This window comes from Cibotium barometz, chromosome 26, assembly GCF_041138505.1.
Source record: "Cibotium barometz isolate CiBa-2024 chromosome 26, ASM4113850v1, whole genome shotgun sequence".
In the NCBI taxonomy this organism is placed as follows: Eukaryota; Viridiplantae; Streptophyta; class Polypodiopsida; order Cyatheales; family Cibotiaceae; genus Cibotium; species Cibotium barometz.
Window position 1 is genome coordinate 13,940,785 of NC_141071.1, and position 144,179 is coordinate 14,084,963.

Below are 144,179 nucleotides of genomic sequence, written 5' to 3' on the forward strand. Positions count from 1 at the left end.
AACCAGAAAGCCCACCTACCAAAGGGCGAATAGATGTAACCAAGGCATTGGCTGACCATGAGGAGCAAGTCACAGCCCTACAAAACAACTCCGTCTAAACAAGGAACCAGCCGTGGCATGAGAGGATGACCCTTATAGTAATGGATAGGGTAGCCCCTCTGGCTAGCCAGTGGTTCCTTGGGCCATTATTCAAACCTTTTCAAAAAAAAAGATTATTCACTAACCCTCTCTCTTTGTCTCAATATAGCGTTAATCTCAATGAGGAACTAACTCTCAGGGGGATCTAGCACTAATCCAACAAAACACTACACGCACTATGTTGATCCTACTATAATGGCTCTATTTATAGGGGTCCTCAAATTAAATGAGGATCATGCTATGTATATTTATCCACTACAACCAATAGTACTTAACTTTAGATCTTGGTATAGAGTGCTCATCAACTCCACTAACTTTAACAAGGGAGAGAAGCTCCTAGAATTAATGAAACCCACTAACATAAATTCATTTATGTTAGTGGGAGAGGAGCTCCTAGAACTAATGAAATTACTAACATAAATTCATTTATAGCTCCCCTCCGTAATATACAAAACAACCTTAACACGGGTGGGTAGAGGCTTGGGATACTCACCAACACCTACTACTCCATAATAGCAAAACCTATCATCCTTATAGTATCTTAGAACTTTTTGATCTCATTTGTGCACATCTCCAAAACTTATTGACATCATTAGTCTATGCTTTTGACCAAGTGCACATTGAATACCCCTCATTTCCTAAGGAAGAGGACTTGCACTCTCTTCATGATTTCTTTATCACAAAAAAACTACATCCACCTTTCGATGATGGGGATAGGGATAAAAAAGAGAAAGAAGAGGACAACACCTACCCGATGCTTAGTCCAATAACATCTTCTTTATCTAATGTCTATGATAATAAAAATAAGGATGATACTAACGCACCACTAACTGAGAGCAACTTTCCATCTTCTTTTGATTCCCAATAACTAACACTTTTTGAAATGTGCAAATTAAAGTGTGTGAGAGTGAATCTTGTGCTTGAGTGTGTGAACGCACCCTAGAGGTGCTAGATATTATCTTGAGTGTGTGGATGGATAAGAGTGCCACATAGGTGGACACATGTATGGATATTTGGGCTTGAAGCTATCTATATTAGAAGCCTCTCATTTGTATGGTTCATACAACATATGCAATAGAGTGTTGTTGGGTGTGCTACTCTCTCTCTCTCTCTCTCTCTCTCTCTCTCTCTCTCTCTCTGGCTTTCTTGGTATGGTTTAACCCACCTTAGTTATCATGCTTAATATTTTGTCTACCACCATGATCAATCCCATATTAGGATTCTTAACACGGTATCAGAGTTAGGATGGACTCTTGATCATGGTTTAATACTATGTACATTAGATTGTGGTTTGTTAATTAAGCAAATATTATATTTTCAGCATTTTCTTATGAGAAAATTTAAGCACACTCTATTATCATTATCATTGCTTTGAGAGAGTATGAAGCTGCCAATGGAGTTACAAGAAGAGAATCTCACATTTGGAGATTTGAAGTTGAAAATGAATATTTTCAACAATGTAGAGATATTGGAGGATGGTGCCGTCATCAAAGAAGTTGCCAAGAAGAAGATAACACCAAAGAAGATTGGTTTTTTGTGATTATTTACCTTATAAGTTTTGGTTTGGGTGGGTAGGAATGCTCAACTTTTGGCAAATGGTTGCTATTGAAAATGGATGTGGATTCATTCCTTGATTCTTTGCAATTTGGTAAGGATATGGACATGCAATGCTTGTCTAAGAAGGGACAAGTGGTTATGGACTTGGAAGAAGTCCATGGTTGAACACATTGGAAAGGGAAGATGCTCATTTCTATGCTCATGATGTATGGGCAATGTTGGGTGAAAGCAATTGAGGCTTTCACGAGGTTTGCACTTTTGCTTTCAAGAGAAACCATGTGGAGAAGCACCGTTGAAAGTTCAAGCATGCAGGGAGAATGCATGCAAATTTGGAGCTCAATGGAGAGCTCAATGCAGCCATATTGATGGTTACTTGGTACCTCAAGAAGAAGTTCAATGAGGGAAGCAAATGAAATAGTGAAAAGGGAGCAAAGCAATGGAGAACTTGGGTGCTACAAAGTCTCATGGACGTCTATTTGGTCGTGTCAATGGCCATGATTTGATTTGGAAAGCTATGTAGTAGCTACACGTGAAGTGGAGCTATGGTGTAGACAATGAGAAGTAGGGCTATCAATGAGAAAGAGTACGAGATCAGCTTGTCATTATATGGCGATAGTTATTTATGTATGGAAAGAAAGGAGGCCTTGTTGTGATCGTTGTAGCAAGGCAATGAATGGTGTAAGCAAGCACTTCAGGAGGAGGTTGCGATGGAGCCTGTGGTACAACAAAGAACTCGAGAATCAGCAGCACCAGATGATCACGTGTGCGAGTCCCAACTAGCTACAAAGTTTGGCGAGCAACATACAAAACCAGAAGGGCGTGGATCCTCCAAAAGCGGACGGTTGTATCACCCTAAGGCACTATAGTCAAATTTGGTAAAAGGCTTAAGTCTCACCAACCTGTGGCTTGTGGATTTGCTCGAGACATGACATTAGGTAAAATTTGGACTCAAAAAGGGGCCCTCTCAGAACTGCCATATGAGCTTTTCGTTAAAAAATGGGTTGTGAGAATCTACTTTTTGAGATCTTTCAGTGATAGATAGCATGATGGGCAATTTTACATATTCAAGAAGTTTACAAATTTGGCATGTAACTGAATATGCAAAATTGCCCATCCTGCTATATATCATTGGAAAGATCTCGAAGAGTAGATTCTCAATCTACAATCTCTAACAAATTTTGGTTTGATTTATAAAAATTTAACAATCAACCATTTTTAAATAAAAAGTTGACATGACAGTTCTTAGAGGACACCTTTTTGAGTCCAAATTTTGCCGAATGTCCACGTCGTCATATTCATGATTGCCCACACTTATAAGCAATGGAGACGGGAACATTGAGTAGAGTCACAGGCAGCGAGGAAAGGCTATGAGGAAATACATATAGATTTTGATGGTGGCCATGTCACAGTCGACAACTTTGCCATCCAGCTAGCCTAGAGATTGTCAATCCTTGCCATCAAGGAATATGCTGACATATACAAAACATCTCCACTCCACCTTTGTGTTGACCCATTGTATATGCCAATCAAACGAAGGTTTACTGCCAAGAATTCCAAGAAAGGCATGCTTGTGATTCCCAATTCATCTATAACTTCCCTTACTTCAAGCACATCCTCTTTGACACTCTCAACAAACGACAGTTCGTGCTAACCACAATGTACACATGCAACAATAGTAGCCATTATGTGGTTCTTCTTCAAGTTGATCATTCTTCTTATTGATATTCAAGACGATTATGTCCAAAGCTGCAACCGTGAGGAGATGTGCTTCGACCTCAACAACGGACCTTCTGACACTGGCATCATGTATTACTATCATCAATTGTGACATCTAGCCTCATACATGCAAACCACTTTTAAAGATATGATTGATACCAATTTCTAGAGGGTCGCTCTATTTTTTTCGTGTCCTCCAAACCATAAAAAACTATACAAAGAGTATCTAGGGCAACATGCCTTAGTGGTAATAGATTTCGGGGACGGAATCTCCATCAGCAAAGCAGGTAGGGGAGATATTAACCTCATTTTGAGGTTAACCTAGCACCTCTGTTACATAAGAGAGATAGCACAAGAAGTGTCATGAAACGGCACTATAAACGTTGTAATTATGAGAATAGCTAGCAATGTCATAAATTTATGTATCTTGCAATCATTTAGTTCATCATTCATTAAGTTTTGGACACTTAAGTGCTAGTTGTATAAATAATATTTTAATAATGCGCAAGACACAATCTCCCTTTGTGCAAATTGAGTCTAGTCTTATCTCCTTTGTCTCTTGTGTATATGGTGTGTGAGAGAGAGAAAGAGTTGAGAGGAGAGAGATCTTAATTCTTGGTGCATGTTCCTCTTATGCTTGTGTTGATGAGTGTGAGTGTAGAGATAAGTAAGTATGAGAGTAGAGGGGAGTGAGTGTCCTTATGTTTAGAAGAAGAGAGACAACCTCTTGGTGAAAACTTAAGAAGGATGCAAAGAAGTGGAGCTAGCTACCACTAGCATAGCTTGGAGTCTTCAGAGATAGAAGCTTGGATACCGACAAGTTCTCCCCCATGACATGTTGAAGTAAGCATTGTGCATTACAATAGGAGAGAGAGAGAGAGTAGCAACAAGTAACACTCGGATGGATCAACAATGTGAGCAGGTATAAGGCAACATTGGTTGCCGAGTTACACATAGACCTATGGTATTGACCATAAGGAAACAATCAGTCCGGGTTGTGAGAATGGCAATAACCGTTGAGAGCTGTCATTATTATGGCCAGTGAAGGGTTAGTCTTAATATCAAATGGATGTAAAGAATTCTTTCTTTCATAGTGATTTGCAAGAAGAATTATACATGATGCAACATTGGGGTATGAGTGATGCACACCTAGATTTTATGTGTGCATGTTACGCAAAGCCTTTTATGGCTTGAAGCATGCACCCAAAGCACGGTCAAACAAGATCAGGGAGTACCTTATTACCATTAGATTTTAGATATCCAATGGAGATTTTTTACTTTATTTTAAAAAGATAGAGGGATTATGTTATTAGTTATTTATGTGGATGATTTAATTATCACTGGTGATAGTAATATTGACTTACATGATGTCACGATGCTTTTGAAGCAAAAGTTTGAGATGAAGGATTTAGGCGAGCTACAATATTTCTTGGGTATAGAGGTGGTAAGATTAACTCATGGAATTTTATTGTTACAGAGGTAGTATGGCTTGGACATGTTTTGTCTAAATATAGTATAACAGGATATAAGCCTATTTCAATGCCATCACAAAGCTTTCCATAGATACAAGTGAGCATCTGGGAGGACCCCACTATGTATAAGTGCATAGTGGGTAGCTTGATCCACATGACCATTGCTAGGCCAAATTTAATCTATGTTATTGGACTTGTGAAGCCACACTTAAATGTGGCTATACAAATTCTCCAGTACATACAGTTCACAGTTAATTATGGACTTTTCTATGGGACTCGCACAAACATACAACTACATGGATACACAAATGGTGATTGGGTTGGTAGCATTGTAGAAAGGAGATCAACCAATGGCTTTATGTTTTCTTTTAGGAATGCTGTTATGAGTTAGAGCAATTACCTTATCGAGTACAAAGGCAGAGTACAAGGGCTAAGGTAGCTTGGTTTCAAAAGATACTGGTGAGCCTTGTGGTAGGACCATTGTCATTTATTGTGACAACACACACAATTAGCCAGTATCCCAATATACCATGCTAGAATGAAGCACATTAAGGTGTGATCACTTTGTGAGGGAGAAGGTTCTAACGAGTGTGATGTAGATCTGGTATATGTTAGCACACAGAGGATGAGGTGGCTGACATCTTCACGAAGGCACTTGGTAGAAAGCAGCTAGGTTTAGGAGCTTGCTTGGAGTACAGTGCGGGGAGTTGAGGTAGAGGGAGGGTGTTGACATATCGAGCTCAACTAGTGCCACACAGACATTGATGACTCACTTGGATGATAGCTTCTGCACCCATGCCACCGGCATGGTTGGTAAGATTCTGGTTAATAAGACGCCAGTGGGGATGACAGGCTATGTAACAGCCATATTTTACTAGAGTATGGCATAGTTATAGTGCCAGCTCATATAGTCGAGTTCACACTATGGACCGATCATTTGCATTTTATTGGAGAGTACTTTCCCTTATAGTACATACTCTTATCTCTTTATGTTAATGGTTTTAGAGAAGAAAATATGATCGAAGAAAATTCAGCCATCCATCTCTTTCTTATGTCTTGCTCTCTCTTGTGTGTGTGTTTTCTTGCAAGGAACTTCAGCTCTTCCTCTAAACTTTAGAGAAGTTGTCTCATCAAGATGGATACTAATCTTTCTCTCCCAGCATAAGAAAAGGATATCGACCCAAGTAATCCCTTAATCTCAAGTTGAGGTCTCATCAAGATGGACACTAATCTTTCTCTCCCAACATAAGAAAAGGATCTTGACTCAAGTGATCTCTCAATATCAAAGGAAAAGAAAGTCAAAAATATTTCTAGCATACCAAGTAGAATTATGTCTAGAATGAGTGTTAAAAAATGGACAAACAACACTTTAAAGACCAAAGAAGAGTCAAGCAATAATGCCCAATGTTCAAGTGGAGTTTCTAGCATACTAAGAAGGGTCATGTCTAGAAAGAGTGTAAAAAGAAATGGACAAAACACAAACAACACTTTGAAGACCAAAGAAGAGTCAAGTAATAATGCCCAATGTTTTAAGTGTAGTTGTTTAAGGCCATCAAAGAAGTTTCTGCAAAAGCAATCCATTCAAACATGACAATATTAGCAATTTTTAAAAAATCAAACTCCGCATTTTATTCAATATTGGCCCAATGATCCAACAACTTATGAAATTCACGGATTATATTTTATATTGCTTCTCAAGGGAAAAGCAATCATAAGAATCAATTTAAAGTAAATGAGATTTTCCAAATTAAAGAGATATTTATAAAGTTGCAGTTACTAAAACCATTGTATATTTTTCTAAACTTGCTAATAATGTCTTCAAGGCACGATAGATAGCGGGTTATTGATAATGGAGCATCATGACACTTGACTAGTCAAAAGGATCGATATTCCTCCTTGGGAAAGCTTAAGAGGAGGTTGGAGCTCTGAAGCTAGCCTCTACAAAAATGGTTTTCTTACTACTTTTCCATCATGTGTCATATGTAGAAAAATTGGTAAGTTTTCCACTACCTCATACTTATGAATTTGTGATGGAACAAAAAGATTAGGTTCCCAAATCTTTCAGTCCACAACCTACTTTTGCCCATATCAAATTGTGTTATTAATTGATGACTACATCAAGAACATATAAATGCATTTGATAAGGCTAAGGATTTTGAATTATTATTTTTTGTAATGGTTTGTATTTGGTTAAATTTGAGACGAGAAAGAGAAAGAATTTCATAATATTATCTAGGGTGAAAAATCTAAATTATTACTAGCCAACTCCAAAGAGCATGGAATAAAGAGGCAACTCACCACAATTTTTACACCAAATTAAAGTTAGGTAGCAAAACATACAAACAAAATGATATCTAGAATCTCTTGATGTTCAAAGGAAAAAGTTTAAATAATACCTTGTGGATAAAAGAAGTACGCACTTCTATGTACATTCTCAATAAGACTGCCATTAAGCCTATCCTAGTACAAAAACTTTAGCTGCAAATTTTGTAAGATTGTCTTGTTCATGCTCTAGAATGAAAGAGAACCAAATAGGCTCCAAAAACCTTAAACTTTTCTTGGTTATAATGTGAAGTCGAAGGATTAATTACTCTATAAGGAAGATTTGTGTGAGCAATATTGTTGGTATTCTTGGAGCAACCACATTGCATGGATGAGAGGATTTTCCTCCAATTCATCAAGTAGTGTAAAGATCACTATCTAGTCAACCCATCTGCTTCTAGTAAAATAGAGGCCCCCTCTCTAAAACAATGAAATTTGCCCACACCCATTTCACAAGATGTAGAATGTGTGGATGAATATAACAATATTTGTTGAGCCATAAATGGCAAAACCATTCACTAAATGGGTAAAGCATCTCTTTAACAGAGCCAAACCATCGGCCACTACAATTGTGTCATTGGTTAAAGAGGATTAAAGAGTGGGGGGGGGGGGGGGCAAGTATTTTAGATTGTCCTTTCCAATGTGAAGTTATTAGCACCAAGCAAGTCTATAAAGCCAAGTTCTAATGTGATGGATCTTCGGATAAGTACAAGCCTTGTCAAGTGGCCAAAGGATTAGCATAAGTCAAAGAATTTCACTTCTAGCAACAAACTTTAGCCCTCCCAACCACATTGATAACAATATGCACCGTCCTTGATTTGATAGAAAAGTTCACATGCCACACAAAGCACTATACAAGCTAAAACAAGCCTCTCAAGCTTAGTACCAAAAAAAATAGATAGGTACTTTGAAAGTATTGATCTCATGAGAAGCTCCTCTAATGCAATTTAAACTCTTTTCTTTGATCACGTTGTTAAGTACATGATCATTTTCATATTTGTGGGATGGTCTTATCTTGATAAATAAACATGAAGAAAAGATCTCATAGATGTAGCAACTTTTGGGCAAAGAATTTGAATAGGCCTCAAGCTTATGCATTTTTGTTTGAAGATCAAAGTCGAGAAACAGTCAGCAGACAGAACCCTCATCTCCATTCAAAACCCCCATGTAAAGCTGGCGTACCCATTGCATTTCTCATTACATGGTGTAGATGTCTTTCGCACACATCTCAATTTTGTCTCCAAGGGACATGCTTGTTTACTTGACCCCTCAAGCCCTAGGCAATTATGCATGAGGTGAAGTATAAAATTTAGTTGGTCATACCACACCTCAATCCACGAACCCTGACTAGATGGTTATGCATGAGCTGCAGTATGAAAGTTGGCTAGTCGAGCCACACCGTAACATTATCTGACAACAAAGACGAGACCCATCTTCCCCATTTCCAAACATTTTATGAACTCACTTTAAATGGCAGCAACACCTAATGTTTCTATAATTTTGGAAAAGCTTAACATCCAACTTAAGCACGACAAGGTGATGAAGTGACATTCAAGAAGGAGAGGCACAAAGCTTGCCCTCCATAATTACTGACTTATGATAGGATAGGAATTTGCCAAATAGATGTCTCCTGGGTTGTATCCTTAGGAGGACAATGCTCCAACATTTTCTAATGTACTCTTCTACTCTCTAAAAGAACTATCAACAATATGAAAATGCACATGCTATCAAGAAAATTACGCTTTCAAAGGCAAACTGGCACACTAGAATTAGAAATCACCAGCATATATATGTGTCGTAATTATTAAACTCAAGCTATGAAGTTACATGCTAACCATAGCACTTTTTGAAAATAATATATGCTCCCGTAAAGAATAACCCAATTCCAAACAACAGAGCCATGATAGGGAAATAATCCACTTCATGGAATCAGCAGCATACACCATATTATAAAGGGAAAGGTAATGAATGCATTGAGACTTTAAATTTGGGAGGCCGCGAGCTACCAAATCAATGTAAACATGAGGCCGAACGAGTACGGAGGGGAGTGTGCGGTTGGAAGCCTTCCTTTGATTTACAACTGTCACCCTTAGCTGACCCAATCAACTTGGTGATACTATCAAGAAAACATACACAAAAGAACCCTTAGCTGACCTGATCAACTTGGTGATACTACCAAGAAAACATACACAGAATACCTAAGAATCTAACTACAGAGATGTATGGTGTAGGGAGTGAGGAAAAGGTGAGTGACAGACAATGCAAAGTTACAAGTACCAAAATAACCACCACCTGGTGTGAAGTGATACCAAGAGTGCAAATAGTAGTCCTTCCATTAATGAGTTCAAGGGCAGTCATCTCTGATGTGTGCAACCATTAAGAGTGGCAACTCGTCGGGCAAACACGGCACAGCTAGTCTCCTGTTGAGAGTGACATGGAGTTTGAAATATATTCATGCCCACATCAAGTCACTAAATCAAGCTGGAAGAGTGGTTGTTTTTTGGCACAGGTTCACACATCAAGGAAAGTAAGAACTACTTAATAAAATGGATGTGCAAAAATAATTCTAGGCCTTGAAAGCAAGCAGGGTGAAACTTTATGGTGCCCTCTGTATAAAAGAGAAACTGAACCAGAAGGTGAAGGTAGCACTGCCGTCAGGGGATTTTACATTTTTGGTGCAACAAAAGTAACTAAAGCACAGTCAAGGGAACTACTGCAGTTTCACTTTTCCACTGCATACCTTGGGCCATTCAAAGCAGAGCACAATGTGTGGGAGCTTACAAAAGCCAATCAGGGCAAACAATCAGCGCCAATGGGATAGGTTATATTTGACTGTTGAACTCCAAACCCCTTCATCTCTTCTTGCTATGTATATGAGCCCTCTCCTTACATGCAAAGAGGAGGCAGGACATTATAAAGGCATCAATCTCGAAGATGACCAAAAACTCTCTCATCTATTTAGAATGTCTCCATATGACCTGCAGCCCAGCTCATTTCATCTTGGCCTCAAAATAATGACCACTATTGTCAAACAAAACTTCAACCTGTTTAATCTCAACCTTCATGCCCTTTCCCTCCAACAAATACTGTGTACCACCATCATACTGTTTCTTTGTGCTTTTTTGGTGAAAGTTTGGTAGCATCAACACCCTTGACAGCATCTATTAAGTCACATGTTTGAAAAGAAAGATGGTATCAGAGCTTATAGAAGAGGGTATACAGATACATGTGTTTCGCAACTCCACACTAACCTGCTTTGCTTTCCTCGGATGAATCTTTCTTCCTCCAGTAATCATCGAGCTCAGCATCTAGAGACTGCCCCGCATATCGTTTGTCTTTCAGCCTCCACTATTCACAAAAAATAGCAAACTTTGAAAGGTTCCCTCTATTAAACAGATTCACATGCAAAATGATAGCAATGCCAGAAGTTTTGGCAAAGAAACTTCAATCTCAAATAACTGACATTCCCTCACTATTTAGAACTCAACAACCAAACCATAAAAAGGGAAAAACAGCCTCCAAAGAACTCACATTACTGCAACCAATACTCGTGCAAATTAACAGCTACGGAAGGTAGACTGATGAAAGCAGAAGTGGCAACAGCAAAACAAAAAAATCCCAGCAAGATCCTTGGGATAATTCATCAAATGTCCCTAGCCATAAAGTGTTAGATGGGCCAACGAGTCTAAGGTTGAAAAGCCCTGTAAAAACAGCCCAAGATTCATCTCTTCTAGGCGCCTGCATCAAGTGGTGTTGGAGAGATTCTCAAGCCTAAAATGTAGCCTACAAAGTTGACTTGTACCCCAAGATTCATGGAGGAATAGGTGGAAGCTTGATAACCTCATCAATATGATGTAACTTGCCATGTACCTTCAGCCTGTATAAGAGGCATTCTATGAATGAAATTTGTGTGTTGTGTTCATACTCTTGCCCACATTATCTTGTGATTAAGTGATAATTATCTGTAATCCATATGCTTATGTCCACACTAATCCCATGAAGGTTATTTGCTTAAATCCACCTTTGTCCAATGCATTAGTCTTGACCCTCGTTTCATTTTCAATAATTGTTATCAGAGCATGGGTCCTTATACTAGAAACTCTTATTAATCTCCTAATAGCCTTATTCACCATCATTAGTGCTAATGCATTTTTTAGCCTTAACGCAGCACACCTCCTTCACAATTGGCTTGATTCTCCCTCCATAAGACACCATTGCCCAAACTTTGACTTGGGCCAACTAGGGCCTAGCCTCTGCCCACCATAGCCTCATTCAACCTGAATCGCGCGATCTATGGCCAGCATTACGAATCCAACAGGTGCATCCAGACGTGCAAATCAACAATTCGCCCTCTCTTCTGCAAATCAGCTCCATTCCTTTGAGCCTTGGCGGTTTTGTCACATGCTCTACATGTCTACAGGACGAATTTCTACAGAAATTGACTCCAGATGCTGATTTGGGAGCTCTGCACAGGCAGAGACTATCTCTGGTAAAACAGAGATTAACCACTAATCAAGTTAATTTAAGTTGGGTTTGTGGTGTTTTATCTGAAGCCAAATCCATGCTCCTCCATTCCCTAGCATCATTTTGAGTGAAGCTCTTGTCATTATGAAGGAATGAATGCTCTAAGCTAACACTGTTTTCTGCGAAGGGAAAACACCCAAAGACTCTCAAAGATTCAATTCTTTGACCTGAAAATGAAGCCCACTGACACCTTTCTAGAGCACTTGAACTACATGAAGAGCCTTATGGTTCAAGGAACAATAGGTGCGCCAGTTGATGACGAAGATGCCATAGTAGTACTTTTAAAGAGTATGCCAAATGAAGGATATGGTCATCTTGTGTCTACTTTGCAAAACTTGCCGAATCCTAAGTTAGATGGTGTGGAAGCAGCCTTGAAGAGTTCAAGAGAAAGCAAGAGAACCATGGCTTCTACCACAACAATGAAGTGGCATTCTACACAAAAAACAAGTTCTCCACCCGCAAGAGCCCCAACAAGAAGAGTTAGTCGACAGACAAAATGTCTTGTGGGTTTTGTGGCAAAAGCAATCACCTAGAAGAACATTGCTTCCCAAAGAGTCAAGCTCTCATTGTAGGAGAAGAAGAAGCAACCAAGCACCAAGAAAGAGAGGCCTCACATTAGGCCAACTTTGTTGCAGATCAGGACTGGGCTTTCTAAGCCACTAAAGACCTTGGCCCTCATCGTCGGCTACCCCATAGTGTGGGACCTCACAATGTTTTATCTCTACTAGGAGGCAACCCATAGCGTGGGACCTGGGTTAACTGACCAGTAGGCAATGGGAAATCTGTTGACGGGGTTTGTTGGGACATTTCACCAAATGTCCCTAGCCATAAAGTGTTAGATGGGCCAACATGTCTAAGGTTGACAAGCCTTGTCAAAAAAGCCCAAGCTTCATCGGAGAGATTCTCAAGCCCAAAATGTAGCCTACAAGGTTGACTTGTATCCCTAGATTCATGGAGGAATAGGTGGAAGCTTGATGACCTCATCAATGAAGTAATTTTCTATGTATCTTCAGCCTATACAAGAGGCATTCTATGATTGAAATTTGTGGGTTATGTTCATACTCTTGCCACATTATCTTGTGATTAAGTGATAATTATCTTTAATCCATATGCTTATGTCCACACTAATCCCATGAAGGTTATTTGCTTTAATCCACCTTACTCCAATGCATTAGTCTTAACCCTTGTTTCCAGCTCTCTTTTTTCAAACCTGGATGGCGATGGAATCTGTTTGACCACTTCTTGTTGGTCGGAAAGCTGATTTAAGGAGGAGCCTTCAAAGGGCCTTAGCACTTTAAACTAGCTTATCATACCTCAGCCTAGAAACATTCAAACATCTATACTTCTGACTATAACCAACCTTGTGCAGCCTTAAGGTCCCTCTACCTCTAGAAACTTGCAGTCCACCTAAGGCATATCTTCAGCAAAGATCCCACCAACTTTTACCAATAGTTGTTACTATTCGTGTTAAGCCCGAACATCTGATTGACGTGATCTAATTGGCATGGTCCTACTGGCTGTTGGGACTAGGGTTTGGAGCAGCAGCTACACACATACACACACAGGCACAAAGACTCAAAGTGAACTCAATCCCGAGCAGGGGAGAGAGAGGCACACAGATCAATGTGGATTATGTGATAATGAAATGAGTGCCAAGTACAAAGGATAAGGACACCCAATAAGTGGATAAGAGGGTGTTCATATGCATGGGGAAAAAAGAGGAAAAGTGTCCTGCCTGGTCCTAAGTGTGTTCACACATCCTCGCCTTTTACCATGCACAATGCCATCTCCATGAGACGCCTGTTTTTCCTCTCACCCACACCATTTTGTTGAGGTGTATAGGGCAATATACATTGATGCTTTATGCCTCTTTCAGCCATATGCATGAAATTCCTTCAACATATACTGGCCCCCCTCTATCTATATGTAGGGTGCCAACTTTACATGTAGACACATTTTCAGCCATGGAAAACAAAGTGTTTGAAGCACATAAAAACTATAACTTCTCCTTTAATGGATACAGCCAAGTGTGCCTAGAGTAATCATCAATAACAGTGGCAAAGTAGAGATATCCCATAGATGGTGTCCACCACGTACATCATTGTGTGTGATCTGTAATTTCTAGACAGCCCTTATTGATCCATCCTTCGGGAATGATGCCCATATATATGCCTAATGGGGGCCTCAAACTATGGCAGCTCAAACACCATATCTTGCCTTTTAAGGACAACAAACTTCGAAAATTCGAGTGACCAAAGTGGACATCGTCGTAGCTCTGCATCTTTCAAAGCATGTGTTAAACATGTATCATACGCCAATCTCTCATAGCTGTCCAACTTGTAAAGCCCATGGCATAGTGTACCAGAGACAACAATGATATCACCATCACTCCGATCACAAACTGTACAACTGTCATCCACAAATCTGACCTCTAGACTTGCTCTACCAGTAGCTGAGACTCTTAGTAAGTTCTTCTTGATGCCAAGTACATACAAGACATCTGAGAGTGTGATTGCCTCAAAATTTGTGGCAGTGAGCACAACCTTTCCAACTCCTTTCACTGGATATGAGAAGAAGTTTGCACATCTGATTGTACCTCCTCAAGTAGACCCAAGAGAGAAAAACAAAACAAGTTGAAAAGTAATGTGCTTGCTAGCACTACTATCAAAGTACCAAACATGTGCATCTATTACTGATAAGCATACATCATGAATAGAAGGATCATAATTACAATGCATGATGAAAGCCCAATCATCATGTGCATAACTTGCCGACGACTCCTTTTCAACACTACGTAATGATGCATCAGCCAGAGACATGCCTGAATCTTTTTTCTTCTCTTTCTCCAACCTTTTCATGCATTCATTTATGTGATGACCAGGTTTCCAGCAACAATTGCACTTGTCCTTCTTCTTAGGCTTGTCGCCTTCTTTCTCCACATCCTTGCCCCAACCATAGAGTACTAAAAGACCTAGCCTCCAATAGAGCTCACCCCCAAGCACGGGTAAGCATATCATCGATGCCATCCTGATCCATGGACAGCATCATTAGCATGCTCTCAAGACTCTTAAATCAAAGCAATCCCCACGATAATTATCCTACTTTTTGTGTGCATCCCTAATAGTGTTCTTACACTTAATAATATGATTAAGCCTTTGTTGAGATATCGAGCTCGTCTAGTGAGGCGGTGGACACTGATGACCTGCCTGGGGGATAGGCCCCACACTTACACCACTAGCATGGTTGGTGAGATCTTGGGTGATATGCGGCCAGTGGGATGACAGGCTGTGTGACAGCCATTCTAGAGACTGGCATAGTTATAGCGCCAGCTCATTTAGTCGGGTTCACACTATAGAGAACCCGTGTATGTATTTGATTGAGTACCTTTCATATTGTGAGTACTCTTATCTTGTATATGGTGTGTTGAGTGTTGAGTAGAGAAGAAGAAGATTTCAGCCTCTCACCTTGTGTGTTCTCTATTAGGGTTTTGTGAGTGTGTGTGTGTGCTTGCAAGAGCTCAAGCTCTCTTCCCCCCTGCATCTTTTCATGGTATCAGAGCCTGGTTCGTGCTAAGGGCTGAGCTGCAAGCAAGAGAACCATAGAAAGCGGTACAAGGGTAAGAGCTTCAACTACTCTTCCCTATTGTGTTGGTGACTACACCCTTGTCGGGAGCTCTATGGGAGGCACCGGCAAACGGTCTCTGATTGAGGAGCTTTCTTCGCGGGAGTTAGGGCAACTATGCAATCCTATCGGACTGCAATTTTCGGGCCGAAAACGCGTTTCGGGCGCGTCTGGACCTCCGTTTTTCAGAAAGCAGGCGATTTCGAGCACTGCGGGTAAGTCATCGATTCTCTGCAGAACTCTGTTTTAAGAACTGCAGGAAGACAGATTGACTGTGCAGACACTGTGGGTGCTGCAAAGAGGTCTACAGTTGCCATTGGGTGTATGTATGCACATTGAAGTCACTGGTTGTGACATTTGAGAGTACTACAGTACCGCTGTGCAGAAAATACAGCAGTTTGTGCAGAAAAACCAGAGTGCACTTTCTGGTAAAATTGTGTGTTTGGCAAGATGTCAAATGATGGGATAACTCAGATTGTGGCTGAGAAGCTTGATAAGAATAACTTCCATGCTTGGAGGTTCAGGTTGACGAATTTCTCGACGGGAAAGGGCTATTGGGACTACATAGAAGGTGAGCATGAAGAGGCACCGGAGATACCGGATATAAATCCGACTGCTGCAGATGTGAAAGAGTTTAAAGACTGGAACCAAGGAGCCAGGAAGGTTATGTATTGGCTATCCATTAGTATACAGGACACCATGATTGGGCACATTCAGGTTGCCAAGTCCCCCAAGGAGGCGTGGGACACCTTGGTAAAGCTCTATGAAACAAATACCAAGGCACGTAAGATACAGTTGAAGAATGAACTTCATACTGTGGAGAAAAAGAGCATGTCTATGAATGACTATGCGTTGAAGATAAAGGGTATTGTGGAATCCCTTGCATCTATTGGTGTGTCAGTAGATGATGATGACAAGGTGGAAGTCTGTCTACGTGGTCTCGGGCCACAATACAAGGCGTTCAAGACGTCTATTCAAACTCGGGAAAGCATTCCCAACTTTACAGATTTGGTGTCTATACTGATTATTGAAGAGAAGAGTTTGGGTGAAGATCAACAGTCTTCACAAAGCAAAAATAGTTCAGAGCAACAGGCTTTCTACACGAGTTCAGGAAGAGGACGAGGTAGAGGAGGCCGTGGACGCGGTCAAGGAGGTGGCCGAACAGGTAATCAGAATTATGGTCACCAGCAGCAACAACAACAACAGTCCCAGAATCAACAACAACAACCACACACAGGTGGAAGAGGCAAATTCAGAGGCAGGGGGAGTCAAAGAGGCCGTGGAAATTGGCAAAGGCAATATAATGATGCACGTGAATGCTATTATTGTGGTAAGCCTGAACATGTGCAGGCAGAATGTTATAAGAAGCAAGCTGACATGCAAAACGGGAAAGTGCAGTAAAACAACTATGCATCCTCAAGCAGAAATAATGAGGATAATGAAAGGTTGTTTGTTATGCAGCATGTCGTGAATGCCATGTCTGAAAATGTTGATGCAGCACAAAAAGATAATGTATGGTATGTGGATTCAGGCGCTTCGAACCACATGACGAGTCATGGGGAGTGGTTCAAGGAGATGAAAAACCCGGAAAGACCAGGTTTTGTGGAAACAGGAGATGACACTGCTCATCCAATTGCCCATGTTGGAGATGTGCCATTGTCTATGCAGGATGGCAAAGTGAAGTACCTTGCAGATGTACTTCATGTTCCGAACATAACAAAGAATCTGGTTTCAGTTGGCCAGATGATTGAGCAGGGTTTGCAGGTTCGGTTTAACCCTGATGAGTGTTATGTTGAAGATTTCAAAGACAAGTGCAAGTTGGTTGCAAAAGGCAACAGAGTGGGCAGAATGTTTACGTTGAATGTAGACATGCCTGAAATGAGTGCTGCGATGTTTGCAAATGGTTCAGGAATTGTTGCAGACACAGACATTTGGCATAAAAGGATTGGACATGTAAATGTGCAGAGATTGAAGTCTATGCAGACAAAAGGAATTGTGACAGGGCTGCCAAAATTTAAAGTGGAAGGTATGCAGAAAATATGTAAAGCATGCCAATTTGGGAAGCAAACAAAGCATGTGTTTCCACGTAACAGATATGTGAGCAGAAATGCACTAGATGTTGTGCATTCAGATGTATGGGGTCCTACGAAGACCATATCTATGGGAGACTGCAGGTATTATGTGACTTTCATTGATGACCACACAAGGAAAGTGTGGGTATATTTCATGAAGGAGAAGAGTGAGGTGTTCACTCACTTTCAGAATTTCAGAGTCTTAGTTGAAAAGCAAACAGGGAAATATGTAAAGTGCCTAAGGTCAGATGGAGGGGGAGAGTACTTCTCCAATGAGTTCTCTGAATTTTTGAAGAAGAATGGTATTCGGAGACAGTTTACATGCAGATACACTCCGCAGCAAAATGGAGTTGCTGAGCGGAAAAACAGGCACATTGCTGAGATTGCGCGAGCATTGATGAAAGAGAAGAATATGCCACATTGCTATTGGGCTGAGGCTGTTTCTACAGCAGTATACATCATGAACAAGACTCCAACTGCAGCCATACATGATGTAACTCCAGAGGAGAGGTTTACTGGCAAAAAACCAGATTTGTCTCATCTGAAAGTCTTTGGATGCATTGCATATGTGCATGTGCCAGATAAGCTAAGAACTAAGCTGGATCCGAAAGCTGAAAAATGTGTGTTTATTGGATATTCCCTTGAGCAAAAGGGATACATGTGTTATAACCCTGCTACACGTGAGTTGAGGGTAAGCAGGGATGTTGTTTTTGATGAGATGAGCAGCTGGTATGTTGCTGAAAAAGAAGCTGTTGGGGCTGATGTGAGTGGAAGTGTGATTGCACAGAATGCAGGTCAGCAATCACAGTCTTTGAGTGAACCAGGAGAGTCCTCATCTAGTGGGTCTATTGATAGACCATGGAGTGGCAGGCTACGTCATAATACCAACCCTGCAAATGTGATTAGTACATCACGTAAAGGAAAAGAGAAAGTGGTTGAGCCCCTTGGTATGCCTGACATTTCTGCAGGGCATTCTCATGTTGATGGAGAGTCTAGTGGCTCAGATATGAGCCTTGATGAGGAGCTTGGGATCCCAGCTATGAGAACACCTGATGTAAAGAAGGCTATGGAAGCCATGAATGAAAAGCTGCGAAGATCAGGGAGAGTGAAGAACCCTGTGCAGAGATTTATATATGATGGTTATGAGGCACATCACTATGCATATATGGCAAAGGCTGTGCAGGTTGTTGAGCCCACATGCATTGATGAGGCTGTTGGAAATGTGTGTTGGGAGAAAGCTATGGACGAGGAGATGGATGCACTATATAGAAATGAGACTTGGGATTTAGTGCAATTGCCTGAAGGCAAGAAAGCCATTGGATGCAAGTGGGTGTACAAAGTTAAACATAACAGTGATGGAAGCATACACAAGTACAAGGCTAGATTGGTAGCCAAAGGATATGCGTAGACATATGGGATTGATTATGAGGAAACCTTCAGCCCAGTTGCCAAGATGGCAACGGTGAGAGTTGTGATAGCAGTGGCTGCGTCAAAGCAATGGTCTTTACATCAAATGGATGTAAAGAATGCATTCTTGCATGGGGATTTGCAAGAGAGGTGTATATGTTGCAGCCACCTGGTTATGAGGATGTGGGTCACCCCGAGCATGTTTGCAGGTTGAAGAAAGCCTTGTATGGCTTAAAGTAAGCACCAAGAGCATGGTCTGACAAGATTTCTGAATATCTTGTCACTATTGGCTTTCATGTAGCCAATGCAGATTTCTCACTGTATGTGAGACATGGTGATAGAGGAGTTGTGCTTGTTGTCATCTATGTAGATGACTTGATCATTACGGGGGACCATGATGCAGAGATCTTTGATGTAAAGATCTTGCTTAGACAGAAGTTTGAGATGAAGGATCTGGGGGAGCTCAGATATTTCTTGGACATTGAGGTGATTAGGTCACCACATGGTATTGGATTACTACAGAGACAGTATGGCTTGGACATGTTGTCCAAGTATGGTATGGCAGGCTGTAAGCCCATTTCTGTGCCATTGGATCAGAATGGCAAGTTGAGTGCAGATTCAGGAGAGATCTTGGAGGACCCTACTATGTAGGGAAGCATAGTAGGAAGTTTGATCTACATGACGATCACCAGACCAGATTTGAGCTATGCTGTTGGGTTGGTGAGTCAGTTTATGCAGGTTCCACGGAAACCGCATTTGGATGCAGTGAGACGCATACTGAGGTATGTGAAGTCTACTCTGCATTGTGGACTATTCTATGAGACTGGGACAGAGATATGTGTACATGGGTACACAGATGCTGATTGGGCTGGTAGTATCTCAGATAGAAGATCTACTAGTGGCTTCATGTTTTCTTTGGGAAGTGCTGCTGTGACTTGGAGCAGCAAGAAGCAGCCTACGGTTGCTCTATCGAGTACAGAGGAGCTGCTATGGCAGCATGTGAGGTAGCTTGGTTGAGAAAGCTACTTGCAGATTTGGGTCTATCAGTGGATAGACAAGTTGTCATTTTCTGTGACAACATTAGCAGTATACAGTTGGCCAGGAACCCAGTCTTTCATGCTCGTACGAAGCACATAGAGGTCCACTACCACTTCATTAGAGAGAAGGTCTTGGCAGGAGATCTTGACCTTGTTTATGTCAGCACAGAGGATCAGGTAGCTGACATCTTCACCAAAGCATTGGGTACAGAGAAGCTCCGCAGATTCAGGGCTTCGCTTGGTGTACATGAGATGGAGTTGAGCTCGAGGGGGAGTGTTGAGATATCGAGCTCGTCTAGTGAGGCGATGGACACTGATGACCCGCCTGGGGGATAGGCCCCACACTTACACCACTAGCATGGTTGGTGAGATCTTGGGTGATATGCGGCCAGTGGAATGACAGGCTGTGTGACAGCCATTCTAGAGACTGGCATAGTTATAGCGCCAACTCATTTAGTCGGGTTCACACTATAGAGAACCCGTGTATGTATTTGATTGAGTACCTTTCATATTGTTGAGTACTCTTATCTTGTATATGGTGTGTTGAGTGTTGAGTAGAGAAGAAGAAGATTTCAGCCTCTCACCTTGTGTGTTCTCTATTAGGGTTTTGTGAGTGTGTGTGTATGCTTACAAGAGCTCAAGCTCTCTTCCCCCCTGCATCTTTTCAGCCTTATCCCCAATTAATCAATAAGAACATAACACTTCATACCCGTATAAGTTCAAAGATAGACAACAATAATGAGATAGGCAACAATAATGACTTGTTGGCATTATGCTAATGATTAGTACATCTCCTACACTAATAGGACTCAATTACCAAAGGTAGATTATTCATTGCACAAGATGCAACGATAATGTCAGAATTGCTTAGAGGAGAGAAACTTTTTCCTTCTTTACCAGTAAAAAAGCAAATGATCCCAAGACTGGAGTTCTACTCTTCCTTACCGGAACCTTTACAGGTGTCTACTTTACGGAGGAGTTAAAATTGACTGAACTGGATACCTATGTCTAGAACATGTAGGCGTGCATGCACACACACACACACACACACACAGAGAGAGAGAGAGAGAGAGAGAGAGAGAGAGAGAGAGAGAATTATATTAACGTCTTCAAAAGACCCAAAGGGTCTATGAGACCAAAATGCTGTATACATATTGTCCATGAAATCTCATCATGGATGAAATAAGAAAAAACAACAATAAACTAAAACTGAAAACTAAAAGCTAAGATCTTAGACTCTGAGATTATAAAAGATGAAAAATCTAGATCCTACTATGCCAGGTATAGGGTACAATAAGTGATGGGATATGGGAGAGATGAATAAAAACAGTCAATCAACTATGTATGCCGGGCAAGGGCCCATCCAAAGATTTCCATCATGGGTGATACAAGAAGGCTAGAGATGTCAATAGTTTGCCGTGAGGATGAGGCTGGTCAATGATGGGCTAGGTCCTAGGATCTCCTGATTCTGGGGCTAATGAGCTTGGGTGGCCAGCGTCCGACGGGACGAGGGCGTCTAGCACTCTAGAGTGTGCGTGCCCAATCTGATGCGACTCCCATGGGCCTGCTCTACGAGGGGGCACTGTGGTATGGGCTCCCATATCCACTGTGATGGGCTCTAGTGCCTCCCTACCTACCCCTCTAGGCTGGGAAAAACTGGCGATGGTAAGCTAGGAGGAGGGCTGTTGGAGGTGACGATCGATAATAAGTAGTGACTCTCTGTGTCGGAGGAAGAGTCCAAGGCACCTCTGATCTAGGTACACTCCATGATCCGGGATAAGGGTCCAACACCCTCTTTGAATAGACAGTGAGATCTCCCTCTGATCTCATAGTGGACTAGCACTGGCAAACATAGTGCTCCTCCGACTCAACCCCCCTCTGACAGAGTCTACATGTCATGTCCTCTCTGGGCATCCACTCAACTCTGCAAGTCTCTATCCTCAGTCTGTTGGCCCAGGAGGGGACCTAGGAGGGGAGCTGCAACAACAGAATTAGAGTTCGGCATAGCGGCACACACACACACACAAGCAGGTACACACAAGATGATGCTAATAGATGCAAAGAGTCGATTGCATTGGAAAATGTGTGGAGCTAGTAGGTCAACTCCATAATATCATAATACAACTAAAAGATGGTGTCCTCTCACACTAGATCTCCAAGGGGAAAAAGACAAAGGGAAAAAGTGCCCTCCCACAGGCAGGTGCTTGCATTGGAAAATGTGTCGAGCTAGTAGGTAAGCTCCATAATATCATAACATAACTAAAGTAGATGGTGTCCTTTCACACCAGATCTCCAAGGGGAAAAACCCAAAGGGAAAAAGTGCCCTTGGTTAGCCCATGTTCACATGTGGCACTACTCATATCATATATGCCAATCAATCCCCGTTGTAGTGGTAATGTGAACCCGTAAAAGGTGGGTAGCTGATCACTCTATGTAGGAGAGTAAACCCAAAGCTTCGTGGTAAACTTCAAACTTCTCTCGAGGCAACCCTCTCTCTGACATAATCATAATGAATCTCAATGTGCTTAGTATATGCATGAACACTGGGTTTCGTGCCACGGCTATAGCACTGTGACTGTCAGTGAGTATGTTAGTGTCACCAATTGGCCAACCATTTGGTCCATCTCCAGATTTGTGTCTCGTTCACTTGAAGCCAGGCTGGTGTCTCATGTGAAGGGGCCAGTATTTTTACATAACATGGACGGGAGCCAGATTGGTGCCACCCGTGTGTTAGCAGGATGGTGTCGTATGGACGGGAGCCAGACTGGTGCCACCTGTGTATGACCTGGACTGTGTTCTATCCATGGGATTGTCACGCCATGGAAGAGCCAGTATTTCTGCCGTGTCTTGCCTATGGGATTGTCACTCCATAGGGAGGCTCGAGCCTGGATCTGTGTCTTACCTATGGGACTGTCACTCCATAGGAAGACCGGGATTTATGTTTTTTGTCGTGCCATCATTGTGCCCGACAGAAATGTTTAGTACTTGTTCCATGAACGGGAGATATGTCCATGATACTGTTTGCACATGCATTCATGTTTTGCATGCTTGGAACTGTTTTCGCATGACTTGTATTCTTGTGTTTGCCTGTTTGACGTGCCACTTACTAAGCAGGGACGCCTGCCAGTGAGTCGTGAAGTTTGCTCTGTCTTCTGACGAGTTTTGTTGCGTGTGAACAGGTGGTAAGTGTATTACACTTGTTTCTTTTATAGCATTCTTTTTAACCTTTGTTTTTATAAGGTTGCAGGTTCACACCCATTAATGAGTGGACACCCTCCCCAAATATTTCATGATGTCCTTGGTAGGGTGGGGACCCATTATGGGCACCCACGTATGGGTCAAGGTGGGGAGGGAAACCCCTCACTTAATCTTATGTGTGGGGGTGGGTGCATAGCCACCTACCCACCCCTCACCTTGAGACGTTGAAACTGGCCGCCTCCATGCAACTGTGGTGGGCCGGCCAGCTGTTTATCATGCACCCCCTTCCATCGCTTAGGAGTGAACCTCCTCTTGCTTATATTCAGCTGCGCACAAGCGAATCAGCATCATCTCTCCGCTTGTACTCTCTAACGCTGCACGACTGGTCGACTGTACTGCTGGGCTGCGCACATGCCTCACTTCCGTTTGCCCTCATGCCGCTGTACGGCTGCGCAGGCCATCTCTCTCCCCTTGCCACGCAGGCGGCTGCATACTGACTTCAAAACAAGGGAATACGTGGGAGTCTAATACTGCTGAAGGCCATAATTCATTATGCTACAAGGTACGTTGATTGAGATTTAAGCAAAGGACTTTGATGTAAATCTGATAAGGGATACTCTCTGCTGCTAACACCCATTCGGTGCCGGGTGGTCCAAGCTTCTGGAGAACCACGGTCCATGGGTGCCGAGATCGGGAGAGCCAGGCGTTAGTACAAGAGCGCATGTTTGTGCGTGGTCTTGGAACACCAATGGGGCGCTCTCTGCGGATTCAAGTGAAGGCACAGGACCGTAGAGACTAAACTTCTCAAGTGGATCGCTCTCTTTCGAACGTCTACTTCGAGTCTCGTGTTTGGTAACTGTATTCATCTCAGTTGCACATGGACATCATCTGGTTCATTGAACCCATGGAGCATTGTACCTTTTAAATACTCCCAATAATATATTATATATTGAGGGGGGGGGGGGGGGGGGTCGGCCCATTCCGGCCCAGGTGCTGGTGTACATTGATCAACATTTCATTTCATTTCAGTTTTCAAATGTTATTAAGTTGTCCATTCAAATTGTGATATTTAAGTTGTGCTATTACGCGTGTGGGTGTCCAACGGAGTCTATTCCCACTTGACGGGATCGGTTTCATTGGTATCAGAGCACGGTTATTTCCCTCTTCTTAGTGGGGAAACGAACCTGTGTATTGGACACCCCGCTTCTAGCACACTTAACACAATGGACAGCCAAGGTAACCCTTTGAAAGTGCCTAATTTGAGGGGCCCATCTAGTGCCTCGCATGGTTCTGATGCTTTACAGGGAAGGCACAAGTCCCTTGAGAGGATAAATGATAGTGATTCAAGGGGACAACTTTCTCGAGGAAAGACAGTCATGCAAGAAGAAGAGCCTGATGCAATGAGGGCTGAATTGGAACATATGAGAAAGCTTTTGCAGGCACAAGAGCAAGAGCTGAAATTTTTGCATAAAGATCCCCATGTGCAAAGTGCCATTGAAGCAAGGAAAGCCGATGCAATGGTAGACGTGACTTTTGAGTCCATGGCACGGGAAATGAGCAAGAAGCCAAGGGAGTTGGCACTTTCCTACCTCCTCCGCAAAGGTGACATCAAAGAGGGGGAAGATGGAGAGCTGAAATTCAAAAATCCACCTCGCTTGAAGCATGGAGATCCCGCATCTCAAAGGTTGAGGTCATTTATGCAAAGGAAAGAGGTGACAGTCACCTCTCGTCATGCATCTTCTCCACAAGGCACAAAGGCTGACAGGTATATGTATGCTAGTGCTCATGGAGGGCATGATGGTCACATGCATTCAAGACATGTATCCCATGGAGGAGGTGACAAGTCTGCCACTCGAAGAGCCTTGCCTACTGAGTTGTCTCATGGAGAGACATTGCCTTATGCAGGAAGGTCACATGCATCTGATTCTCAGGTTCGTGGAGCACATGCCACCGTACTTCATGAAACTTCCATAATGGCCCATCGAGCCCATGTAGATAGGGCTGCCCCATTGGAAAAGGGAAAAAGAAAAAGAGAGGACCATGAGCCTCATGCCAGAAAGTTCAAGGAATTTACAGCAGGTGACAAGTCCGTTAAGTTTGATGTTTTTCATGGAGAGCATGATGCTTCCAAAGTGTTAGCATTTGTGGCACAGTTTGACATTGCTTTTAGCGATGAGGACTTCGCTGAGAACTTAGAAGTCAAAAGTACGCCATGCTAGCATGTTCTTGAAGGGGACCGCTGCTCATTGGTGGATCATTGAAAAGATCACCAAAGACCCCATTTGCACCTGGAAAGAGTTTAAGGACAGATTTTATGCTCAGTTCTTGCCACCTAATGCAGAGCAAACTCTCACCCAAAAGTGGGATAGACTTGAGCAAAGAGAGAATGAAAGTGTGCAACAGTATGTCAATAAGTTTTGTAAAGTGTTGCTTGAGGTAACTCCTTTTATACAAATCACTGAGGATCAAAGAAAGAGGAAGTTTCGCTCCGGATTGCAACCAGCTTATCGTTCGGGCATTGAATTGCACCCGAAACATACTTTGCAACAGCTTATAGCCTCTGCTCTTGCTATGGAGCAATTGGTGCTCAAAATTAAGCAAGATCAAGGCGGTTCAAAGGGCAAAGATAAGGCTGTCCCAAATCTGCAAAAAGGTGGACAGCCACTTAAAAAGAACTTCCGGGAGACCCAGAAGGGAGGTAAAGCTGAAAATACCTCATCTAAAGATCATGGGCCAAAGAAGAACAAATTTGGCTTGACCCCCGAGCAAAGGGAGCAATATGCCAAGGAGGGGAAATGTTTTTCTTGTGGCAGCAAAGAGCACATGTTTCGACAATGCCCTGACTGCAAACCAAAGCATGAGGACAAGCAAACCAAGGCTAATGTGCATGCAGTTCCCGATGTGCAGGGAAACACAAAACATGATGCAAAAGAATGTATGGTATGCAAAGCATGGGATCAAATCAAGGATCAGCCCGCCTTATTCATGTTTGATGATTGTGCAACCGATAACTTCATCTCTATTCAGATGGCAGCTGCCTTGGGTATTGAGGTTGAGAACATGGGACCTCAGATTGAAGCAGAAGCTACTTTTGTTGGTAAAGAGGTGCAGGTTACCCCACTAATATAGGAAAGTTGCGCATACATATCCAGGGTTACCTTGATAATGAGCAGTTCTTAGTTGCACCACTTAATGGATGTGATGTATTGCTGGGCAAGCCATGGCATCATAGGCTTGAGCCCCGAAAGAGTACAAGACAAACATGATTTCTTTTATGCATAGAGGCCGCATGCATTTCATTGATGCCGGCAAGGAAGGGGATTCCATCCCACTTGTATCTCACATCCAGATTACTAAAGCAATGAAAAAGAGTCTTTCTGCATACTTGGTTTTCGTTCGTGATAGCATTGTACCAAGTCATCAAAATGTCGATGCTTTGACTTACGATAGGCTGAATTTTCTTCCTGCATTCAACCATTGTTTTGCTGATGCATTGCCAGGTGAATTACCTCCCCAGAGGCCCAAGGATCATCGCATAGATCTTGTGCCAGGCAGTTCTCCACCTAACAAACCCGCATACCGTGAGTACCGCACAACAAGAAGAAATCATGAAGCAAGTAAATGAGCTTTTAGAGAAAGGTTTAATTCAGCCTAGTTCCTCACCTTATTGCTCTCCCGTGCTTCTTGTTCAAAAGAAAGATGGGACATTGGCATGTGTGTGGACTATAGAGCTTTAAATAAGCTTACCATCAAGAATAGATTCCCAATCCCGTGTATTGATGACATTTTGGATAAGCTTGATGGCTCAGCTTGTTTCAGCCGTCTTGATTTGAAGAGTGGTTATCACCAAATTTGAGTGGTGCCACAAGATGTCCATAAAACTGCATTCACGATAGCTTTTGGATTATATGAATTTTTGGTGATGCCTTTTGGTCTCACCAATGCTCCTGCCACATTTAATCGTATGATGGATAGGATATTCCGACCCCATCGCAAATTCACTGGTGTATTCTTTGATGACATCTTGGTTTTCTCCAAGAATGAGCAGGAACATAGAACTCATTTGGTCACAGTGTTCGAAGAATTGCGAAAGCATAAACTTTTCATTAATGCCAAGAAAAGTGAGTTCTTTCTTTCAGGGATACATTATTTGGGTCACATTGTATCCAAGAATGGAGTAACAATGGATCCTGCAAAGATAGAAACCATTCGGAATTGGCCAGAATTGCAAAATGTACATCAAGTACGTAGTTTTCTCGGATTATGTTCATATTATAGGCGTTTCATAAGGTATTTTGCTATGATAGCCACCCCTCTACATGATCTCACAAAGAAGAAAACCACTTTCAAATGGACTCCAATAGAACAGGGTGCCTTTTTGCAGCTCAAGCATGCTATCATATGTGGACCCATATTGATTGTACCCGACTTGCAAAGATCATTCATAGTGGAATGTGATGCTTGTGGCGATTGTATAGGGGCTGTCCTAAATCAAGAAGGGCATGCAGTTGCATATGAGAGCCGTCGTTTGCATGATGCTGAACGTCATATGGATATCTATGAGAAAGAGCTCTTGGCTGTAATTCATGCCTTAAAAATATGGAAACATTATCTTCTTGGGGCTGAATTTGTAGTCAAGACAGATCATCAAAGCTTGAGATACTTTCTATCTCAAACAAAGCTTTCGGAGAAGCAGATGAGAATGGCAAACTTTCTTTCCATGTTTCATTTTCCGATTGTGCATACTCCGGGAAAGAAAAATGTGGTGGCAGATGCATTATCCAGGAGGCCTTATGTGGCTGCAGTTTCAGTGGCCTCTCATGTTGACTTATCTGCTATGCGAGATTTGTATCATTTGGATGCTGATTTTTGCCATATATGGACTGATTTGATGGCTGGTCACTCACATGCCTCTTATGTTATCAACGAGGGTTATCTTATGAAGGATAACTGCCTATGTGTGGTGAAGGATTTGCGTCCAAAGGTTATGGAGGAATGTCACGCTCCACCTTATGCTGGTCATAGAGATATCATGCCCACTACACGCATGATTGAGAGATATTTCTTTTGGCCAAGCATGCGTAAAGACATTGAGGCATAGGTACGTGACTTGGATGTAGCCTTTGCTCAGGTCCGCACAACCATTGCAAGGTCACAAAATAAGCATAAAATGACTGCTGACAAGCATAGAAGGGACATGCAAGTCAAAGAAGGTGATTGGGTTTTGCTGAAATTTAAGAAAGCTAGGCTTCAAAAGAGGCCAGGACGAGACGTATCATATCCTAAGCTTTCTCCTCGCTATTATGGACCCTTCAAGCTGATTCAAAAGATCAATGAAGTGTCATACAAGCTTGCTTTAGATAGTCATTGGAAGATTCACAATGCATTTCATGTGAGTCTTTTCCGAACATATGTCGGGCCAGATCCTGACGAGCCTGTCAGAGAAGATCCGCCAAAGATTGATGAGCTTGCAGAGATCCTCCAACCATAACAGATTGTCTTTCACAAGGAGCGGAAGCTACCTACTGGAAAGCTTTCCTAGAGATACCTTGTGAAGTTCAAGAATTATTTGCCCATTGATGCAAAGTGGGTAAAGGAGGATTATTTTGTTGATTACCCACAGCTATTGCAGGCATATCTTAAGGCTTTTCAGTTGAGGACAACTCTTTAGAAGCCCGGGGGGATGTCACCAATTGGCCGACCATTTGGTCCATCTCCAGATTTATGTCTCGTTCACTTGAAGCCAGGCCGGTGTCTCACGTTTTGCATAACATGGACGGGAGCCAGATTGGTGCCACCCGTGTGTTAGCAAGATGGTGTCGTATGGACGGGAGCCAGACTAGTGCCACCCGTGTATGACCTGGACTCTGTTCTATCCATGGGATTATCACGCCATGGAAGAACCAGTATTTGTGCCGTGTCTTGCCTATGGGATTGTCACTCCATAGGGAGGCTCGAGCCTGGATCTGTGTCTTACCTATGGGACTGTCACTCCATAGGAAGACCGGGATTTATGTTTTTTGTCGTGCCATCACTGTGCCCGACAGAAATGTTTAGTACTTGTTCCATGAACGGGAGATATGTCCATGATACTGTTTGCACATGCATTCATGTTTTGCATGCTTGGAACTGTTTTCGCATGACTTGTATTCTTGTGTTTGCTTGTTTGACGTGCCACTTACTAAGCAGGGACGCCTGCCACCAGTGAGTCGTGAAGTTTGCTCTGTCTTCTGACGAGTTTTGTTGCGTGTGAACAGGTGGTAAGTGTATTACACTTGTTTCTTTTATAGCATTCTTTTTATCCTTTGTTTTTATAAGGTTGCAGGTTCACACCCATTAATGAGTGGACACCCTCCCCAAATATTTCATGATGTCCTTGGTAGGGTGGGCACCCATTATGGGCACCCACGTATGGGTCAAGGTGGGGAGGGAAACCCCTCACTTAATCTTATGTGTGGGGGTGGGTGCATGGCCACCTACCCACCCCTCACCTTGAGACGTTGGAACTGGCCGCCTCCATGCAACTGTGGTGGGCCGGCCAGCTGTTTATCATGCACCCCCTTCCATCGCTTAGGAGTGAACCTCCTCTTGCTTATATTCAGCTACGTACAGGCGAATCAGCATCATCTCTCCGCGTGTACTCTCCAACGCTGCACGACTCGTCGACTGTACTGCTGGGCTGCGCACAGGCCTCACTTCCGTTTGCCCTCAGGCCACTGTACGGCTACGCAGACCATCTCTTTCTCCTTGCTTGCTGGCGACTGCACATAGGAGGCTGCGCAGGCCATCTCTCTCCCCTTGCCTCGCAGGCGGCTGCATACTGACTTCACAACAAGCGAATATTTCATATTATTCTACGGGGCAGTTGCTAGTACTCCATCCTCAATCTCTCAAGCTGGCAGAAACAGCAATACTCCTCCTTTCATACGTGGGAGTCTAATACTGCTGAAAGCCATAATTCATTATGCTACAAGGTACGTTGATTGAGATTTAAGCAAAGGACTTTGATGTAAATCTCATAAGGGATACTCTCTGCTGCTAACACCCGTTCGGTGCCAGGTAGTCCAAGCTTCTGGAGAACCACGGTCCATGGGTGCCGAGATCGGGAGAGCCAGGCGTTAGTACAGGAGCGCATGTTTGTGCGTGGTCCTGGAACACCAGTGGGGCGCTCTCTGCAGATTCCAGTGAAGGCACAGGACCGTAGAGACTAAACTTCTCAAGTGGATCGCTCTCTTTCGAACGTCTACTTCGAGTCTCTTGTTTGGTAGCTGTATTCATCTCAGTTGTACATGGACATCATTTGGTTCATTGAACCCATGGAGCATTGTATCTTTTAAATACTCCCAATAATATATCATATATTGAGGGGGGGGTCGGCCCGTTCCGGCCCCAGTGCTGGTGTCCATTGATCAACATTTCATTTCATTTCAGTTTTCAGTTGTTATTAAGTTGTCCATTCAAATTGTGATATTTAAGTTGTGCTATTACGCGTGTGGGTGTCCAACGGAGTCTATTCCCACTTGATGGGATCGGTTTCAGGTAGTGGGTGTCTATTGACACTCATGAAGATTAGCTATCAATCTCCTCAGCCATACACAATCTATTGTGGCTGTAAAGGGCGCCATACACAATCTAATGTGGCTGTAAAGGCTGCCATGTACTCAGCCTCACAAGTAGATGTGGCAACAGTGGATTGCTTTTTGCTCAACCATGATATTCATGAATGCCACAAAAACAAACCATTCCCCTTGGTGGATTGCCATGTATCATAGTCACGAGCCCAATCTAAACCATTATAAACATGTACTGCAAGCTGCCCCCCCCAGGATATACCAAAGCAAGGTGCCCTGAAGATAGCCGAAGATTTGCTTCACTGCTTGTTGCCAATGTTTTGCACCTGGGCTGTGCATAAATTTGCTACACTGGGGAATCCCAAACTAAATATCCGGGCGTGTGTTGCATAAGTATATGAGACAATCTGCTGCTTGGCTGTAAATACTCATATTAAAAGGGTCTCCAACATCATACATGCTCAATTTGAGCCCTGGCTCCATCGGAGTAGAGATGGGCTTACAATCTTGAAATCCAAATTTGTGCAACAGCTTTTGAATGTACTTTGATTAATGTACATAAATCCCAACATCTGTCTCCACAAATTGTATGCCCAAATATTAATGCAACAATCCCAAATCTGTCATCTCAAATGAGGTTTGCAATTCAGCTTTGAAGGCTGAAATTTTCTCCTTATCTCATTCCCAGTTAGCAACATGTCATCCACATAAAGAATGAGCATATCAAAGTGCCATGATCCTCTTTCACATAGAGGGTGCTTTCTGTTGGACTATTGCGAAAACCCTAGCTAGTCAAATAAGTATATATCTTCTCACACCAAGCTCAGGGAGCTTGCTTGAGACCATAAAGTGCTTTTCGAAGTTTGCAATCTTTGTTTTCATGACCATGCATCACAAAACCAATGGGTTGATTTACATAAACCTCTTTCTGCAAATTCCCACTGAGAAAAGCTGATTTTATGTCCAACTAATGCACTTTCCATTCATGATGGGCAACCAATGCAACATCACATCTAATTGTGGCCATACAAAAAGTAGGTGCGAAAGTCTCATCATAATCAATGCCCTTTTTCTAGGCATACCCTTTGGCCACAAGCCTGGCCTTGTGGTACCATCAGACTTTCTTTTCAACTTGTACACCCACTTCGTGCAAATTGATTTCTTGCCAGCAGGCAAGCCTACCAAATCCCATGTGTTGTTTTTGTGGATCGAATCCATCTCATTTTGCATGGCTTTTACCCAATGCTCATCCTCATGACCCGCTTCAAATGAATATGGCTCATCTACATCACAAAGTGTACTCATGCAAGCAACATCTGCATGTTCTATTGCATTACGCAAACCAGCCATCAAGTGGAGCTGAAAGCTTACTCTCCTATAAGGTACGGAGCAGACAACGAGGCACAACACTAGCCTCTTCAGTTGCTGTCCGCTCTTCCTCCACTGCTTCCTCTACATTTTGAGGTGTAATGAGCTCATTTATGGGCTGATTTGGGAGAAGTCCTTCGATCATGTTATGTGGGCTTGAAGGTGGCTGTCCAAAAAATTCAGCCAATGGTTAGTCTGAATTTTCAACAAACACGACGTCTCTACCGTCCAAAATGCTTTGCGTAGAAGGATTAAAGAGACGGTAGCCTTTACTACCACTACTGTAACCAACAAATATGCACTTAGTGGCTTTGTCATCAAGCTTACCTTGCAATTGCTGAGGTACATGTGCATAGCAATACATCTGAAAACTATGAAGTGATCAACTTTAGGTTTCCTCTCTTGCCAGGAATGCTTTGGTAGGACATCTATTCAACAAAAGTGTAGCACACATGATTGCCTACATCCAAAATTTGTGAGGTAAGCCTTTGCCTTTAACCATGCACCTAGCCATTTCCATCAATGACCTGTTCTTTCTCTCAACAACACCATTTTGCTGAGGAGAATATGGCATCGTGCATTGATGCTTTATGCCCTTTTCTACCATAAAAGCTTTGAAAGCAATGGACATGTATTCCCCCCCCCCCCCTTCGATCTGTACGGAGGGTATCCACTTTGCAACCTGTTTGATTTTCAGCCTGTGCCACAAAATGCTGAAAATATGCAAATACATCAGATTTTGCTTTCAAGGAATACACCCAAGCAAATCTGGAGGAGTTGTCGATAAAGGTTACAAAGTATACATGCTTTCCAATAGATGGTGTCCGCATAGGACCACACACATCACTGTGCACAAGCTGTAATTTCCGGACAGTCCTCGCTGATCCATCTTTCGGGAATGCATTTCTGTGCAAGTTCTTTTTAATCCCAGGCACATACAATACATTTGGAAGACATGAGTATGCACCATCTGCTGTTGTGAGAAACATCTCACCAACACCCTGAAATAAGAAGAATTGTTTACACATGTTACCCGTTTGCCTTCAGGGACAGCCATAAGCTTCTCAAACACGTAAGTGAGGTAATGTGTTTAGAAGCACCACTGTCAAAGTACCATGTGTTGTGTCTTTCATTGTTTGACACTAAGAGACATATGCTCTAATGATGCATCATAATTGCAAGCAAGAAAAGTCTACTCATCCTGCACAAGATTTGCTGACGCATCATCTTTCACTGCAGGTGACGAAGAATCTACAGCCATGCCGCTTTTCTTTTTCTTCTCCTTTGCAAGCCACTTTCTGCACTCATTTAAACAGTGACCGGGCTTTTTGTAGTAGTGACACTTGCCCTTTTTCTTGGACTTGCTTGTATCATTTTTAGCCTTTTGTGAAGGCTATCCCAAATCAGCCTTTGGCTGAAAATTGCTTTTGGCTTTTCCTTTACCCTTGCCTTGGGCAACAAAAGCCCCATCACTGCCACGCATGACGGAAGATATGTTCTTCAGATTCTTCTCCTCCTATAGCAACAAACCAACCAGCTCTTAAAACAACATTGGTTCCGGGTTCCCCCGCATAGATAGAGTGAGCGATGTGTGGAAGTTCAAGTAAGTTTCTGATAGTGATGATAATGTCCTGGAGACCAACTCCTTTTCAGGAATGGCCTCATCAATATTAAGCAACTGCTCCCGAAGATCCCGGATCTTCATAAGATGATCAGCCATACTGTCACCATCATTCATGTCCAAGTTCTCAAGTTCCTTCTTCAGATATGCAACTTTGGTCTCATTCTTTGCCAGATACATGGTTTCAAGTACATCCCAAGCTCGCCGTGATCTCAAGTTCCTTCTTGAGATATGCAACCTTGGCCTCATTCTTTGCCTGATACATGGTTTCAAGTACATCCCAAGCTCGCCGTGAGGTCTTGCATGGTTTCAAGTACATCCCAAGCTCGCCGTGAGGTCCTGCAAGACCTGATATGTCGTATAATTGATCGCTTTACTGACAAAGCAATCAAAGCCATCACTTGGGCATCACGAGTACGAGTATGCCATCTCTTCTAAACCTGTGAGGAAGAAGTAGGTACTGCAACTTGTTGAGCACCACGGCCAGGTGTGTTAGGTGCTATGTCTTCAGGTTGTACATCTTCACCTCATACATAACCCCATAAACCTTTGGCCACAAGAAGGCTTTGGAGCATGAAACTCCAGAGGGAGTAGTTACTGCCATACAATTTGTCCTCTTGGGAAAAAACCCCGAATGTATCGGTTGTATTCCCAGCCATAATGCTGAAATCTCTTTGCCAAGAGATATGCAAACACCTGCAACCAAGTATGCTCTAAAAAGCACCTGCAAGTAAAAACCCAATGCACCGGAGTGCTATGCTAGGCAATCACAAATTCCTAAGTAAAATTTTTGCCTCAGTACAAGGCTGCAATAAATGTTTGGAGTGTCATTACAACACAAGCAATGCAAACCTCTGCACAATCAATGCATAAACATCCAATCAAGGCCTGTGGAATGGAAAGCCCCAAATTGGAGGCATGGTTGGTATTCTGACAAGCACTACATTTTCAGATCATGCCCCAGTTATTATGTCCCTAGAGGACCCATGGAGGCATGACAGACATGCGAGCTCCAGGTTTCTGGACAGCCTCATTCAGGACCCCAAGATTTGTAGCCGGATTGAGCAGATATGGGGGGGACTGGATTTTTCCTCGGGCTCTCCAACGTGCACTTTGGATGATGGCCTTGGGGAGATCAGTATTTTCTTACAAGAGGCAGCCCAGAGTAGATTGGAGGAATTTCGGGAGCAGGAGAGGAGTCTGAGGAGGGACCTAGCCTCTTTACGGTGTCTTCAAGAGAGTTCCACAGACAGCCCGTGGATTGAGAGTCAAATCGCTACCGCTCGCACGGAGATTCGGTCCATTGAGAGGAGGAGGGTGGAGTACAGATACCATGCCAGGGCTTCATTCTAGACTCAAGCCGGTGACAGAGTTACTGGAGACTTCTTTGAGATAGCCGGCCCACACAGGAGGAGAGATGGTATTTGTAGGCTGCATGGCCAGGATGGAGCTATTGTTTCTGATCCCCCACATGTGAGAGCCATCACCACGGATTTCTTTTGATCTCTTCTCACTGGTGCCCCATTGTCCCCCTAGGTGATGGATGCACGCAAGGGAGTCTGGAGGCACACGAGGGAGGTGGTTCCCCCGTCCCTTCGGTCTTTCTGATTGACCCCTTTCACTTCAGAGGAGCTGGCGGAGGCAGTAAAGGCATTACCCAGGGGCAAATGCCCGAGGGCGGATGGGCTTCTTGTTTCTTTCTTTCTTCGACATTGGGACCTCATGGAAGGTGGCCTTCGTGTTGCCTTCAATGAGATTACACTCACAAGTGCAATGCCAAAGAGGCTCACAAAGGGCTTGATACATTTGATCCCCAAGGAGGGTGGTGATAGATTGGAGATCCGGCAGTGGAGACCCATCACCCTTCTAGGGATGGCCTATAAGATTTTGGCCAAGGCCATCAGTAGGCGACTTCAGCCTTCTCTCCTAGACTTGATCCACGACACTCATACTAGTTTTGTTCAAGATCGGAGCATTTTGGACAACATCTTTACCTTCTGGGAGGCGACAACTTCGGCCAGGATGCTATCTCGGCTAGGATGCAACAACACGACCTCGTTGTGCTACTCCTAGACTTTGAGAAAGCTTATGACAGGGTGGATTGGAGCTTTCTCGAGGGCACTATGAGCCGATGGGATTTCCCATGGAGTGGATTCATGGAGTCTTAGGACTTTATTAAGCATCTCACAACCAAGTTCTCATTCAGGGAGCCCGAGGCGACAGATTTCCCCTTTCCCGCTCGGTTCGACACGGCTGTCCTCTGGCACCGTATCTCTTTCTATTTGTCACCGAGGCCATGAGTAGTTTTCTCTCCGCCCAGGAGACCGGACTTCAAGGATTGCGCCTTCCCCTCCGCATGCAGGAGGAGCTGCTGGACTCAGAGTTTGCACACGACACAGCAGCCTACCTTGCTGGAGATGTTGGGAATCTCTAGAGATTCGCGGAGGTGATAGAGATTTTTTGCAGCGCATCAGGAGCACAGATCAACTGGCACAAGTCGTGTGGTTTTTGGGTAGGCTCAGCACCCACCCCGACTTGGCGACCAGTTGAGGCTTTCCAGTGGATCCCGAGGGGCACTCCAGTCCGATACCTTGGTTGCCAAGTTGGCATTGATATCTCTCCCGAGCAGCAGCTTGCTCCGCTTCTTCTGAGTACTCGAAAGAAGCTTTTATACTGGAGCTCGGCGAGGCTATCCCTAGCAAGCAGAGTGGTGGTGGCAAACCAGGTACTACTTGTCACCATGTGGTACATCACCTCGTGCTAGGCCTTTTCTCGGGCTTGTATTGACCAGGTACCGCATTTGATCTCTGAAACTTCTTGTGGGCTGGAAGTGATGGGAGGCTAGCCAGGGCCAAGATGGCATGTAGAGTGATCATTCAGCCACGTAGCAGAGGGGGGCTTGGCCTCATCGATCCGGCTATATAGAGTCGTGCCTTGCTGGGCAAATTGATTGTCAGAGGACCTACCTAGTGGTGAGCCTTGGTGGAAGGATTTCCTCTTGGCCCGGATTTCAACCCGCACTCCAAGCCTTGGAGGCCTGTGGCCACAGAGTACTAGATGGATCTTCACAGAGATGTTAGCCCGTGGTTTCAGTCCAGCCTTTGAGGACAGATTCGCAGCCAGTCTACTTTGTGCTTGGGCTCATCTCAAGCCAGCCCTCAGACAGATTGTTCCAGTGGCCTCAGAGGAGCAGCTTCGGTAGCCTTTGGTCTAGAACCCCCTGATCCATTTACCTAGCGGCTACATGCTAGGGGCCCGACCCCACATATCCTGTGGCGTCTTGAGCATGGGACCAGCTAGGTCTCTTGGAGATTGGATTGCACACAGGCAGTTACCTCAAGAGGAGCAAGAGAGAGGCATGACAGGGATCCAGGGTAGAGACAAGCTCAGCATCGACATCGACTCAGCTATTCCTCAGGAGTGGTTGACTCCTATTCCAGAGCCGACCCCCCTAGTGTGGCTAGGCATGTTCACCAGACACGATATCCTCGTGGTGGTCCATGGAGCAGATGACAGTGGTCTGCTCACTTTTTCTATTGGATTACATGGAAGATTAAAGAGATCGGAGCACCCCTTGGAGGCTTTCAGAGGCTGCACCTCATAGAGGGTGAGGGTGATTGGATTTCGGGCACGGGCATTGGCACATAGATCCAAGACCAGCCAAGGAGAGATTTTGGCAGTTATGGATTAACGAGTGCCGACCTCTCACGCGGTTGCAGTGGGACCCTGGAGAGTGGACTTGGCATGATCCCACAGATCGGGTGGAAACTCTGGATGCCTCTTTCTTTGCATATTCAGCTCGGCTCGGTCGTGTGATCCAGATGCCAGAGATAGATGGCACACCAGCAGCAGTAGCACACTGGCAATCTCAGGGCCTATCACAACGCTTCCTTTCAGATTTCTAGAAGAGGCTTTGGGACAGCTTTCGGCCGAGGAGGATCACTCTCTTCCTTTGGCTGACGGCACATAGGAGTCTGGCGGTTGGTACTTGGCTGGTAATCGGAGGTTGGTCAGCTGCTTGCACGAGGTGCGGCCACCCCCAGGAGTCTCAGTGACATTGCCGTTGGGATTGCCCGAATGCTCAGCAAATTTGGCAGCAGATTCTCTACATCTTTGCTATGTACAAGGCATCGATCCGGATCATCACTTGGGGTACTGTTGCTTGGGCTACAGAGGCTAGAGTGGTCAAGACGTACGAGGAGGACGGGGAGGACTTGCCCTTCAAGTCTCCCACCATCGTATTGCAGTAGTACCGGTCACAGCCCCACTAGCAGGTGTTTGGAGACCAGGCTCATGCCAGCAATGGGAGATCTGCAATAGCATAGCCGCCTGGCACATCTGGCGTGCTGGATGTAGCGAGGCCATCGAGAGCATCCACACTCCGCCGGCTGAGACCATCAGGTGCATATGGCTCAACATCATTCACACCCTCCACAGTCAATGGGGGAAGCTGCAGGGAGGTTCTGACCACATGCGGAAGCGACAGGAAGCCTTCTTGAGACTTTGGAGGCTTGGCCCTTTCCTCACGAATAGAGGCTGTGACCCCATTTGGCATTACAAACCACCTGTATGGTTGTCCCCCCCGTCCCCCCCCCCCCCCGCCCCCGCATGTATGAGATAGCCTTCTCCTCACATAGCGGCCAGCAAGAGGAGAAGCATCTCTTTCCCTTTGATCTTTTGTTTCCCGCCCTTATATGAGGTGAGGCTATATTTAGCCCGTCATGGTTGTACTTAGCCCTTTGCGGCTGTTTTTCTTTAACTAACACACAAATGCGAAAAGCCCCAAATATCTGTGTTCCCTGCAGCTTCAATTGTGCAATTAAGCGCTAACTTTTGAAAACCCCCAAATTTCAGCCAAGCTTGCAACTTTAAATTTTGCAATCAAGCAAAAAATTATGCAATTGTGTGCTTGAAATTGTCTATTGCCTTGAATTATGCAATTTAGCATGAATTTCAAAAAAAAAACCCCAATTTTCGCTGAACCCTACACTAAATCTTGCACCAAACTGCTGCCTGCACTTGGAATTTTGCAATGAAGCATGCAATTCACAAAAGCCCCAAAACAAAAATCCAAAGTAAATACCTTTAGGTCAAGCCCTCCACTTGCACCTGATCCGCCGCCTGGCAAGCTAGCATAGGCGGCGGCGGAGTACTCTGCAGGCTTGCAAAAGGCGACAAACGATGACCAGGACCTAAACCTGAAGATGGCGAACGGCAGGCAGGATGTTGGGCTGTGTGCGAGGAGGCAGAGGAGGAAGAAGAAGCTCACAACCCCCCTCTCAAGATGCAGGAGTCTCAACGAACACCAGATCTTGGCTCACAACTTTGCAAACTTGATGATCACGAATGCAATATGCTTTGTTGGACACATAACTATATCCAAGAAAAGTCATACGGTGAGACTTCAAGTCTGATTTAGAGCGATGCTCGAAACAACCAAATACCCGCAAATGAACAACAAAGGGCTTCTCACCATGGAAAGCCCCATGTGGAGTTTTATCTAGAAGAGCAGTTGTAGGAGACTTGTTCTGAATAGAAGCCGCTTCAGCCCAAAAACGTCGAGGTAAAGAGGAGTGCTCGAGCATAGCACGGGACATCTCCATCATAGTCCGATTCTTCCTCTCTGCAACTCCATTCTGTGATGGAGAGTATGTTGTGGTTAGCTGTCTCCGAATGCCCTAATCCTTGCAGTATTGCTGAAACTCCTGTGATGTAAACTCACCCCCTCTGTCAGTTCTAAGAACCTTGACCGAAGAACCGATCGCTTTCTCCACCCCAATCCTACAATCACGAAAGTGCTAAAAAACTTCATCCTTCGTCTTCGAGAAGAAAACCCAAGTATATCTAGAGAAGTCGTCCACCATCACAAGCATGTACAATGCCTTACTCAAAGACACGATACTCATCGAACCACATAAGTTTGCATGAACAAGTGCAAGTGATGTCGAAGATCTCTGTGTCGCCTCCTTCAGAAACGAAGCTCGATGTTGCTTTCCTTGTAATCAAGAGGAACAGACGGAAGTTGGAGCCTTGATGGTTCATAAACCCTCTACCAACCCATCCTTTGAAGCTCGTTGAAGAAGTTGATAGCTCAAATGGACAAACCGAGCATGCCAAAGAGCTGAAGAAGAACCATGAGAGATCAAAGCGATCAATTTGTATAAGCCACTATCCTGGACTCCATGAGCCAATATTTTACCGATCTCCTTAATTGTAATCGACTGCCAACAGAAGATCACCTCTGCACCTTGAGCTGTAAGGACACTCACCGACAAAAGGTTAAATGCTCAATCCGGAATGTAAAGAACATCATAGAAGTACCTCTTGTTGTCGCAGGAGCAAAAGATGGAAATGGTGCCAAGTCCATGAACTGTCACAGAAGAAGAATCACCCAAGGTGATAGTACCTATCCTAGCAGTAAAGTTCTCAAACCAATCTCGATGGGCTGTCATGTGAGCAGTAGCACTGTCAGAATGCGCAGCGGAGATGATGACCAAATCTGGGAACACGAGCAAACGCAATGCAGAAAGAAAACAACACAAGAGAGGGAGAGAGAGAGAGGTGTGTAACTCTTCTCTATATACACAAAGAAGATCCCGAATATAATACACAATGGCATGGGAGCTATGGGGCCATTTTATATGGCCCCAAGCATGCAGTCGGCCTGCATCAGGGACAGCCGACAGGACACCAAAGGAGCCCACGACCTGCACATAGCAATCGACCTGCATAAAAAGGTCCACGACCTGTCCAGATCAGTTGGCCAGCTCCACAATGTGAACACAAGCATACTGATGCAGTCGGCCAACAACTGGGTCCTCCTGCCATCACAGGGCAGCCTCCCATGCCAAGAAAAAATAGGGAAAATGGGGAAAAAATACGGGGAGTGAGTAAAAATGAGAACAACACCTACAAGGGCAGGCACACCCACAACAAAGGCCGTGGTGTCTACAAAAAGACAGGAGATGACTTCTAACACCCCCTCTCAGCTCCTGGCTGTGAAACCAACCACAAGGAGCTAGGGTGCCACCTGAGCAAGTCCTGAGATAGCGACTTCGTGAAGAGGTCCACCTAACTGTCCTCCGTCGAACAGAACTCTAGCAAGATGTCATCAGCAACGATTTGTTCACGAACAAAGTGCCTCTGGATGACCATGGGTTCCTCCAGTGGAAGCCCAATCCTGCAATGCAACCTCTGCAACCTCACCACCTCACAAGCAGCATCACAAGCAGCCCGGTACTCTGCCTCTGTCAATGACAAGGTAAAAGATGACTGCCTCTTACTGCTCCATAAAACTGCTCTTGGGCTTGAAGTAGGTCTCCTCGTGTCTGGATCTCCTCCCCAAACTGAGTCACTCCAACCGTGGAGTCGGACTCCATCAATCAACCCCCCTCCTGTGTAAAAGAGTCCATGATCCTTCGCATGCCGCAAAAACCACAAGATACGCAATCCTGCCGCCCAAAGAGTCATCTGCAACCATGAGCTCAACTGCCTCATCAAGAAGCTCACGTCCAATCTGGTGTCCATCAACCAAATCAATGAACCATTCTGCTTCCGAGTCAAAGAGGCATCACACTGCTCACAAGGATCAACACCTGTTATGGTGCAAAGCCAAGTCCTGGAAACCTGTTGAAGACCACGCAAGGCCTTCTGAAACCTGTCAACCACCCCCTCTGTCCGCAACCACAAAGCCTGGAGAATGCACCTCCTTCTGCAAGTAATCAACTGCCACCTGCCTGGCTTTCTGAGAGGTTCTCGGGAAAAGAACATCCTCATCTACAGGAGTTTCTTTGTCCCGAATACTACGAGACATCAGAGCGTAAGTTACCTGTTCAGTTTCCTCTGATTGACGAACACAAGAACCACCAACATCAGTACTGGAAAGTTCCTGCCAACTGCTGCCATCAACTGGCAAGCTATCCACCATCTGGTCCCGGACAGCCTGCACCTGCAACGTATCCACACTTAAGTGGCCATTACCAGACTGCCATCACAAACCTAAGGACCTGGGAGAGAGAGTGCTGAAAGCTTGTAAACTCCATTCTCCACTCCGCCTTCCCAAACCACCTGGCCTGTTACTTTGTCCCGGAGAGCAACGAAATGCTCATCAAACTCCACCCGTACGCCAGTCTTGCAAACTTGATGCACTGACAACATCTGAAAACCAAGTGACGGAACATACAACACCTGGGAGGAATGCTTCCCCCCTCTGCCATCGGGAACTATCTCCAACCTGCCCTCACTGTGAACTAGCATAGTGGATGTATCCCCAGTAAGAATGTGACCAGAATACCTGCAGAGATCCTATAAATCTGAACGGGAAGGAGTCATGTGCCTGGAAGCACCACTGTCTAGAATCCACTCCCGAGTATCCGTTGTGGAGAATCCTCCAACCTCCTCCCTGCCTGAAGAAAATGAAACATCGGTGTCCATCACCTCCAGGTGCACAAAAGCCGGAGTATTCATGATTGCTGCTAAGGAATCTTCACCCTTCTCGGTCTTCCACTTGGGACACTGCCTCCAATAGTGGCCTTTCTCGCCACAATCATTACAGGTCCTCTCTGCCTTTAGTTTCTCGCAGTCAGCGAGCGACGGACTTCTTCTCAAAGACTTCTCCAATGAAGGCTTCCCTTTGCCCGTGTTACGGCCTTTCGACCGTTGGCCACTTAAGGCCTCCGAACCTCCACCTTGAGGAGGCTTCGTGAATCGTTCCTCCTGGTCCAAGACCATGGACACAAGCTCCTCCCACGTGATGGTGCTGAGCCTGCCACACTGGTAATCAAAGATGAGTAAAATGTCGAGTACTAAGAGGGCAAATGTGACAGCAACGTTATGGCCATGTCCTCTGACGATATCTCCTAAAGAGCTTCCTTCTGATGAAGAGCCTGCAGCTTGTTAATATGCTCCCGCATCATCAACGACTTTGCAGAGCTCATAACCCGCATATGTACTTCCAAGGAAATCCTCTTCATGGGCAATACCCCGTTGTAAAGAGAAGCCAAATGCTGCCATACACCTCTGGCCAGCGTCATGCTTTACATGATTGATTACCTACGGTGTGCAGTTGAGGAAGATAAACGAACGGACCCTGGCGTTGATACGATCCCACATATGTGCCTGAGCCTCCCGGTCCTTCTAGATCGACGGTAACTCCCCTTCCTCTACTTCCGGCCATGGAACCCCAACAACGATGAAATCAGCAAGGTCGTAAGACTCCAGAACAGATTCCATCATAACCTTCCATATGCCGTAGTTGTTCCCGTCCAACTAACGGTCCACCGGGAACGTGGGGAGTGTAGGGATCTTCACATGCCTCTCGGCCATCTCTAACAGATCTGCCATTGCGGGGATGTACTCTGAAAAAGGGTGGGTGGGTGGGAACAAAGAAGAACTTACACCTGCAAGTGACTATCCAGCAAATCAGCCCGCCGTCCTCTTGCTTCTCCTCTTCCCAAACAATCCCGTACAGTCCCCCAATCAGCAACACAAGAGTCCCCCTCTTGCTCACACAAATCCCAAGAACTATTAAGAGCCTAGGGCTCTGATACCATGTCAGAATGCGTAGCGAAGATGATGACCAAATCTGGGAACATGAGCAAACGCAATGCAAAAAGAAAACAGCACAAGAGAGGGAGAGAGATAGAGGCATGTAACTCTGCTCTATAATACACAAAGAAGATCCCGAATATAATACACAATGGCATGGGGGCTATGGGGCCATTTTAAATGGCCCCAAGCATGCAGTCAGCGTGCATCAGGGACAGCCGACACGACCCAAAAGGAGCCCACGACCTGCACACAGCAGTCGGCATGCATGAAAAGGTCCACGACCTGTCCAGATCAGTCGGCCAGCTCCACAATGTGAACACAAGCATACTGATGCAGTTGGCCAGCAACTGGGTCCTCCTGCCATCACAGGGCAGCCTCCCATGCCAAGAAAAAATAGGAAAAAATGGGAAAAAATACGGAGAGTGAGTAAAAATGAGAACAACACCTACAAGGGTGGGCACACCCACAACAAAGGCCCTGGTGTCTACAAAAAGACAGGAGATGACTGCTAACAAGCACCGCTCTCCACAATCCAAGACCTGGCCAGAGAAGCCACAAGCGCCAGTGCACGAGAAGCACTGGGCCCTACTGGCTAATAGGAAAATACCATCATCCTTCTTGGTCTGGGACACCAGTGTAGAGGTAGAGTCCTTTCCTTCTTCATACCGCCTCTTCTTGTAACATTGGGGCTATTTATGACCCTTCTTGCCACAATAGTGACACTCTACATCCTTGTGTTTAGAAGATTTGTCTTTGTTAATGTTTTTGTCTTTGTCTAGGGAAGCACTTCCGCCCAAGTAACTGGAACAGCCCGAGGAGAAGAAACAAGAGATTGAAAATAAGCATCAAACCTCTCTAGAAGCTTGGAGAGAAGCCGACTAGTCATATCCTGAGTAGAGATATTCTTGCCACATACAACAAGCTCGTCTCGAAGATCTTTCATCTTCGTGATGAAAGCATATAACAAAGGAAAGGCGGCCACCGAAATATTCATAAGCTACTTTTTGAAAGTCAAAATCCGTCCCAAAGACTTAATCTCGTAAAGATCTACAAGGGCCTTCCAAATTTCATGTGCCGTATCTGTTGTACGCACATGGGAGAGTAAAGAACCCTGACAATTCAACATTAGAAAGGAGAAAACACGACGATCATTTGCCTCCCAAGCATCAACATGCGCCTAACTCACACCAACTGTAGAGAGGGCGCCGGCCGCGGGGGGGGGGGGGGGGTCGGTGGCTGTGGCTGTGGTTAGCCAGTCCCAGAGATCCACTCCATGCAAAGCCAGCTTCACTTTCACCTTCCACAAGGTATAGTTGGAACCATCCAACTTGGTAGACTCAAAAAACATATGAGCAAAGTCGAAGCAGCCATCAGTGTACTTGGGCTCAAATCTCAGAAAAAAAACGCACAACTTAGAAGAGAGAAAGTGTCCACCACAGGTATCAAGATGCCTCAAAGCAACCAGCCACACCAGACCCCCTCTGCCGGTGATATGCGTCCACTTGAGAAGAAAACACAGCCAACAAAGGGGCTGATGTCCTGTTGCCTGCAACAATGAAGTGTAAGGAAGAGGAAATCTGACCAGCAGCAGCAGATCAGAGAAAAAATGCAGAAAGGAGAGGCTGCAAACAGGGCTGAAGATGAGGCAAAAAAAATACAGAAGCCTAGAGATTTCATACCATGATCGAATGTGCACAGAGTGGAAGCAAAGGAAGCACTAGAATGTGCTGAAATGAGAGTGCAAGAGAGAGAGAGAGAGAGAGAGAGAGAGAGAGAGAGAGAGAGAGATATGAAGCCAAAAGGCTGAATATACTCCAATGAATACAATCCCGAGAAAGAGACCTTGTAGGCTCATAAGTGAAGGATACAAAAGGCAGCAGGTGTGTCAACACATGAACCACACACAAGAACTAATGAGCAGGAGAATGAGAGAGTCCAGCCCATCTATATAGGGGTGGCCGACCGGTCATCAAGGACCCAACCTGGAAAAAACCAGAAAAATAGAGGTGGCCAGCCTGGGGTTAAGGCTGAGCACCCTTTCATGCAAGCGACACCCTAGCGCCCCTCCTAGCCCATATGTTTAATAGGGCTCTCTCAGAGGGCTTTCCCCCCACCTGGTCATCACACATTATTGGGCCTATCCATAAGGCGGGAGACCCCATGGATCCTAATAACTATAGAACCATCATGATTGGCCATATCTTGGCCAAGATCTATGGATCTATACTTGAGTCTGAGCTCAACACATTGGTAGAGAGAGGGATACAGGGCACTAGGGCAGGGAGGATTTAAGAGGACCTCCTGCACGTTGGATCACTTATTCACGCTTCGGGCTATCATTGAGCAGGCCAAAGCAGATGGCCGCCGACTATATTGTTGCTTTGTTGACTTCCGCAAAGCTTTTGATACAGTGCCTCAGGCCCGTCTCCTACAGCGCTTGCAACGTCTCAGGGTCTCGTCTGACATGATCTGGGCTATCATTGCCTTATATGAGTCCGGGTGAGATGCCTGGGCACCATTGGAGTGAAACAAGGATGCCCACTATCTCCAATCCTCTACATAGATGAGATCTCATACTTAATTAACAGAGCCAGAGGCGGAGGAGCTTTTCTAGGAGGTATTCTTGTTTCCATCCTTTTATATGCTGATATTGTACTCATTACGAATTCTTCTGAGGGGCTACAGAAGCACATGGATACTTTACATAATTTTTGCAGAGAGGGGGCTCGCATACATAAGTGTCAGGGTGACTAGTGTGTCAAAAAGCCTATCCTTCGTCCTTGGTTCCTGAAAATGCACCTCGAAACACTACCTCTCCAATAAGGCTAGAGCTGCATATCCTCTAGTGAATCTATCCTCTACTACTTGTCTCATAAAGAAGCGTGTGGACTAGTAAAGGTAGCTCCAAGATAAACATATGAGTGCACCACCTTAACCCTGCTACCCATGTAAGTGATCTTTGTATGGCTTGCAACTGGGTACGAGGTGTGGAATACAATAACCTTGGTTTTCCCAAGGTTGACTGAGAGCCCCCTCTCTGCAAAAATTATGTAAAGTATCCATGTGCTTCTGTAGCCCCTCCTCAGAATTCGTAATGAGTACAATATCAGCATATAAAAGGATGGAAACAAGAATACCTCCTAGAAAAGCTCCTCCGCCTCTGGCTCTGTCATCTATGTAGAGGATTGGAGATAGTGGGCATCCTTGATTCACTCCAATGGTGCCCAGGCATCTCACCCGGACTCATATAAGGCAATGATAGCCCAGATCATGTCAGACGAGACCCTGAGGAGTTGCAAGCGTTCTAGGAGACGGGTCTGAGGCACTGTATCAAAAGCTTTGCGGAAGTCAACAAAGCAACAATATACAATATAGTCGGCAGCCATCTGCTTTGGCCTTCTCAATGATAGCCCGAGCGTGAATAAGTGATCCAACGTGCAGGAGGTCCTCTTAAATCCTCCCTGCCCTAGTGCCCTGTATCCCTCTCTCTACGCCAGCGGCCGACGATGAGGTGCATGGTCCCGTAGGGTTTTGCCCAACATGTAGAGGCTGGAAGGCCGAATTCTAGATCATCAGCAGAATAAGAATAAGAGAGGGCTTGTATGGAATTGGTTCATGTATAAACTTTTTATATAATTACATCTTGTCTTTGGTATGATTGTATTGTGTAAGAAGGCTGTTTTAACGAACCTTGTGAAGAAGGGCCCTAATTAAGGAATATGTTTATTTATGTCAAACAGTGTGGTAGTATTAATTAGAAAACAAATTGATGCGTGAGTAGGGTGGAAAGTGGGAGGATGGAATGCCCTGACGGCACCATCCTACGGACGGGTGGACCCGATTAGTCGGGTAGCTTTCCAACAGATTAAGTGAAAGCCCTACGTTAGATAGTTAGGTTCTTGGGCAACTCTATTCTAGAAAACTAGGCCAGCGGCTGTGCCTTGCATAAGATGAGGAAAAAAGCGTTGTCTCTAGATATCAAGTCTAGTAGTTGCCCAATTTTTGATCAATTGCCCTATGGGTGATTTGATGTTTAGAAAATCACGCTCCCCCTGCGAGATAGAGCTAGGTCATACCTATGAATCGTATCCTTGAATCTCTACAGGGTCAAGGTGTCGATGAATAGGAAATTTTTCCCAAGATAAGACTTAGCGGACTATCTTAAGTGTTTCTCCCATTTTTAAAGGGAGGAACCTTACAATTGGTATCGGAGCAAGTTTAGCTCCTAGGAATTGCAGTTTAAGGACTGTTTTGTAATAAATGTTTTACCTAACATAATGCTAATTAGTAAAGACATCCTACTAAAACAAATAAGTTAAATTGATGTTTGAATGATTGTAGGAAGAGGAAGATGCCTACTCCAAATTTCTAGTTTTCCAATGCATCTTCAAGACTGCTAGTCACTCCTCGAATTTCGAGTTCCGCGACACCATGGTGCAGATATTAGAGAAGATATCCCTCCCTCATTTCTCTCGTATTTAGAGAGGATGGGGTAGAGATTTCTGGAGTCGTGGGCCGAGATACTTCATTATCCGAGCAGATCAGATTGGGAACCTCACCACCGACCTTAAGCGGATTCGTTGGATTGAGAAGCTGAAGATGATCCGCTTATTTTGGTTCGTCGGTACCCCCAGGGCCGACACCTCGGTGACTATAGATGGGGTTCGCATACCTCAGGATCGTTGGGTGTATGACAAAGTGATGCAGGTCTTACCTGCTGATAGAGTAGCGGTGTTGGGATCTACCCCAATCCAGAGTTTACCACCCTTTACATCAGTTTTTAGAGTCTTAGAAACTACAGCGAAACCCCCATATTTCACCTATGTGGACCGCTCTACCCTTATGTCATAGTCAAGCCTAGGAATTCCCCTTGATGTCAAATAAGACTAATTATATTAGTCTCAGATCTTTGTAATAAAACTTGTCCTTGTAAATATTTGGAAATAAAATAATTTCAATGTTTTACTCTCCAAAAGATTAAGCGTTGTGCAAAAATGAATCTTGTAATCTTAAAAATTGTTTTTACAATGATGGCCAGGACGACCACCCTCCACTTCCCAATGCGCTTTACACCGATACCCAGGAGAAGAAGCTCCTGCTCAAGCAAATGCAACCTCCCTCCTTTAAAGGAGAAGGTTCAAAGGTTGAGAAGGATGCTCAAGTCTGGATCGAGGCGATGGACGATTACTTCTCTGCTGCCGGTACTGGAGTAGCAAATCAGTCTATGCTCGCACGGTTTCGCCTCATTGGAGATGCTAAACTCTGGTGGAAACAGTGGTGCCGTGACAAGGAAGTCACCCAGCATTCTCAAACGTGGGAAGACATCAAGCAGGCAGTGAAGGAAAGATATCTTCCTCCATCCCATGAATCCATAAAGATGAATGAGTTTTTTACTCTTAGACAGTGCAGCTTAACTCTTGAGGACTACTATTCCAAATTTATTACCCTTCGGAAGTATGCCCCAGCTATGACTACTTCCCAGCAAGTGGCTCGTTTTTGCCAAGGGCTAAATGAACCCCTAGATTTCCGCCTTGAAGCAATGAGGCCAAGCACATTACAGGATGCTCTCATACGAGCAAAGCCCCTTGTGAAAGAAATGAAGGCTAACAAACCGAAGAATCAAAAGAGATCTTACCCTGAGGCAAACCTTAGAGATCAACCCTACAAGAAACCTCAACAGAATTTCCCCTACTACAACAGAGGGCGACAAGGCAACTCTTTTGCCCCCCGCTCGTATGCTACTTCTTCCAGAGAAGGCCCTTTGTGTTTTGAGTGCAATGAGCCGGGACACTTTAGAGCCAACTGTCCTAAGATGGCAACATCATTTCCCCAAGGTAACAGAGGAGATCAAGGCCGTGGAACCCCTACCCACCAAGGTGCAAGAGGCAGTGGCCGTGGCAGAGGCCGCGGAGGAGCAGTTGCTAGAACTGCCTGTGTTATAAGTGAAGAACCGACCTTGGAAACGGCTGAAGAAGAGCGCGCCACCGTCCATGCGGCAGTAGAACACCAAGGTCCGAATAAACAATTTGGTGTAATCCAAACCCCCGCCACTCATCACGGTAAGCCATTTCAGCTTTTGATTGATTGTGGCAGTACCCATTCATTCCTTTCTCCTAGGTGCTTACAAAAATTAAACTTGAGTCAAAAATCAGCTAGAAAAATGATTGTAGAGTTAGCCAGTGGGAAAGAAGTAGTATCTCGCCACTCTATAGGAAACCTTGATTTTGAGCTGGGTAATGAGCAAACTCATGGCCACTTTAGAGTCTTGCCATTAGGAATTTATGATGGAATCCTTGGGATGGATTGGTTAATTGCAAACAAAGCTAGCATTCATTGTAACCAGGGGAGTATCGCTTTTGAAAATAAGCAGGGCCAAGTAATATCTGTTCAGGGGATCACAGGAAAACCTAAGTCTAGGGTAGTCAAGGCAAAACATCTTCTCAAGGGAACACGTAAGGGTCAGCAAGTTTTCTTAGTCAAACTCAACAAAGTCATTGAACCTAGTATGGAGACAGAACCCTCTTGGCTCCAAGAATTCTCTGACATCTTCCCTGACGAGCTTACAGGGTTACCGCCTCCTCGAGAAGTCGACCATGAAATCGAGGTGATCCCTGGAGCTCAACCCGTCTCAAAAACTCCCTATAAAATGTCCCTTCCTGAAGCCATTAAACTTAAGGAGCAACTTTCCCAACTCATTGAACAAGGATTTGTACGCCCCAGTAGCTCTCCTTGGGGAGCACCTGTTCTTTTCCAAAAGAAGAAGGACGGGACTCTCCGCCTCTGCATAGATTATCGAGGACTCAATCAAGTCACTGTCAAGAATAAGTATCCTATCCCTCGTATCGATGAACTTCTTGACAGGCTTCATGGGACCAAAGTCTTCTCAAAAATAGATTTGAGGTCGGGTTACTATCAGATCAAAGTCAAGGAAGCAGATATACCCAAAACAGCCTTCAATACCCGTTATGGCCACTATGAGTTTACTGTAATGTCATTCGGGTTAACCAATGCTCCTGCAATCTTCAACCGCCTAATGCAAGATATATTCCGTCCTTACCTGGATGAATTTGTGCTTGTTTTCTTTGATGACATCTTAATCTACTCCAAATCAATGGAAGAGCATGAGGAGCATGTACGTAGAGTTCTGCAATTGCTGCGCAGACACAAACTCTATGCCAAGAAGAGCAAATGTACCTTCTTTACTCATCAAATTGAGTATCTTGGATTCATCGTCTCCAAAGATGGCATCTCAGTAGACCCTGCCAAGGTCAAGGATATTCTAGAATGGCCACCCCCTAAATCAGTTCGTGAAGTTCGTGGATTTTTGGGAATCACGGGTTGGTATAGGATTTTTATCAAGGATTATGCCTTGGTAGCTGCACCTTTGACGGACCTTCTTAAGAAGGATTGCAAAATAGTGTGGTTGCCAATCCATCAAAACAGGTTTGATCAGCTGAAAGCCATTATTACTTCTGCCCCAGTCTTAAAGCTTCCTGATTTCTCCAAGGAATTTGAAGTGGTTACCGATGCTAGTGGTCTAGCACTTGGTGGTGTCTTAGGCCAAGAAGGAAGACCAGTCGCTTATACTTCCCGCAAGCTGAAGCAATATGAAACAAACTATGCCACCCATGATTTGGAGCTCTTAGCAGTTGTTCATTGCCTCAAATTATGGAGACATTATCTCTTGGGAGGCAAATTCCAGCTTGTAACTGACCACAAAAGTCTAAAGTGGATCTTCACCTAGCCTAACCTCAACATGCGGCAAAGGAGATGGATTGAAATTCTACAAGAATATGATTTCGACATCAAATTCCGCCCTGGGAAAGATAATGTGGTAGCAGATGCACTTAGCCGCAAATCTTTCTTGAATTCAGTTTCAATGCCAAATAATCCCATATTGGTCAAGGTGGAAGAAGTCTCATCTCATGATCCAGATTATCAGAGGATGAAAAAATTAGTAGAAGAAGGGGGACATGAAAGAGAAGAATCTAATCAAGGGATACTCCACTTATGAAGGAAGCCTCTACTTCAATCACAGGCTACGTATCCCTCAGGATCCTGCTTTAAAGAAACTAATCCTCCATGAAGCTCATGATAGCCCTGCTGCAGGACACCCAGGTTATGCAAAAACATTAAATGCTATAAGAAGGAGCTTTCATTGGGCAGGCTTGAAAAATGATGTGCTTCGGTACTTGAAGCAATGTCTCTCATGCCAAAGGATCAAAGCTGAAAGGGTCAAGATGCCTGGAAAACTTCAACCCTTAGATATTCCCCAAATGAAGTGGGAGTGCATTAGTATGGATTTTGTCACAAGTCTCCCCACTGTTCAAGGAGGATATGACTCCATTCTAGTAGTAGTGGACTTACTTACCAAAGTAGCTCACCTTATACCAGCAAAGAAGACCTTCAAAGCTTCTGATGTTGCTCGAATATTCATCAAGGAAGTCCTCAAACTTCATGGTCTCCCAAAAAGGATAGTAAGTGATCGGGATTCTGACTTCACCTCAAAATTCTGGCAATCTTTATTTCAAGCTCTGGGAACTCAACTTTGCTTTAGCACAGCTTATCATCCAGAGACCGATGGCCAGACTGAGAGAGTCAATCAAGTAATTGAAGACATTCTCAGAGCATATTGTGGACGGGAACCGAGAAGGTGGATTCAATACCTTCCTCTAGTAGAATTTGCCTACAATACATCTTATCATCAAAGCATAGGAATGTCACCATTCAAGGCACTCTATGGGCAAGAATGCCTGTCTCCTCTAAATTTCTCTGATCCAACCATAAGAGTTGAGGCATCCAGGAAAATGCTCGAAGAAATGGAGGAACAAACCAAGGCTATCCAAAAGGATATTAAAGCTGCCCAAGATCGACAAAAGCATTATGCTGACAACAAGAGGTCTGAAAGGATCTTCAAGGAAGGAGACAAAGTTCTTCTACGAGTGAGACCCAAACGAAGTTCTCTGTCACTTGGGAAATATAAGAAGCTCAGCCCTAGGTATTGTGGTCCTTATACAGTTATCAAGTGTCTAGGTAAAAGTGCCTATAAACTCCAACTCCCAGCCCATATCAAAGTCCATAATGTATTTCATGTAAGTTTGTTAAAACCATATGTCCCCAGTCTCGATCATATTCTTGATGATGAACAAGTTGTAATCCCTACTCAAGGAGCCCTTGAATTACAGCCCAGTAGCATCATAGATTCTAGGGAAAGGCAACTCCGAAATAGAACTCTTGTAGAACATCTAGTCCAGTGGAAAGATTACCCTGAAGAGGATGCAACTTGGGAAGATGAAGCTACACTCTTAAAGGATTATCCCCAATTCATGACGAGATGAGGACATCTCGATTTCTTTAAGGGGGGAAGGATGTAACGTACCCATCTTCACTAATAAAGAAATATCCATGTAATTATGAGTTTTTATGGTATAAATATCAATGATTTTATTATTTGAGTCATTTCTACTTAGAATCTTCAAATTCTGAGCCCAAATTTGGAATCTGCGCGCGATTTTACCCTAATATAGGATTTTACAGCATCCAAAACGGACACCGGATCAAGCCTATACGCTAATTTCAATCATTTTAGTTAAAAAACGGCGACCTTTAAACCTTAATAAATGCACGACCGCACGTCCGATTGACGAACGGTCTGAACCCCTGCGACCAGGAGAACCTCCCGGACAAAAAAAAAAATTTCGCCCCCCGGACGGTCCGGCACGCAAATCGAGGCAGGCGCCCCAAATTTGGGTACCCCGTCCCAAAAATTTGGTCCGTACATACTTACTAGGGCGCCCGTACAATGGCCGCCCAAGAACCAAAGGACGACCGCCCACTGTATGGTTCACGCGTACCCTTAGGTGGACACCCAGACCAAATAAGGTACATGCGTACCACTCCTTTTCCAGACAACCGACACCGTACCTTTCCCCTAGACCCATGCAGGCCACTGATCCGTAGCCTTTGAAGGTACACCGTCCTTTCGTCCTTGCTTTGCGCAGCGCCCGTACCCTCACCCCTCAGCTATATAAACCCTCGGGGTACTCCTCAGTCGGCACGCATTTCTGTGTAGCGTATGCCCTGTTGTGCCGCCGTCCGTACCGCCGTCCATCCCTCTGCAGCGTACTTGCTGCATGTACATATATATGTGTATACATATATATATACATATATATGTATATACATATATACATATATACATATATATGTATATGTATATATATGTACATATATATATATATATATATATATATCTATATATATATATATAGTGATAGATAGATATAATATATATAGTGAAAGTTGAGAAAGAGAGAGAGAGAGAGACTAGAGTGTGTATGTATGAGCCTTGAGTAAGGGAGAGAGGGGGTTGTGTATGAGAGGGAGAGAGAGAGAGTGTGTGTGAAAGAAAGAAAGCTGTATTAAACGTCTGCAAAAGGCCAAAATGACCTATGAGACCAAAATAGTCCATCATCATCATCTAGATACATCATCGAGATTCAAGGGTACAAAGTAAAATGAAATGAACTGAAATGAACCGGTAGTATAGAGAGAGCTCCAAAAGTGGGTATAAAAAACATCATCATCCTAGTGTGTTTGAAGTTTGAACTTTGAACTTTGGGTCTTGAGAAAGGCTTAAGGGAGGGAGGGAGAGAGAGAGTGTGTGTGAGAGGGGCTGCCTTGGGCCCTTAAAGCCCCCGTCTAAAGACTCAAACCAGCAAAAAAATAATAAATAATAAATAAATTATTATTTTTTTGTTGACGCCTCGATCAACCGTCGTATGCCTCGAACGCCTCGTACGCCTCGAACACCTCTAACCGTTAGAGGCACGCCTCATAACAACTATGGTCGTGATCCCATTGTAATCCTCAATCCAAGATATGTCAAGCACAGCTACGTAGGTCATTCCTCACCCTTAGAGAGTTAGTCAGTCAGTCAGTCAAAGTCCCTTAACCCATGTGGAGAGAATCGTTCATGCATCTAGAAGTCATAGAAGCCTTAGGGTTTGCATCAGATCATGTCTGCATTTTGCATATCATTCATCCAATATGCATATAGACCATCTAGATCATTGCAAAACACTCAAAATATCATCCAATAATTTTCCCACAATTTATAACATTTATTTGGCATTCTTAACCATATTGTTATCAACATTATCTATTTACACATGATGTAGTCGGCCAGCTTTCAGCCAGCCGACCAGCAACATGTGCATATAAATAGCAATCATTGCATTCACTCATTCATATCATAATCATTGGACTCGAGCGTTTCATCCTTCAGCCCACAACGAGCACCTACGATGGAGTATTCAGCCCATCTTCATCACAACGCAGCTCAAGCACTACAATACCTTGCGCTTTCAGCATTCACTCATAGCATCGTTTTGCTACAGCCCTTCCGGTGAAGGTAAAACGCATTCATACATTCATTTTCAGCATACATTCACAGCCTTCAACAGTCCCAATCAGCCCCATCTCTCAACCTTAGATTTGCAGCCTTCCTACATTCCATTGGAAGAGTGCATAGGCTTGAGATCGGTCATCATTGGTGCTTCTACAGCAGTGTACAGTTTAGCCCCACTATTGGTCTTTAAAAGGTCTTGCGTTTGGCTTATCTACAATTCAAAGTCAGCCCCTTAGTCATTCTCTTCAAAGATAATAAAGCAAATACTCCTAGCAATAGGAGGGGGCCCTTCAATGGGTAATTTGGGACCCAATATGCAGAACGATTGGCTGTTCTACAAGAATCGCCTCTGTGTCATTCGGGAAAAGCGAGCAGCTCTTCTCTATATGATGCCCATGACTCCTTAGTTGGAGGACATAGAGGTATCAACAGTAACCTCGAGAAATTCGAACAGTCCTTTTATTGGCCAAAAATAAGGCGTGATATTTATTCACATGTTCAAGCCTGTAAGATTTGTCAAAAAGTTAAGGTTCCACATACGAAAAAGGTTGAGTTACTTCAATCTTTGCCCATCCCCGACGGACCTTTCATCGACATTTCTATAGACTTTGTAGGGCCTCTACTAGCATCCACTGGATCTCGTAACACTCAGTGTTTTACCATTGTGGATCACTTCAATAGGTTCTGCATGCTCATCCCATGCAAGTATACGGCCACAGCTGAGGACATAGCCCGCCTTTTTCTCAAGCATTGGTACTCCATTTGTGGTTTGCCTAGCACCATTACATCAGATACGAATTCCAAGTTCACCTCGCATTTTTGGAGGGCATTATTCAAGAACTTTGGAACCAAGTTACAATTGTCTTCTAGTGCATTTCATCCACAGAGACAAACGGCCAGACAGAAATCTAAAACCAGTTGGCCTTTGATATTCTCAAGTCATATTGTCATGACCAAAAGTCCAAATGGGAACATTATCTTCCATTGGTCCAAGCCATCTTAAACGATACTTATTCATCTAGTGTCAAATGGACTCCGTATGAGGTAACCTTTGGTCGCTATTTCTTCCATCCACAGACAGACGGCCAGACAGAAATCTAAAACCAGTTGGCCTTTGATGTTCTCAAGTCATATTGTCATGACCAGAAGTCTAAATGGGAACATTATCTTCCATTGGTCCAAGCCATCTTGAACGATACTCATTCATCCAGTGTCAGACGGACTCCGTATGAGGCAACCTTTGGTCGCCGTTTCTCCTCTTTTGACGAGAATGGTGTCTCCATCTCTTGAGGCTAACAAAACAACGGAAGCATTTTCCAAAATCATTAAGTCACTTAAAGACCGCTTAACCAAAGCCCAGGAAGCTTATAGCAAACAAGCAAACAAGTCTAGATGAGACGTCCACTTTAAGGAACAGGATTGGGTTTATTCACGCATCATGAAACAGAGATCGAAACAAATGGACAAACGTTGTCCCAAGCTTTCTTTTTGTAGTTTTGGACCCTTTCCTATAGTTAAAAAGATAAGTAATGTCTCCATGAAGTTGAAGTTCGACGATGCATGATGTTATCCATGTTTCTTGACTAAAACCATATGTTGGACCTAAAGTGTTTGATGTTTCAGATGAACAGCAGCCAAACGTGGTAGACGAATCAGAAGTCATTCAGCTTGAGCAAATCCTTCTTCATCGTTGAAAGCATGGTTCCAGTCGAAGACTCTGTCAGTTCTATACGAAGTTCCGAGATCGAGGTACCCACAAAGCAGTTTGGCTAGACGAAGCGTTCTTTCAAGAGTACCTTGGAAGCCATGAACCTGCTGCCAAGCTAAGCACGAGAATATGTCACATGCACTCTACACTGTAGTTCATGGTGACAAGATGGCTCATCATCAGTGCAACACTATAGAGCAATAGAACCCTTTAGGATTTGATACTTGTCGTACGCCGTGACCCCATTGTAATCCTCAATCCACGATATGTCACGCACGAGCTACATAGGTCATTCCTCAACCTTAGAGAGTTAGTCAGTCAGTCAAAGTTTCTTAACCTACTTGGAGAGAATCATTCGCATATAGAAGTCATAGAAGCCTTAGGGTTTGCATCAGATCATGTATGCATTTTGCATATCATTCATCCAATACGCATATAGACCATCTAGATCATTAGAGAACACTCAAAATATCATCCAGTATTTTTCCCACATTTTATAACATTTATCTGGCATTTTTAGCCATATTGTTATCAACATAGTCACAGAGAAGCTATGTTTCCTGCTGATCACTCTACTATGCATCAAAAACTCATCGTACTGCACATTCACTCAGCACCTTAGCAAAAACATGGGGCTCATACAGCTCTGCTGCTCGCTTCAAAATACACTAGAATACATCTAGCTGCTAAGTTCAAAAAGAAATCAGAATATACGTAGGCTGTAGCTACTGCATTTCAGTAGTATAGAAAAATATCTTGTAAGAAACGTACTTTGAAAACCAGACATTGGCTTATTGAAATGTGACACCCCCCCACACACGTGAGTGCATGCAAAATGGGCCCACACACTAGCACATACCCCAAAAAGAGAGAAAATTTGTGTGCTGTTCTGCCAAAAGTATATAACTATCACGAAGTATCTTCTACAATGCAGCTAAGAAAACAAAATTTGTGTCATTCTGTGTGACGTTAATTTAGAATTGCCAAAAAACAATAAAGATACCATCAAGCATTTGTTTAAGGCTGAATTAAAATTCAACATTGGTTCACATACCTCATCAAGGTCAGCATCAAGAGCTTCTTTTGTGAGATTCTTCCCCCCACGTCCACCTGCTAACCATTGCCCAGAATTAACCGTTCCACTAGAAAAAGCTGCACATATGTCAGTCAAACTGATGCTTAAAAGGGATGATTTCTTGGCTTGGCATACAAAAACTCTAGCCTTTTCCTCGTGAGGCTCATGTGATCATGCTTCATTCAAGATTTTTCTTAGCATGTGTTTTGAAATGTGCCCTGCCTCAATGCCACTTCTAAGGTAACAAGGAGTGATTTAAGAATCAATTACTCAAGCTTCACATTTCACTGAACAAAATGTATGCCCACCATCCACATAACAACATACATCAATAAAATAGACAGGTTAGACATAATCAAGTTAACGCTCTCAATGACCAAATCCAACAACATGAAGTAAGGCAACACTCATCATGAACATAGGCAAAATGGACAAAGCAGCATGTAAGCGTAGGGTTAAAAGACAAACATATTGAAATTGAGCAATTCCAATAAACAAATCCAATGAGCACCATCTGACTGAAATAAAACAAGATACGTTATGGAAAAAATACTACAAATTAACTCGTGCATAGGAAATAGATGCACTCCCAAAGAAAAGGGTAAAGTTCCAACTTTCCCGGTTGAAGTTAAACTCAACATCAAAGCAAAGTTGCGTCATAATCTAAATGTTTGAAGGAAGGGAAACAGGCTTTTGTTAGATACCTTCTGATGAGATTATCCCTTGGAGGGGGCAAGACCAATCTCAGCTTTTTCACTAGTACTTAGGAGATTTTATGAAGAGTTATTTAAAGAAATATCTTAGAAGGGTGTCACATGCATCAGTCTTTACATGCATGAGCCAAGACAACTAAGGCCACACGCAAGGTAGCATAGAGAGTTGGAGTTAGGTTTAGGCTACTAGTTAGGGTTGTGAGTCCTAATCTAAAAAGCGACAACAAAGACTGTCCGCATCTTCTACAAGCCGTCTTGAGAGAGAGAAAAGAAAGATTTCTCAACATCTACTAAAAACCCAAAGGCTCTCAAGACAAAAATGTAGTATATGTGATCCATGCCTAGCCTAAATGTAAATAAAACTTGAGAGTAAAGAGCTAAGTGTCCCAAAAAACACGGCCCACATACTATGTGAGCCTGCATGTACAATCAAGGACCTAGTAAGTAGCATTTGTTACAGGACTGAGTATTTTACCTCTTGTTCTTAAGCATTGTAATCATGCTTTAAGCATGTTTAACATTCACTAATCATGTTTTGATCTGTATATGCATATGTAAGTTTGTACACGTGTGAGGATACAAATACATGTTTAGTGTGTGTGTGAGTACATGTTTGTGCATGCCCATTTGTATGTACATGTGCATGGTCTTTCTCTTACCTTGATGCAGGAGCAGCAGCTGAGGGATCCTGTGGGTCAGCGGTCAGCCCAGTCAACAGCTGATGTGGCAGGTGACATGGCGCACTGCAGTTGAGTTGACTAGCTGCAGGCGTACCTTGTAGACGGCTGGCTGCAGCAGGGGCTGACGTGGCAAGCTGGACTGCACGTGTGCAGGTGCTGCCACGTGGGCAGGCAGCCGGATGCCACGTAGCAGGCGCTACAAGCCCTGCAGTGCAGCCAAGCGCATGAAAGAGAGAGAAGCAAAGCAAAGCAAAGCCGTGCAGCAAGCGCAAGGCGGGCAGCAGCGAAGCATGGGTGCCGGGCAGCAAAGTGCGCGAGGAAAAAGCAAAGGGAAGAAAACGCCGGGCAGCCCATATATAATAATTAAAAAAAAGAAAAGCAACGTGGGTTTTCGAAGAAAAAAAACGCTAGCGCTACTTGTGTAATTTTTTTATATAAAAAGAGAGAGAGAGAGAGAGAAAAAAAGCTATTCAATAGTCTTTTTTGAGAAAAGCCTTTGTAATAGATTTTTCTAAGGGAAAAAGCATAGCTCTTTCCCCCAAATTTGTATAAATAAGGGGCCAAGGCTCTTGTATCCCACAACACATCTTGGGTGAAAGCTAGAAGGAGATCTCCTCCCCGTGGATCAAGGAGGCATCTTCTCGGGAATTGTACAAGGGCTACGCCGACCTTGAGTTATAAATAAATACCTGCGGGGACGCCATGCTTTGGGGCCGATTGGTCTTTTGTGCAGGAGCACTCTAGCTCCACTTATTTATTTTCTTCTTCCTCCAAATTTATTATTCCAGTTCGTAAAGCGATTAAAGTGTGATTTAAGTGTGTTCACCGCCCGTTAAGTTGCTGAAGGCCAGTTTCAAGGTTCCATTGCCGGGATTCATCGTCAACTTTTTCAAGAGGGCGAGCCTGTGGTCGACACATTTAATTCTATGGATGGAACTAGTGCGGAGATGAAGGATTTATCTTCGGAAGAGGACGACTACTTCGATGAAGACGAGGAAAGCGAGCAAGAAATACCTTTCGATATGCCAGAACTTGAAGATGATGATGCCACCTATGAAGCAAAGATGCAAAGCTTGATGGAGGGATTATGGAACTCGCGAAGGACTCACGTTTTCCACAAAACTTCAAAGCTGATTCTAAACCACGGAAGCAAGGGTCTGAGAAGAAAGCTAAGCCTCAACATTCAGCTCCCATCCACCCAAATTTTCAGCCATACCGCGATTCTTCTTCTTCTTTTCCCCCACCTATCCATGGAAACCCTTTCAATACTTCTCATCCTCGTTACTTTGGCGGAGGCTCTGTCTTTCATTCCATGATGGGTGTACCCAACATGGGCATGACTGGGAGCTATGGTATGCAACTAGGTATGCATGGAGGTATGCCAAGAGGTATCTATGGAACTTTTGGTGGTGGTGGTGGTGGTGGTGGAAGTGTTTTTGGTATGCCTGGTATGGGAGGTGGTATGATGGGCATGGAATCTAATGATGTGAGCAATTCTTTTCTCAAACCACATCCCTGTGATAATCTTGTTCAGGGCGAGAAGCCAAAAGATTATAAAGAGGGTGGTGCTGCAGTAAAGTTTGATACTTTTAGTGGTACAAAGGATCGTTTGAAGGCTCTCACCTTCATTCAACAATTTGATGCGGCATTTTCTGGCGGTAACTTCACACTGGCATCTAAGGTACGAAAGGCAGCTTCTTTCCTAAAGGGTAATGCTCTTCAATGGTGGTTGACACTTCTTCATCAGGGAATAGCACCTAGCACTTGGGTGGAGTTCAAGCAAATCTTCTCTTCCTTATGGTTGACACCGACTTTTGAGGTGGATGTTATGACAGCTTGGGATCAATTAGATTCCAGAGATTGTAGCAATCTAGAAGAATATAACAAGAAATTTTGGGATGCTCTGCTACCGGTCACATCCTTTAGGCCCGTGGCACTAGTTGAGCAGGTAGAGACATATTGCTGTGGGTTACCCAAGGAGCTTCGAGATTATTGCATCAAAACAAAGGTCATTAATATGACTCAGATGATAGAAAATGCTCAGACTGGATATGCCATGCTTACTGGTCAGATGTCAGGATTTAAGGATCAACGTCTCTTCTCCAAGAAAGCATCAAAGGAGTCAAAGGAGACCAAAAACACTGAACCACGAGAGAAGGGGCAATCCAAGAAGAGAAAATTTCAGCCCTTACCTCAAATGACAGATGAAGAAAAGAAAGAGCTTATAGCTGGCAACAAATGTTTCTCTTGTGGAGAAGCGGGGCATCGGTACTATAGGTGTCCGAAGAGAGCACCTAAAAACGCAGATGATTCACAGGAAGAGCCTAAAGCAAAGAAACAAAAACCGTCTACTGGACTAGTACCTGACTTGATAGGATTGAAGCAAGGGGATACATCTTCAGAGTTATGCAGAGCATGGGGAAGACTTCGAGATCAGGAAGTTTTTATCTTTTTCGATCCTGGGGCTCGTGCAAACTTTATCACCCCCGAGCTTGCAGCAAAGTTGGGCATCAAACCAGAGGAGATGGGTGTGTTACATGAGGCTACTTTGGCTTGTTCTAGACATTCGGTTGAGGTTACACCGATCATTGGGAAACTACGTCTCAGTGTGCAGACTTACACGGACAAAGAGGATAATTTCTTCATAATGCCTTTGGAGGGTTGTGAGGTTTTGTTGGGTATGCCTTGGTGCCATAAGGTTAAAGCGGTAGTAGATACTTTCAACAGGAAAATCTCTCTCACTAATAAGAATAAGGAACACACTCTTGATGTAAAGCTTAAAGGGAAATCTATTCCTGTTGTATCGGCCTCGGCCATTTCTTGTTTAATAAAGAAGCATCTTTCTGTTTACTTACTGTCTGTTAAAGAGAATCAGGATACCACAGATTCTAACCTATCTGAGTTGGATAAGAAAAGATTGGATTTTCTCAACAGTTTTCAAGATTGTTTTTCAGAGGCTTTGCCACGGGAATTGCCGCCTGCTAGGCCTGAGGATCATGGGATTGATTTGATTCTTGGACGTTCACCACCGAATAAGCCACCCTATAGGGTGAGTGCAGCCCAACAAGAAGAGATTATGAGCCAAGTGCGTGATCTCTTGGACAAAGGGTTGATTCAGCCGAGCTCTTCGCCCTATTGTCACCAGTGCTTTTGGTACAAAAGAAAGATGGTTCTTGGTGGATGTGCATTGATTACAGGGCACTGAATAAGATTACCATCAAGAACACATTCCCTATACCTCGAATCGATGATATTTTGGATCGGTTACAAGGAGCAACTTACTTCAGTCACATTGATCTGAAGAGTGGATATCATCAAATTCACATCAGGCCAGAAGAAGTGCATAAGACAGCTTTCAGGACAACTTTTGGACTTTATGAGTTTTGGGTCATGCCTTTTGGTCTTACGAATGCTCCAACGACTTTTAACAAGATGATGGATCGGATTTTTCAACCCCACCGTGCTTTTGTCGACACCTTCTTTGATGATATGTCTTTGAAGAACTCAGAAAGCATAGGTTGGTTGTCAATGGAAAGAAGAGTGAATTCTTCATGCACGAGATTCACTTTCTTGGGCACATAGTGTCTAAGGATGGCGTCAGGATAGATCCAGCGAAAATTGAAGCAATAAAGAATTGGCCAAATTTGCACACTATTCATGATGTGACAAGTTTCTTAGGACTTTGTTCATATTACAAGAGTTTTATCTGATTCTTTGCAGAAATTGTCTCACCTTTACATCACCTGACCAAAAAGGATGTAAAATTCCGATGGACAGAGAAGGAAGTGGAAGCTTTCATCAAGCTTAAGGAAAAGCTAGCCACTGGTCCAGTTTTGGTTTTACCGGATCTTCATAAACCTTTTGTGGTACAGTGTGATGCATGCGGGAATAGCATTGGAGCTGTTCTTATGCACGATGGACATGTTATTGCTTATGAGAGTAGAACTCTGTCACCAACAGAAAGGAATCTACAAGTATATAAGAAGGAGCTTCTTGCGATTATTCATGCTCTTTCTACTTAGCAGCATTACCTTCTTGGGGCTGATTTCATTGTTCAGAGTAATCATCAAGCTCTTCGCTATTTCCTTACCCAAATGAAGCTTTCACAGAAGTATATGAGATGGGCAAACTTTTTGTCTCACTTTCAGATTGTTCATGTGGATGGCAAAAAGAATGTGGTAGCGGATGCCTTGTCTAGGAAACCACATGTTGTGACTTGGTTGAATACAATGCTAATCAATACACTTAAATACACTAAGATTTGAAGGACGCTTGCTCAAATACAAGAAGTAAATTGCTGAATTGACAAGAGACACACAATGAGCCAGAACGGCCGACCCCTCCCTTGAGTAAATTGTATTACTATTGGAGAAATTCAATACATAGCTTCACGGGCATCCATTGCCAAATCCTCCATGCCAATGCATATGAAATTCAGCATTTAGAAAACAATGGTATGTCGATGTAGATCACCAAGGAGCTGCCTTGATGCCCGGCCCGACTTCAGTGCCCATATTCTCTACCATTGGCTCTATGTTCTACCAAGCAAGGTAGCAACATCTTCAAGAGCACATAGGACAAGAGAAATACTACACAGGGCGGCTAAACAAGGAGTCTTGCCCTTCTACTGAATAAGTAATGACAACATATTGTCCAATTAGCTTACCAGTCTTCATAGAAGCTGTTGCAAGCGGAAGCCTTCGCGTTGGAAGCTTTAGAAGTGTTGATATCTTCGATTTGCCGCAATCCTTCGCGACAAAAGTCTTCAAGAGGATGAAGGGAACCCTGGGAAAGCTTCCTCTATGGTTCAACTTGAGAAAGGAAGGCTGAAATTAGCGTTTTTAGCAAAAAGACCAAAAATTATAGCAAAAATGAGAGCTGTTTTGCTGAATTTCAGTCATTGGGAGTGAGTAGGAGAGTGATTAGCACTTGGAAACACTCTTGGAAGCTTGGAAAACACCCTAGCAAGTTGGGTATGGCTATGGAGAGCTTGGAAATGGAGAGAAATGGTGGAAACACAGAGTTTTCAGCCTCCAAAAATCCTCATGAAGAGAAAACACAAATTTTCTCTTAATAAGTAAGTGAATTGGGGTCCAATCAGGTGAAGGGACATGGGGAGATGCCCATTTATGAGTAAAAAGGAAGGATCAGGTCCTGGACATTGAGTCTTGTCCGCCTCGGGACTTCAGTGAGTGTGACCTTGGAAGCGGTCATAATTTATAAGTGACTTTTGGGCGCCCAAACTTTAATGAAGTGGGAACGCACACACTTATAAATATTGACTAAGTCCTAAAGGCTATTTGAGCCTAGATTGGGTAATACTTACCACATGTTCACATGCCACACAACCATGTCAGCAGACAGTTTCACACGCACGGTTCACGGGCGGACGTCCCCTTCCCCGGAACTACACATTGGTCAAGCAAGCATGAAAACAGCATGCAATTTCAATTGCAAGCAAGCACATAAAGATGCTATGCAATGCAGCATTGGCATGAGCAATTTCCGTTCATGAAACCATATAAGACCAGGCGTTTCCAGGCAAGTATTTGCGATACCAGACCCAGTGGAAAGCCAATCCTCCAGGCGTTTCCGGGCATGTACACAAAGGCACAAGTCCCAACGGAAAGCCAAGTCCTCTAGATATTCCGAGCATGATAACGTCAAGTCCCAGCGGAATATCATATCCAACTATACAGCATGACACGTGTCAATCACATGGATAGGCACATTATATAAGCCGTGGACACCAATCCAATATGTATATAGTGTGAAAGCAAGAGTGAACCATTCGGGTGGCCAAATGGTGACATTCCCCCCCGCTTCTAAACAGTTGTCCGCAACAACTGAAATGCATCCAAATATGTCTGAAGCACATGCGGGCAATCTTTGAAGAACTCTTCATCTACCCATTTAGCATCAATGGGAAGATAGTTCTTAAACTTCACAAGGTAACGCCTCACAACTTTGCATGCAGCAAGCTTGCGTTCCTTGTGATACACAATCTGCTCTGGCTGCAATATCTCCTCAAGCTCATCCACTTCTGGTGGATCCTCAATGACCATTTCACTGGGCTCCGGCCCTACATACTTGCGAAGGAGACTCACATGAAAAGCATTGTGTATGTGCCAATGGCTAGGTAATGCCAATCTGAAAGCCACTTCATTGATCAACACGGCTCAATTTGCAGCCTCACTTTGCCCATCCGTTTGAGGGTGATAAGCTGATGAGAAGTCCAATTTGGTGCCCATATTATCAAATAAGGCCCGCCAAAAGAGACTTGTTGTAGTCATGGGATCTCTATCCCCCACAATGGACTTCGGCATTCCATGTTGTTTGAACACTTGTGCAAGATATATTTTAACCATATGCTCAGCTTTGATGGTCTTTTTGACCAGCAAGAAATGAGCTTGCTTGCTAAACCTGTCCACAATTGTCCAAATTGCATCATTACCCTATTGGGTACGTGGCAAGTCCATAATGAAATCCATTGTAATACTTTCCAAAAGGTCAAATTTGATAGGCAAAAGGCACCAGGTTTGCTTCAGCCATTGCCTATTCCCACGCAGCCATACCTAGCCAAAAGAAATACCGCTCAATCATGTGCGTAGTAGGCATTATGCCTCTATGACCAGCATATGGAGGAGCGTGGCACTCATCCAAGGACCAAAACCTTTTGTCTCATGTCAGACACCACACATAGGCAATTATCTTTCATGAGATAACCCTCTTTGATCACATATGAGGCATGTGCATGACCAGCCATCAAGTCAACCCAAATAGTGGCAAAATCAGCATCCATATGATACAAATCACGCATGGTAGACAAGTCCCCATGAGAGGCAACCGAGATAGCTGCTACATACGGCTTTCGTGACAATGCATCGGCCACTACATTCTTCTTTCCCGGGGTGTGTAAGATCTGAAAATGAAACACAGAGAGGAAATTGGCCATCCTCATATGCTTCTCTGATAACTTAGTTTGAGTAAGAAAATACCTCAAACTCTGGTGATCTGTCTTCACAGTGAAATCAGCCCCAAGAAGGTAATATTTCCATATAGTAAGTGCATGAATTACAGCCAAGAGCTCTTTCTCATAAATGCCAAGAGATAGCTCTGCATCATGCAATCTACGACTCTCATAAGCCACGGCATGTCCCTCTTGATTAAGGACAGCCCCTATGCAATTTCCAGATGCATCACATTCCACACAAAAAGGCTTTTGCAAATCCGGAACGATCAACACTGGACCATGAGTAGTTGCATCTTTCAATTTGAGGAATGCATCTCTCTCTACATTAGTCCATTTGAACACGGCCTTCTTCTTTGTCTTGCATGGATTGCTTCTCCTTTGCATGATTTGAGGAATGCATCTCTCTCTACATTAGTCCATTTGAACACGGCCTTCTTCTTTGTCAAATCATGCAAAGGAGAAGCAATCCATGCAAAGTGCCGAATGAACCTGGGGTAGTAAGAGCATAATCCAAGAAAACTACGGATCTCATTCATCAAACTCAATTCCGGCCAATTCCGAATTGCATCAATCTTTGCAAGATCCATCCGCACTCCATCTTTGGACACAATATGCCCAAGATAATGTATCTCTGACAAGAAGAACTCACTCTTCTTTGCATTTATGATAAAGAGTTTATGCTTATGGAGCTCTTCAAAAACAATAGCCAAATGAGCTTTATACTCTTCTTCGGTCTTCGAGAAGACTAGGATGTCATCAAAGAAGACACCTGTAAATTTCCTGTACCCACGGAATATGTGATCCATCATTCTATTGAATGTAGCCGGAGCATTTGTAAGACCAAAAGGCATAAGAAGATACTCATAAAGCCCAAATGCTGTCCTGAAAGCAGTTTTGTGTACATCCTGAGACACTGCACGCACTTGATGATATCCACTCTTGAGATCAATTCGGCTAAAGCATGCCGATCTATCCAACTTGTCAAGGATGTCGTCTATGCATGGAATCGAAAACCGATTCTTGATGGTAAGCTTATTCAAAGCTCTATAATCCACACACATACGAAAGGATCCATCCTTCATTTGAACTAAGAGGACGGGTGAACAATATGGAGAAGAGCTTAGCTGAACCAAACCCTTCTCAAGAAGCTCATTTACTTGCTTCATGATCTCCTCTTTTTGGGATGCACGTACACGATAGGCTGGCCTATTAGGTGGTGAGATACCCGGCACAAGATCAATGCCATGATCTTCTGGTCGTACACGTGGTAACTCATTTGGTAACTCATCAGCAAAACAATCATTGTGCTCTTGCAAAAATTTCAGCCTATCATTACAAAGAGTGCTTACATGTACATTATTTTCCTCAACACGATCTCATACAAAAATCAAGTACGTAAAAATACTCTTTTTCATTACTTTCTTAATTTGTACATGAGATACAAGGGGAATGGTATCACCCTCTTCACCAGCATCAATTGCATGTTCTCGGCCTTTATGCATGAAGGTGATCCTGTTAGTCTTGTAAGCCTTTGCACGGATCAATACATGTATGCCAAGGCTTTCCAAGCAATACATCACAGCCATTCAAAGGCGCCACAAGAAAATCCTCATGATCCACATAGCCTTGAATGTGTATGTGCAACTTGCCAAAAATAGGCATGACCTGTACTTCTCTACCAACAAAGGCAGTCCCTGCTTCAATTCGAGGACCCATGTCCTCCACTTCAATACCCAAAGCAGCTGCCATTTGAGTGGATATGAAATTTTCAGATGCACAATCATCAAACATGAACAAAGAGGGCTGATCTTTGAGCTGTCCCCAAGCTTTACATACAACCCTATCTTTACTATCATGTGAAGTGTTGCCCTGCACATCCGGAAACATATGCACATTAGGCTTCGGTACATTAGCATTTTCAGCTTTGTTCTTCTTATTTGGGCATGCTCTTGCCATGTGCTCAGTGCTGCCACAAGTAAAGCATTTGCCTTCACGCATATATTGCTCCTTCTTCTCAGCACTAAGACCAAAGTTTGCCGGCTTATAAGGGCGCTTTTTAGCAAACTTATTTTCAGCTTTTGGACCTGATTTGGCTTGGTTTTGGTCCCTTTTAGGTGGCTGTCCATCATTTTGCAGGTTTTGGACAGCCCTCTCTTTGCCTTGAAATGAGGGTTTAGCCTTATTGGATCGACTCAATTTGAGTTCCAATTGCTCGGTCTGGCGGTGGCGGCTGCGATTAATTGGTGTAAGGTATGACCAGGAGACATTTGTAATCCCGCTTTGTACACGGGTTGCAATCCCGATTGAAACCTTCTCTTCCTTTCCGCCTCGGTGACATGCATAAATGGAGACACCTCCAAGAGCACTTTCCAAAACTTTTGTACATATACATTTACCGATTCCCCCTCATTTTGCTTTACCCAATCCCACTTCATTGTTATCTCATTCAATGCATTGGGAGGCAAGAATTGAGCATAGAACCTCTCCTTGAACTCTTCCCATGATCTAACAGGATTCGGTGAGAGCTTCTCCGTGAGCCACCAATGGGCAGCAGTGCCTTTCATGAACATGCTTACATGCCAGATCATGGATTTCTGAGTGAAATCCTCATCACTGAAAGCAATATCAAACTGGGCAATAAAAGCAAGTGCCTTTGATGCATCATATTCCCCATGATATGTGTCAAACTTCACAGATTTGTCTCCGGCTTTGAAGTCACGAGACTTTGATGCATGTGTGCGCATCTCAACATGTTTTCCCCCATGTTTGTCCATTGGGACAGCCCCTGTAACTAGCATCATTTTTGGACCAAAAGGTGCTGCATAAGGCATAGATACATGTGCCCTGTAAGCATGAGGCATGGCTGGCCCCTCAACATGCATTGATACATTTTCAGCCATAGCTTATCCCTCACGAGCACACTCGAAGGCATGAGTGGCATGAGAGATACGCGGAATACCTGCACCAACATAAAATTGCAGTCCACGTTGCATGTGTTCTGCATGTGCAATGGCATTTAACATACACTTTGACCACTGCCATAAACATTGTATCCTTCACGGGCTACATAAGGTATTCCTACATGGCGTGAAGTCAATGATTGTTCGTCTCCCATAGCATGGAGATTTATCCTCTTAGACATAAGTTCTTGTTCGGGCACCAGTGGGGATTCCAAGACATGTGGGATGGTTGCCTTTTCTGCATAGGCATCCTCGGTATGAGCCAAGTATGCACGTGTTGCATCCCTCGGTTGCATGTGCAACTCTTGAGCAATCATTGCCATTGCATGATCCATATAAGATTCAGCTTTCTTGGCCTTCAAAAACGATCATGTACCAATGGATCCTCGCGGCGATTGAGATTCAATTCTTCTTGTTGTGCATGGAGAAGAGCCTGCATACGAGTAAGTTCAGCCCTCAAGACTATGGACTCTTCTTCTTGCATCTTCTCTTTGCCACGGGACGGCTGTCCCACATACTCATGTTCCCTAATGTGCACCACATGAGTTTGCTCATCCTGTAAAGCATTGGAGGCATGCATTTCATTGTCCCTGCCTCTTGTCTTAGCATCTCCAACATTCATTGTATGGCTGTCCATAATGTTCTAAGTGTAGAGATAGCTAGTGTTCACGGTGATCGTCTCTCACGATAGAAGTGAAAGAGAACCATATGCTCTTATACCAATGTGACTTGGTTGAACACAATGCTAATCAATACACTTAAATACACTAAGATTTGAAGGACACTTGCTCAAATACAAGAAGTACATTGCTGAATTGACAAGAGACACACAATGAGCCGGAACGGCCGACCCCTCCCTTGAGTAAATTGTATTACTATTGGAGAAATTCAATACATAGCTTTGGAAAGTAGAACGGTACGTTGGCTTGCTGAAGCTCCCGCCTCCCCTCTCCCTGCTCGTGGTTCTGCATAGCGCCCGTCGCCCCTACCTGCTCGCCCCCCCACCTGCCCATCGCTCTCTCCCCCCCTCCGCCTGCATTGCCCGCCGCCTGGTTTTTTAGCCCCCCCCCCCCCCCCCCCCCCCCCCCCCCGGCCTGCTTCCGCTATTACGCCCCCCCCCCTTTTTTTCTGTTCCGCCTCGCTTCCTATCCTCGCGCCTCCCGCCCCCCTCCACTCTGCTGCGCCTCATCCCCCCCTGCCGCCTGCTCGCTTCCTCCCCTTCCCTCTTGCGCGCAGCCCCCGCCTTCCCCCTTTTTTGGGGTTTTTTTCTTTTTTTTCCTTCGCCTTCTCCCTCCCCCCCCTCCTTCTTGCTTCCGCCCCCCCTTGGGGTTTTGTTTTTCTTTTTCGCTCCGTACCCCGCCTCTCTGTGTGCAGTTCGGTTCCAGCAGGTTCCCGCCTTCGCCTCGCCTTCGCCGCAGCTTCAGACACTGATGGAGGCTCCTCCTGCCCCGCCTCAGAGGGGCTCATCCGCAGCCCCCTCGCCCGCCCCCGAGGTCACCCCCATCAGGCTTTCTCTTTCGCCGGAAGAGGAAGCGAGCCTCACCGCAGAGGTGGAACGCCTCCAGGCTCATTCCACCATCTGCCGTATAGTCGGCACTCGCCCCAGCAAAGGGGAGATCAGGGATCTTCTTCAGGCCCGCCTTCTTGCAGATGTGGGCAAGATCCTGGATGTACAGCTTCTGGGCCGGGGACATTATCAGATCGAGTTCGAGGCCGCCCAGAGCGTTGCCAAGGTCCTTGCCATGAGTCCCCTTGACATCAGGGGTGCTCGGGCTTTCTTCAGACCTTGGCAGCATGGATTTGACCCAGCAGCGGCGGAGCAGGGAGAGCGCCTCTTCCATGTTACAGTTTGTTTCCCTGGTCTCCGCCGGGAGTATCTTCCGCTCCTCTCCAGGCTCGGAGCATTGGTGGGCTCGGTACTAGAGACGGGCCCCTCAGCAGCTTCAGTGGTGGCCAGAGCAGCTGGGCTACCTTCGGTCAGAGTGTTGGTGTCTGACATCTCCTCCCTTCCTAAGGTCATTCAGCTACCTAGGATAGGGGGGGGGTGGATAGATCAGAGAGTGGAGTTCTCGGGGCTCCCGAACCAGTGCTTCATTTGCAGGCAGGTCGGTCATCTGGCCAAGGCCTGCCCTCGCAGGAGACCTCGACCCTCACCACAGCAGCAGGCTACTGATGGCCCGCCCACAGATTCGGCTCGGCAGGCTGCCTCCGGGACACCTGCTCAGGCCACAGAGACCTCGGAGTGGCAGCCTGGACAGGGGCGCCGCCGAGGGAGATAGCCACAGCAGCACGCCCAGAGACCGCTGCAGCAGCAGCCCACAGTCTCAGCCTCACTGGGTTCCCGTGAGGAACAGCTTTGCTCCCCTTCAGGAGGAGACCCCTGCAGCGACGACTGAGGACCAGGAGATGCCAGCTCCCCCTCCTTCACCCCCCCCACCCCCGTCCCCTCCCACCGCCTCGCTTCCACCATCGCCTCCTCCCGCCCCCGCTCCGGTTTCGGCAGCAGCTCCCTCTCCACCTCCCTCGCATCCCCCTCCTCCCGCCTCACCTTCCCGGGAGGCCCTGGCAGTTCCCTGGCGCTCACCTGCAGTCCGGAGAGCGCTGAGCACTGACCTCGCTCGAGCATCACAGAGGAGACCTATGCCAATTAGGGCCTCACGGATTTCATCTATCCGCAGTCGGCTGAGTCGCCTTGGTATTAGACAGCGCTCGGAGGCCTTTGATTATACCTTCACACGGCTTTTTGGAGCAGAGGGCCCCCATGAGCCAGCACCCATTCAAGTTCATGTAGTGATACCTCCGGCCCGCGGGGAGGAGGCACTAGACTCAGCGGTGGCCTTCTCGTTCCCTCTTTGTGGACCTTGTGACCGGGAGTGGACTCTAGAGCTCGCTCTCAGCACTTTGAAGACTCAGGCAGTTGAGTTTTCTCACCACATGAGCGATCTGGAGGTGACAGATGTGATAGGCCGACTTTGGGAGTTGGCTCATTTTTTCTTGGATCCCGGGAGTGTGGATACCTCAGGGATTCGGCATTTGGTCGTGCGCATAGTGGCAGAGTTGGCACGCGACCCTGGATATGTGAGTATACACGAGGTGTCTCTGTCAGAGCAGGAGGCAGTCGCCATGGGCCACAGCCACTGGCGCCTGATCCGGGATTCTTGCAGTACACCGGGTGGGCAGATTCGCAGCCGTTCGGATGGGGACTACTCTCCATCCAAGCCGCTTGCGAAGGCCCGCCGTACGGCTGAGACAACATCCACCTCAGCAGGGCATCCATGAGGATCATCTCATGGAATGTACAGGGCCTTGGCGGAGCACACTTTATACGTTATCGAGGTTGCTTGAGGCAGGAGCTTCAGAGATGCCTGGTTGGTGGCAGCATTGACATTTTGATGATGCAGGAGCACCACTTGGGTGAGAGCAGGATCCGGAGATATGGTTCGGTGATGCCTGGTAGATGGGACACTTTTTGGTCTGCAGGGTTTGGTCCTTTGGGTGGATAGGGAGGAGTATGCATGGTTATTGCAGATGTATGGCGGCAGGCCATTGTGGATCGAGGGATCATTGTGCCTGGTAGAGCACAGTATGTCATTCTGAGGATGCATGATGAGCTATTGGGTGTGCTCAACATCTATGCGCCCAATCATGCTAGTGCCAGAGCAGAGTTTTGGACTCAGGTTACAGATGCATTGCCAGAGGCCGCACATTGGTGTGTTGGGGGAGACTTCAACATGCTTGAGGACCCGGCAGATAGGGTGGGAGGCACTCATGTTACAGTGCACGGCACCGAGCTTGCAGCTTGGGACCGGTTTTGCATGTCACTGAGGATCACTGATGCATGGCAGCATGGGGCTTTCTCCCGGTCTCAGGACAGTCTTAGTTTCTCTCGGTCGGATCGCCGGGCGGCAAGGAGGGACTAATCTATCGCGGATTGATCGCTTTTATGTGGGCGACTGGTTAGGGGAGCGAGGGGGCTCCGTCGGCATTCTCGCTGGCACCTCATTTTCAGATCATGCGCCAGTTATATTGACATTGGAGGAGGGGACCCAGGAGCCCAGCTTGCAGTTGAGGATCCCAGAGAGGGTACTTACAGATCCCAGTCTCGCTGAGGACATTGAGAGGATCTGGCATGATAGTCAGTGCTCTGACCAGGATGCAGCGGGCCAGTGTGCCCAGGGACTCATTGATCCTAGCTCTTTTCTACACGCTGCAGCTTTGACACGACTGGGAGAGATTCGCGAGCGGGAGCAACGGCTGAGACGCAACCTTGCTTCGCTACAGCGCCTTCAGGAGCAGCAGCCTGCATGTGAGTGGGTGGCGTCCCAGCTGAGCCAGGCACGCCAGGAGGTTAGAGAGGTAGAGGAGCAGAGACATGAGTTTTACTATCGTCGTCAGGCCTCTCAGTGGACGCAGCTTGGTGATAGAGTGACTGGAGAGTTTTTTGAGATCACTGGACCCCGTCATGCGCGAGCAGGAGTCCGCCAGCTTGGTAGACCGGATGGATCGGTAGCTACTGAGCTCGGGGAGATCAGAGCCATTGCTACTGCATTTTATAGTGACCTGCTTTCAGCGGAGCCAGCCACTGAGGATCGAGATGTTTGCAGACAGACTGTGTGGGCCCATGTGCAGAGGAGGGTCACAGACCATATGCGTACAGTTCTAGGTGCGCCTCTGTCAGAGATTGAGCTTGCCGAGGCCTTGAGGGTCCTGCCGCGACATAGTTGCCCAGGGGAGGACGGACTGACGCCGGCCTTTTTTATGCGCTATTGGGACCTTTTGGGGCCAGGCCTCCGCAGGGGCTTTCAGCATGTTTTGGACACTGGGGTGATGCCGCAGAGCTTTTCAGAGGGCTTGATCTATCTTATCCCCAAGGGGGAGGGAGTATCAGATGACATTCGGCATTGGAGGCCTATTACGATCCTCAATACTGTCTACAAGGTCTTGGCAAAGGCCTTGAGTTTGAGGATCCAGCCCTTCCTGGGGGAGTTGATTCATGCTACTCAGACAGGATTTGTCAAGGAGCGCAGTATCCTTGACAACATCTTTACTTTCTGGGAGGCGACGGCCCGAGCTAGATTGGCGAGGACTTGGTCGTGATGCTTCTCGATTTTGAGAAGGCATACGATAGAGTTGATTGGGGTTTCTTAGAGGACACTATGCTTCGCCTGGGCTTTGAGCCAGGATGGATCAGAGGGGTGGCAGCTTTGTATTCCACAGCTCGCAGCCAGGTGCTAATTGCAGGAGGACGGGGGCCGAGTTTTGAGCTGACCAGATCAGTCCGTCAGGGGTGTCCTCTCGCCCCTTTCCTTTTTCTCTTCTTTGCGGAGGATATGAGTATGTATTTGACGACAGAAGAGGTTGGTTTGAGAGGACTGCAGCTCCCAGTCCGGGGGGAGGACCTGCTTGATGCTGAGTTTGCAGACAACACGGGCTTATTTTTGCATGGCCATGAGGCCAATCTTATTCGGGCTGAGCAGTCGCTCCAAGTTTTTAGTGCAGCTTCGGGAGCATTGATCAATTGGCGCAAGACAGTGGCCTTTTGGATCAGTAGTGCTCCCACTCCGGCATGGAGCCCGGACCCCGGTTTTAGATGGATTCCTCCAGGCACAGCAGTGCGGTATTTGGGATGCCAGATTGGCCTAGATTTGTCACCTGAGCAGCAGATTGTCCCGCTTCTTCTGAGCATTCGGAAGAAGCTATTGTATTGGAGTACAGCTCGACTATCCTTGGCTGGGAGGGTGGTGGTGGCAAATCAGGTGCTATTAGCGACCATGTGGTACGTTACGTCTTGCTGGATTTTCTCGAGCTCTTGCATCAGCCAGGTACAGAGGCTGATCAGGAACTTTCTGTGGTCTGGGAGGGACGGTCAGCCAGCTCGGGCAAAGGTTGCATGGGCAGTTATTACACTTCCGCTGGCTCAGGGCGGTTTGGGCATTATAGATCCAGTCGATCAGAGTAGAGGCTTATTGGGGAAGCTTATTGTTCGGGGGTTGCTTCCAGGCTTGGAAAGAGCTCCTCTTGCAGCGATTACAGGCTCGGGCGCCCCCAACAGGGGGTACTTGGGCACCGGAGATTCGCTGGATCTTCATAGAGATGAGGAGGACAGGCCTCAGTAGAGGATGGGAGGACAGATTTGCTTTGAGTATCCTGAGAGCTTGGGAGCTGCTGAGACCGGGGCTCTCTCAGCGGCCTCCTTCCTGTGTTGAGGAGCGGGCCAGGCAGCCGCTCATCTGGAGCCCAGCGGTTCGCACAGAGCAGGGTCATATGCTAGGTTATCGGCCTCGTCTAGCCTGGGGACCTTTAACGGCAGGCCCAACTCGTAGTTTTGGAGACTAGTAGGCTTTCTGCAGTCTACCAGAGGAGATCCAGGTGGAGAGGCTGAGTCACTTCAGAGGGGGGTTGATTATGAGGGATGATATACAGGAGGCACTCACAGAGGAGTCGTTCACGCCTCTCGAGCCAGTGGCCCCATGGTGGATGGGAGCCTTTACACAGTTGGAGATCCTGATTGCTGTCAGAGCTAGCACTGAGGATGGCAGATGCCTCTACTATGAGATTCAGGATGAGGGCAGACTCCAGAGAGTGGAGGTGGAGTCGCCTTTGGTTGCAGAGTGCACCTTTCAGAGGATTCGGGTAGTGGCCGCCGCTTCCCGGAAGTGGCATATTGACCCCGACCCTGCTAATGTGCTCCCGGATTGGCGCATATGGGCATATGCAGCGAGCCCCTTGGCCCGGCTACAGTGGGACCCCGGGGAGTACGAGTGGCATGATCCTTATGCATCCCTTGAGGCCACAGAGATCACCTTTTTCCAGTATACTGTTCGGCTGGGACGGCATATTTTGACGGCGAGGAGGACGGTTTCTCCAGCGGCAGCGGGGCATTGGCGACTACAGGGACTCTCACAGGACTTCCTGGAGGATTTCTGGGCTCGGCTCTGGGCTAGTCGGCAGGCCCGCAGGATCTCCGCTTTTCAGGGGCTGGTCGCAGTTGGCACTTGGCTTGTTTACAGCGGTCTTCCGGCGGCCTGCGTCTGATGCGGCCATCCTATGGAGACACAGAGACACTGCCTTTGGGACTGCCCTCAGGCACAGCAGATTTGGCTGCGGATGCTGCGTATTCTAGCCCCCCTCTCTCCAGAGGGTATGTTTACGTGGGGTGCCGCTGCTTGGTCGACTTCGTTAGGGCCTGCTATGGGCTATGAGATGGAGCAGGGCAGTCAGGCCATCAGATTTATTAGGGGCCAGCCTCGCCTGGTTCCGGCACCGGATTTCTCGTCCGCCAGCTGGACACAGGAGAGGGATTTACGATGGGAGCTCCTCAGCAGCCTCACCATCTGGTTCACCTGGAGGGCCCGGTGTTTTACGGCCTTTGAGGGGAGATTGGAGCCACCAGCAGAGACTGTACGGGGGATTTGGCAGGAGTTGATCCACACCCTGCGAGGACAGTACGACCGCATCCGGGGAGACTCGGATGAGGCGATCTTACGGCGCCAGGCCTTTCACACCACTTGGCGTTGTGGCCCTTTCTACACCTTACACACGGGATCCCCCCGTTGGCACTACAGGCCACCTGTTTGGCTCTTTCCCCCCCCTATTGTATGATTTAGCCGCTCAGTTCTTTGTACTGATGCTTGTATTTTGCAGCACCTAGGGAGAGTCTCCCGGGCTGCCATGGTGTATTCGCTGCTCTATCTCTCTTAGGAGCAGGAGAGATCTTTTGTAGCCCTACGGGCGTTTTAATATAACTAATGAAAGGATCTTTTCTCGGAAAAAAAAATTCAATACATAGCTTCACGGGCATCCATTGCCAAATCCTCCATGCCAATGCATATGAAATTCAGCATTTAGAAAACAATGGTATTTCGATGTAGATCACCAAGGAGCTGCCTTGATGCCCAGCCCGACTTCAGTGCCCATATTCTCTACCATTGGCTCTATGTTCTACCAAGCAAGGTAGCAACATCTTCAAGAGCACATAGGACAAAAGAAATACTACACAGGGCGGCTAAGCAAGGAGTCCTGCCCTTCTATTGAATAAGTAATGACAACATATTGTCCAATTAGCTTACCAGTCTTCATAGAAGTTGTTACAAGCGGAAGCCTTCGCGTTGGAAGCTTTAGAAGTGTTGATATCTTCGATTTGCCGCAATCCTTCGCGAGACAAAAGTCTTCAAGAGGATGAAAGGAACCCTTGGAAAGCTTCCCCTATGGTTCAACTTGAGAAAGGAAGGCTGAAATTAGGGTTTTCAGCAAAAAGACCAGAAATTACAACGAAAATGAGAGCTGTTTTGCTGAATTTCAGTCATTGGGAGTGAGTGGGAGAGTGATTAGCACTTGGAAACACTCTTGGAAGCTTGGAAAACACCCTAGCAAGTTGGGTATGGCTATGGAGAGCTTGGAAATGGAGAGAAATGGTGGAAAAACAGAGTTTTCAGCCTCCAAAAATCCTCATGAAGAGAAAACACAAATTTTCTCTTAATAAGTAAGTGAATTGGGGTCCAATCAGGTGAAGGGACATGGGGAGATGCCCATTTATGAGTAAAAAGGGAGGATCAGGTCCTGGACATTGAGTCTTGTCCGCCTTGGGACTTCAGTGAGTGTAAACTTGGAAGCGATCATAATTTATAAGTGACTTTTGGGCGCCCAAACTTTAATGAAGTGGGAACGCACTCACTTATAAATATTGGCTAAGTCCTAGAGGCTATTTGAGCCTAGATTGGGTAATACTTACCACCTGTTCACATACCACACAACCATGTCAGCAGACAGTTTCACACGCACGGTTCACGGGCGGACGTCTCCTTCCCCGGAACTACACATTGGTCAAAACATCTACCCTCCTTCTTGTACTGAGAAAGCTCCTCATCACTCAACTTGCCACCTGTCTTGCCTGCCTCCGCTTTCTAGTCTGGAGTAAACTTAGACGCATTGTTCGAGTTCTTGGAGCCAAAGGCTCCCGGGCTCTATCCTGGGGAAGACCCCGTCTGGTTCTGGCCTTTGCCCCCCGAGGCAGTAGCCCTGGGAGAAGCCGGCTGGGAAGTCTTGGGCTTGCCACCATTATGTTTCATTTATGCACTCTGCGCAAGCGCGAGTGCATCTTCAAAGGTGGCTAGCCTAAACATACACACCTCCCATTGGATTTGTGTGTCAAGGCCATACAAAAACTGCCCTTTCTTGTCTGAATCACATAAGCCTAATTGCAAACATAAGGTCGAAATTCTATTGGCAAACTAAAGGACTGGTTGCGCGTTCTGACGCGCTCCCCTAAACTCGTCTTCGAGTCACTCAAGGTAGTGGGGCGGTAAAAACCGCTGCTTAAGGTCGCAGACAAACTCGTCCCACACATAAGCTGCCATACCTAATCTAGTGTGGGCATGAGCCCACTGAGTCCACCAAGGAATGGCCTCACCTTCCGAGTACCAACTGGCTAAGATCACACTGTCTTTCTAACTGCGGCAAAGTAAGCTTCAAACTGATGCAACCATGAATAGAGAGTTGTGGGATCGAGTTTACCATTATACTTACTGAAATTCATTTTCTCGGGAAAATGATTCGAGGGCGCCGCCGGTGTCAATCTGGCATCCAAAGCTACTAGGTAACGCTCGTGCTCCACACATAGCATGGCTTCGTCTTCACGTTGTCGGATCTCCAATGCACCCATCTGCAACTCAAGCAAAGAGCTCGGTTGCGGTCGTGACCCTGCAAAAGGGTCCCTGTGTCGAGGATCTGTTATCTGGGATACAAAAGGAGAGGGAGGAGGAGATGGAAAACGCGACGCTAGAGAACAGGTACGCTCTTCCAGAGCCAAGATCTGCGCCTTCTCCTCGTCCAACTTGGTTGTCTGGTCTGCGATTGCTCACATCATCTGCTGGACCATATCTGTAACACTCAAGCCTGGTGCCCTAGCTGGGCTGCCTGGTGCACTCTGGTCCCATGGTTCTTGGTCTCTCTCGTCGTCGAAGCTCGCCATAGCAAAAAAATGCATTTCCTTTCCGGAACGCAATCTGACCATCCACTATCTGTGTGAAAGACGTCCAAAGGCTTCCAGAGGCTGAAAACCAACCGTCCTTCGAGGGACAGGAGACACTCCGAAAAGGGTAGTCCACCGGCGTCTGAAAACCAACCACACGAGCGAGAAAAAATTCTGGTTTCTTTGCTGAATCCTTGCACTTGAAGTAGGCTCTGATACCACTGTGATATGCGGAAGCTTCGGAGAGGTTCGGTAACTTCAATGCTCAGAAAAATCAGCACTCTTTTCGCGACGGAATTAATGCACGATGTCACCAATTGGCTGACCATTTGGTCCATCTCCAGTTTTGTGTCTCGTTCACTTAAGGCCAGGCCGGTGTCTCATGTGAAGAGGCCAGTATTTTTGCTTGACATGGACGGGAGCCAGACTGGTGCCACCCGTGTGTTAGCAGGAAGGTGTCGTATGGACGGAAGCCAGCCTGGTGCCACCCGTGTATAACCTGGACTGTGTTCTATCCATGGGATTGTCACGCCATGGAAGAGCCAATATTCGTGCCATGTCTTGCCTATGGGACTGTCACTCCATAGGGAGGCTCGTTCCTGGAACTGTGTTTTACCTATGGGACTGTCACTCCATAGGAAGACCAGGATTTATATTTTACGTCGTGCCATTTTTGTGCCGACAGATATTTTGTACTTGTTCCATGAACGGGAGATATGTCCATGATACTATTTGCACATGCACTTATGTTCTGCATGTTTGAAACTATTTTCGCATGACTTGTATTTTTGTGTTTGCCTGCTTGACGTGTCACTTACTGAGCGGGGACGCCTGCTAGTGAGTCGTGAAGTTTGCTCTGTCTTCTGACGAGTTTTGTTGCGTGTGAACAGGTGGTAAGTGTATTGCTCATGTTGGTTTAATAGTTTATTTTCTAACCTTTTGTTTTATAAGGTTGTATGTTCACATTCACTTAAAAGTGGGCACCCACTTTGGGCACCCACATAGGGGCCAAGGTGGGGAGCCACACTTAACTCATGTGTGTGGGGGTGGGTGCATGGCCACCTACCCACACCACACCATGGAACTGGCCGCCCCCATGCAACCTTGGGGAGCCGGCCAGTTGTAGTCGTGCAACTCCCCCTCCAACACCTTAAAAAGATGGCGACCACCCTTCTGCTAAATAGACACACGATCATGCGCTTCACATCCAGCAAGACGACTGCACTTGTTCACCGACAGGTTGCCTTCCTTGCAAGCGGGTGCTCCTCCTCTCACAGCAGGCGGCTGTGGCCTATGTACGTGGCTGTGTTTATTCTCCAGGGGGTGCTCTCTGCACTACAAGCAACGCAGGCTGCAGCCAGGCGACTCCTACATCCAGGCGGCTGTTTCTCCATCTCCTCAGGCGGCTATGCTCTCAGCAGGTGTCTGCGCCTCTTCTCCAGCCAGCTGCCCACTCTTGCCGGAGGGCGGCTGTGTGCCACCCTCCAGCAGGCGGCTCCCTACTTAGCATAGCGGCTGTGCGCTCCATCACCGACAAGGCTGTCGTGCTCTGCATATACTGGCGGCAGCTGTGCCCTGCATACAGGCGGCTCCTGCTCCATCTCTTTCAAGCGACTTCACCACTCACCCACTTGCAGCCACAAGCGGCTGCGCCTGTCTACAGCTAGCGACTGCGCATGCCTCTCCTCCCATACAGGTTTCTGTGTTCTTCACCAGGCGGCTGCTGCCAGACAACTACGCCTCCTCCTCCACAGAAGGTGGCTGTGTCCTGCAAAGCGGGTGGTTGTTCTCCTTTGTAGGCGGTTGTGCCTCCTTTACATAGGCGGTATCTCCTTTCTTCAGGGGGGGCTATACTTTTCCCTAGGCAGCAGCTACTCTCGACATGCTGCTGCACCTTGGTGTCCCTCTCAAGTAGCTGCACACAGACACCATGGGTATTGGTCTTCCATCTGCAATCTACAAGTAAGTGAATTTCAGGTTTAAGTAAAGAACTTTGTGTTGTAAATCTGATAAAAGATTCCCTCTCTACGGCTAACACCCATTCGGTGCTGGGTAGTCCAAGCTTTTGGAGAACCACGGTCCAAAGGTGCCGAGATCGGGAGAGCCAGGCATTAGTACGGGAGCGCCTGTTTGTGCGTGGTCCTAGAACACTAGTAGGGCGCTCTCCGCGGATTCCAGTGAAGGCATAGGACCGTAGAGCCTGGACCACGCAAGTGGTCGCTCTACTTTGAACGTCAACTTCGAACCTCTTGTTTTTGGTACTAGATTCATTTGTACATGGACATCATCTGGTTCTTTGAACCCATGGAGCATTGTATTTGTTAAATACTCCCAATAATATATCATATATTGAGGGGGGGGGTCGGCCCATTCCCGCCCCAGTGCTGGTGTCCATCTATTTCATTTCATTTCATTTCAAATTCCAGTTGTTATTAAGTTGTCCATTTCAAATTGTGATATTAAGTTGTGCTATTACGCGTGTGGGTGTCCAACGGAGTCTATTCCCACTTGACGGGATCGCATGGTAGACGTGACTTTTGAGTCCATGGCACGAGAAGTGGGCAAGAAGCCAAGGGAGTTGGCACTTTCCTACCTCCTCCGCAAAGGTGACATCAAAGAGGGGGAAGACGGAGAGCTGAAATTCAGAAATCCACCTCGCTTGAAGCATGGAGATCCCGCATCTCAAAGGTTGAGGTCTTTTATGCAAAAGGAAGAGGTGACAGTCACCTCTCGTCATGCATCTTCTCCACAAGGCACAAAGCCTAACAGGTATATGTATGCTAGAGCTCATGGAGGGCATGATGGTCACATGCATTCAAGACATATATCCCATGGTAAGGGTGACAGGTCTCCCACTAAAAGAGCTTTGCCTTCTGAGTTGTCTCATGGAGAGACATTGCCTTATGCAAGAAAGTCACATGCATATGATTCTCAAGTTCGTGGAGCACATGCCACCGTGCTTCATGAAACTTCCATGATGGCCCATGGAGCCCATGCAGATAGGGCTGCCCCGTTGGATAAGGGGAAAAGAAAAAGAGAAGACCATGAGCCTCATGCCAGAAAGCTCAAGGAATTTAAAGCAGGTGACAAGTCTGTCAAGTTTGATGTTTTTCATGGAGAGCATGATGCTTCCAAAGTGTTAGCATTTGTGGCACAATTTGACATTGCTTTTAGCGATGAGGACTTCAATGAGAAGTCTAAAGTACGCCCTGCTAGCATGTTTTTGAAAGGGACCGCTGCTCATTGGTGGATCACTGAAAAGATCACCAAGGACCCCATTTGCACCTTGAAGGAGTTCAAAGATAGATTCTATGCTCAGTTCTTGCCACCAAATGCGGAGCAAACTCTCACCCAAAAGTGGGATAGACTTCAGCAAAGAGATAATGAAAGTGTGCAACAGTATGTCAACAAGTTTTGGAAAGTGTTGCTGGAGGTAACTCCTTTTATGCAAATCACTGAGGATGAAAGAAAGAGGAAGTTTCGCTCCGGATTGCAACCAGCTTATCGTTCGGGCATTGAATTGCACCCAAAACATACTTTGCAACAGCTCAGCTTCTGCTCTTGCTACGGAGCAATTGGTGCTCAAAATTAAGCAAGATCAGGGCGGTTTAAAGGGGAAAGACAAGGCTGTCCCAAATCTGCAAAAAGGTGGACAGCCACCTAAAAAGAACTTCCGGGAGACCCACAAGGGTAGTAAAGCTGAAAATACCTCATCTAAAGATCAGGGCTCAAAGAAGAACAAATTCGGCTTGACCTCGGAGCAAAGAGAGCAATATGCCAAGGAGGGAAAATGTTTTTCTTGTGGTAGCAAAGACCACATGTTTCGACAATGCCCTGACCGCAAACCAAAGCACGAGGACAAGCAGACCAAGGCTAATGTACATGCAGTTCCTGATGTACAGGGAAACACTCCACATGATGCAAAAGAGCGGACGGTATGCAAGGCTTGGGGTCAAATCAAGGATCAGCCCGCCTTATTCATGTTTGATGATTGTGCAACCGATAACTTCATCTCCATACAACCGATAACTTCATCTCCATACAAACGGCAGCTGCCTTGGATATTGAGGTTGAGAACATGGGACCTCAGATTGAAGCCGCAGCTGCATTTGTTGGTAAAGAGGTGCAGGTTACCCCATTGATAGGGAAGTGCGGCTGCGCCTGTCTACAGCTGGCGACTGCGCATGCCTCTCCTCCCATACAGGTTTCTGTGTTCTTCACCAGGCGGCTGTGTTGCCAGACAACTACGCCTCCTCCTCCAAAGAAGGTTGATGTGTCCTGCACAACAGGTGATGGTTCTCCTTTGTAGGCGGTTGTGCCTCCTTTACATAGGCGGCATCTCCTTTCTTTAGGGGGGGCTATACTTTTCCCTAGGCAGCTACTCCTCTCGACATGCTGCTGCACCTTGGTGTCCCTCTCAAGTAGCTGCACACAGACACCATGGGTATTGGTCTTCCATCTGCAATCTACAAGTAAGTGAATTTCAGATTTAAGTAAAGAACTTTGTGTTGTAAATCTGATAAAAGATTCCCTCTCTACGGCTAACACCCATTCGGTGCTGGGTAGTCCAAGCTTTTGGAGAACCACGGTCCAAAGGTGCCGAGATCGGGAGAGCCAAGCATTAGTACGGGAGCGCCTGTTTGTGCGTGGTCCTGGAACACTAGTAGGGCGCTCTCCGCGGATTCCAGTGAAGGCATAGGACCGTAGAGACTGGACCACGCAAGTGGTCGCTCTACTTTGAACGTCGACTTCGAACCTCTTGTTTTTGGTCCTGTATTCATTTGTACATGGACATCATCTGGTTCTTTGAACCCATGGAGCATTGTATTTGTTAAATACTCCCAATAATATATCATATATTGAGGGGGGGTCGGCCCGTTCCCGCCCCAGTGAAGGTGTCCATCTATTTCATTTCATTTCATTTCAAATTCCAGTTGTTATTAAGTTGTCCATTTCAAATTGTGATATTAAGTTGTGCTATTACGCGTGTGGGTGTCCAACGGAGTCTATTCCCACTTGACGGGATCGGTTTCACACAAACTGAATGAAGATGTGCAAAAAATAGAGATAGAGAGGGAGAGATGGAGAGGACACAGTATTGGGTCCCAAATACCCTTTGTAGGGCCCCCACCACAGATGGTGTATTTGCTTTATTAGAATGATGTAAGTCTGAAAAGCAAAATACAAGAATCTTGACCTTTCTTGGCTGAGAAAATCCCTGCCCTTGACCTGCAGTCCTTCACCCCTTTGCTGGCTTAGCACCTTCTTGGCTTGTCTAGCCCCTTTTATGCTTGAGCTCTTGGTGAGAAATGAGATGAACTAATGGGATTGTGGGCTCACCCTTTTATACTACTCCAGCAATAACAGTCGGCCAGTTCTAAACCAGGCGGCCAGCCACAAAATGTCCCACGACTGTAAATGCAGCATTAAATGCTGGAAAAAATCCCATAAAATGCTGCGCATCATTCCCTAGATGGCTGGGCATCATGCGCCTGATTCAGGATGGGCTGGATACTGTTTTGCAAACAGTCTGGGGGCTGGGCAGCTATATGGGCTGCCCCATACCTGCCCTACAGCCATACAAAGACTGTATCTCCTGCGTGTTTGCCCTTAGCTTGCCCCTAGGGCTGTCCTACAGCCCCTCCATGGCTGGTGGGTTCAGCCAGGGCCTTCCTGGCCCTCATGGGGGTGGTTTCACACCATCCCCATGCCCACACTAAGACTTGGGGTAGCCCTATGGGCTGGCCCCTTGTTCTAAAAGCAAACCCTAACTAACTATGCAGTGATCTGGCATCCGGTACCATACCAGATACACAGAATCACTGACATCATTCCAGAGGGAGACTTACAGCGCGGACTGGCACTGTTTCATGTGCAGGACAGTGCACACCTGGCCTTGGTGGACTCCTGTGCAGGACAATACACACCTGACCTCGGACGACTCAAATGGATCCCTGGCTGACTCGTCCCGGACTGGGCTCACATGGGACCAGTTCACCCTGCACCTTCTGTACAAATATGTCTACGTGGCATCCAAGTGCGGGATGCACGTGACAACAGGACACATAAGAATTTGGGGCTTTTCTAAAATCACTACTTAATCGCACGATTAAAGTTCATTGACACACAAATTTTTGAGACTTTTGTGATTTATGTGCAATTGACACATAAAACAGCCCATTGGTGCACAGAAATTTAGGGCTTTTCGCATTGCAAGCGTTGTTTGCAAATTTATGCAATGATTGTGCAAATTATGCATTGATTGTGTTGTCAGGACACTACAAACTTTATTTGCAGCCTTGTATTTGGGGCAAAACATTTGCACAGGACCTTGTGGTTGATTGGCATTGCACTCCGGTGAGTTGGGATTTTGCCTGCAAGTGCTTTTTACAACATTCTTGATTGCACGTGTTTGCATATCTCTTGGGAAAGAGATTTCATAATTATGGCTGGAAATACAACCGATATATTTGGGTTTTAAGGTCATCAACAAAACATCTCACTTAACAAAGTTTATGAAGAAAGATAGGACACATATCAACGAAAACTAGGCGTTCTATAAAATCAAATTCATATGTAAAAAGATAAAAGTTTGCAAGAAAAATGGCACAATTAGTACCCATAGAAATACCAATGGTTTGTTTAAATAAGGGATCACCTAAGGTTATATAAAGGTTATCTAGGAGAAAATCTAACCAAGACATAATACCATCTTTGGTCTATTTATTATTGGCTATGTCTTGGTTTTTGTTTTTCAACCAACAAAAATCAAAATGAAGAGCTGATTTTTCTATCAACAAAGTTTTGTATCTATTGTGCTCTAGTTTATAATCAAAGACTTGACAAATCAGAGATTTAATTCTACCACACAAATCATTTAAGTCCAATTTAGTATACAGAGTAGTGAAATCAAAAGTTTTAAGGTACAAAGGAGAAGACTTCTCAATGAGACTACAAGAAGAGTTTAAGAATTTAACAACGGGAATCACTCCCACTGAATCTTTTAAGATCCAACTACAATCTATGAGTTCTCTAAGCAAATTCCTCAAAAGTTCATGGACACTCCACAAAATGGCTTTAAAGCAACTACTTAACCATTTTGAGACTAGAGGCAGCTATAAATCAAGGCTTCTTGGGATGTTTATGAAACTTCTTGGGATGCTTACAAATGGCCCTTAACTTGCCTTTATATAAGAATCTAATGGCAAGTCATATGATGGTCAACTAGCCCTTTTCCAACCTTGAAATATCATTTAAAAGGTCATTAATGTTAGAAAACATGGGAGCTCAAGGATGGATTGAGCACATGATTAGAGCAAGGATTAAGAACTAGGAAGCAAGACTATGCTTAATCATGGCTAGATTAGCTAAAGACAAATAATATGAGCATAATGACAATGTGAATAAGGCAAAAGCTTGGTATTTCTTCATTAGATGAGGAGCCTTTAAATAGGCTGAAGTACAAAAGGATTAAGGAGGAGATTAGGATCTAATCCTAATCAAGATGCTTATCACTTGCCTAGAAGCGAGCACCCAAAGCCTAGAGTAGAGTGCAAGATGTAGAGATTCTCCACTAAGGCATATAAAAAGCTGAAAATAAGACCATTCAAAAAGGAGCTACTAAACCTTAGAGAAATAATCTACTAAGGTCTACTACTAAAGCCATGCTACTAAACCTTAGAGAAATAATCTACTAAGGTCCACTACTAATAAAGCCATGTAGAGGGGCCATAAATTCCAATACCCTCCCTGGACCTCAACATGGCCAAGAAGTGTAAAGGAACACCAAAATACCCTCCCATGTTCCAAACACTAACTATGGGAACTACTACTAAGAAAGTTACATGAGCTACATCATGTGGTGCTCAGAGGTAACATACATCAAAAAGTCTTCAAAAAGCCCAATCAGAGTCAATAGAAGCAAAATTTGCTTCTTCCTTTGCCAAAACTTCTTTTTCCTCAACCAAGTGTGCTTTCTCCTTCTTTTTAAAGCAAAAATTCTCTGAATGACCTTTAAGACCACAAAAGCTGCATATCATCTTCAACCTGCATGTGTCAACTTTGTGTCCTGATTTTCCACAATGGGAGCAGGATACTTTTGATTTGCTAACTACCATTGCATTGTCATCTTGGAAGTGACCTTCTTTGCCCATTTTTCTTTCTTCTTCCAGGATAGAAGATTCTACCTTTTTTAAGGTTAGATCTGGTACATTCTTTAAAGTGGTGATCAAAGTGCTGTAAGTGGAAGGTAAACTTTTAAGCAAAACAGCAATGACTATTTCATCTTTTAGAACTTCTCCTTCACCGGCAAGCTGAGAGAGAAGGCTTTTAGCCTTATTGAGGTGAGTTGAGAAACTTTCATTAGCTTGCATCATTATCCCAAAAAATTCTATCATGAGGTTCATTAAGGTGCCTTTCCCTTTGGCTCCAAATAACTCCTCCAATGTATCCCATGCTATTTTGGAGGTGTTGCATGCACTAATATGATGAATGAAATTATCATCCATACTCAGCACTAGAAGGGCAAGTGCCTTTTCATCTTTAGTTATCCATTCTGCTTTCTCATCTTCTTTGTCTCTGCCATTTGGACATTTGTTCTTACCATTGACAATATTCCAAAGTCCCTTCTTTATGAGAAGGAATTTTGCCTTGACTGACCAAGTAAAGAAATTAGTGCCATTAAACTTAGTAAGCCCTTTATCCTTGTGTTCTGACATGCTGAAAAAATGACTCACTCAAACAAATTACATGCATGGGAAATCAAAGTTGCCTTCCCCATATAAATGTAATACTTCAAGATAGGATGATGGAATCCGAGAAGTGGGTTTGTCTTTGGCATGAACTTTGTTGATGGATTTGACTTTGGCTTTCTTCACGGCTTTAATATATTTGACATACTTTGCATTGTTGGACTCACATGAAGAGGGCATGTTGAGCTTACAAAAAATAGTGATTAATATCCACTAATCACTCATTAGTGATTGAGTTCACTATTTTGGAAAACTAAAAAACTGGGCCACCTTGGAGTGAAAGAATGGATGCCTTTCACTAAATATTTTCAAAAAAGGCTTCAACATGCTTCAATAGCAATGTATCCACATGATAATCATCACCCTAAACACTTGATTAAGTAAAAAAATCATTACTTAATCTCTGTTTTGACCAAGGTACCTTCTGTGGTTGCCACAGTGCTGGAGGAGCTATAAGCAATCGTTTTCAGCCGATTCTGATGCTACAGACGCGTTCGCCATGCCCGAAAACCCCCGGGGCTGAAGGGAATTAGACCAATTTGTAGTGGTTGACTCAATTTTTACAAAAAATCAGATTTTCCTCTTCATGATGGCGTCGACGATTCCGCCTGCTGCGAGCTGCATTTTGCTTCGTGCCTTCACGTGGAGGGTCGCCTAGGAGATAGCTTGAGGCCCCTAAGAGGGCTTGACCATTGGTGAAGTGGTTTGTGCACAGCAAGGCAAAGTTCAGCTGTGGGTGCAGATGAGCTATGGTGAAAAGAGGTAAAAGTGTCTTAATTAATGAGGGATGATTAGCAAATGAGATTAGGGACTACACATAGCTTGAGGGTGACTAACTTGGCTCTGATACCATGTTAGAAAACATGGGAGCTCAAGGATGGATTGAGCACATGATTAGAGCAAGGATTAAGAACTAGGAAGCAAGACTATGCTTAATCATGGCTAGATTAGCTAAAGACAAATAATATGAGCATAATGACAATGTGAATAAGGCAAAAGCTTGGTATTTCTTCATTAGATGAGGAGCCTTTAAATAGGCTGAAGTACAAAAGGATTAAGGAGGAGATTAGGATCTAATCCTAATCAAGATGCTTATCACTTGCCTAGAAGCGAGCACCCAAAGCCTAGAGTAGAGTGCAAGATGTAGAGATTCTCCACTAAGGCATATAAAAAGCTGAAAATAAGACCATTCAAAAAGGAGCTACTAAACCTTAGAGAAATAATCTACTAAGGTCTACTACTAAAGCCATGCTACTAAACCTTAGAGAAATAATCTACTAAGGTCCACTACTAATAAAGCCATGTAGAGGGGCCATAAATTCCAATAATTAAACACATTCATTATGTGCTCAACTTGTGTTTCATCCATTGGTGCATGCCTTGAGCACCTCCGAGGGCCTACTGAGTTGTCAAAACTCCCTAAACGGACCATATACTACCCTTACTTTGGCCTAAAAGGCATTGCAAGGGAAAAGTATACCCATGTCACACTAGATCAAGGTGTATACGTAGCATCCCCTCTTGCTAAACTTGGGCATTAGGGCACATGATGCACATTTGCTCCATGCTCTTTTGCTTCTTTTCATGCCCTATCGACGATCGATATGCTTTACTATACCCCCTAAACTCTCTAGCTCAAACACCAATCCATCCGATACTAGAGTAACCATCACAAGAACTGTTGCATCACTCGTAGTCATGTCTTCCTCCACACAATATTTGGAGAGACCCACAAGAGTATCCTCGAAAACTGGTTCAGGACCTCCTGCCATGTTTACCTCATCCTCCTCCCTGCACAATTCGGAGAGATCTAGTGATTCTGCCATCTAGGATCTTCCACCGGTATACGCTCTTTACTTAGGGAAGCAATCTCTTGTGCTTGAAATCTTTCGAGCAACCTTGAAAACTCCCTCCAAGTAAGTTTTAATTTTAGGTAAACTCTCCACTTCTATTCCTTTGTTTTCTGCCTCTCTGGTTGTCACGGTCGCAACTCGTGCTTGGATCTCTGTGACACTCTTGCTAGCTCATTCTCAAATAGCCTCTAGAATAAGTCATTCCACTTTGTTCCTTGCTTTTCCTACTCGTACATCCTAGATATCTAATTCTTGATATATTGTTCCCAAAGCTTTAACTCATCCTTGGATATAGCTTGGAAACATTTGTAACCTTGGAGAAGGAATGTGCATCTGATGGACTGTTTGCCTACTAGACTTGACCTAATTTGTATGCAAACAATTGTTGCACGCAAGATCTATGTAGAAAATCCTAACACACATGCACAAAACTAGCTGCAAATGCAAAAATACAAACCCTTATTTGGGTGTAAATGCAAAAAATGCAAGCCAACAATAGAGAAGGAGAAAGAGACCTAATCTATTGTATAATGCCAAAACATGAATATATTCAATAATGATCCCAAATCTACACTAAAATTTGATCAAGTTACAAAGCATACAAAAGATTCCTGGTTGTCCTCCACTTTTGCACGCTATAAACTTCTCTTTCCTACTAGTTCACAGCTTCTTTGATGATCCGTCCACGTGCCCTTATTGCCTTGCTTCAAGTCTTGCAAACTCTGGCTAATGGATGCTTACAAACGACCCTTTACTTGCCTTTACATATCTAATGGTGAGTCGTACTGTTACAGGACTCAGTATTTTACCTCTTCTTCTTAAGCATTGTGATTATGTTTAATCATGTTTAGCATTCACTAATCATGTTTAATCCTGTATGTGCATGTGTAAGTTTGTACACGTGTGGATGCAGATACATGTTTGGTGTGTGTGTGTACATGTGTGTGCATGCTCATATGTTTGTACATGTGCATGTATATGTTTTTGGGTATTTCTCTTACCTTGTTGCAAATGCAGCAACTGAGATCTCCTCCTTCTGTTGGGCACTCAAGGCAACCTATGGGGCAGCATAGGGGTGACCAAGGGGGCAGCCCAGTAGAAGCTCTGCATAAGGGGTTGCAGCCAGTCCAGCAAGGGGCAGCCGGGTCACAGTGTAGAGGTGGCCAAGTGCAGCCAGTCAGCAGCCAACGCAATAGGTGACGTGGCGCTACCACGTGGCACTGGCGGCTGATGCAGGCGTGGTGGACTGCAGGCGATGGCGAGCTGGCCCTCATGAGGCGGCAGTCAAGCTGACATGGCAAGCACACACACGAATCCCCAAAACGCAAAGAAAAGGCACCGGGCAGCAAAAGCGCAAGAGAAACGCCGAGCAACCAAAAACGCGAAGAGAAAAAGCAGCGTGGAATTCAAAAACGCATTCGCCATGTTTTTTTTTATATAAAAATAAAAGAAGGGAAAAAGCCTTCAAAGAGGTTTTTTTTTAATAAAGGAGAGAACAGCACTTGTAGTAGTTTTTTTTTCTCTAAGGGGGAAAAGATATGCTTTTCACCCCAAAATTTGTATAAAAAAGGGGGCCAAGGCTCTTGTATCCCACAACACAAACTGGGTGAAAGTTTGAGAAGATCTCCTCCACGTGAAGCAAGGAGGCATCTTCTCGGGAATTGTCATGGGCTATGCCGACCTCGAGCGATAAATAAATACCTGCGGAGGCACCACGCTTTGGGGCCAATTGGTCTTTTGTGCAGGAGCACTCTAGCTCCACTTATTCTTTTTCTTTTTCCTCCAAGTTTATTAATCCAGTTCATAAAGAGTTTTTAAGTGTGATTAAGTGTGCTCACCACCCGTCAAGTTTCTCAAGGCCGGTTTCACGTACACTAGTCATCCAGCCTTGTTTTGACGTAAAAATATCATCCAAAAGGTCATTAAGCATGCTCATCTTGTGTCCAACATGTGTCCCCTCCATTAGTGCACATCCTTGACACCTCTGGGCACGGTAAGTCAAAACTACTTAAATTGGACCATATCCTGCCCCTAATCTTGCCTAAAGTGGGCGGTTGCAAGAGAAAAAGTATGTCCATGTCACAACAGATTAAGGTGTATACGTGAGACGTGGGCTAGCAAAGGGGCAAGAGTATCACATGCATGTGCAATGTGTTCTTCAAGTAATTCTACATGGTCTTGGGCCCACCCATTTCGGAGTTTGTGCATGGCTGTAGTCATGTTAGATACAGTCAAAAGAGTCAGCGGCATCTGCCTGCCCAAAATGGCTACAAAGGCAGCTAAGCATAGGTGGGGCCCTCCTAAGGGTAACCTGCCCTAGACAATAGCTACCATCTCCCAAAGCCAAACAACCTGGCCACCTCGGCACCTTGTTACAAATTACCACCCTCAGCCTTCACTGCTCCCTTTTGGAACCCTTACACCCAAGAGAAGTCAAATAACCACACTTCATTTTGATCTCCTTACGCAATGCATTCCTGTACTTCATATGTGCAATGCATCTGCAAGACACCTGAGTTGTTGCACATGGAGTGATGACTTCACACTGTCTACAACAACTCACCACCATCTTGGGTTGGTTTTGAGTGAAGGATGAGACGCTCTTGCACTAAAATTGACATTAACATCCTCAGTCTTAGCTGCTACCTCTTTGGAACCCTCTTGCTCATTTTGCTTCCTTTCTTAAATTGATGGAACAAGACGTTTGCGATTAATGCAATGTACTCAATCCATGTAAAGTCACATTGCAAGCAACATAACAGAAAAACTCAATTAGCATAACAAAGAGAGTAAACAAGTAGACAAAACAAAATATACCCGAAGAAAAGCGACCACCGTTGTGGCCCCGAGCATGACCCCGCCCTTGAACAAAATAGCCCTGTGAATTCCGCTTCAATACACCTCCTCCTTGTACACCAAGGGGCATTGACTGCGGCGGCCGGGGCACCATGCCTCTACCATGTGTCATAGTTTGCGGAAGGGGAGGTGGGGTGGGCAGGGGCAGGCCAAATCCCCAGTAGCCATAGCCATAGCCATAGCCATAATCTTCTGGCACTGCAGCAGAGTAGTAATTCATGCCATAGCCAAACCCTGACCCACCACGCGCACCATAGCTTCCACTGCTGCTGCCGCCCTCCCCGCCAGTGCCAGGTCCACCCCCCCTCCCTTGGCCTTGCATGTGATGCAGCTAGCTCACTGCGCAGCTATTTGCCCTGCCTGCTTTTCCTCAAAAAAAAAACCAAGAAAAAGAAACAACGATTTGGATGGAGAAAACCCGAATGTGCAGAACAAAAACCCTGATAGGAAAGCTTCCTGCAAAAGGTCGACTGGAAGCTGAACAGTTCGAATGCTGCCTGTTGCTGCGTCTTCTTTTTCCTCAGCTGTTTGCGAAAGCCATGGCGCTGTGCTCGTGCGTTAGGTATTTACCAGTAGGTGTACCGTGTATGTTCTGTGTCGAAATCAAGGGGCTGGAGCTTGGAAGCTCGTACACTGGGATCTCCCTTTCCGCGCTGACAAAGGACAAAGGTCTTTACGCATAAAGTTCTTAATGCCATATTAATATATTAATATATGTGCGCTCCCCTCGTTTGACCACTCATGCCGAAACGGCTCAGGAAAATATTCTACTTTATTTATAATTTCAGCTAGGTAAAATCGACTTTTAAAATATATAATTTCAGCTAGGTAAAATCGGACTTTTTAAAATATATATAATATATATGTATATATATATATATCATGTTAAAACGGGTCACTCAATTATCAAGAACAGAATATTCTATCTAATTTATATGAAAAGTTGCTTAGCGGAATGTTGAAATATTGGATATCCATCGAGATGGTTGGCAAGGGCTCATCTGAGATCTCATACCGAGGGGAAGGGGAGGTAAGTGTTCTCTAGATTCTCTATAAGAGATTTGGGGGGGGAGGTGGCATTGATGATGCGGCGATGGTGATGTGGCACTGACACATGGCAAGATAGCAGCACAAGGTCACCTTACAAGCTTGGAATGATGCAACTGGCTTCTAGAAAGCAAAGATTAAAAGCTTTTTAAATACTAAAAAGAGAAGAGCTATTATTATTTAAGAGATGCTTTTTGGACTCTAAGTGAGTTTTAAAGCGCTTTTCTCAAGTGCTTTTGGGCAAGAACTATAAATTCAGCTATTCTCTCATTGGTGAGACTTGTAAGAGAGCTCTCTAACTCTAAGAACTTGTACTCAAGACTCCTCCAAGGAGTTTTTTTCTAATATAACTCCGAGGGGGGATCGGCCCAAGGCTATTTCGACCCCTTCTCTCTCTACCCTCGCTCTTTCGTTTATTTTCAGAAATTCTCAAGGTTTTACGCGTAAAATTGTTATTTTCTTAAAGATAAGCTAAGCACAAAGGTTAGTGGTGAATGTAATTTGGTAAAGGTGAAGGTGTAGGTGTCATGATGTAGAACATGGATGGTGCTAATCACATTGTTTAAGTGGGTTCACATGTTTTATATGATGCTCACATGCTCTATGCTTTTTTTTTTCGTACACACCTCCTCAAGTGGGTGGAGCCGATTTCCCCTTCCAACAATTAGCCAATTATCATGGTCGGGCAAGGGCCACATACCATCGGGCAAGAGCCACGAATTAGGCATCCCCCATGACCACCGCGATGAGTCGAGCGCTGGAACAGCGGAGGGGTCTCGCATGGATCCTCCTATCTCGGGTGATCCACCACCCGAGGAGGAAGAGTCACTCGAGTGTTCAAGGGGCAAGAGCCCGAGCAACCAAACACATCAAGCAAGCATAGGTGTCCCTTTTATAACATGAGAGAGCCTAGTGGGACTTGAACTCATAACCTGGAGGTTACAAGTCACAAGCTTGACCACTACACTAACTCAGTTGGGACCACATGCTCTATGCTTGCACATGGATAATGTATATTAAACAAAAATGCCCAAGCCTTGCATTAAAAGAGATATTCTTGAGGTCATCATTAGTGAGATAAATCTCATCTTCCCTTACAAGGCCTGGTGGGTAGATTTCAAGGAGCTACTGCATGTGTGGGAGATCTAGTTGTAACCTTTAGGGCATCTTTAAAATCAAGCTTTTGTGTTGTAATTGTGGATGGGCTAAATAGAAGTGGATCTATATAGGTAGTAGCTTAAGAAGTGCCAAACTAGTAGGTCTAAGCAAGCACATGCTTTCTAGTAATTGGCACACATACACTCTTGCATACTGGGGGAGACAAGGGTTCTCTTGAAGTATGGTGTTATGTATAGTTCATTGAGTAAAAGGTTAGTGTTGGTGAATGTAATTTGGCAAAGGGTGTCATTGTGTGACACATAGTTTGAGTGGGCTCACATGTTTTGTATAATGCTTACATGCTTTGGGTGTACGCACATGGTGTAAGATAACCCAAAACGGTAGTATAAACTTAGTGAACTCACAAAATACATTAACTTTTTCATAAGCATTACCAATTAGAGAGAAGTAAAGTATAATGCACTGAGCAAAGATATAACGATTAATGTATTCCACACCCATACACTCCCCTAAAGGGAGATTAGATGGCTATTAGAACTGTTAAGGGTGTGGCTATAAGGCAAGGAGGTAAACACACTGTGACACTAATGAACTGTGTAAGACGAGCCTAGAGATGCAGGCAGCCTCATCCCATGGAGAATAACTAGGAACTTTGTAGCATTTTCTCCACCTACCATGACCATCCTCCCATGGCACTCCAATCTTATCATTGGCCCGTTTTCGGTTGGCAACGTCAAGACAAAAACTATCTAAGAGTAATGCCTTCTCGTTTTTTGATTAACGATCCACACCTACTTGTGGCCTATCTAGCACTATGCTAGATCTACTAAAACCATCTTGTCACTAAGGCCACCATCTACTTTGTAAACGATGCCTATGTGTCAAGTTGCTCACTGCTTCTCCTCGTAATAATGAGAACCTTAGAAAACATTAGCTAACTAAACCCATACAAAGTAGATTGAGGGTGGACATTGATATCCACTCCCCCTCATTGAACACTCGAGATGAACTAGGACCTATAAGGCTCGATACCGAGCTGTTATCGATGTGCTCAACACTCCCACTCAATGAACACCCAAGATAAATAGGTGTGAGGCTAAATGCGAGCCATTATCAATACAACTCCAACTAGTCCCTACCAAGAACCTTGGTGAATATACTAGCACAATTCTTTGTTGTGGGATATTGGAGACCATTTGCCCCTCCTTAAACATAATGAGCTCATGTACAATGAGGTTAAGCATACAGTCTTCTGAGCTACATACGATTTTGGAGTCTTAGATGTGTTTGGTATTTTTATTTTTATTTAAAGCTTGTTACATGGATTCTATTTTCATATTTTGGAAGGAAAAACCTAGATTTCATTAGCCTTTTGCATGATGAAGGCTTTGGTCTTGTTGCATCAAGACAAGGAATAGCTTAGCAATTGTGATTAGGGATGGAATCCACTCCAAAAACATAAGCATTAAGGTCCATTATGTGTGTATAGTTAAATTGTGTTCATATTTTCATGCAATGTTTGAATTAGTAGATTAGAAGCATGCAAAACCAATTGAAAAACAATCAAAAACACTTAAACACTTGTGTAGCCATTATTAACTAGGTTTAGGAACCTTGAAAACCCCTATAAAATCCAAAAAACGTTAACAAAAATCCAAAAACTAAGCTAAACCACCTCTTAGGTTGATAGACATGAGCTCACAATCCCACAAAAAAGATGTAAGTTGAACACGTGAGCCTGAAGACGTGTGATCTGTGAGCCTGGACATGTGAGTCAGTGTGCAGACCTGCGTCAACCAGATGTGAGTCTAGAGATAGGTATACCTAATATTATACCAACTAATTATTACTACCTTGAAGACTTGTAAGGACATATCTACTCATGTCCTTTGAAGATTTTCTTGTTATACAATCTATAAAAGCTACAAATTCCAAGGAAAATTCTTGTCCATTATAATTATTGGGGAACCAACCCTGCTCATAGGCCTACTTCATAAAAGTATGTGCCCTAGGTATACCTATTTCATAAAGATAAAATACGTGAGCCTAATACATATAAAAAAAGGTATGAACCTACAAACACGAACATGTAGACATGAGCCTACACACATGATTCTAGACATGAGAGCTTGTAAACATGAACCTATAGACGTGAGCCTAAAGTGGACATGTGAACCTACATGTGTGAGTCTAGACACATGATTCTAGAGGCATAAACCTAGAGACGTGAGCCTAGCAAAAAAAAAACTCTTTTTTGGTAGCTTGAGTAAATGTGTCTAAAATCAATTTCAGACCAAAGCAAACGTGTATGTAGCTTGAGCAAACGTGTATGTAGCTTGAGCAAACGTGTCTTAAATCAGTTTCAAACCTGCTCAAAAGAGCTAAAGAGACCTTTTATTTGATGCAAACCCAATTTAGACTAATTATTGGAAATGATAATACATTTAATTATAGCGTATCAAATCACACTTCCTCAAACCCACCAAGCCTTTGACCCTAGTAAGTGACTAGCACTCAGCAAAGCATAGCAGATGCTCCCGAGTTAAGAAGGCAAAAATCCTTTAAATCCACCTCACATGAGGAGCTTTGGGAAGAAATGAGCCAAACTAAACATGAGCAGAGAAATAGTGGAACAGTTGGAAACAAGAGCCGCCATGGTCTTTCAAGCTCTGGATTCACCAACTGCCTCTATAAATAGCACCATAAACTTCATTAAATTGCCCTATCTTTTGATAAAGCCCCAAAGAAGAAGCATGAGGACCAAGAACCCCAAGGTTTGCTCCCTCAAGAAGTGGTCAGGACATTACAATGTTTCAAACATTTGATGTTAATTGGGTTCCCCAAGCTAAACTGCACAGCCACAATAAGTAGCCCAACAACCACATTTATTATGGTAATCAAGACATGTCTCCTTTTTTATGTACCATTAGGGGATGACGATTCCTTAAAACACAAAATAGCATGCACACACAGTGCAAACAAGACTCCTGCCTTCTCAACAAGGAGCTCATTACAGAAGCTTCTTCACCATGGAATCAAGTTCTATTTCTTCTCCATTAAGACAAGGAATAGGGAGCATGAAACAAAGCAGAAGTCTGGAAAAGGAGATTCACTCTTCTGAAAGGGGACAAAAAGAAGCCAACCACGTAGACAGACGGGAAGGGGAAAGAACTCATAATATATAAAGGGACATCAATGAACCTAATCCCTGACGAGGAGCTAAAAAAGCATGCATGGGCAACAATGAAGAAGCTAGAGGAGAAGGAGAATGACAAAGCCACGCTCAGGGCGCAAATCGATGAGATGGAGGCCCTCCTAGTGGAGGAGTTTAAAGAGCAATAAAGGCAGGATGGGTTGATAATAAAGACCCTCAAGAAGGATATAGAGGTTGTTACTCCTACAAGGGTGACAAGAGGAAGAGGGGGTAAATGATAGTCAATGAGCTGAATGTTACTTTAACAACATCCCATACTAACATCCGACCGAAAGAGACAAAAGAAACTGGACACCATGAGAAGGGCGCATGTAGAAGAGGCAGGAGCAGATGGATGCTATGAGGAGGGTGCACGCTGAGAAAGTCAGTGCAAAAGATAAGATGATAGAGGACTTCCAAGGCTGGGCAAAAAGAGAAAAGGGCATGAAAGAAGATCTGAAGAGAAGGGTCTAGGAGATTTTGGGCCAAAATAGCATGGGATTCTAGAAGGGAACTGCCCTTAAATGTATGCATAGTTTAATCCAGACATCCCAACAGGCAGGTTCCCTGCTGAGACCTTCCAACTAGGAGGAGATTGTAAAATTTATGAACCAGTTTGGAAGTGTCAAAAGACAAAAAGACAAGGCCAAGGTAGCTCTCAAGTAGGTGCATCAAGACGGAGGAGATACCATCTAGGACTACCTCAAACCAATGGGACCACAAGGGAATTCACATAACGTGTCCTTAGTCATGCAAGCCTGTAGCCTCAAGCCAGGCTAACAAGTGTCATTAGAAACCGTACAAACCACCCCATGAGGTAAGAAATCCTAAACCCTAAAACAAAGGTTTTTTGACTCCCTTATATTCCCCCACCATGTGAATACGCAGAAGGCATGCTTAAGATAGCATTTAAAATGGTAAGGGAGATTGCAACAAACATAGCATCTAGAGGCTTTGAGTTGGGAAAAACCAAGCCAATCCACATCTCAAAGATGATGGATCGTATTTGATGGAACCAGAGATCTCGTTTAGTATGTAAACAGAATGTTTGAAGCAACGGATGAGATTTATACTCTTATATCACAAAATAATATAGAACAGCTGGTTGAGGAAAATTAGATAACATGCAAAGACCATGGGATGTAGCCAGCTTAATGTCATTCTTTAGAAGTGAAAATGTCAATAGGGCCCTTGCTTTACAGTAACCATACCCTTTGGAACTATGTGAAAGAAGGGTGGAAGTGACTTTAGTACCATGTGCTAACCTAACTGTCATGGGAGTGAGATTTTTGAAATATTTTATTATACAATTTTTGTAAAAAGAAAGTTTGTAAAGCAAGCTTGGGCTAAAATAGCCATGTAACCTATTTTTAAAGTAATAAAATCTATAAATACTTAAGCGGGGATGCACACTTGGGGGGGAGGGGGCATTTAGGACCTAATCTGGTGTTCTCTCGCATCTATATTTTTCTAGCTTCCCGAGTACCATGTATTTTCCCATTTCAATGGTATCAGAGCCCAATTTACGTTCCATCATAAAGATGTGTGTATTTGTAGCACTCACATGGTCCGGGACAACAGGTCCTATGTGAAGGTGCACAGAGCAGCATAGGCACGAAGGCCAAGGATCCACCTCGCACGAACGTCACACTAGCAGCAGGAGCCGCGTGCACACGTCCCAATGAGAGACACCAGTTAGGCGATGACTAGACTAGCAGCAACTAGCGCACCATCACACTAACCATGATGGCAACAAAGCTGACACCATAGGGCATCGGTGATGAGAATGTCACCTGACAATAACGCCTGATAGGCATAAACAATGCACCGACGGTCAGCAAACGACGCCGACAACACACAACCGACAGTCACCAAGACAAAGATCAGAAGTGTGCGGTTCTCTCCCTTATACCCTTTGCGCGAGCTTTTAAAAACATTATGTGGGATAATAAGAAGTAGCATATAGTAACACAGTGAGCGGGGGAGAAAGAAGGAGAGGAGAGAGAAAGAGAATAAGAAGAAGAAAAGGAAAAGAAGAAGAAGAGGAGGAGGAGAAAGAAGAAAAAGAGAAGAAGACGAGGAGAAAAAAAGAAGAAGAAAAAGAGAAAAGAAGAAGAGGAAGCATAGGAGAGAGAAGGGAAAAAAGGAAAAGAAAAGAGAGGAAGCTATACTCTCATCGTTTAAACGTTGGACTTAATGACTCTAGATGTGCCAATAGATATGCAAGGATTCGAAACTGGAGTAGACTTTGAGATTATGCACCTAACTCGCACTAACGTTATTCTAGGTTGTGTAATTATTACTTAAGCAGGTTATGTCGTAATCATGAAGGCAATAGTCTTGAGTTTGTGCATGAGGGTAGGCATGTTGTTATGTGCGGTGTAAGCATGATGTGCAAGTTATACCAATGATATCTACCATGGAGCCATGTTGAGTTTCCAACAATTGTCATCTCGACATACACACGATAAGTCTTCATCTTAACCGAATAATTATGTTTTTAGTTATTCACAAATTGTTTTAAATTCTCTTAGCTTTTTCATTTTGTAGCCAACAATACATCAAGGTAAAACTCTCTTACTTTTGGCACGACTACTCCAATTCTTAGGGTAACATATTCATTCAATTATCTCTACAACAAATTTTATTTTATGCATCAAAAGTAAAACTTCTTAGAGGAGCCAGCTCTTCCATCTTGAACTATACTTTATGAATATTTCACTATGTATTAGTCTTGTGGTATGGGACATGAGATTAATCCCGTGTGAAGTATTCCGATGCATACTTATCTCCAGATTTGTGTGGGATAATTTCTGGTGGTATGGGACACTAGAATTTATTACACATAGAAGTCCTTGATACAATGTCTCTTTTACATGTCTGCTGTGATGGATAACTTATCAAAATTAAGTGTTGGTTGTCAGTGAATCCAACCAATTGTAACATGTGTAACGCATGTAAGGAATGCGTGAGTTTGATTGTGAGTGAATCTGATCAATTCTTCTGAATTAATTCTTGATGAGGGTGACCCAGTGTGGTATAAGAATTAAGAGCAAATCTGATTCTTTAGAGGGTGACACTAGTTGGTTGTGAGTGAATCCAACCAGCTGTGACACGTGTGGTGTACTCTATCAATACGTGCGATGTGTGTCACGAGAGTGAGATTTTTGAAATATTTTATTATACAAGTTTTGTAAAAAGAAAGCTTGTAGAGCAAGCTTGGGCTAAAATAGTCATGTAACCTATTTTTGAAGTAATAAAATCTATAAATACTCAAGCGGGGATGCTTTTGGCACACGCTTGGGGGGGTAGTTGGGACCCAATCTGGTATTCTCTCGCGTTTGTATTTTTCTATTGGCATGCTTCCTGAGGTCTCCTGTACTTTCTTGTTTCACGAATATAACGAGAGGTTGATGTCTCACCAGTACCACGAGAAGATAATAATGCTCATAGATTCCATACAAGTGTTTTCATTCATATCCACCATTATGGATATTAGGCAATTGGTGATCCTAGATGGGGGAGCAAGTGAGCACCATCACAAAAAAGTGTTGGGAAAAATGGGCAAAATATGCCATAGAGAATGAACCGATCTTATAGTGAAGATGGTCAGACCCATGGGAGTCTTGCAACATGTCTTAAGCAAAAAATCTGTTTGTTCTTGCACCAACTAGATTTGTATGATGAACTTCTTGCACCAACCAGAAGGTGCACAGAGCAACATAGGCACGAAGCCCAAGGATCCACCTCGCACGAACGTCACACTAGTAGGAGCCGCGTGCACACGTCCCAAAACGAGAGACACCAGTCAGGTGATGACTAGACTAGTAGCAACTAGCGCACCGTCTCACTGACCATGATGGCAACAAAGCCGAGACCATAGTGTTGAAATATACAAGTGAATAGGGTGTGTGCGGGAACAAGCCCTTGGTTAGAGACTGTAAAAGAGAATGTGTAAATGTGAAAGAACCTGTGAAAAGGTGAGAAGAATCTACTGGGTGAGAAGAATCTACTGGGAGAGAATAAAGGGTAGCATGAGAAGATTTAGGAAGTGTGGAGATATTCTAGGAGATATTATGGGAAAAGTGAAGAGGTGGAGAGAATCAGGGAAAAGAGGTAGAGTGAATCATGGAGAAATCACTGGGATTAGATGCTTGGATGTAAACTCTATAAATTGAGGCATTGCCCTAATGAGAAGTTGCTGGTTTTTGAGTATCCATGCCTACATTAATCTATTTGCCTTTAATTATTTACTAATCACTTTGTTAATGATGTTGATTCTAGTGTTTGATCCACCATAGCTCATCACAATGCCCTAATTTCAACATGGTATCAGAGCCATGCCTAGAATCCATCATTTTGTGAGCTCATTATCTTGCTAATTATTTTGCTAATTAAGATTAGTAAAAAATTATAAATTTTCCCTCTTTTTTCAACTCACCTCTGTACCCCCAGCTAGTGGAGGAGCTCTAGCTCCTTGCATACTCAATCATTGGCCAAACCCTTCTAGCCCAAGGTAGCTAACCCAAAGGAGCTTCAGCCAATTGAATCCACGTAGCAAACCGTCGGCGCGCATGAGAGAGAAATTACGAATTTGGCCAGTCCCGCAGAATTTTTTGATGAAATTGCAGATCTTGTGCTCATCAAATCAAATTGCTTCAATTCCTCTTAGCCCAAGGTGTTTTCAAGCATGCTCTACAAGCTGGTGAAGACAGAATCTAGTTTCATCAAGTCTACAGTGAGATCCAAGCTCTTCATCAAATCTGCAGGTGACTTTGGTAAAACAAAGATTAAGCTTTCAATATTTGGTCAAATCTTGTGTTTCTTGGCTTAATCCTCTACTAGAATCATTGCTATTGATGCCTTTGAAAGCATTTGAGCTCATTTGAAGTCTAAGGCACCAGACTGGACTCCCCGTATACTCTATTTTCTGCACACAAAATAGTGGATTAATTTGCTAATCAATGATTAATCAATGCTAATCACTATATTTTGGTACAATTGAGGGTTCAAATTAACCATTAGGTATCTGATACAGATCCCTATAACTTCAGATTGCAAATCGGAGTTGGTTTGATACTCCAACCATTCCGTACAAATTGGTTACCCTTGATTATGTAATTTCTGGTGATTTTATGCTGATAAATTTGTTGTAATCATCTCTTAAACACCAGATTGAGTTGTAAAAGGGTAGACACTGACCTTGAATATTGAAATCGGATCAAGAGGTAAGACCCCCTTCACATCACCATGAGTACAACACAGGAAATAGCCAAATTTAATGGGGAGCAATTTTATACATGGCAGACAAAAACCATGCATTTGCTCATGAGGAAAAATCTGTGGGGGCTAGTTGAGGGAAGAGATGAATGCCCAGAGAGAGGAGAAAATGAGTGGAAGAGTAGGAATGAAAAAGCATTGGGACTTATTGCACTCAGTTTAAATGAAAAAGCATTGGGACTTATTGCACTCAGTTTAAATGATGAAATCATTCATCACATCACAAGGATACAATGGGCAAAAGATGCATGGGATGAACTCAATAAATTATTTGGCACCACACAAGCAAAAAATTCAAAGATAAATCTATTAATACAATTCTACAAATTGGACATGAAGGAAAGTGAACCTTTAATCACACACTTGAACAAATATAAAAGCATTAAGCAACAGCTATTGGCAAAAAGGTAGAAGATGATGAGGCACTAGCAGTGCTTCTGAAGAGTGTGGACAAAGGTGAATATGAAAACATTGTAGCAACACTAAAGAATGTACCTGAATCGAAGCTACACGAGATAGAAGCAGCTCTACTAGAGCAAGAGAGCAGAGGCAAAGAGAAGAAATGGCTTGACTCAACAGCAGGAGAAGAAAAGGCATTCTTCACCCGAGGAGGATTCTCTCGAGGACGAGGAAGAGGCAGAGTAGGAGGATTCTCTCGAGGACGAGGACGAGGAAGAGGCAGAGTAGGAGGAAGGACCTTCACTTGCAACAACTGTGGAAAGCCAGGACACATGGCAAGAGACTGCTAAGCAAACCCAGTGGAGAAGAAACGACATCGGCAAACTTCATGGAGGCTCCAAAGGAAGTGGAGTCGAATCATCTTTTCTGAGAGAGAGAGAGAGAGAGAGAGAGAGAGAGAGAGAGAGAGAGAGAGAGAGAGAGAGAGAGAGAGAGAGAGACCCCACAACCCAATGTAACCTGCCCCAACAAAGTAAAACCACCTCTGAGCCACCGATGATGTAGGCCACGTGGTAGATGTATGTGTGAGTACTTTAGTCAAGGTCGCGGGCACTTATAGTAGCCTTGGACACATAGAGAGAGAGAGAGTGTCAAGGACTATGGAGTTTAGGGACTTGAGGCACTGGTCACCACCACGGGCTATCAAGAAGGAAACTTGATACAGGGTCCAGGTGTGCTAAGATAACTTGAGGGGAGGTGTAGACACTAGTCGCGGACTATCAAGTAAGGGGAGGCAAACTTGGTATAGGGTCTAGGTGTACTAGAAGTATTCACTTGAGGGGATGTGTTGAAATATACAAGTGAATAGGGTGTGTGCGGGAACAAGCCCTTGGTTAGAGGCTGAAAAAGAGAATGTGTAAATGTGAAAGAACCTGTGAAAAGGTGAGAAGAATCTACTAGGAGAGAATAAAGGGTAGCATGAGAAGATTTAGGAAGTGTGGAGATATTCTGGGAAGTGTGGAGATATTCTAGGAAAAGTGTGGAGATATTCTGGGAAGTGTGGAGATATTCTAGGAAGTGTGGAGATATTCTGGGAAGTGTGGAGATATTCTAGGAAAAGTGAAGAGGTGGAGAGAATCAGGGAAAAGAGGTGGAGTGAATCATAGAGAAATCAGTGGGATTAGATGCTTGGATGTAAACTCTATAAATTGAGGCATTGCCCTAATGAGAAGTTGCTCGTTTTTTAGTATCCATGCCTACATTAATCTATTTGTTAATTACCCACTAATTATGTCTTAATTATTTGCTAATCACTTTGTTAATGATGTTGATTCTAGCGTTTGATCCACCATAGCTCATCACAATGCCCTAATTTCAACACATAGGGCATCGCGCGGTGATGAGAATGTCACCTGACAGTACTGCCTGATAGGCATAATCAATGCATCGATGGTCAGCAACACACAACTGGCAGTCACCAAGGCATGATGTCTCCTAAGAGACAGATCAGAAGTGTGCGGTTCTCTCCCTTATACCCTTTGCGCGAGCTTTTAAAAACGTTATGTGGGATAATAAGAAGCAGCATAGCAACACACGGTGAGTGGGGGGGAAAGAAGGAGAGGGAAAGAGAATAAGAAGAAGAAAAGGAAAAAAAGAAGAAGAGGAGGAGGAGAAAGAAGAAAAAGAGAAGAAGACAAGGAGAAAAAAAGAAGAAGAAAAAGAGAAAAGAAGAAGAGGAAGCATAGGAGAGAGAAGGGAAAAAAAGAAGAAGAAAAAGAGAAAAGAAGAAGAGGAAGCATAGGAGAGAGAAGGGAAAAAAAGAAAAGAAAAGAGAGGAAAGAAGAAGAGGAAGCATAGAAGAGGAAGCATAGGAGAGAGAAGGGAAAAAAAGAAAAGAAAAGAGAGGAAAGAAGAAGAGGAAGCATAGAAGAGGAAGCATAGGAGAGAGAAGGGAAAAAAAGAAAAGAAAAGAGAGGAAAGAAAGAATTAGTTTTATATATGATTAGTGCTATACTCTCATCGTTTAAATGTTGGACTTAATGACTCTAGATGTGCCAATAGATATGCAAGGGTTCGAAACTGGAGTAGACTTTCAGATTATGCATCTAACTCGGACTAACGTTATTCTAGAATGTGTAATTATTACTTAAGCAATTTATGTCGTAATCATCAAGGCAATAGTCTTGAGTTTTCGCATGAGGGTAGGCATGTTGTTATGTGTGGTGTAAGCATGATGTGCAAGCTATACCAATCATATCTATCATGGAGCCATGTTGAGTTTCCAACAACTGTGATCTCGACATACACACGATAAGTTCTCATCTTAACCGAATAATTATGATTTTAGTTATTCACAAATTGTTTTAAATTCTCTTAACTTTTTCATTTTGTAGCCAACAATACATCAAGGTAACACTCTCTTACTTTTGGAACGACTACTCCAACTCTTAGGGTAACATATTCATTCGATTATCTCTACAATAAATTTTATTTAAGAATTTCTGTAAATTTCAAGGAGAGCTCTTATGCATCAAAAGTAAAACTTCTTGAAGGAGCTGGCTCTTCCATCTTGAATTATACTTTATGAATATTTCACTCTAGCTTTCATTTGTAACCTTTTGATAATTAAAATTTAAGTTTCTCTTACAATGTCTCGGTGTCATCATGTTTGTTTAACATGGAGTGTCTATCATGTGCCAGTTTGTCACCCAAGGCATCAGAAATACTCCTGGAGGACTGAGGAAGCTGTGCCAGAACAGTGCGAATTTGGCCTCTGCAATGGCGATGTAGGCTCAAAATTCGCATTGTTCTGGCACTTCTCCCCTAGCCATTCAGGATCATTTCTGATGCATTTATAATGAAGTTGAGCACACTAATTGTTGTGAGAAACAGTAGTTTATAAGATAAAAACACCTTTAATCATGTGTAAAAATAGTGTTTATCATCCAATACATCAGAATTGCTCTCCTGGAGAACTGGGGAAGTTATGCCAGAAAAGTGCGAATTTAGGCTCTGCATCGGCGGTGCAGGCTCAAAATTCGCACTGTTCTGGCACTACTCCCCCAGCCACTCAGGATCATTTTCTGATGCATTTATAATGAAGTTGAACACACTAATTTTGAGAAATAGTAGTTTATAAGATAAAAACACCTTTAATCATGTATAAAAATATAGTATTTATCATCTAATGCATCAGAATTACTCCTGGAGGACTGGGGAAGCTATGCTAGAACAGTGCAAATTTAGGCTTTGCAGAAGCGGCGGTGCACGCTCAAAATTTACACTGTTCTGGCACTGCTCCCCCAACACATGAGATAAGTATTCCGATGCATACTTATCTCTAGATCTGTGTGGGATAATTTCTAGTGGTATGGGACACTAGAATTTATTATACATAGAAGTCCTTGATACAATGTCTCTTTTACATGTCTGCTGTGATGGATAACTTATCAAAATTAAGTGTTGGTTGTGAGTGAATCCAACCAACTGTAACATGTGTGCACCATTATGGATATTAGGCAATTGGTGATCCTAGATAAGGGAGCAAGAGTGAGCATCATCACAAAAAAATGTTGGGAAAAATGGGCAAAATATGCCATAGAGAATCAACCGATCTTATAGTGAGATGGTCGATCGAACATCAGTAAACAAGGACCCATGGGAGTCTTGCAACACGTCTTAAGCTAAAAATCTGTTTGTTCTTGCACCAACTAGATTTGAATGATGAACTTCTTGCACCAACCAGAAGGTGCACAGAGCAGCATAGGCACGAAGGCCAAGGATCCACCTCGCACGAACGTCACACTAGTAGGAGCCACGTGCACACGTCCCAACGAGAGACACGAGTCAGGCGATGACTAGACTAGCAGCAACTAGCGCACCGTCCACCACTGACCATGATGGCAACAAAGCCGACACCATAGGGCATTGGTGACAAGAATGTCACTTGACAATAATGCCTGATAGGAATAAAGAATGCACCGACGGTCAGCAAACGATAAGGCGTGATGTCTCCTAAGAGACAAATCAGAAGTGTGTGGTTCTCTCCCTTATACCCTTTGCGCGAGCTTTTAAAAACGTTATGTGGGATAATAAGAGGCAGCATAGCAACACACGGTGAGCGGAAGAGAAAGAAGGAGAGGAGAGAGAAAGAGAATAAGAAGAAGAAAAGGAAAAAAAGAAGAAGAGGAGGAGGAGAAAGAAGAAAAAGAGAAGAAGACGAGGAGAAAAAAAGAAGAAGAAAAAGAGAAGAAGACGATGAGAAAAAAAGAAGAAGAAAAAGAGAAAAGAAGAAGAGAAAGCATAGGAGAGAGAAGGGAAAAAAAGAAAAGAAAAGAGAGGAAAGAAAGAATTAGTTTTATTAATGATTAGTGCTATACTCTCATCGTTTAAATGTTGGACTTAATGACTCTAGATGTGCCAATAGATATACAAGGATTTGAAACTGGAGTAGACTTTCAGATTATGCACCTAACTCGCACTAATGTTATTCTAGGTTGTGTAATTATTACTTAAGCAATTTATGTCGTATTCATGAAGGCAATAGTCTTGAGTTTGTGCATAGTCTTGAAATTGTGCATGAGGGTAGGCATGTTGTTATGTGTGGTGTAAGCATGATGTGCAAGTTATACCAATGATATCTACCGTGGAGCCATGTTGAGTTTCCAACAAGTGTCATCTCGACATACACACGATAAGTCTTTCATCTTAACCAAATAATTATGTCTTTAGTTATTCACAAATTGTTTTAAATTCTCTTAACTTTTTAATTTTGTAGCCAACAATACATCAAGGTAAAACTCTCTTACTTTTGTTGCAACGACTACTCCAACTCTTAGGGTAACATATTCATTCGATTATCTCTACAACAATTTTTATTTAAGAATTTCTGTAAATTTCAAGGAGAGTTCTTATGCATCAAAAGTAAAACTTCTTGGAGGAGCTGGCGCTTCCATCTTGAACTATACTTTATGAATATTTCACTATGTATTAGTCTTGTGGTATGGGACATGAGATTAATCTTGTGTGAAGTATTCTGATGCATACTTATCTCTAGATTTGTGTGGGATAATTTATGGTGGTATGGGACACTAGAATTTATTACACATAGAAGTCCTTGATACAATGTCTCTTTTACATGTCTGCTGTGATGGATAACTTATCAAAATTAAGTGTTGGTTGTGAGTGAATCCAACCAATTGTAACATGTGTAACGCATATAAGGAATGTGTGAGTTTGGTTGAGAGTGAATCTGATCAATTCTTCTGAATTAATTCTTGATGAGGGTGACCCAGTGTGGTATAAGAATTAAGAGCAAAACTGATTCTTTAGAGGGTGACACTAGTTGGTTGTGAGTGAATCCAACCAGCTATGACATGTGTGGGACGTGTGGTGTACTTTATCAATACGTGCGATGTGTATGTCACAAGAGTGAGATTTTTGGAATATTTTATTATACAAGTTTTGTAAAAAGAAAGCTTGTAGAGCAAGCTTAGGCTAAAATAGCCATGTAACCTATTTTTGGAGTAATAAAATCTATAAATACTCAAACAGGGATGCTTTTGGGGGGGGGGTGGGGTAGTTGGGACCCAATCTGGTATGCTCTCGCGTCTCTATTTTTCTATTGGCATGCTTCCTGAGGTCTCGTGTACTTTCTTGTTTCACTAATATAACAAGAGGTTGATGTCTCAACAGTACCACGAGAAGATAATAATGCTCATAGATTCCATACAAATGTTGCCATTCATATCCACCATTATGGATATTAGATAATTGGTGATCCTATCACAAAAAAATGTTGGGAGAAATGGGCAAAATATGCCATAGAGAACGAACCGATCTTATAGTGAAGATGGTCAATTGAACATCAGTAAACAAGGACCCATGGGAGTCTTGTAACACGTCTTAAGCTAAAAATCTTTTTGTTCTTGCACCAACTAGATTTGTATGATGAACTTCTTACACCAACCAGAAGGTGCATAGAGCAGCATAGGCATGAAGGCCAAGGATCCACCTCGCATGAATGTCACACTAGCAGGAGCCGCGTGCACACGTCCCAACAAGAGACACCAGTCAGGTGATGACTAGACTAGCAGCAACTAGCGCACCGTCACACTGACCATGATGGCAACAAAGCCGACACCATAGGGCATCGGTGGATGAGAATGTCACCTGACAATAACGCTTGATAGGCATAAACAATGCACCGACGGTCAAACGATGCCGACAACACACAACTGGTAGGTCACCAAGGTGTGATGTCTCCTAAGACAAAGATCAGAAGTGTGCGGTTCTCTCCCTTATACCCTTTGCGCGAGCTTTTAAAAACGTTATGTGGGATAATAAGAAGCAGCATAGCAACACACATAGTAACACACAGTGAGCGGGGGAGAAAGAAGGAGAGGAGAGAGAAAGAGAATAAGAAGAAGAAAAGGAAAAAAAGAAGAAGAGGAGGAGGAGAAAGAAGAAAAAGAGAAGAAGACGAGGAGAAAAAAAGAAGAAGAAAAAGAGAAAAGAAGAAGAGGAAGCATAGGAGAGAGAAGGGAAAAAAAGAAAAGAAAAGAGAGGAAAGAAAGAATTAGTTTTATATATGATTAGTGCTATACTCTCATCGTTTAAACATTGGACTTAATGACTCTAGATGTGCCAATATGCAAGGATTCGAAACTGGAGTAGACTTTGAGATTATGCACCTAACTCGGACTAATGTTATTCTAGGTTGTGTAATTATTACTTAAGCAGGTTATGTCGTAATCATGAAGGCAATAGTCTTGAGTTTGTGCATGAGGGTAGGCATGTTGTTATGTGCGGTGTAAGCATGATGTGCAAGTTATACCAATGATATCTACCATGGAGCCATGTTGAGTTTCCAACAATTGTCATCTCGACATACACACGATAAGTCTTCATCTTAACCGAATAATTATGTTTTTAGTTATTCACAAATTGTTTTAAATTCTCTTAACTTTTTCATTTTGTAGCCAACAATACATCAAGGTAAAACTCTTACTTTTGGAACGACTACTCCAACTCTTAGGGTAAAATATTCATTCGATTATCTCTACAACAAATTTTATTTAAGAATTTCTGTAAATTTCAAGGAGAGTTCTTATGCATCAAAAGTAAAACTTCTTGGAGGAGCTGGCACTTCCATCTTGAACTATACTTTATGAATATTTCACTATGTATTAGTCTTGTGGTATGGGACATAAGATTAATCTTGTGTGAAGTATTCCGATGCATACTTATCTCTAGATTTGTGTGGGATAATTTATGGTGGTATGGGACACTAGAATTTATTACACATAGAAGTCCTCGATACAATGTTTCTTTTACATGTCTGCTGTGATGGATAACTTATCAAATTTAAGTGTTGGTTGTGAGTGAATCCAACCAACTGTAACATGTGTAACGCATGTAACCAGAGGTTGATGTCTCACCAGTACCACAAGAAGATAATAATGCTCATAGATTCCATACAAATGTCGCCATTCATATCCACCATTATGGATATTAGGCAATCGGTGATCCTAGATGGGGGAGCAAGAGTGAGCATCATCCATAAAATAATGTTGGGAAAAATGGGCAAAATATGCCATAGAGAATGTACCGATCTTATAGTGAAGATGGTCGATTGAAGATCAGTAAACAAGGACCCATGGGAGTCTTGCAACACGTCTTAAGGTAAAAATCTATTTGTTCTTGCACCTCCTAGATTTGTATGATGAACTTCTTGCACCAACCAGAAGGTGCACAGAGTAGCATAGGCACAAAGGCCAAGGATCCACCTCGCACAAACGTCACACTAGCAGGAGCCGCGTGCACACGTCCCGACGAGAGACACCAGTCAGGCGATGATACTAGACTAGCAGCAACTAGCGCACCGTTCACTGACCATGATGCCAACAAAGTCGACACCATAGGGCATCGGTGATGAGAATGTAACCTGATACTAATGCCTGATAGGCATAAACAATGCACCGACGGCGGTCAACAGCAAACGACGCTGACAACACACAACCGACAGTCACACCAAGGCATGATGTCTCCTAAGAGACAGATCAAAAGTGTGTGGTTCTCTCCCTTATACCCTTTGCACGAGCTTTTAAAAACGTTATGTGGGATAATAAGAAGCAGCATAGCACACGGTGAGCAGGGGAGAAAGAAGGAGAGGAGAGAGAAAGAGAATCAGGCTAACGTTATGCCAGGTTGTGTAATTATTACTTAAGGAGTTTATGTCGTAATCATGAAGGCAATCGTCTTGAGTTTGTGCATGAGGGTAGGCATGTTGTTATGTGTGGTGTAAGCATAATGTGCAAGTTATACCAATGATATCTACCATGGAGTCATGTTGAGTTTCCAACAATTGTCATCTCGACATACACACGATAAGTCTTCATCTCTTAACCGAATAATTATGTCTTTAGCTATTCACAAATTGTTTTAAATTCTCTTAACTTTTTCATTTTGTAGCCAACAATACATCAAGGTAAAACTCTCTTACTTTTGTTGCAACGACTGCTCCAACTCTTAGGGTAACATATTCATTCGATTATCTCTACAACAATTTTTATTTAAGAATTTCTGTAAATTTCAAGGAGAGTTCTTATGCATCAAAAGTAAAACTTCTTGGAGGAGCTGGCGCTTCCATCTTGAACTATACTTTATGAATATTTCACTATGTATTAGTCTTGTGGTATGGGATATGAGATTAATCTTGTGTGAAGTATTCTGATGCATACTTATCTCTAGATTTGTGTGGGATAATTTATGGTGGTATGGGACACTAGAATTTATTACACATAGAAGTCCTTGATATAATGTCTCTTTTACATGTCTGCTGTGATGGATAACTTATCAAAATTAAGTGTTGGTTGTTTTGTGAGTGAATCCAACCAACTGTAACATGTGTAACGCATGATGTAAGGAATGTGTGAGTTTGATTGAGAGTGAATCTGATCAATTCTTCTGAATTAATTCTTGATGAGGGTGACCCAGTGTGGTATAAGAATTAAGAGCAAAACTGATTCTTTAGAGGGTGACACTAGTTGGTTGTGAGTGAATCCAACCAGCTGTGACATGTGTGGGACGTGTGGTGTACTCTATTTTTGAGCTAATAAAATCTAAAAATACTCAAGTGGGGATGCTTTTGGCACACGCTTGGGGGGGTAGTTGGGACCCAATGTGGTATTCTCTCGCGTCTGTATTTTTCTATTGGCATGCTTCCTGAGGTCTCATGTACTTTCTTGTTTCACTAATATAACCAGAGGTTGATGTCTCACCACCAGTACCACGAGAAGATAATAATGCTCATAGATTCCATACAAATGTTGCCATTCATATCCACGTCCCAACAACAAGTGACACCACTCAGGCGATGACTAGACTAGCAGCAACTAGTGCACCATCACTGACCATGATGGCAACAAAGCCTACACCATAGGGCATCGGTGATGAGAATGTCACTTGATAGTAACACCTGATAGGCATAAACAATGCAGCCACGGTCAGCAAACGACGCCGACAACACACAACCGGCAGTCACCAAGGCGTGATGTCTCCTAAGAGACAGATCAGAAGTGTGCGGTTCTCTCCCTTATACCCTTTGTGCGAGCTTTTAAAAATGTTATGTTGGATAATAAGAAGCGGTAGTAACACACAATGAGCGGGGGAGAAAGAAGGGGAGGAGAGAGAAAGAGAATAACAAGAAGAAAAGGAAAAAAAGAAGAAGAGGAGGAGGAGAAAGAAGAAAAAGAGAAGAAGACGAGGAGAAAATAAGGAGAAGAAAAAGAGAAGAAGACGAGGAGAAAATAAGGAGAAGAAAAAGAGAAAAGAAGAAGAGGAAGCATAGGAGAGAGAAGTAGGAGAGAGAAGGGAAAAAAAGAAAAGAAAAGAGAGGAAAGAAAGAATTAGTTTTATTAATGATTAGTGCTATACTCTCATCGTTTATACGTTGGACTTAATGACTCTAGATGTGCCAATAGATATGCAAGGATTCGAAAGTGGAGTAGACTTTCAGATTATGCACCTAACTCGGACTAACGTTATTCTAGGTTGTGTAATTATTACTTAAGCAGTTTATGTCGTAATCATGAAGGCAATAGTCTTGAATTTGTGCATGAGGGTAGGCATGTTGTTATGTGTGGTGTAAGCATGATGTGCAAGTTATACCAATGATATCTACCATGGAGCCATGTTGAGTTTCCACTTATTGTCATCTCGATATACACACAATAAGTCTTCATCTTAACCAAATAATTTTGTTTTTAGTTATTCACAAATTATTTTAAATTCTCTTAACTTTTTCATTTTTTGTAGCAAACAATGCATCAAGGTAAAACTCTCTTACTTTTGGAATGACTACTCCAACTCTTAGGGTAACATATTCATTCGATTATCTCTACAATAAATTTTATTTAAGAATTTATGTAAATTTCAAGGAGAGTTCTTATGCATCAAAAGTAAAACTTCTTGGAGGAGTTGGCTCTTCCATCTTGAACTATACGTTATGAATATTTCACTATGTATTAGTCTTATGGTATGGGACATGAGATTAATCTTGTGTGAAGTATTCCGATGCACACTTATCTCTAGATTTGTGTGGGATAATTTATGGTGGTATGGGACACTAGAATTTATAACACATAGAAGTCCTTGATACAATGTCTCTTTTACATGTCTGCTGTGTGATGGATAACTTATCAAAATTAAGTGTTGGTTGTGAGTGAATCCAACCAACTATAACATGTGTAACGCATGTAAGGAATGTGTGAGTTTGATTGTGAATGAATCTGATCAATTCTTTTGAATTAATTCTTGATGAGGGTGACCCAGTGTGGTATAAGAATTAAGAGCAAATCTGATTCTTTAGAGGGTGACACTAGTTGGTTGTGAGTGAATCCAACCAGCTGTGACATGTTGGGACATGTGGTGTACTCTATCAATACGTGCGATGTGTATGTCACGAGAGTGATATTTTTGGAATATTTTATTATACAAGTTTTGTAAGAAGAAAGCTTGTAGAGCAAGCTTGGGCTAAAATAGCTATGTAACCTATTTTTGAAGTAATAAAATCTATAAATACTTAAGCGCAGATGCCTTTGGCACATGCTTGGGGGGGTAGTTGGGACCCAATCTGGTATTCTCTCGCATCTGTATTTTTCTATTGGCATGCTTCTTGAGGTCTCATGTACTTTCACTAATATAACCAAAGGTTGATGTACTTTCTTATTTCACTAATATAACCAAAGGTTGATGTCTCACCAGAAATTCTGGTGATATGGGACATTAGAATTTATTACACATAGAAGTCCTTGATACAATCTTTTACATGTCTGCTGTGATGGATAACTTATCAAAATTAAGTGTTGGTTTTGAGTGAATCCAACCAACTGTAACATGTGTAACGCATGTAAGGAATGTGTGAGTTTGATTGTGAGTGAATCTGATCAATTCTTCTGAATTAATTCTTGATGAGGGTGACCGAGTGTGGTATAAGATGAGGGTGACCGAGTGTGGTATAAGAATTAAGAGCAAATCTGATTCTTTAGAGGGTGATACTATAGTTGGTTGTGAGTGAATCCAACCAGCTGTGACACGTGTGGGACGTGTGTTGTACTCTATCAATACGTGCGATGTGTATGTCACAAGAGTGAGATTTTTGGAATATTTTATTATACAAGTTTATTAAAAAGAAAGCTTGTAGAGCAAGCTTGGGCTAAAATAGCCATGTAACCTATTTTTGAAGTAATAAAATCTATAAATACTCAAGCGGGGATGCTTTTGGCACACGCTTGGGGGGGGTAGTTGGGACCCAATCTGGTATTCTCTCGCATCTGTATTTTTCTATTGGCATGCTTCCTGAGGTCTCGTGTACTTTCTTGTTTCACTAATATATCCAGAGGTTGATGTCTCACCAGTACCACGAGAAGATAATAATGCTCATCATAGATTCCATACAAGTGTTGCCATTCATATCCACCATTATGGATATTAGGCAATTGGTGATCCTAGATGGGGGAGCAAGTGTAAGATCCCTGACCCCACTGCGCAACGAATTTGGGGGCGCTAGAGCAGCAGAAGTAGCACTTCTTGCACGGGGGACGGCACACTTGGGGCCTCGCCCACCACGGATATCCAGACAAGAGACTAATCCATCGGTTCTTCCAAAATTGAACTCGGAAAAACTTCCCTTGCTCGGAAAGCACGGGCGATTCTTCCAGGATAACTTTTCTCTAACGTAGTCAAAAGCCTGAACTAACTGAACTGATCTAACCGAACCAGTAAGTCCCATAATCAGATCAGGAAAAAGATTGTACTTGGATCATAGAGACCAACGCTTTTTTCCTCATTGAGAGGCACAGCCGTTGATTCTTTTCCATAGAATAATTTTTATCCAGGATTTACCTCATCTATCGTACTATATAGAAATTGACTCTCGATTTATGGATCGATCAGTCCAGCCTAACCCCATCCAGTCCCATGGGTTAGCCAACCGCCCAACCACTATAGTGATGGGATCTAATTAGGAATTTGGTTAGGTTTTGTCCCGGGTACCAAGGAAAAGAGTTCCCAAGCCCCAACATTCAAAATAGATTTCACAAACAAATACAGTTCCAACAATATTTCTATCTTTTCTCATTACTCCGCATCCTTTCACATTAGACCCCCTCCTTTTTATCTTACCACAATTTTATTTTCATCATCGATCCCTAGCACATCACATCATTCCTACATCAAATCACATCCAATCGCATCATCCACACATCAATCCACATCATCCATACATCCATCCACACGTCAATCCACATCATTCAAACATCCATGCACATCAATCCACATTATCCACACATCAATCCACCTCATCCATACATACATCATCCACATCAATCCAGTTCATTTATACCTCATCCATACATCATCCTTATTGTGGTTTTGCTTAGTTATTACAATTCAGCCAAAATTTAGAAATCTTCATTTTTCAATCAGAATCCAAATCAACTCATCAGTTCAATCAGAATTTAAAATCATATCAACCACATTCAAATTCACCATCTAGATAGTATTAATGCTTACAATTTCAAGTCTTAGATTTACTTATATATATTGCCAGTAAAGAGCTGTAGTTATTTAAAATCATATCAACCACATTCAAATTCACCATCTAGATAGTATTAATGCTTACAATTTCAAGTCTTAGATTTACTTATATATATTGCCAGTAAAGAGCTGTAGTTATACCCTCATGGTCCTTGGAACTATAAGGTAAATACCATCATGTCTAGGCCTCAAGCAAGTCAGGGATTCCATACAATTGCGGTACTTTCATCTGAAGACCCAATTACCAATTTATTACGAATTTCAGTTTGAATATTAATTTGTATGAATTTTATCACACAATTACAACCTTTTACTGCTTCTTCAAAAATCTTTGATATTTTTGTCTTCTCAGTTGATCCTCATTAGCCAAAATTTGCTTTGATACTAGCTGTAAGATCCCTGACCCCACTGCGTAACGAATTTGCGGGTGCTAGCAAACGGAAGTAGAACTTCTTGCATGGGGCAAGGTCCCACACTCGGGGCCTCGCCCATGGATATCCAGACAAGAGACTAATCCATCGATTCTTCCAAAACCGAACTTGAAAAAACTTCCCTTGCCTGAAAAGCACGGGCGATTCCTCCAGGATAACTTTTCTCTAATGTAGTCAAAAGCCTGAACTAACTGAACTGATCTAACCGAACCCGTAAGTCCCATAATCAGATCAGGGAAAAGATTATACTTGGATCATAGAGACCAATGCTTTTTTCCTCATTGAGAGGCACAGCCGTTGATTCTTTTCCATAGAATAATTTTTATCCAGGATTTACCTCATCTATCGTACTATACAGAAATTGAGTCTCGATTTACGGATTCATCAGTCCAGCCCAGTCCCATGGGTTCGCCCAACCACTGTAGTGATGGGATCTAATTAGGAATTTGGTTAGGTTTTGTCCCAGGTACCAGGGCAAAAGTCCAGCCTAACCCCATCCAGTCCCATGGGCCAACCACTGTAGTGATGGGATCCAATTAGGAATTTGGTTAGGTTTTGTCCCAGGTACCAGGGCAAGAGTCCAGCCTAACCCCATCCAGTCCCATGGGCCAACCACTGTAGTGATGGAATCCAATTAGGAATTTGGTTAGGTTTTGTCCCGGGTACCAGGGCAAGAGTTCCTAGGCCCCCTAGCTGGATATTCATGCAAACATAAAACTAGTCACACCACTTACACACCCAATATTAACTTGCCTTTTTCACAGATTCAACAATCTTTAAAACAAACATTTAATGAAACCATAGTGTTACTGATCAATATCCTCTAATTATCCAGTTTAATCCTAATTTCCAATTCCTTCCTTCATCGGTGTACCTATGGCATCATTGGCAACCAGAACGCTCACCACCTGTTCACTCAGGGGATTTTTCAATAGTTTCTAGCTCATAGTACCCGACAATATAATCACATAAAAATATCCAGATGGAATCTCCGTTGAAGATCAGCAAGATCAACCAACAGATCCATATAAAAGAGCCATGGACTCATCCGTTGAGGACCAAGAAGGTTAATCTACCAGATCCATGTCCAAATTCTGAAAACAACTCTTACTCCTTGTTCCAATATCTTCCCCGACGTACTCGTGGGTATCTTCGGTGACCCAGAGCCCGAGCACTGTATGGTTAGCACCCTCTAGGATCCTTCACAGGTCACCTAGTGCTTCACTCATAGGCCGCTTCCTTGGTCCCTCATCCACTGTACCGGAAGCTCACCATTTAATCAAACCGAGGCTAGTCAAGACCTCGGCCGACCTTGCTACACGAGACGTCCTCCAATGACTCTCCGTCCCTCAGCAGTTTGCAACTTTAACAGATAGGTCTCCACGACCTCATTCACAAGACGGTCAAAATGCTTCCCCAGCATTCTTGACGTAAAACAGTCATTTAAAAACAGATTTCACAAACAAATACAGTTCCAACAATATTTCTATCTTTTCTCATTACTCTGCATCCTTTCACATTAGACCCCATCTTTTTTTCATCTTACCATAATTTTATTTTCATCATCGATCCCTATCACATCACATCATTCCTACATCAAATCACATCCAATAGCATCATCCACACATCAATCCACATCATCCATAGATCCATCTACATAAATCCACATCATTTAAACATTCATGCACATCAATCCACATTATCCACCTCATCCATACACCAATCCACATCAATCCACATTATCCACACATCCATCCATATCTTCCATACATCCATCCACATCAATCCACACGTTAATCCACATCATTCAAACATCCATGCACATCAATCCACCTCATTTCATAATCATTCCCATTCTCATCTAATCATATCTTTTTCTATCTCTTCACTTATTTCCTCATTTTTTCTCATTTCATAAGCATTTCCATTCTCATGTAATCACATCTTTTTCTATCTCATCACTTATTTCCTCATTTTTCCTCATTAGATCTCACCCACTTGCATCTACCCATATATCTCATCACTTCACATACATTAACCTCTATTTAGTTTACATCGCATCTTATCACATTCATTTCACATAACATCTCATTCATTCACATAACATCTCATTCACATCCTGATTCACATGCTAACACATTCATTCATGTCCCTTATCGTTCATTCACATTCCGATTCACATCACATCACATCCATTCACATCCCTTATCATTCATTCACATCCCGATTCACATCCATTCACATCCCATCCATTCACATCCGTTATCATTCATTCACATCCTATATCATTCATTCACATCCTGATTCACTTCACATCACATCCATTCACATCCCTTATCATTCATTCACATCCTATATCATTCATTCACATCCTGATTCATATGCTATCATATTCATTCACATCCTATATCATTCATTCACATCCCTTATCCTTCATATCTATCCAATTTACTCCTCAATTCTATCCTTCATATCTATCCAATTTACTCCTCAATTCTCGTTCATATCCATCACATTTACATCCACATATATTCTCCCACATACATCCACATCCATACTTATCACATACACATCCACATCTATCCTTTCACATACATCCACATCCATACTTATCACATACACATCCACATCTATCCTTTCACATACATCCACATCCATATTTATCACATACACATCCACATCTATCATTTCACATACACTCATCCACATCCATTCTTTAATATACATCCACATCCATTCTTTAATATACATCCACTTCTATTCTTCACATACACTTCTATTCTTCATATACATCCACATCCATACTTATCACATACACATCCACATCTATCCTTTCACATACATCCATATCCATACTTATCATATACACATCCAATCTATTTACCTCTCATTCTCATCACATCTATCTATCCATTCATTCTCATCTATTTGATTCATATCACATATCATCACATCTATCTACCTCTCATTCTCATTACTTCAATTTTCATCACATCTATTCTCTATTCATTCTCATCTATTTGATTCATATCACATATCATCACATCTATCTACCTCTCATTCTCATTATCTCAATTTTCATCACATCTATTCTCTATTCATTCTCATCTATTTGATTCATATCACATATCATCACATCTATCTACCTCTCATTCTCATTACTTCAATTTTCATCACATCTATTCTCTATTCATTCTCATCTATTTGATTCACATCCCATCTCATCACATCCATTCTTAGAATGCAAGAGAATCCTTATTTTTTTATTTAAAGATTCTTTACACATCTATTTATGCATAATTTCAATTTTAAGGAGAATAACACTTTCGAAATAAAAATAAATCTTTTATGCATCTTTCTATGCATAAATTCAATTTTAATGAGAATAACTCTTTTGAAATAAAAATAAATTTCTTTATGCATCATTCTATGCATAAAATCAAAATTGATGAGAATAACTCTTTTGAAATAAAAATAAATGCTGTATGCATCTATTTATGCATAAAATCAAAATTGATGAGAATAACTCTTTTGAAAATAAAAATAAATTTCTTTATGCACCTTTCTATGCATAAAATCAAAATATATGAGAATAACTCTTTTGAATTAAAAATAAATTCTTTATGCACCTATTTATGCATAAAATGAAAATTGATGAGAATAACTCTTTTGAAATAAAAATAAATTCTTTATGCACCTATTTATGCATAAAATGAAAATTGATGAGAATAACTATTTTAAAATAAAAATAAATTTCTTTATACATCTTCGTATGCAAAAAATAAAAATTGATGAAAATAACTCTTTTGAAATAAAAATAATTTTCTTTATGCATCTTTCTATGCATAAAATGAAAATTGATGAAAGTAACTCTTTTGAAATAAAAATAATTTTCTTTATGCATATTTCTATGCATAAAATAAAAATTAATGAAAATAACTCTTGAAATAAAAATAAATTTCTTTATGCATCTTTCTATGCATAAAATCAAAATTATACTTTTAGAATACACAATTGGTGGGCATTACTCTTTTTTGGATAATAAAAGATAAAACTTACTTCACCAATTTTTAGAAAATTTTGCCATAACCTCCTTTGTATGGCTAACCATTTTTTAAATTTTCCTAACTTAAAATTACTTAAAAATTATCCCCAATTGGTTTTAAGCACTCTAAACTAATCAAATTTCACTTTTAAAAGAGAAACAATATGAAAAGTTTAATTCCAACAATTAGATTACTTAACTAGGATAAAGAAGGGATGAATTTAAGAATGAGAGAAGAAGGAAAGCCTTTCCAAGAAGGCATAACATCTGTTTATCATTTTAAGATAACAAACAATTTAGAAAACCATTAAAAGAATAACAAAAAGTAAGATTTCTTACTTACATGAAATTCTGGGAGCTTTCCTTTGGCTTGATGGTTTGAGGGATCTACTCTTATTTGCAAAAACAAGAGTGGCCACCAATTAGATTACTTGACTAGGATAAAGAAGGGCTGAATTTAAGAATAAGAGAGAGGGAAAGCCTTTCCAAGAAGGCATAACATCTGTTTATCATTTTAAGATAACAAACAATTTAGAAAACCATTAAAAGAATAAGAAAAAGTAAGATTTCTTACTTACATGAAATTCTGGGAGCTTTCCTTTGGCTTGATGGTTTGAGGGATCTACTCTTGTTTGCAAAAACAAGAGTGGCCACCAATTCTTTAGAAGAGGGAATGGTCAAAAACTAGTGAATTATTAAGAAATTCACAGTTCTTGGCTCTTGGGAGGAGTAGAGTAACAATGCATAAAATACTATTAAGCTTCAACAAAGGGGGAGGCTTCTATTTAAAGGAAAAAGTGAGCTTCTAACCAAGCAAACTGATTCTAGAATTTTCCAAATCAGGTTGGTCAATTTTTGACCATTTTTTAGGTCAGTTTAGCTTACTTTTTGGAACTAGACTTGAATTAGGAGAGAGGAGAGATGAAATATCTCAATTTTTGATAATTTTAAATTCCACCACACATGTAAAGTAGGCACCTCCTTCATGAGGGGGGAATTCCCATTGTGAGGTGTCAAAAATCCAATTTTTTTGTAATTCCTTTGGTCCTTAGTCCACTCTCATCTTCTGTGAGTATTTACTCATTTTTTGGGGGAAACTTTTTTATTTCTTCTATTTATCTTCTCCACACATTTGGATGAATCTGATTGACCCCTCAAAATCTTAATTTAAATTTTTTCAAAAATCTGGACCCCTAGGATAAGGCCTCTTGAACAGACTATACTTGATTTCTAATGCACCTTTTGAAAATCTTTTTGAACTTCTATTTCAGGGGAACTTATTTTAATAAGAAGAGATATTTTTCCATCCAGAAATATTCAAAATCTGAATAATCTCTCTCTAGAATATTTTCTCTCTCTAATCCAGAACAAGCAAAAACAAAATCTTTTATATTTTTGAAGAGGGATTTGATTACAGGAGAAGATACTGGACATCCTGAGAGGCTGGGGAGAAATCTTACATTCTACCCCACTTAAAAAACGCGAGATGTCCTCATCTCGCAAAACTAGAGGAGAATTCTTTTCCTTATTAAGATCCAACTGATTGTGGGTTCCTTATAGTCTAGAGAACCTAACAGAATCCTGGGATAAAGATCCCTTATATAAAACTCATTATCAGATAATAATTCACTCAGATCGTAACATTCAATCTTTATCACAATAATGGTCCATTAGACCGAGATTTATATCTGAATAGTCCGTCATGGAAATTTTCAATTTTACAGAGTTTTAATTTGACACCCCTTAACTTGATTCACTGGGTCAAGTGTTAACAGCAGTAATTTGCCAGCACAATCCACTAATCTTATAGTGATTTGCTGAAGTCATTAACGTCATTCCAGCTACGAACATTATCACAGGGACTCGTCCCATTCATCCTTATTGTGGTTTTGCTTAGTTATTACAATTCAGCCAAAATTTAAAAATCCTCATTTTTCAATCAGAATCCAAATCAACTCATCAGTTCTCAATCAGAATCTAATCATCCTTATTGTGGTTTTGCTTAGTTATTACAATTCAGCTAAAATTTAGAAATCTTCATTTTTCAATTAGAATCCAAATCAACTTATCAATTCTCAATCAGAATTTAAAATCATATCAACCACATTCGAATTCACCATCTAGATAGTATTAATGCTTACAATTTCAAGTCTTAGATTTACTCGAATATATTGCCACTAAAGAGCTACAATTATACCCTCGGTATATACCGGTAGTCACGGTCCTTGGAACTATAAGGTAAATACCATCATGTCTAGGCCTCAAGCAAGTCAGGGATTCCATACAATTGCGGTACTTCCATATGAAGACCCAATTACCAATTTACGAATTTCAGTTTGAATATTAATTTGTATGAAATTTATCACACAATTACAACCTTTTACTCCTTCTTCAAATTTTTTTGATATTTTTTGCTTCTCAGTTGATCCTCATTAGCCAAAATTTGCTCTGATACCAACTGTATGATCCCTGACCCCATTGCGCAACGAATTTGGGGGTGCTAGCAATGGAAGTAGCACTTCTTGCACGGGGCAGGGTCCCACACTCGGGGCCTCGCGCACGGATATCCAGACAAGAGACTAATCCATCGGTTCTTCCAAAACCGAGCTCGTAAAAACTTTCCTTGTCTGGAAAGCACGGGCGATTCGTCCAAGATAACTTTTCTCTAACGTAGTCAAAAGCCTGAAATAACTGAACTGATCTGACCAAACCCGTAAGTCCCATAATCAAATCAGGGAAAAGATTATACTTGGATCATAGAGACCAACGCTTTTTTCCTCCTTGAGAGGCACAGCCATTGATTCTTTTCCATAAAATAATTTTTATCTAGGATTTACCTCATCTATCGTACTATACAGAAATTGAGTCTCGATTTACGGATCCATCAGTCTAGCCTAACCCCATCTAGTCCCATGGGTTAGCCAACCGCCCAACCACTGCAGTGATGGGATCCAATTAGGAATTTGGTTAGGTTTTGTCCCGGGTACCAGGGAAAAGAGTTCCCAGGTCTCCTAGCCGGATATTCATGCAAACAAAAAACTAGTCACACCACTTACACACCCAATATGAACTTGCCTTTTTCATAGATTCAGCAATCTTTAAAACAATCATTTAATGAAACCATAGTGTTACTGATCATAATCCTCTAATTATCCAGTTGAATCCTAATTTCCAATTCCTTCCTTCATCGATGTACCTATGGCATCATTGGCAACCAGAACGCTCACCACCTGTTCACTCATCAGGGGCTTTTTCAATAGTTCCTAGCTCATAGTACCCGACAATATAATCACATAAAAATATCCAAATGGAATCTCCGTTGAAGATCAGCAAGATCAACCAACAGATCCATATAAAAGAGCCATGGACTCATCCGAGGACCAGCAAGGTCAATCAACCAGATCCATACCCGAATTCAGAAAACAACTCTTACTCCTTGTTCCAATATCTTCCCCGACGTACTCATGGGTATCTTCGGTGACCCAGAGCTTCACTCATAGGCCGCTTCCTTGGTCCCTCATCCACTATACCAGCAAAAGCTCACCATTTAATCAACAAACCGAGGCTGGTCGACCTTGCTATGCGAGATGTTGTCCGATGACTCTCTGTCTCAGCAGTTGCAACTTTAACAGATAGGTCTCCACGACGTCATTCACAAGACAGTCAAAATGCTTCCCCAGCATTCTTGACATAAAACAGTCATTTAAAAACAGATTTCACAAACAAATACAGCTCCAATAATATTTCTATCTTTTCTCATTACTCCGCATCCTTTCATATTAGACCCCATCTTTTTTTCATCTTACCACAATTTTATTTTCATCATCGATCCCTATCACATCACATCATTCCTACATCAAATCACATCCAATAGCATCATTCACACATCAATCCACATCATCCATACATCCATCCACATCAATCCACACGTCAATCCACATCATTCAAACATTCATGCACATCAATCCACATTATCCACACATCAATCCACCTCATCCATACATCATCCACATCAATCCACATCATTCACTCATCATACACACACCAATCCACATCATCGACAACAATCCACATTATCCACACATCCATCCACATCAATCCACATGATGTCAATCCACATCATTCAAACATCCATGCACATCAATCCACCTCATTTCATAAGCATTCCCATTCTCATCTAATCACATCTTTTTCTATCTCATCACTTATTTCCTCATTTTTCCTCATTAGATCTCATCCACTTGCATCTACCCATATATCTCATCACTTCACATACATTAACATCTATTTAGTTTACATCGCATCTTCTCACATTCACATACATTAACATCTATTTAATTTACATCGCATCTTCTCACATTCACATATATTAACATCTATTTAATTTCCATCGCATCTTGTCACATTCATCCGTCCTTTCACATACATCCACATCCATATTTATCACATACACATCCAATCTATTTACCTCTCATTCTCATCACATCTATGCATCCATTCATTCTCATCTATTTGATTCATATCACATATCATCACATCTATCTACCTCTCATTCTCATTACTTCAATTTTCATCACATCTATTCTCTATTCATTCCCATCTAATTGATTCATATCAGATATCATCACATCTATCTACCTCTCATTCTCATTACTTCAATTTTCATCACATCTATTCTATATTCATTCTCATCTATTTGATTCATATCACATATCATCAGATCTATCTACCTCTCATTCTTATTAGTTCAATTTTCATCATCTCTATTCTCTATTCATTCTCATCTATCTGATTCACATCCCATCCCATCTCATCCATTCTTAGAATGCAAGAGAATCCTTATTTTTTTATATAAAATTTTTTTACACATCTATTTATGCATAATTTTAATTTTAAGGAGAATAACACTTTCAAAATAAAAATAAATCTTTTATGTATCTTTCTATGCATAAATTTTATTTTAATGAGAATAACTCTTTTGAAATAAAAATGAATTTCTTTATGCATCATTCTATGCATAAAATCAAAATTGATGAGAATAACTCTTCTGAAATAAAAATAAATTCTTTATGCATCTATTTATGCATAAAATCAAAATTGATGAGAATAACTCTTTTGAAAATAAAAATAAATTTCTTTATGCACCTTTCTATGCATAAAATCAAAATTAATGAGAATAACTCTTTTGGAATTAAAAATAAATTCTTTATGCACCTATTTATGCATAAAATGAAAATTGATGAGAATAACTCTTTTGAAATAAAAATAAATTTCTTTATACATCCTCGTATGCAGAAAATGAAAATTGATGAAAATAACTCTTTTGAAATAAAAATAAATTTCTTTATGCATTTTTCTATGCATAAAATAAAAATTGATGAAAATAACTTTTTTGAAATAAAAATAATTTTCTTTATGCATCTTTTTATGCATAAAATCAAAATTACACTTTTAGAATACACAATTGGTGGGGATTACTCTTTTTTGGAAAATAAAAGATAAAACTTACTTCACCAATTTTTAGAAAATTTTGCCATAACCTCCTTTGTATGGCTGACCATTTTTCAATTTTTCCTAACTTAAAATTACTTATAAATTATCCCCAATTGGTTTTAAGCACTCTAAACTAATCTAATTTCACTTTTAAAGGAGAAACAATATGAAAAGTTTAATTCCAACAATTAGATTACTTAACTAGGATAAAGAAGGGCTAAATTTAAGAATGAGAGAGAGGGAAAGCCTTTCCAAGAAGGCATAGCATCTGTTTATCATTTTAAGATAACAAACAATTTAGAAAACCATTAAAAGAATAAGAAAAAGTAAGATTTCTTACTTACATGAAATTCTGGGAGCTTTTCTTTGGCTTGATGGTTTGAGGGATCTACTCTTGTTTGCAACAAGAGTGGCCACCAATTCTTTAGAAGAGGGAATGGTCAAAAACTAGTGAATTATTAAGAAATTCACAGTTCTTGGCTCTTGGGAGGAGTAGAGTAACAGTGCATAAAACACTATTAAGCTTCAACAAAGGGGGAGGCTTCTATTTAAAGGAAAAAGTGAGCTTCTAACCAAGCAAACTGATTCTAGAATTTTCTAGATCAGTTTGGTCAATTTTTGACCATTTTTAGATCAGTTTAGCTTACTTTTTGAAACTAGACTTGAATTAGGAGAGAGGAGAGATGAAATATCTCAATTTTTTATAATTTTAAACTCCACCACACATGTGAAGTAGGCGCCTCCTTCATGAGGGGGGAATTCCCATTGTGAGGTGTCAAAAATCTAATTTTTTAGTAATTCCTTTGGTCCTTAGTCCACTCTTCATCTTATGTGAGTATTTACTCGTTTTTGGAGGGATTTTTTTAATTTCTTCTATGTATCTTCTCCACACATTTGGATGAATCTGATTAGCTCCTCAAAACCTTAATTTAAATTTTTTTGAAAATCTGGACCCCTAGGATAAGGCCTCTGAACAGACTATACTTGATTTCTAATGTACCTTCTGAAAATCTTTTTGAACTTCTGTTTCGGGGGAACTTATTTTAATAAGAAGAGATATTTTTCCATCCAAAAATATTCAAAATCTGAATAACCTCTCTCTAGAACATTTTCTCTCTCTAATCCAGAACAAGTAGAAACAAGATCTTTTATATTTCTAAAGAGGGATTTGATTACAGGGGAAGATACTGGACATCCTGAGAGGCTAGGGAGGAATCTTACATTCTACCCCACTTAAAAAATGCGAGATGTCCTCATCTCGCAAAACTAGAGGAGAATTCTTTTCCTTAAGATCGAACTGATTCTGGGTTCCTTATAGTCTTGAGAACCCAACAGAATCTTGGGATAAAGATCCCTTATATAAAACTCATCATCAGATAATAATTCACTCAAATCGCAACATTCAATCCTTATCACAATAATGGTCCATTAGACCGAGATTTCTATCTGAACAGTCTGCCATGGAAATTTTTAATTTTACAGAGTTTTAATTTGACATCCCTTAACTTGATCCACTGGGTCAAGTGTTAACAGTAGTAATCTGCCAGCACAATCCACTAATCTCATAGTGATTTGCTGAAGTCATTAATGTCATTCCAGCTACAAACATTATCACCAGGGACTCGTCCCATTTATCCTTATCGTGGTTTTGCTTAGTTATTACAATTAATTCAGAAATCCTCATTTTTCAATCAGAATCCAAATCAACTCATCAGTTCTCAATCAAAATCTAATCATCCTAATTGTGGTTTTGCTTAGTTATTACAATTCAGCCAAAATTTAGAAATCTTCATTTTTCAATTAGAATCCAAATCAACTCATCAGTTCACAATCAGAATTTAAAATCATATCAACCACATTCGAATTCACCATCTAGATAGTATTAATGCTTACAATTTCAAGTCTTAGATTTACTCTATATTGCCAGTAGTAAAGAGCTACAGTTATACCCTCGGTATATACGGGTAGTCACGGTCCTTGGAACTATAAGGTAAATACCATCATGTCTAGGCCTCAAGCAAGTCAGGGATTCCATACAATTGTGGTACTTCCATCTGAAGACCCAATTACCAAATTTACGAATTTCAGTTTGAATATTAATTTGTATGAATTTTATCACACAATTACAACCTTTTACTCCTTCAAAATTTTTTGATATTTTTTGCTTCTGTCCTCATTAGCCGAAATTTGCTCTGATACCAACTGTATGATCCCTGACCCCACTGCGCAACAAATTTGGGGGTGCTAGCAGCGAAAGTGGCACTTCTTGCACGGGGCAGGGTCCCACACTTGGGGCCTCGCGCACGGATATCCAGACAAGAGACTAATCCATCAGTTCTTCCAAAACCGAACTCGAAAAAACTTCCCTTGCCTGGAAAGCACGGGCGATTCCTCCAAGATAACTTTTCTCCAATGTAGTCAAAAGCCTGAAATAACTGAATTGATCTGACCGAACCCGTAAGTCCCATAATTAAATCAGGGAAAAGATTATACTTGGATCATAGAGACCAATGCTTTTTTCCTCGTTGAGAGGCATAGCCATTGATTCTTTTCCATAAAATAATTTTTATCCAAGATTTACCTCATCTATCGTACTATACAGAAATTGAGTCTCGATTTACGGATCCATCAGTCCAGCCTAACCCCATCCAGTCCCATGGGTTAGCCAACCGCCCAACCACTGCAGTGATAGGATCCAATTAGGAATTTGGTTAGGTTTTGTCCCGGGTACCAAGGAAAAGAGTTCCTAGGCCCCCTAGCCGGATATTCATGCAAACATAAAACTAGTCACACCACTTACACACCCAATATGAACTTGCCTTTTTCACAAATTCAACAATCTTTAAAACAATCATTTAATGAAACCATAGTGTTACTGATCATAATCCTCTAATTATCCAGTTGAATCCTAATTTCCAATTCCTTCCTTCATCAGTGTACCTATGGCATCATTGGCAACCAGAACGCTCACCACCTGTTCACTCAATCAGGGGCTTTTTTAATAGTTCCTAGCTCATAGTACCCGACAATATAATCACATAAAAATATCCAGATGGAATCTCCGTTGAAGATCAGCAAGATCAACCAACAGATCCATATAAAAGAGCCATGGACTTACCGTTGTGAGGACCAGCAAGGTCAATCAACCAGATCCATACCCGAATTCAGAAAACAACTCTTATTCTTTGTTCCAATATCTTCCCCGATGTACTCGTGGGTATCTTTGGCGACCCAGAGCCCGAGCACCGTATGGTTAGCACCGTATGGTTAGCACCCTCTAGGATCCTTTGCAGGTCACCTAGCGCTTCACTCATACGCTGCTTCCTTGGTCCCTCATCCACTATACTGGAAGCTTACCATTTAATCAAACTGAGGCTGTGGCTGTGGTCAAGACCTCGGTCGACCTTGCTACGCGAGACGTCCTCCGATGACTCTCCGTCCTCAACAGTTGCAACTTTAACAGATAGGTCTCCACCACGACCTCATTCACAAGATGATCAAAATGCTTCCCCAGCATTCTTGACATAAAACAGTCATTTAAAAACAGATTTCACAAACAAATACAGTTCTAACAATATTTCTATCTTTTCTCATTACTCCGCATCCTTTCACATTAGACCCCATCTTTTTTTCATCTTACCACAATTTTATTTTCATCATCGATCCCTATCACATCACATCATTCCTACATCAAATCACATCCAATCGCATCACCCACATATCAATCCACATCATCCATACATCCATCCATATCAATCCACATCATCCATACATCCATCGACATCAATCCACATCATTCAAACATCCATGCACATCAATCCACATTATCCATACATCAATCCACCTCATCCATACATCATCCACATCTTTCACTCATCATACACACACCAATCCACATCATCCACATCAATCCACATTATCCACACATCCATCCATATCTTCCATACATCTATCCACATCAATCCATACGTCAATCCACATCATTCAAACATCCATGCACATCAATCCACCTCATTTCATAAGCATTCTCATTCTCATCTAATCACATCTTTTTCTATTTCATCACTTATTTTCTCATTTTTCCTCAGCAGATCTCACCCACTTGCATCTAATCACATCTTTTTCTATCTCATCACTTATTTCTTCATTTTTTCTCATCAGATCTAACCCACTTGCATTTACCCATATATCTCATCACTTCACATACATTAACATCTATTTAGTTTACATCGCATCTTATCAAATTCATTTCACATCACATCTCATCACATACATTAACATCTATTTAGTTTACATCGCATCTTATCAAATTCATTTCACATCACATCTCATCACATACATTAACATCTATTTAGTTTACATCGCATCTTATCAAATTCATTTCACATCACATCTCATTCATTCACATCTTGATTTACATGCTAACACATTCATTTATGTCTCTTATCGTTCATTCACATTCCAATTCACATCACATCACATCCATTCATATCCCTTATCATTCATTCATATCTCGATTCACATCACATCACATCCATTCACATCCCTTATCATTCATTCACATCCTATATCATTCATTCACATCTCGATTCACATCACATCACATCCATTCACATCCCTTATCATTCATTCACATCCTATATCATTCATTCACATCCCGATTCATATGTTATCACATTCATTCACATCGTATATCATTCATTCACATCCCTTATTATTCATATCTATCCAATTTACTTCACATCTCATCGCTTCAATCCTCGTTCATATCCATCACATTTACAGCCACATATATTCTCCCACATACATTCACCACATACATCCACATCCATACTTATCACATACACATCCATATCTATCCTTACATCGTCAATTCATGAAATTGACGAAGGAGTTATGTCTTGGTCATAGTTTGATTCAGGGTTTGAATCTGGAAAGGTTCTCCCTGATCTATCTTTCTCGAAGGTAATAATTCAATTACTACTTTACTGAATTCAAAACTAAACACGAATTCCTATGAGGAATAAATCAGTCATTTATCTAAAATTTCGACTTCGATAGTTTTTCTGAATTTTCTCATTACTATCCTAGAGAATATAAAACGGTATAATTTTCCTTCACTGAGTATTTACTTATTCATTTTTCCAATATTCATGGGATTTAAACATAGGATTGAAGTGAACTCTTATTTTGATTAGAAAATTCTTTTATGCATCATTATATGCATAAAAATCAATATTAGTGAAAGTAACACTTTTACAATAAAAAAAGTTTCTTTTATACATCTATTTATGCATAAAAATCCATTTTAATGAAAGTAACACTTTTATAATAAAAATATTCTTTTATGCATCTATCTATGCATAAAAATCCATTTTGATGAAAGTAACACTTTTATAATAAAAAAATATTCTTTTATGCATCTATTTATGCATAAAATCCATTTTGATGAAAATAACACTTTTATAATTAAAAAAATTCTTTTATGCATCTATTTATGCATAAAATCCATTTTGATGAAAGTAACACTTTTATAATTTAAAAAAATCTTTTATGCATAAAATCCATTTTGATAAAAATAACACTTTTATAATAAAAAAAATTCTTTTATGCATCTATATATGCAAAAAATCTATTTTGATGAAAATAACACTTTTATAATAAAAAAATAATCTTTTATGGCAATTGGTGATCCTAGATGGGGGAGCAAGAGCGAGCATCATCACAAAAAAATGTTGGGAAAAATGGGTAAAATATGCCATAGAGAATGAACCGGTCTTATAGTGAAGATGGATTAAACTAGTAAACAAGGACCCATGGGAGTCTTGCAACATGTCTTAAGCTAAAAATCTTTTTGTTCTTGCACCAACTAGATTTGTATGATGAACTTCTTGCACCAACCAGAAGGTGCACAGAGCAGCATATGTTGAGATTCAAGCTCGATGTCAGCTTGTGCCTGCAGCACTATGTGCTGTGGCATGTTAGGTAGTAACATGTGTGAGACATAAATGACCGCGTCCAGCTGGTCATAGTGTGTGGACATTAGCTAGGGTTAGCAATGTGTGGACACAACATATGTAGTGTGTTGTAGATTATGGATTATGGCTTTATGCATTGTGTGAGAAGGGAGATGGCTTCCCTCTATGGTTAGGGTTTGCTCCTTTGTGTGTCTCCTCTCCCTCTTCTTGTTTTTCATCATGGTATCAGAGCGTGGTGCTCTCTATTAGGGTTTAGTGAGTGAGAGAAGAGGGAGAAGAAGCTGTGAGTGAAGAAAAGCTGTTAAGCTTGCCATTTATGCTGTGAAGCTTGGAGCACACCGATTTCCATCAAATCTGAGAGCTTGGCCTACCGGGTAAGGACTACTAAATACCCTTGAGCGGATTGCAGGTGATTCAAGCACAAACAAGGCAAATCAGGGTTGCCCAAAGCAAAAGAAAATTTTGGTTTTTTGCAAGCTTTCCATTGGAGCTTAAAAGCAGTGATGTATTGTGCAAATGGATGCAATCTGGCAAATAAACATGTATGTGACAAGCATTAATTTATTGGCAACTCATGTGCGAGCCCTACATTGAATTTGGAGCCAAGTTGATGCATTTATGTGAGAGGAAAATCACTCGTTTGAAGCCTTCACAAAAACAGAGAAGTGATGCTCATTGTGGATGAAATTAACGCCGATTTTCTGCAAAAATCACTCAATTGATGGATAGTGTACATGCCTAAGAATGTTGGGAACTCACCTATGCTCTCAATAGCCACTATAATCATCTCAAATCACCTCAGGAGCAGGCGACGTAGCCTATAGGGAGGAAACATAGCAGTTTTCTCACCATTTTGATAAGTGGAGGCCAAATACTACTTGGTTGTGATTAAACTCAAAACTTGCTTATCAATTGTGTGATACACATACTTGAGGAGGTTGCTATATGATTGGTTGAAGTAATTATGATTGCTATATGATTGGTTGAAGCAATTATGCATTAAGGAGCTGATTATGAGCTGATTAAACAGGCTATCTGCTGTGATTAGTGAAATAAAGGGTGATTAATCGGCTAATTACTCTCTCATCTTAAACAATTGGTCTAATTACTTTTACATGGAGTTAGTAGACATCAATGCTAAGCTAATGAATGCCTGGTCACTCAATTTGGACAAGAATCAAAGGAATTAGAGCACTTTTACTATTGGTCTTTTCTAGTTTGACTGGTTTTTCTCAAAACAGAGAAGGGGATTTGACAAATTTGGTATGTACGCACCTTGGTTGGTGTTGATATGCAACATTGAGCTTTTTTAGGTGTCAATGCAAGTTATCCACACTTGATTGAACACTACATTGAAATTTGAAGCCTTGGAAAGTGCGCCAAAATAGGGTACCTTGGACTGCATATGCTTGTTCATTTTAGATGCAATCAGTTTGATTTTCTACATCAAAAGTGAAGTTTGTTGAGTACTTTGGAGTATCTAGAACACTTATTAGAGTGTGGTTGAGCTAATGAAGGCTCGTTTATAGATTTGGACGTGTGCGGAAGGTACATTTGCATTGAGCAAATATGTCAGACAACCCAATACAAATTGTGGGGAAAAAGTTGGATAGGAAGAACTTCTAGGCATGGAAGTACAGGATCAAAAGCTTTCTGAAGGCAAAAAGGTTTTTGGAACCTTGTTACACATGTGCGGAGCCAAAGCCAAAACTACCCCGACAACCTACACAGCAACAGGTTGTAGCTCATAAGCAATGGTCAGAAAGAGCATACAAAGTTTTGCATTACCTGTCTATATAGAAGAAGGCAGTTAACTTGCAGGTACACACCTCAGCAAAATGGTGTTGCTGCCTGAGAGGAAGAATAGAGTCATTTGTGATGTTGGCCAGGGCGATGCTCAATGAAAAGAGCATGCCAGAATATTATTGGGCAGAAGCATGTGCCACAGTGGTGTATGTACTTAATAAGACACCCACACCAGCCATACATGGAAGTACGCCACAGATGCGGCTTACAGGTTTTAGGCCAGACATTGGACACCTCAAAGTGTTTGGTTGCATAGCTTATGTACATGTGCCTGACGAGAGAAGGAGGAAGTTGGATCCTAAGGTAGAAAAGTGTGTGTTTGTTGGATATGCAGAGGATCACAAGAAGGCATATAAATGTTACAATCCACAAACTAGGCAAGTGGTTATCTCACGAGATGTGGTGTTTGATGAACTTGCTAGTTGGTACAAAGCAAAGGATGAGGGTGTCATTGATTCCATTGATGCTAATGTGCATGTGAACTTGCCAACAAGCAAGTTCTATTTCTATGTCTCGGCCAGCAAAGTCTGAGAGTAGCACTAAACGTCCATGGTCAGGACACTTGAGACATGAGAGTGTGAGCACTGGGAGTAGTGCTGTGGATAAAGGGAAAAAGAAGGTTGAAGGAATTGGCATTACAGGTTATGAGTCGTCAAGTTCAGAGAGTTTGGATGAGGAACTTGGCATACCAGTTTTACGCACACCTGGTGCAAGGCAGGATAGATATGTGCCTCCACATGCTAGAGTGATAGGTGTTCAGAGTGATCCGCATGTGCCTCCACATGCTAGAGTGATAGGTGTTCAGAGTGATCCACATGCATTGCAGAGATCCCAAAGGGTCAGGTATCTAGTTGACAAGTTGACATATCGTGACTTTGCTACTATGAATTACGCATATATGACCTCTTTGGTGAAGCATGTGGAACCTACATGATATACAGAAGCTATTGGGAAGCATATATGGGAGAAGGCAATGGATGTTGAGATGGATGAAACATGGGATTTAGTTGCCTTACCACAAGGCAAAAATGTCATTGGTTGCAAATGGGTTTACAAGGTGAAATGCAAGTCAGATGGTTCCATTGATGAGCGCCATAAAGCGCGATTGGTAGCTAAGGGTTATGCACAAACCCAAGGCTTGGACTATGATGAAACATTTAGTCCAGTTGCAAAGATGGGAACAGTGAGAGCAGTCATTGCTATGGCTGTAGCAAATGGTTGGGAAATGCATCAAATGGATGTGAAAAATATATTTCTAAATGGTGATCTACAAGAGGAAGTTTATATGGCACAGCCAGAAGGATATGTACACCCGAGGTATCCCACTCATGTATACAGATTAAAGAAAAGCATTATATGGTTTGAAGCAAGCACCTCGTGCTTGGAGTGATAAGATAAGTTGATATCTTATCTCCCTTGGATTTCAGGTTTCTTCAGCAGATTCTTCACTCTATGTGAAGAAAACAGATCATGGGATTGTCTTACTTGTCATCTATGTGGATGACTTGATTGTCATAGGAGATCATGCTACAGATGTTATGCATGTCAAGAAGGCATTGAGTGGGCAGTTTGACATGAAAAACTTGGGTGAATTGAGATATTTTCTTGGGATTGAAGTGATCAAAGACCATGCAGGGACATGGTTAGTGCAACGCCAATATGCATTGGATATGTTGGGAAAATATGGGATGGCAGGGTGTAAACCAATGAGTACACCTTTGGAGCAGAATGTAAAGTTGCGGGCTGATTTTGGTGAGGAGTTGGATGATCCATCTATGTATAGAAAGATGGTTGACAGTCTTATTTACATGACTATCACACGCCCGGATCTCAGTTATGCTATGGGGCTAGTAAGCCAATTTATGCAGAGCCCCAGAAAACCTTATTTGGATGCAGTGAGACGCATTATGCGATATGTAAAGACCATTGTACATTATGGTCTTCTTTATGAGCATGGTAAAGGCTTGGATGTACATGGCTACACAGATGCAGATTGGGCAGGTAGCTCGTATGACAGGAGGTCTACTAGTGGTTATGCCTTTACATTTGGAAGTGCAGTGGTGAGTTGGAGTAGCAAAAATCAACCTACTGTTGCTTTATCTAGTACAGAGGCTGAATACAGGGATGCAGCCATTACTACATGTGAAGGAGTATGGTTAAAGAGTTTCTTGGTGTGGCTGATTTGGATGATCCTATTGATGGCAAGGTTGTCATTCATTGTGACAACATGAGCAGCATACAGTTGGCCAAGAATCCAATTTTTCATGCATGGACCAAACATATAGAGATCCACTATCATTTTATCAAAGAGAAAGTGTTGGATGGTGCAGTGGATTTGTAGTATGTGAAGACTCAAGAGCAAGTGGCCGACATCTTTACAAAGCCACTTAGCAGGGAGAAGTTTGAGTACTTCCGTACTATGTTGGGAGTACGTGGGATGAGCTTGAGGGGGAGTGTTGAGAGCTTTGATGAGAATGTCACCTGATAGTAACGCTTGATAGGCATAAACAATGCACCGACGCCGATCAGCAAACGACACCGACAACACACAACTGACAGTCACCAGGGCGTGATGTCTCCTAAGCGACAGATCAGAAGTAAGCGGTTTTCTCCCTTATACCCTTTGCACGAGCTTTTAAAAATGTTATGTGGGATAATAAGAAGCAGCATAGCAACACACGGTGAGCGGGGGAGAAAGAAGGAGAGGAGAGAGAAAGAGAATAAGAAGAAGAAAAGGAAAAAAAGAAGAAGAGGAGGATGAGAAAGAAGAAAAAGAAGACGAGGAGAAAAAAGAAGAAAACGAGAAAAGAAGAAGAGGAAGCATAGGAGAGAGAAGGGAAAAAAAGAAAAGAAAAGAGAGGAAAGAAAGAATTAGTTTTATTAATGATTAGTGCTATACTCTCATCGTTTAAACGTTGGACTTAATGACTCTAGATGTGCCAATAGATATGCAAGGATTCGAAATTGGAGTAAACTTTCAGATTATGCACCTAACTTGGACTAACATTATTCTAGGTTCTGTAATTATTACTTAAGGAGTTTATGTCGTAATCATGAAGGCAATAGTCTTGAGTTTGTGCATGAGGGTAGGCATGTTGTTATGTGTGGTGTAAGCATGATGTGCAAGTTATACCAATGATATCTACCATGGAGCCATGTTGAGTTTCCAACAATTGTCATCTCGACATACACACGATAAGTCTTCATCTTAACGGAATAATTATGTTTTTAGTTATTCATCACAAATTGTTTTAAATTCTCTTAACTTTTTTATTTTGTAGCCAACAATACATCAAGGTAAAACTCTCTTACTTTTGGAACGACTACTCCAACTCTTAGGGTAACATATTCATTCGATTATCTCTACAACAAATTTTATTTAAGAATTTCTGTAAATTTCAAGGAGAGTTCTTATGCATCAAAAGTAAAACTTCTTGGAGAAGCTGGCTCTTCCATCTTGAACTATACTTTATGAATATTTCACTATGTATTAGTCTTGTGGTATGGGACATGAGATTAATCCTGTGTGAAGTATTCCGATGCATACTTATCTCTGGATTTGTGTGGGACAATTTTTGGTGGTATGGGACACTAGAATTTATTACACATAGAAGTCCTTAATACAATGCCTCTTTTACATGTCTGCTGATGGATAACTTATCAAAATTAAGTGTTGGTTGTGAGTGAATCCAACCAACTGTAACATGTGTAACGCATGTAAGGAATGTGTGAGTTTGATTGTGAGTGAATCTGATCAATTCTTCTGAATTAATTCTTGATGAGGGTGACCCAGTGTGGTAAAAGAACTAAGAGAAAATCTGATTCTTTAGAGGGTGACACTAGTTGGTTGTGAGCGAATCCAACCAGCTATGACACGTGTGGGACGAGTGGTGTACTCTATCAATACGTGCGATGTGTATGTCACGAGGGCTAAAATAGCCATGTAACCTATTTTTGAAGTAATTAAATCTATAAATACTCAAGCGGGGATGCTTTTGGCACACGATTGGGGGGGTAGTTGGGGACCCAATCTGGTATTCTCTCCCGTCTGTATTTTTCTATTGGCATGCTTCCTGTGGTCTCGTGTACTTTCTTGTTTCACTAATATAACCAGCGGCGGTTGATGTCTCACCAGTACCACAAGAAGATAATAATGCTCATAGATTCCATACAAGTGTTGCCATTCATATCCACCATTATGGATATTAGGCAATTGGTGATCTACAGATACTCTTCCAGGAGAGTTACCTCCAGAGAGACCAAAAGATCATCAGATTGACATCATGCAAAGAAGTTCACCTCCTAACCGACCTCCTTATTGTGCGAGTCAAGCACAACAGGAGGAGATTATGAAGCAAGTGAATGAGTTATTCGAGAAGGGTTTGATTAGACCTAGTTCATTACCCTTTTGTTCCCCAGTTTTATTGGTTCAAAAAAAGGATGGTTCTTGGGCCTTGGCACATGTGTATTCATTACAGGACTCTTAACAAGATCACTATGAAGAACAAGTTCCCTATTCTATATGGGGGAGCAAGAGTGAGCATCATCACAAAAAAATGTTGGGAAAAATGGGCAAAATATGCCATAGAGAATCAACCGATCTTATATTGAAGATGGTCGATTGAACATCAGTAATCAAGGACCCATGGGAGTCTTGCAACACGTCTTAAGCTAAAAATCTGTTTGTTCTTGCACCAACTAGATTTGTATGATTAACTTCTTGCACCAACCAGATTCATATGGTGTCATACTTGGCAGACCTTTCATGAGGGAGGCCAATTTGGTGCATGATTGGGCCCTAGAGCGGACCATGTCTATTTATGGAAAGACACCAAAGTTTTAAAAGTAGACTTATAAACATGGAAGAGGCATTCAATAGAGAGTAACCTCTTTGATAATGAATCTATGATAACTAATCAAACCACTTTGGTACAAGTATGTGAACTAAAGATCATTCCATATGTTGGGGAAGAAGAGGACATGATGTATGCATCCCTCCCTCCTCTGGATTTTAGTTAAAATTAGATGCACGTATTGTCAACCACCATTCATGTACTCCTCCTAAGTTGGGTATGAAGTACATTGATTTGGATGTAACGGAGCGAATTCCTTCAACCTCTGCCTCTATGTGATGAGGGTTGGGACTATTGTCCAGAATTCAGTTGCAGAGTTGTCAAGCACAACAATTTTAGAGGCAACAAGGCATTAGCAAAAGGAGACACCTCTGAAGATGGTTAAGGTGAAAACGCTATCATGCCAAATGTAACAACATGTTATGAAGCAAACGGAGACACCTCCATAGATGGTTAAGGTGAAAGCGCTATCATGCCAAATGTAACAACATGTTATGAAGCAAATCGGCAAAAGACGCCCAGTGATGACTAAGATACATCAAAGCTACAAAATTGCATGAAGAGTTTAACAAGTGCATGAAGAGCTCAACATTTGCAAAAGAGTTATCTAACAATTGGAGTGAGGGAAGTCATTACCCATGGTAAGACTCAAGAGAAGCCCCAATCTCAAGAGAAGATTGAGATACAACTTCCTAGATCAAAAAGGTACAGGAGAGAAATAGTGCCTTGGCAAAAGCTCAATGAGAAGCCAAGAGGATCATGGCCCAAATAGAGGTAGAAGAAGATGATGGATTAGACCTAAGACCAGACCTTGAACACTACAAATTATATACAATAGTTGATCAATTAGTTGTTCTCCTCAAAGCACAATGCTTTAAGTAAGGCCAAGAAGATGTTTTCTATGATGGACCCATAGAGGTCAAGGAAGTAGACTTAGCGTAGCCAAGGGGAGGGATCCAAACCAATGTTCATCTCACTAAGTATCTAACCCTTAAAGAGGAAAAGGAATTGGTGGATCTATCGAAAGAATTTAAGGATTACTCTGCCTAGAAATATACAAACATGAAGGGAATACTATTGGAGGTGTTACAACACATGATCCCCCTATAAATAAAGGATCGAGACTAACTAGGTAAAGACCTTACTACACATGATCCCTAGAATACTATTGGAGGTGGTACAACACACGATTCTTATCAATAAAGGATCAAGACTAACTAGGCCACATGAATCCCAAATATTCAGTAATTATGAAGGAGGAAATATACAAACTCATTGCTCTAGGATTAGTTTATGAAATTGAGCATAATGGCTAGGTTTCACCCATCAACATTATGAACCTGCACTATAACCTCATACTCAATGTGTTCCTTTCATGCAGGACATAAATACACCAAGTTTAGGGTACTTCAAACAAAAAATCTACATGAAAATCAACCCCCTTAATTGCAAACTCTTTGTGGTTGAGTTTGTGTTGGAAGTAGACTTAGTTTTGGGATGGGAATGGATTATTGCTTTATTAGCAATATAGCTACCTTGATGATGCGTAACACAAAGATGGTAAAACCATTTTGTGATAGAGAGGATCCAACATTGGAAGATCTATATGATGGTGAGCATAAAAGGTGATGAGTCTCCTCCCATAAAGCTTCTCAACTTGAAAACTTACCTTCACCATCAAAAGTCCTTCTCGACGTAGCCTTTATCCCTTCAGCTCTAGCCTCACCATTAAAAGAATAGGTTTCTACCTCTAAATTCACAATTTTGGAGTCAAAAACCACTCTAAAATATGACCCTTCTTATACCTTGTTGACACTAAGAACACAAATCAAACCTTCCTCTGGCAAAGGTAACCTTGCTCAAACCTTTAATATCAATAGACCTTCTCTCATGATGAAACTTCTAAAACCACTCTAAAATATGACCCTTCTTATACCTTGTTGACACTAAGAACACAAATCAAACCTTCCTCTGGCAAAGGTAACCTTGCTCAAACCTTTAATATCAATAGACCTTCTCTCATGATGAAACTTCTACTTAGAGAGCCACTTTTCAACCAATCTCACCAAAGGAGCCAAAGGCTGCTATCACAAAAACTTATCATCGATAGCCCCTGTTGAAAATAAACCTTAATTGTCACCAAGGATGACACTAAAGGTAATCACTATAGAGCTAACAAAGGTAAATCCATCCAAGTGACCTCACTATTATGCCTCATTCAAAACCTCACTAAAGGTAATCACTATAGAGCTAACAAAGGTAAATCCATCCAAGTGACCTCACTATTATGCCTCATTCAAAACCTCACCATAACTCTACCATTCTAGCAAAAAATGTGAAATAAAAAACACCCAATTAGGGGACTTACCTTGCTTTTGGCTTGGAATTCATAGCCTCCAAGCTAGTGATTTCTAGCTCTAAGCTCCTATGATTTCCTTTTGTCATCGCCGCCTGGAAGATGCTACTCCATCTCTGGGGTGCAAGGACACCCTCTCACTCACTCTCACACCATGAGCAAGGGGCACATGTACCAAGAGTCACACACTCTACTCTCAACTCTCTCTCTCTCTCCAAGATAAGAGCAAGTAGACAAGCACAACTCAATTGGCACAAAGGGGGATTGTGCTTTTTCATTATGAGAAATTCACTTATATACAACTAGCCCTTATTCACACTTGGGCACCCAAACTTAACCCTAATCTACTAAGCTTGGTCATTTGCCAGCTTAGGCAAATGACCAAGCTAGCCCTTATTCACACTTGGGCACCCAAACTTAATCGGGGTTAAGTTTGGGTATGCCCAAGTGTGAATAAGGGCCAATTGTATATATTATGAAAAAAGTTGGAAAGTAACCAAGCTTAGTAGAATAGAATCTACTAAGCTTGGTCATTTGTGCCAGCTTTTCTCATAATATATACAACGTTTTGAGTGTCGTTTACATTAACTTATTGAGCTACTCTTGTGTATAATTGGGAGTGCCATTGTTAATCCCAAAATAGGGTTACCCTATCTTGTTGTCTATTACGTCCTCATAAAATTTAAGGCCTAAAAGCCTTGGCTCCCAGCTTAAATCTATAATGATTTCTTGTTCATTGTGGATAGTTCTTCTAAAATATGATAGTGGTGTGTCTAAAAAGATGTATCTATCATGTCTTCATTGGTGACATACATGGAACATGGGGCATACAACATAGAAGATGATAGTAATACAGAATGTATTGCTCTTCAAGTCCCCTATTCATGTCAAAACATAGTACCTCTTTATCAAAATTCTCTATTGCATTGAGCTTTTGGTCTAACAAGGCCACTACGAGCTTTAAGAAGCTGTAGGGGTGACTATGGCCGGGTGGTCTGGGATATTCACCTCCATGCTCTAATCCATAACAATAGTCCTTTTCTTTGGCTCTCTATGCTATGATGAAAAGCGACAAGATCAAAAGGCAAGAAGTTATAACAAACATGAGAATCCCTCCTCTGTTGTACTGCAAAGGTAGTTGGGGTGAACTGCCTCTTGATTAGAATGTATAACGAGTCCACCTGGCACTACGTTAGAATTGACCACATGTAGATGCTTCCATACTCAGGAATGGTGAGCAGTTCTTTCTACCATTCTGGTTGGATTCCAAAATCTTCTATCTTTGGTTTGGCTTGGCTTCATCTATATCTATTCTTGAGTATCCACTACACATGTCTTTATTGGGTACTCCTCCTTCCATGTGCTGTTGTATATGATCATATAGGTGGCAAGATGCATCTTGAGAAAATCTTGTAATTGTGGGATTTCTATCTTGGTGGATACTTCCACATTCTCCTAGAGATCACCCTCCCCTACCATTGGCATTAAATCTTTCCATTGTAGCATGGGTGCTTTGATTAGATGGGGGCATAGGGCAGGCTATGAGGAGCAATACAATATGCCTCAAGAAAAGCCTTGTTCATCAAGGTTCTCACTTGTATGAGCACCTTGAAGAATAGCTTTGGCATGAGCATTGGGTTACTAACTCTAATCAAGTCTTTATAATCTATATTTGATAGCTACACTAAAACAGCTCCATTAGGATACTTAGCAGAGGAAGTTGTATAGATTATGGATTTACATTCGTGTAGCTTGTTTTACTAGTAGGCTTTGGGGCTAGTGGCTCCTTTGGTAAGCAACTATATAGATTGTGGATCTACCTTCATGTAGCTTGTTTTATTGGTAGGCTTTGGGGTGGGTGGCTCCCCTGGGAGCTAGTGTGTTAGTGGGAAATTCATGTTGCAGAGAAGAAGATTCTATGTTAAATTGTCCCTTAGTGTTAGTAGGCTTGAGGGCTTGCCCATGAGATGGGACGTGTTTGGGTATGTATATGGATATGCATGTTCCCTTTCCTTATCAGCATCGGTATTTGGGTGGAGGGGTTTTAGTGGTATTTAAAAATGTATTAAGCTAATTGTTCTTCATGCAATGCAATAGTAGGATATTTAATATGTTAGTGAAAAGTCAAATACCACATATATTAAAATTTATTATAATTTTTGGTAAAGTTTATTCTAGATGTTCTAGTGAAAAGTCATGTACCACATATATTAAAGTTTATTATAGAATTTTTGGTAAAGTTTTAAGGTACCACAAGGGTGGTACAAAGTACCTTCATGAAGACTTAGGTACCATAAGGGTGGTATAAAGTACTTTCATGAAGACTTAGGTATGTATAAAGTACTTTCATGAAGACTTAGGCATGTATATATATCATAGGCCTCTACCCATCCTTGAGTCTGGAACCAAGCAAAAGAGTTAGAAAGGATTTCAAAATTAGCAAGGGCGGAGGGAAGGTTAAGGGCCATAAAGATTTCTAGAAGCTCTTAATGGCCAGGTGCCCTTTGCTCTTTTTTAGTTCTTTATTGTGGGCTCTTATTGTCTATGCATGATGCCTATTCAACTTCTCCCGCTCCTTCTCAATATACTCAATCCTTTGCTTTTTTATTTCTTCATCTTTGTGTAATTACAAGATTCTCTCCTTTGCTAGCTTCTTGTGCTTACCTCAAAGTCCTTTTGTATTTTTTGTAACTTATCTTGAAACTTTTGAGCCTTGATTTGGTTGTGGGTGAGGATATAGCTGGTTAGCATGTGGCATCCTAGCACCAGCTTTTCACAATCTTCATCCTCCTACAACTTATTATCTTTGTATGATCTTTCATCTTTATATTTGTCACCTAAATAGTTTTCCAATGCTGACATATAACCAAGTAAACTTGGCTCGGTTTAGCATGGAGATAATAATTGTATGGTTATGAAGCTCTCTGGGAAGGTATCTATATGGTGAGGTCCTTCAATTA

At 42.6% G+C, this 144,179-nt stretch overlaps 1 protein-coding gene across 5 annotated transcripts; it reads right to left on the bottom strand.

Moving 5' to 3' along the window:
- Positions 1-8,991: 8,991 nt before the first annotated feature.
- Positions 8,992-92,834, bottom strand: LOC147623696 (uncharacterized). 5 transcript variants are annotated; one of them, XM_086820294.1, is made up of 5 exons: positions 92,692-92,811; positions 92,083-92,481; positions 57,346-57,443; positions 10,457-10,553; positions 9,791-10,366 (listed from the first exon to the last, which is right to left on the bottom strand). In XM_086820294.1, the coding sequence occupies exons 2-5, from the start codon at positions 92,441-92,443 to the stop codon at positions 10,305-10,307; spliced, it is 618 nt and encodes a 205-aa protein (XP_086676420.1). In that variant the 5' UTR covers positions 92,444-92,481; positions 92,692-92,811; the 3' UTR covers positions 9,791-10,304. The 5 variants fall into 5 exon arrangements, with proteins under 5 accessions (XP_086676423.1, XP_086676420.1, XP_086676419.1 ...); XM_086820297.1 differs by lacking the exon at positions 9,791-10,366 and adding an exon at positions 8,992-9,321 and having other exon boundaries at positions 92,083-92,834; XM_086820293.1 differs by having other exon boundaries at positions 92,083-92,819.
- Positions 92,835-144,179: the final 51,345 nt, after the last annotated feature.

Coding starts and splice junctions, on each gene's coding strand:
- LOC147623696 (XM_086820293.1), bottom strand. CDS start 92,443: ATGCAAGGCCAAGGGAGGGGGGGTGGACCTGGCACTGGCGGGGAGGGC. Junction 57,444..92,082: donor CGGTGGTCGCTTTTCTTCGG/GTATATTTTGTT, acceptor ACATATGTGCAG/CTTTTTCTAGTGGAACGGTT. Junction 10,554..57,345: donor TTGATGCTGACCTTGATGAG/GTATGTGAACCA, acceptor TTTTGTGAATAG/TGGAGGCTGAAAGACAAACG.